Source organism: Drosophila erecta, unplaced genomic scaffold (genome assembly GCF_003286155.1).
Source record: "Drosophila erecta strain 14021-0224.00,06,07 unplaced genomic scaffold, DereRS2 tig00000126-arrow-pilon, whole genome shotgun sequence".
Lineage (NCBI taxonomy): Eukaryota > Metazoa > Arthropoda > Insecta > Diptera > Drosophilidae > Drosophila > Drosophila erecta.
The window spans coordinates 3,242,350-3,384,797 of NW_020825209.1; the positions used below are offsets into that span (position 1 = coordinate 3,242,350).

General features: G+C 42.8%; 10 protein-coding genes across 22 annotated transcripts; 7 read left to right on the forward strand and 3 right to left on the reverse strand.

The window, feature by feature from the left end:
* The first annotated feature begins 32,376 nt into the window (after positions 1–32,376).
* LOC6551064 lies at positions 32,377–34,444 on the forward strand. The gene has a single exon (XM_026982034.1). The coding sequence runs from the start codon at positions 32,383–32,385 to the stop codon at positions 34,435–34,437; it is 2,055 nt and encodes a 684-aa protein (XP_026837835.1). The 5' UTR covers positions 32,377–32,382; the 3' UTR covers positions 34,438–34,444.
* Positions 34,445–52,227: 17,783 nt separating this feature from the next.
* Positions 52,228–65,011, forward strand: LOC6551066. Its single transcript, XM_026981877.1, has 5 exons — positions 52,228–52,631; positions 52,756–53,404; positions 56,041–56,524; positions 56,743–57,047; positions 64,124–65,011. Exons 1-5 carry the CDS (start codon positions 52,263–52,265, stop codon positions 64,990–64,992), a joined length of 2,676 nt encoding a protein of 891 aa, XP_026837678.1. The 5' UTR covers positions 52,228–52,262; the 3' UTR covers positions 64,993–65,011.
* LOC113564491 lies at positions 65,011–66,526 on the forward strand. Its single transcript, XM_026981878.1, has 2 exons — positions 65,011–65,053; positions 65,202–66,526. The coding sequence occupies exon 2, from the start codon at positions 65,222–65,224 to the stop codon at positions 65,540–65,542; it is 321 nt and encodes a 106-aa protein (XP_026837679.1). The 5' UTR covers positions 65,011–65,053; positions 65,202–65,221; the 3' UTR covers positions 65,543–66,526.
* A 547-nt stretch (positions 66,527–67,073) lies between these two features.
* On the forward strand, positions 67,074–69,034 carry LOC6551067 (glycine receptor subunit alphaZ1). Its single transcript, XM_001976891.3, has 2 exons — positions 67,074–67,621; positions 67,682–69,034. Exons 1-2 carry the CDS (start codon positions 67,195–67,197, stop codon positions 68,827–68,829), a joined length of 1,575 nt encoding a protein of 524 aa, XP_001976927.1. The 5' UTR covers positions 67,074–67,194; the 3' UTR covers positions 68,830–69,034.
* Positions 69,035–69,203: 169 nt separating this feature from the next.
* Positions 69,204–74,821, forward strand: LOC6551068 (gastrula zinc finger protein XlCGF8.2DB). Of its 3 annotated transcripts, none has more exons than XM_026982379.1 (7): positions 69,204–69,345; positions 69,617–69,962; positions 71,020–71,358; positions 72,883–73,015; positions 73,075–73,259; positions 73,378–73,957; positions 74,026–74,821. In XM_026982379.1, exons 2-7 carry the CDS (start codon positions 69,924–69,926, stop codon positions 74,316–74,318), a joined length of 1,569 nt encoding a protein of 522 aa, XP_026838180.1. In that variant the 5' UTR covers positions 69,204–69,345; positions 69,617–69,923; the 3' UTR covers positions 74,319–74,821. The 3 variants fall into 3 exon arrangements, with proteins under 3 accessions (XP_026838180.1, XP_026838179.1, XP_015010986.1); XM_026982378.1 differs by having other exon boundaries at positions 69,205–69,380; positions 69,584–69,962; XM_015155500.2 differs by lacking the exons at positions 69,204–69,345; positions 69,617–69,962; positions 71,020–71,358 and adding an exon at positions 72,354–72,595.
* Positions 74,822–75,379: 558 nt separating this feature from the next.
* Positions 75,380–79,110, reverse strand: LOC6551197 (TBC domain-containing protein kinase-like protein). Its single transcript, XM_001976893.3, has 6 exons — positions 78,408–79,110; positions 76,779–78,155; positions 76,505–76,711; positions 76,139–76,410; positions 75,785–76,081; positions 75,380–75,722 (listed from the first exon to the last, which is right to left on the reverse strand). Exons 1-6 carry the CDS (start codon positions 78,607–78,609, stop codon positions 75,618–75,620), a joined length of 2,460 nt encoding a protein of 819 aa, XP_001976929.1. The 5' UTR covers positions 78,610–79,110; the 3' UTR covers positions 75,380–75,617.
* LOC6551198 (heparan-alpha-glucosaminide N-acetyltransferase) lies at positions 79,065–82,042 on the forward strand. Its single transcript, XM_001976894.3, has 6 exons — positions 79,065–79,588; positions 79,694–79,833; positions 80,165–80,286; positions 80,372–80,546; positions 80,651–81,312; positions 81,375–82,042. The coding sequence occupies exons 1-6, from the start codon at positions 79,445–79,447 to the stop codon at positions 81,860–81,862; spliced, it is 1,731 nt and encodes a 576-aa protein (XP_001976930.1). The 5' UTR covers positions 79,065–79,444; the 3' UTR covers positions 81,863–82,042.
* An 8-nt stretch (positions 82,043–82,050) lies between these two features.
* LOC6551199 lies at positions 82,051–88,264 on the reverse strand. 7 transcript variants are annotated; one of them, XM_026982377.1, is made up of 4 exons: positions 88,096–88,264; positions 84,538–85,096; positions 83,391–84,461; positions 82,051–83,319 (listed from the first exon to the last, which is right to left on the reverse strand). In XM_026982377.1, the coding sequence occupies exons 2-4, from the start codon at positions 84,763–84,765 to the stop codon at positions 82,810–82,812; spliced, it is 1,809 nt and encodes a 602-aa protein (XP_026838178.1). In that variant the 5' UTR covers positions 84,766–85,096; positions 88,096–88,264; the 3' UTR covers positions 82,051–82,809. The 7 variants fall into 7 exon arrangements, with proteins under 7 accessions (XP_026838178.1, XP_001976931.2, XP_026838177.1 ...); XM_001976895.3 differs by having other exon boundaries at positions 82,051–83,322; positions 88,096–88,263; XM_026982376.1 differs by lacking the exon at positions 88,096–88,264 and adding an exon at positions 87,985–88,001 and having other exon boundaries at positions 82,051–83,322.
* A 933-nt stretch (positions 88,265–89,197) lies between these two features.
* Positions 89,198–105,572, forward strand: LOC6551200 (tyrosine-protein phosphatase 10D). Of its 5 annotated transcripts, none has more exons than XM_026981640.1 (12): positions 89,198–89,456; positions 90,583–91,007; positions 97,610–97,856; positions 97,920–98,198; positions 98,969–99,647; positions 99,706–100,154; positions 100,499–100,927; positions 100,989–103,129; positions 103,185–103,443; positions 103,514–103,642; positions 104,124–104,589; positions 104,923–105,572. In XM_026981640.1, the coding sequence occupies exons 2-11, from the start codon at positions 90,687–90,689 to the stop codon at positions 104,567–104,569; spliced, it is 5,379 nt and encodes a 1,792-aa protein (XP_026837441.1). In that variant the 5' UTR covers positions 89,198–89,456; positions 90,583–90,686; the 3' UTR covers positions 104,570–104,589; positions 104,923–105,572. The 5 variants fall into 5 exon arrangements, with proteins under 5 accessions (XP_026837441.1, XP_001976932.2, XP_026837442.1 ...); XM_001976896.3 differs by having other exon boundaries at positions 89,198–89,398; XM_026981641.1 differs by having other exon boundaries at positions 89,198–89,398; positions 104,142–104,589.
* A 4,405-nt stretch (positions 105,573–109,977) lies between these two features.
* LOC6551201 lies at positions 109,978–111,010 on the reverse strand. Its single transcript, XM_001976897.2, has one exon. It carries the CDS (start codon positions 110,970–110,972, stop codon positions 110,124–110,126), a length of 849 nt encoding a protein of 282 aa, XP_001976933.2. The 5' UTR covers positions 110,973–111,010; the 3' UTR covers positions 109,978–110,123.
* Between the last annotated feature and the right edge of the window lie 31,438 nt (positions 111,011–142,448).

The following is a 142,448-nucleotide window of genomic DNA, read 5'->3' on the forward strand; positions in this document are numbered from 1 at the left end:
TCCTTCCAGCCCCCTCGGCCACTGGGGGGTTAAGCTGGGCGGGGCTGGCCGGAGGTGGGTTAAGGATGGCAGGATGGGCATTTGATTGCAAGTTTGTGTGCTGTACTTTTTGGCCAGGCCAAAAGACTTTGCGTCAACAGCAGAAACAGGCGGCAGCAGCCAAAAACACTCGACAAGCGACAGGCGGCAACAAAGCAAATTTTGTTAGTGGCTTTTGCTGGCCTCTGGCTGCTGGCTAATGCACTGAGAGAAAGACTCGGCCAGCAGGTATTCTTCATGCATTCAAATGGATATTGAGGGTGTTCAAAAATACTAATATCCATATAATGAAGTAATTAAAAAATGATCAAACTTCCCCCTTTAAGTCAAGCAAATTATGTGATTTTCCAGAGCGATATACCCCCGTTTAGCCAGTGCATTTTGCGCAGTGTAGCCGTTCGCCTTGTGGCTTTCCTTTGGGCCCAGCTGCGTGAATGCCACTGCATTGTTCGGCACTTATTTCTGGCTTTTGTAAATAGTATTTGCATTTCATTTTCTGGTCGTGTCCTGGCCGAGTCCTTCCGCCTCCTTCGTCCCTCTGTTTTCGCCGTGCTAGTTAGCGACTTTTCGCTGCACTTTAAATGTCATTTGTTTGCCGTTTCGGTGCGGCTGCCTTTAAGTAAATTAGTGACCCCCTTTCGGCGCCCCTGCATCGGCCATTGTGTTTATCCAGGCGCATTCCTTTTTGTGCAGCGAGACATACCGCTCCCCCTCCCCCACCCCCACCCACACCCCTAACCAAAAACAGTCACTCGCTTCACTTACCCCGACCCCGCCGTCCGTATTCTTCTTCTCGACATCGCTGACGATGGTCTTTGTTTCACTCGGTCGCACTGTAGTTGAAATTTGTCGTAACTAGATTTGCTTTTGATTTGGAGCCGCGTCCAACGTCTCCATTTCCCGCCTTTTTTGCATTGCCCACTTGCGGCACTGAAAGAAAAGAGTTTAAACATGGTTAACTCCACTTTAAGGACAAAATAATAGATCGTTTCCAACATACATTCATACGTGGAAAAAAGTGAACACGCTTTAACTGTACTCGCCAATTTGCTTTTTTAAACGGTAATGGCTCTCTGTCTCTCTCTGTTTTGTTCGATGAAAAGTGCGCGTCGTACTACATATGTGCACTTGAGCTAAGGGCTCATATTTGATTATTACATTTTATTATTATATATTTTCGCTAATTTAATATTAAAGTGTAATAAATGTTTAGCAACTTACTTACCGAACCACTTCAAAGACACGCGGTGTAAAGTTTTTACCACTAACTTTATTACTTTCTAAGCACCTTCCATCCGCTTCCTCCAATTGCTAAACACAGACTGGCGAAATGTGGTTCGCTCGCTGCTATTTATGCTCTCCAGCTTAACATTCGATCTCGTCTGTTAACTGACTGAGGGAGAAACAGCTTAACATTCGATCTCTTCTGTTAACTAAATAGACGGAGAGAGAGTTTAACATTAAATCCCTTATGTTAACTGACTAGAGGCAATGAGAGCTTTACATTCGATCTGTTCTGTTAACTGAATAGAGGGAGAGAGAGCTTAACATTCGATATTTTCAGTTAACTGACAGAGGGAGAAACAGCTTAACATTCGATTTCGTCTGTTAACTATCTTGGGGGAGTGAGAGTTTAGCATTACATTACAGCTTAACATTCGATCTTTTCTGTTACCTAAATAGAGGGAGAGAGAGTTTAACATTCAATCCCTTATGTTAACTGAATAGAGGGAGAGAGAGCTTAACATTTGTTCACATCTGTTAACTGACTGAGGGAGAAACAGCTTAACATTCGATCTCTTCTGTTAATTACATAGAGGGAGTGAGAGTTTAACATTCGATCTCTTCTGTTAACTGAATAGAGGGAGTGAGAGTTTAACATTCGATCTCTTCTGTTAACTAAATAGATGGAGAGAGAGTTTAACATTCGTTCACATCTGTTAACTGAATAGAGGGACTGAGAGCTTAACATTCGATCTCTTCTGTTAACTGAATAGAGGGAGTGAGAGCTTAACATTCGATCTCTTCTGTTAACTGAATAGACAGAGAGAGCTGTGCATTCGATCTTTTCTGTTAACCGAATGAAATGTAAAGTTACCAGCTGAGGTGGTGCTCCTTCCTCTTATCACCAGTAAAGCAAATAGTACATCACCATAGCTCCAGACAAAAAAGGTGGGCAATCGAGCAAGTGCATGTTTTTTCCTGTGCATACCCGCCCCCTTAACACCGCCCACTTGGCATCGTGAGAGCGCGCAACATTTTTGCGTAAACAAGTTTCTTTGTGCAGCGAAATGCGAACGGCAACAGGAGCAGCGGAAAAGCGGGGAAGTGACAAGGAATCCCAATTGCAGGCCTGCCGTGCCACTTGAGCCAATTAGGATTTATGACCCAGCGGGCTGTCCTTTTGCTCCAACCGCCAACAAACCAAGTCCACCCAAGCCCCACCTGCCCCCAAGGACTGTTTACATACCCACTTTTGTGGTCACGATTATCACTGTTTGTGACAGTTGTTGGACAGCCGACGAAGGACACAGGGAAGTAAATTGACGGGCTGTTTGGCTAAATTGAAGCCGGTTACTGATCAGTGACTTTGTTAGCAGAACAAGGCAGCAATTAGGTGGTCACATAACTGGACTTCATTAACATACACACTCGTACATATATGTATACAATCGAAGTAAAATTGTGGCACTGATCATGTAACAATGCTTGCAATACAGGCAGGGAAGTAAAGGAAATCCCCTTCAATTTGGCCATAACCTCGAGCGTTTTCATCCTTCGCCAGCATCTATCAACGCGTGAGGCGAAAGCCCCACGGATTGCAATGCGGATATATATCATATTAGCCCATCTGCGCCACTGCAAATCCCATTGGAATCGAAATATATACATATATTCAGCTTTATACATATGCAAGCAGCCGAATATGCGAGTACACCATATATCTTTATCTGCACACACGGAGCGGTGGAGCTGCGAAACATTTCAGCGTCAGTTTTTATCTACGATGATGCATAAAGCGCCACAAAACATTCCCTTACCAGCCGAAATACCGAAATTCCGAAAGCCCGAAATCCCAGCCCCAACTCACCCTTTTTCCAGTCGACTGCTTTATTATGCTAAAAACTGTGGAGCTAAAGTGTGTTATATGGCATAATCCACTAACGAAAATTGAGCACGAATTTATTATGTTTTCGCATCTTTTTTTCGGTTTTTTTTTTTCTTTTATTTTTTTTTTGCTTTCCTGCCTAAACAGAATGGCAGTGTGTGCGTGTGTGGGTGTGCCAGACACACACACACTCATGCATAATGAATTATGCAAGACATTCATGGCCCTACACACACTCGGAAATACTTTTAGCCCTATCAATAATTCAAACCAAACCAACGAAACAAATAAAACAAAAAAACGAGAGCGGAGAAAAAGCGATAGCCTAAAGAGGGCGAAAAAAAGACTGAACAAACAAGAGCAGAAAGCTGCCGACTTGATGAATTATAGAAGTAAATCTGAATTGAAATATAACTGAGCCGAATTGAGCTACATCTGTATGTGTGCATAAGTTCTCTATAAATACTAGTATGTGCATATTTGGACACCACCTGAGCTCGGCATTTGAGATGGCCGCGGGTTTTACTATCGTGAATGGAGTCGATTCATCATTCATCACAATCATAACGATAAGGAAGATATTTTCAGATAACTTTGAAGTCTCATGTTCAACATTTATTGTTGCATACCTTCAGGCGCACACATATCTATTGTATTTTATAAAGATTATTTTATCCCAAAGATTGACAAATTCGAAACCAATCTGGGCGGCATCGATAGTCACGTTCCCATCCCGAATATTTGACTAAATGTATACCACAACTGGTACTTGTATACATTTCTTTTTGTGCGGCATTATTACGAGCAAATGAAATGCACGCCATATGAAGTGTAATATATCATCGAAGGCAGACAGACAGACTGGATGATGGGGCAGGAAAAGTTGGGGCCAATACGGGGTGCGAGGCCAGGTAAATTGGCCTATATAAATAAATAGATTTATTGCCGCACTGGTTTGGCGATTGTGTGTGTGTGAGTGTGCTCTGGATAATTTATGCCGGGCAAAGAACATTTGAATTAATTTGTTGGCTTTATCAATAGTTCTTATGCACGCTACCCACCACTTCACTTCTCGTCTTCAACTTCTTTGCTAATAAGCTTTCAACTTAAAGCTGCAACAACTTATCGCCGACTTTTGTTGCACGTTCGCCGACATATACGTGTATGTATGTGTAGGTATTCCGGAATGGAGCCAAGTCTTAAGTAGTTTGCCGGCTTTTCTTGCCAATCTCGAGTTGCTTTTAGCTAACAAAAACTAACCGAAGAACTGAGATCACGAGCCACAGACTAGAAAAGGGGGTTTGTGCGGTGACTGACAAAGTACTTTTACTTAAAGTGCATTCCTACTTCTGCCACTACTCTTTTTTCTGCGTTTCAAGTTTTTTGAAGAGAACTCACAAAGTGGTGCGAAAGAAAGAGATTTTCGCGAAAGAATGGCCAAACAAAGGCCGAGAAAATCAAATGTTTTCAACCCGACTTTCCTGCCCTTCGCAGGTGGAATCACTTTTAACTTGGAGTGGCTTTAGAGGCTGTAAACACTAGTACGAAGTTCTTCGGACCAAAAAAGGATTACAGCCATATTGCACACTTAATTCTAGTTACTTGACTATATAATAATTCCTCGAAAGCAATAAAACGGTTTGCTCATCATTTGAAGTTAGCTACAAGTTAGATTTTGCTACGCCCGATCGCAACTTTCCCTAATTGGATTAGAACTAAACTTTCCCCCGATCAATGATTTCGATTCCATCGGATTACGAAAGTTAAGCCCGCCCCATCGTAATTCAATTACGGATCCGTTACGGCGCTCCATTCGCACGGGCGTGAGTTACGAATTAAGCTACTTGAACAATAATTGACTTCAACAAACTGCATTTGTTGCGCATTTATCTTGAGGCATCCGCGCCGCGCTCTAACTATTTGCACAATGGTGGGTGCACTTCGGATGTTTGGGGGCTGCTGGTGGAGCCGTAAAAGCCCACGAAACCACTCAGGCCACCCCGCAGCACTCCCCCCTTTCAGTCCAATGGAAGCCGCAGAAGATGTAAAATACAACAAGAGCAAAAAAATAATAAGACTTAACTTTAACGGCGGATGGGTTGCAGTGAAGTGTGGAGTGCATGGGGTTTTGTTTACACATCATGGGAAATCGGGCCCCCTTGCGACGCCCCTGCAATCCATCCTGTTGCTCTCGAGCGAGAAACTGCGGTTACTGCCACAGTAACACACTCGCTGCGAGTGCACTGAGAGAATCAGTTGGGCGCGAAATCGGAGAAAGTTTTAAAAGTATTAGGTATTGAATATATTGTAAGGCATTCTCAATGAATGCTACGATTGCATTTGCCAATTAATTTGCACTGCAACTGTAGGTGCTTAAACACTTTTTTTTTTAGTGTCCTTCGGCTTGGAGTCCATCAAATTGCAATATCCGCGACAGCGACAGCGACATCGACATTAAGCCCTCACATCGATATCGCCTGCCAGTCCTTTGTCTCTTCCCCTGCCACCCCTGCCACCCCTGGCACGCCCCCTTTGGGCGTAAGATTAATGCATTTTAGCCTGGCAGAAAGAGTCTTACCCCGGCGCGCCGACTGGCAAAGCGAGCATCTTAATACTCTGGTTACACTTCAAAATGAGCAGCGCCAGCTTCTGCCCTTTCTCCGCAGATTGACTTTTCCGAGTCCCCCGCTTTTCCATCCCCCGCCCACTACCCGCCCACCCCACGCCTACTTCCAGAGATTTACCTGACTCGCTTTGCATATCGATGGCACTAACTTGCTGCAAAGTATCGCACCGAGATTGATGGGCGGCTGCTCATTGATCAGGCTTAAATAGTTTTAAATTGCGGCCCTTGGCGCCGTTTCATTCCCCTCCCCCTGCGAACATATTTATCCCGATCAGTTCTTCGCTAATTGCCTTGGTGTACAGTAGCAATTGGCCAAGTTTTGCAGGGATTATGAGGTGGTTGTGGGAGATACTTAATTAACTGCCTGCAATAATTGCCAGTGAAGTAAACTTGCTTTTTAGAGACTAGTGGCCGCCTAGTGGCCGCGTTTTCTGTCCATATTTAAATTCTGCTTTTTGCTGCTTAAAGTGATTGAGATTCTGCTGCGGGTGATGGGTTTTAAATGAGTCGTGTTGCCTTGAATGGCATTAATACCAATTTTTGTACTCGAATTGCTGATGTGTCATTCGCTGCCTGGGCAATCCATTCGAAAACAATTTGGCCGACAGGCCACAAGCCCCACTCGAGAAAACTTTAAAAATCACTTTTGCAGATCAAAAAAAGTGACCAAACAATTTCCATTAGTGCAGGGGAGTAGGTTAAATAATTGATTAAAAAGCTTGTTGATGTGGCGCAAAAATGTCGGAGTGACAAAGTTGCAATTAAATTAACATTTACATCGAAGCCAACACAACAAAAAAAGAAAATAAAAAACCCCACACACACAGACAAAATAACGCAGCAGATTGTTGTCACACATTTTGTGCGCACGCAAAACTAATTGAATTATATTTAATTAATGTGGCACAACAATGCACAAAACGGGAATAAAAGAAAGGGGTGGAAAAGTGAGTGAAAGACTCCGGAATTGCTGCAAATTTCTTGCATTTGACAAAAACTAGCTCGCAAGCACGTGGATAATTTTAATTTTCTGTACCTACACACACTCGCAGCGGGAGAAAGCATTTCCCTCGCATGCCTCAAACTTTCCCTGAAATTGTTTTGCTAACGACAACAATCCAAGTAGCAGCAACATCAACTCTGGCAGACTGCAGCAGTTGCAGCTATAAATCTTAGCATACCGCAGGGCGCCCAGTGCCCGGGAACTTTCCCGCTTCCCGCTTCCCGCTTTCCCGCTTTTCCACCCTCCGTCGCAACACCCACGCCCCGCCCCGCCGAGTGCCACAATGTGGCTTAAGCAATTTGTGCAGCGACAACGGCACCAATAACAGCCCTACACAGCGAGAAATACCAGCACACGCTATTTGTGTCTATGTTTTCCTTTGATTTATTTGTTTATATCGTTTTCATTGGCTCCATCGCCGGCCAAATTGCTATGCCACACATCTGGCACATTGTTTTTTGCACACTTGACCCTTCTTTTCGCACTGTGTGTCGTCTGCGCGCACAGTACGTGCTAAAAGCATGTGCACAGGACTCGCATATAGAAAGCTTCGGCATTAGTTTTTAGTTTTCGCATCACATGACGCTCGGGGGTGTCATATTGAAAAAAAATTGCTTTCAAATTGGGCCAAGCCGAGCAGAAACGTAAAAGGAAAAACAAAAAATGAAAAATCGCAAAAAAGTGTAAGCCGAAAAAGGCAGAAAAAAAAAACAAAAAACAAAGCACGGGCAGAAAACAAAAAGGCAAGGAAACAAATAGCCGCCGGCAGCAGCAACAACTACAAATTTTTGTTTCGAAATTAATTGCAGTGGTTTGCAAAATATAACAAAAAACAAAAAAACAAAAAATAAACCGAGTAGGAGATAGAGCCAGAGAAAGAGCATAAAAAAGGACGAAGAAAAAGCAGGAGTCAGAGGCAAGGTTCAGTTTTTGGTAGCCAAAGTTAAACAATTAACTAGGCAGGGACTAGTTTCTGGCCAAAAACAAAACAAAACGGCAAATCGGGGCCCGAGCGGACCCAGTCCCGAGTGAGATACATATATGCAGACATGTTGACATGATGATGGGCGTGGCCCCGAGGGCGGGGCTGCCAGGGGTGGTGCCCTGTGAATGATAGATGGACGAGTGTTAAATGGCTCTGGGGCAGGAAGATTTGCGTGGAGGACTCGGACTCACTCGGTGCGGGGAAAGACGCCACCATGAATGGCATTGCACAGATGCATTGCCCTGAAAATGACAAGACACGACAGCCAAAGCACGAGCATCTGGGCATATATGCGCTTAATGGAGATCTTTTTGTATCGGAGCACACTGCGTATACGCAATGTTATCTCGAGCTTATAGTTGTGTAGCCATGTGATTGAATAAAGGTTAAATCCAGTCATCAATTAGCATGCAATTTGAAGGCACAATTGTTTGCCAAAAGGATGTTTACTGTACCTGTGCGTGCTCGTGCTCGTGCTGTACACTCAGCCATATTTAATGGCATGTTTATTGAACTCGCTGGATGTTTAATGAATTGCAAACACATATGGCGCTGGTGCTGGCGCCACCCTTCAAATAAATGTACACTTCCGTGTCGTACGAACTCACTCGAAAATGTATACCAGCCAGTGTATTTGCAGCGGCATACGTTGTGCAAATACGTAATAGTGGCGCCAAATGGAAACATCGAGGTGGGCCAGCCAATCGACAATCGATGCCATTGCCAGTATCACACAATTACGTCAATCGCGGAAATGACGACAAAGGCTCGCTGCGCCTCGGGTGTTCCGTATTCAATATTCAGTTTGATTACACATAAATGTGCTTGAATCAAATGAAATTTAAATTCATTTCATACCCAATTCTGTCAATATTACCCTGGTGTCTGCCATTCGCATTGTTCATGAGGTCGCGAATCAATTGAATCGAAAATGATTCAGATCTAACCGATTTCTCGGATGGAATGCACTCGAATTAAATGTGTTATTTGCACCATTTGCACCATTTCGATTCAATCTGCAGGGTGTTCTTTTCAGTTTTTATTGCATTTTTTTATATTAATTGTGTAATTGCGTAACTCAAGCTGTTTTTCAATCACATGCTTGGACACCGCTGCGTATACTTGATTTACCTGGCACACGTTGCCCAAGGAGCTCTATTCACGAAACTAACATTTTCTTAACTGGATTTTATTCAAGCCCATCAGTATCACTTAGACTTGGCAAACATTGGCCCCACATTAAAACGTTCCATCAAAAGATGGCTTGACTAGTTGGCCACAGAACAGGCCGTCGGCATTTGTCAATTGGCAAGCGACAGAGACGCCCTCCGGCCACGCCCACTTCGCACTATATAAATTAATCAATTACAGACGCACACACACACACACACACTCCGCCGCAGAGCAATAACATTTGCGATCCTTGCGAAAGGACGAGCAAGGAGGAGCCATCAAACGGTGCAGCTCAGCTGTCAATTGGAGTTGTCGTTGCCATGACAGACGATTGCACAAACACAGCGGACACAGATACGCACACATACGAATGCATGTGTGTGCACACCGAGGACTCGCACAGATACTCACACAGCCAAGCGCCTGTCAAGTGTATCCGGATGGTTCGCCTTTGGCTGTTTGTTGTGTGCTCGTCTATAAATCATGTTAATTACGTTATAGCAAATAATTTTCCTGCATTTCGATCCGCACATGGACATCCGAGGACATGTCTTGCATAGACAGATTGTCGCTGGCATGGCGATCCACAGGACCTCCACAGGACCACCCAGCCATCGGCCACTGAGCCGCCCACAGAACCACCCGCTTGGTGTGTCAGTTCCCCATTCGCCAGTTTGGCCATGCAAAATGCATCACTTATTTGCTCGCGCTGCCATGCGGCTTTCAATATTTGTGGTCCATCGAGTCGTCCAGCCATTCGCACAGCCAAACACCCAGACACCCAGGCACCCAGGCACCCAGGCACCCAGAGACCCATCGAAGCACTCAACCATCCAATCAATCGAGGAACTCAATGGAAGCCCAATGGTGACCGCTTCGCAGCGGCGATAAAGATCTTTTATGTTTTATTTCAATGGCTTCACGGGAGTCCAGATCCTTTGGCTAGGCTCATATATGCTGTGATTTACAAAGGCAGAATCAGGCCGCTTGAGTTCTTAGGCTTTTAATTAAAATGGCACTTTAAAAATAATTGGAACTACCTTTGCCCCCTTTTTTCCATTAAATTTTGAGATTTTATCATACATTTGCTTAGCTTACAAGTAAGCAACATTAATTTACCTCAGTTTGCAATTTAATTTCATTTTGTTTGACTTCCTTACGTTAAGCGGTAAGTAGGCAGCACTCAAGCTTATCTCGTTCAAGAAAATGATGAGCTGTGGAAATTCGGGACAAGTAGTCCCTCACATTTCTATTTTGGGACAATGGAGAGTATGTTGCAACTTTAACCAACTGAAGTGGCAGCACTTGATGAGAAAAAGGCAGTTTCCTAACATGATTCCGTTGCCCCTTTCTTTATTATGTTTTTTGTTTGTGGCAAACAGGCAAGTGGCTTGGCTTAGTTTTTCCGAAAACGGCCGTCACTCCAGATATCCGGCACACAAATGCGAGACAATGGGCGATAGGCATCTTGAGTAACCTCATCGTCGCCATGGGCTTCAGTATCGTGTCCATTGTCATCTGCTCATTGAGGGTCAGACTGTTTCGGTTTCGGTTTCGGTTTCTGGGAAAGTGTCAGTCCAATTATGTGGCCAGCTACACGGAAAGAAATTTGTGAAAATATTACTCGGTATAATACGAGCATATTTCTGCAGCTCTTAAGCAACGGCTTAAGCAACTAAAATATGAAAAAAACGTAATCAAAGAACATAGGTTGCCGTACATTTCTTTGTGTGTTGCATATCGTTTCGGTGTTGCATATGTGGCTAATCCTGAGCCGTATCCCCAAACATTTGTGTCCTGTCGGAAGAATAAGTACGGCAATTGTAAGGTCAACTTTCGTGGTAGATGGGCCTCGTCTAATGCAGTGGAAAAATGATTTGACTGGGAGGCTTCCGTTTTTGCGGTGCCCTTTCGACTGGTCCACTCATGTCCATTGTGTGTGGCTGTGGAAATTTATGATTTTCCGAGTGACTTTGAAAATCAGGCAGCCGGCAACATCAGCAGCAGCATCTTTGGCCTTTTCACTTGGGCTTCGGCTTTTGGGCTTCTTTTCTATCCCTTCTCCTCACGCTTGACATTTCACTTTGGACGCTCGCCTTGCCGTTTGCCGTTGCCGTTTTCCGTTTGCCTTTTCATATTTCGCATTTTATTTACCAATCCTTTTTCCCTGCGACTGACAAACATATTCGCTTTGGCTCTTCTTGTTTGCCGCCGTCAAAGGCGGACTAGCGTCAGGAATACCCCTTTTCCAGCCATTTTGCAGTCCTTGCCAAGGATGCGCGCACAAAGGACTTGAAAGCCGAACACGTTCTTCGGCACTGTCCCTTCGTACGTGGTGGCGTATACGTTATTTTTGCGAATTGGGGTCGAAATTCGGCAAGGGCCCTTTAAGGGCGGGCTGCGTTGCAAGGCTAAATGTACCACTCCTCATAAGCTCTTCAATTTTATTCAATCTAGCTGGCACTCAAAAGTGCTTAAGCCTGGCTAAGCATCGATAGTTACAGAAACTGGCACATAGTTTCGATGCTTTCAAAGGTTATTAAACATAAATGAAAGCACTTGGGCAAAATCAGTGATCAAAATGATGTCCCTTTAAGACACAGCACTTCACTTAGCACCCCCCGCATTTCGACTAACTATTCTGGGGAGTAAGCTCTCTTAATCGCAGGGCATTTATCATTCGACTATCTCCTGCTGAAATCGCTTGCTGTTGTGTTTTTAATTATTTTCTTATGCCTCACTTAAGCCACCGCAGCTGCTTTTCCGCAACCCGCAACCCGCAACCCGCAACCCTTTCAAGGCATATTGAGTGCTTTGTAATTTTTGCGGTTCTTAAGCCTTTTCCAGGCGCCCGCCCAAGTTTAAAAATAAAGAAAGCGTATCAATAAAGGGGATTTCTTTGGGGCCAGCCTATTGCGGGCGAAAAGCACTCCGCCCACAATTTTCCCTTTTTTCCGCCCTTCGGTGCCTTTGCTGCTGTTGTTGTCGCGATTTAATCTTTGGCTGCTGTGGATAATTGCGAGCTTAAGCATGCGCATAAAAGTCATTACGTCGACTGCCGCAGAACGGGCAATTTAGATTTATTCTAATTAGTGGCCCAGCCCCACGAAGGCAACAAAAACACGTATTTCAAATGCTAATCAGTGATGCTAACAAAAGGGGCGGGCGACGGGGGCGGCGGTGGGGCAATGAATGAGGGTAAACATTGAAAAATGTCCCATCTTAGGCGATGAAGTTGCTTGGAAAATTAAGTTTCGTCCACGAAAAGAACAAGTGACAGCTGCTGTTGCTAGACAAAGTCCTTATACAGGGTATTCGCTGTAACCGAATGGCTGGATCAGCACTTTGGCCAACCGTAAGCAGGGGTAATCCGCTGTTTGACTCACTTAGCATTAGCTTAACCGCGAGTATTTCGCCGACTTTTGGCAATGCTTTATTTTGGATCCCTTGGAATTAATAGGTAGCAGCAAGTTGATTATTGATTTTCTATGTACTCTCACAAATAAGTCTCCCACATTTCCAATAGGCAAGCAAATTGCCTGACTCCCACGTGTGAATTAGCGGAAAGCCCACAGCAAATTTATTTTAATTTAAAAGGGGATTCACGGAAAAGAGAGAGGACAGATGACAGGGGGACAGAGACGGAAATAAAAGCTTCTTGATGCGGCAACTGCTGTTCTCGATGAGGATTTGTTGCCCTTGAGGACTGGAAATTGACAATACAGAATTCTAAAATTGAAATAGAAATTGAAACCAGTGAGTAATGCCAAGACAGAAATAGGTTAATTGGTGTATTTATTGTAAGATCTACAATCGACAATCTGCATCAAGTTGGGACAACAATGAGGTTGCTTTTTGTTGCATAGTGAAACAGAAACCCGAAATAGAACCCAAACTTCCACCCGACATCTGCCGGTAAGCACCACAAAAATGAAGCATTATAATAACCTGGCGCGATGGCTAATTTCCTCCACCCTTTTCAGCCAATATCCATTACTATTTTATGGCATCCACCACTCAGGAACCCTATCAGCCAATAATTGGCTTTCGAGTAACTTCAGCCCGCCATCGCTGGCGAAAAGTTGGCGAAAGCTTTCGGCGAATGTAAACATTGGGTAGTGTTAGCAAACATTTGGAGCCACCCGACAACCACTTTGCACCATCGAACCACCCCAAGCCCAAGACTCCGGCCATATTAATTATCCACACAACGCAAACACTTTGTTGCAAAAATTTCCAACGCTGTCTCGGCCATTAAATATTTAACGCCTGCCAAAACACTAATGACAAACACTAAAGCTCGACACTAAATTTGAAATGCTTTAAAATTTTATTTAAGCATCCATTAAGGGGAGTACGATCGCAAAATAAATGCCATATAAAATCAGGCGGGGCCAAATAAATTCCACGCTTTAAGATTGCGGCCCATTTGTGAGTGTTTGCGTTAGTGTTTGTGTGAGTGCTCCGCACCCAAGTGTGAGTGCTGCTGGGGAGTCACTATTTTGACGGCGACGATGGGGTCACACTTTGTTTTTATTGCACGTGCTTGCTTTTAACGATTTTCCTTTGTTTCTACCCCACAATCGGACAGCTTGCGGGCCAAAGGTGATGGACTGCACCAACGTCTTGGACACGTACTCATTTAAACTGCGATATTGAATATGTACAAACTCAAATCACGCTTTAGTTCGTATTTGGAATTAAAGGTACAATTTATTTCGCCCAACACGGTATATGGCAGCTCCCAGGCTTATACACAAAACTCCGCGAATTCTTGAGACGGCGAAAAGGTGCTTTGCAAACAGTGTTGCATACTTACAGGCGTAAGCATTGAAGCCAGCGAAGTGGAGCACAGTGAGGTGTCTGGGGTATCGGCACGTCGAACAGCTACCCATAGATCCCTTAAAAATTCGTTGGCAAAAGGGGGGGCGGAAGCTGTGGAAGGGGGAACGGATGAAGCGGTAGACAGGAGCTTCGTTTCTGTGCTTTTTCCCATGCCAACACAAGCAGCCAACGACAGCCATACAATTTTAATCACATTAAGTTCGCGCTGTCGAGAGAAAACAGGGCGAGACTACTTCCTTCTGGCTTCAGTTTCCCGTGGACCCCCTCCAGACCTCTCGCACACCGCCACTGTGTTTGCTTGTTTGTTTGTAATGAATATTTGCAAGTTGTGCCTTGAGTTTTCAGTGCAAACAAACTTAAAAACTGTAGCGCACTCAAGCAAAATAAATACTTGAGCAACAACAACGACGGCGCAAGGAAGGCGGCAGCCACGCCCCTGTCCAACGCCCTCCTCCTTTTCTCCGCGTTTTTTCTCATTTTGTAAAAAATTTATTTGGTTAAGTGACTTTGCAAGCTGCTCATATGTATGTACAGGCGTCTGTGTGTGTGCGCCGCTGTCTGTGTGTGTTTGTCTGCTCGAGTGTGTTTGTGTGTGTGTGCATGTGTGTGTGTGCTCGCATGTGTGTGGTGGAGATATGCGTGCAAGAGAGGAAGTGAGGCTTCATGCATATTGAAACAAAGTGAGTGCTCGCATTGCGTATACGCAGCGTGGCTTCCAAAGCAAATTAAATAAAAATACCCGAAAAAAAGCCAAGGCAGCAAAAAGTTCGTGGGCGTGGCATCAGCCAATCATTAGCTTAGGGATTGAGCACTACAGTAAAACCCATGAAAAATGGGTCGAAAATGGCGAAATTCTGCGGGCATTCCAGAATGAAATGTGCGTCGGACAGAGCTGGATTTAATAAAATCAATTGCCTGAGTTTCAGATGAGGGCGGAATGCCATAATGGATATGATAATGGTAATGATAATGGTATTTATACAAATGCTCAGTGATTTCGCAAGCTTTCAGAATCTACGATATCAGCTGGTGACACTGCTCTGTGCAGCGGTCCATGGAAAAGTGAAGATTAGTCCACGATGCCTTTGCTCTTGATAGCGATTATGCTTGCACTGAATGCGATGCTAATGACACATTCGCAGACCTTGGCACCCAAATCCGAATCCGAGTCCGAATACCTCCATGCCCGCCAATCGCTGCCGCCATCCTGCTGCTCTCAAATGCAAATCCGAAATCAAAAGCTCACTTCGGCTTTTGCGAGGGGGGCGTGCAGGGGAGTTGACATGCCGCAACTTGGCGGCAAAAGTACACAATAAATTTGCATGCCACATGCACACTCGTATGTGTATGCACTCGCTCACACACGCACACACACACACACACTTTGGCAAGCACACTCTTTTATGAATAGAAATTGTTAGCACACAATAACAGGCAGACGGAGCGTGAAACGAGTGAACGAGAGTCAGAGGCGGCGAAGAGGGGACATATGCATAATGCCTAATAATCCGCATATTGTAGTGTCTGCATTGTACGAGCAGCGCAAAGCGAATGTCATTATATGGCCAAAAAGCCACGCCCCCCTTCACAACCGCCCTGGCCACGACCCCGCAAATATTGTGTAAAAATTGCGACTTAATCACGACGCTGCAACACGAGCAATCTGCGATATGCAATCTGCATCTGCAACTGAGGCAAATGCCGCAAGGCAGCTGCCAAAGCGCCTCAAAATCCAGTTGCTAGCTGCACAGTGGGACCAGCGATTCAAATGCCATTGTAATCGGCTTAAATAATAACGCACTTGCAATGCACATTGATCATTAGACAGTTGCAATTCTTAAGCAGCATCAGTAAATCTATCTACGCGATGATTTTCCAGTCAGTTTTCTTCAGTTTGTCAACTACAGTGCGTTACATGCATATCAATGCGGAGCTTGGGCGACGCCTGTTTGGCTGCCGCTGTCTGAAAAGTGTCGCCCCTGCTCTTAACCCTGCGGGCGACACACCCCGCGCCTTAACCCACCACACACAGACACACAGTACAGCGTTAACCCACGATTGCCCCTTTGGCAAGGCTCCACGTGGTCGTAGCGGTGCATTATTCTCGCTCATGTGTGGCCTGTTCCGCTGATTCCACCGCCTCCTCCGGCCACTCCCCTCTTGACCCGCAGTCTGTAGTCTGTAGTCTCTAGCCCGTAACCCTTAACCCTTAACCCTTAACCCTTAACCCATACCAGGCCCGTAGCTGGCTGGCTTTTATGCCCGCAGCTATGGGTTAAAAGTAGCCTCCCTTGTGTATTTAATAGTATTCCAGGCTCGCCTTCATCTTCCCCAGCTGCAATGGCAATGGGTGAAGAAGGGGCTTCGGAGCACAAAAAATGAAACGATGTCGTTTAGTATATTTGCCAGTTTTATGCTGCTTTTTTCTATCCGCTTGGCATGCATTCAGTGGCCAAAGGATGCTGAAGTCAAAGAATTTCCTCAGCATCTGATACTTTTGTATGCAAATTTCTCAGTTTTCGACTTCGTGTCGAGTTTTGAATTTCTATTTGAGTTATGTTAGCACAATGTGCACATACTCGTGCACATGCATAGCCTTTCAAATACCACTCACATTCGCATTCCATTCCCTTTTGGCATTCACTCCATTCGAGGTAATGGAATTGCAAACCTCCTCGGTTATTTATTTATTTAATCTCTTAAGACTTTAATGGCCCCAGCAAATGCAATTACATTGCGAAACAAATGGTAGTGGAACAACAAAAAATATGCGCTGTGACTATTAAATGCGAAATTTAAATGGCGAAAGCAAACAAAAGTTTAGGTTATTAATTAGGCGGCATTAGACGGCATTTGGAGAAAAGTTAGAGAACCATTTCCAAAGCATTAGCAATAGCACTGAATTTTAAGCGATTACATTTTCTCTCATCAATAATTCCCTAAAACCATCATTAGTTAAATTAACACAGTGAAATGTTTGCAAGTCCAAGCCAAGAAGACAATGCAATCGATGTCGGTTGCATGTGCAATAACCAGAGAATAACAAATAGTGGCTGTATTCTGCCAGTTATGGCCAAGCGAGCAATTAAAACAATGTAAAAACTGACATGAACACAATAGCCATCGCATGACATTAGAATTAATTGATCAGCAACAGGCCATCGAGTATTTGTTTTTCCTTTCTAACACAGAAGTGGTTATAAAAATATGTTTTGCCACAAAATTTGATTTGAATGTGATGTTTCCAGGGCAACCGATTAAAGAAGTGACTCAAAACGAGCCCACTTCAAACGAAACTGAACACCAGGTGCTTCCAATTTTATTTTTTGGACTTGGAGTGAAAGGCTGAAGGTGGCAAGGAAATAGGCAGGCAAAAGCAATTTGCAGTTAATTAGCAGACTAAGAGGCACAAAAGCCATCTAAAGCGGGCTAAAAGTGGCAGCTCGGCCGCAACAAAGATGAAATTCCCTCCATGGCCGCAATGGAAACAGGCAATTGTATCAGGCAATGAAAGCCTTTTGCTCGATTGGTTCACAAAAGACAAGTGCAGGGACTCAACGCAAATCAGTAATTTCAACCGATTTCCTTGCACATTCCCTAATTAAGCAGAGGTCACTTTGGACTTTGGACTAGCAAATTTGAGCTCTCGGCTCCTCACATGTAAAATGGAGCCCAGTTGTGGCGACACAATGTCAATTTGTCAGAGGGGAGCGATCGAAATGCGTTTTACAGGGGCCGTAATGAGCCCAATGGCCGAATGCATCCACCAAATTGACCCCTGCAGCACATGAAGCGGAAAAAACAGACTGGCATCCATCGTCCAGTAAATTATAATTGATGCTGCACTGGGCGAAGAAGGGGGGCATCTACTAGCAAAGTGATATACTCCCAAAGAGTGCAGCTAGAATCTAGCTCTAGGCTGTAAACTGTTTCTTGGTGCTTGAAGCTTTGGTAAGTGCGGTTTCTCGCAGTGTACGTATGCTAAGCAAGCAGCACAAGCTGATTCGAATTTGCGCTACCCCCCACGATTGTCCCTACCCCATGCCCATTCCCTTGCCACCCGTTTCTCTCAGTGTGCGAACCGTGTCAGCTGCTTTTGGCCAGCTGGCCAGCCGTTATTTAACATTAATTTATGCATTACTAGGGCGCTTAAATTAATCAGCGAGTGGCAGGCGGGCCGACAAAAGGGAATAGGCCATCACAGCGGAAAATACAATTTAAATCGCCACCGAAAAGCGCGGAATGAAGTGCAATTAAAACGGGCAAAAGAAGCGAATTTACGCCAAGCTTAAAAAGAATTAACGCGAATAAGACAACGAAAAAAGCAAGTGCTAAGATGTGGTCATAAAAGGGATAATGTTTTTATTTGGGGAAAGAAAAAAGTGTATTCAGATTTAATGGTTGCTAAAAGGGTGTTATTTACAAACCACGTTTTCATATATTCACTCATTTATCAACCATTTATCTTTCCAGAACATACCATTCAGCTTCGAACTGCAGCAAGTAACGATTTCAGTCGACTCACTTTGTGTAAGTAAGACTTATTTTTTACAAACCCCACCTGACCCACTTGCGCGGACTTTCAGAGATAGTTTTCAGCCCCTTTGCTCCACTCACTTATTTTGCAGAGAGTTCATAACGCCAATTTCGGTTCGCCTTTCACCCTCTCCAGCTGTCAGTTACTCAGTTACTCAGTCATTCAGTCATTCAGTCAGTCAGTCAGTCAGTCAGACAGTCCGTCAGTCAGTCGGTTAGCCAGAAAACTGAGCCGAGCTCAGGCGAATGATAAATGGCTGACATTGTGGATTGTAGGCAACATTAAGCGTCGTTGAAGCGCCGCAGATTGCAATCGTTGAGATTCCCTCTCCTGCAGAGAGCCACGCCCCCTAATCCCAAGGCCGCCCACTTGCGAACACCCAACTGAAAAGCCGGTTACTTTTGCAATTTACAATATACCCTGCTTTTCAGGTGTATTAGGGGATGGGTGAAAGCCCAAAATAAATACAGATATCAGACATCTGAGCTACAGCAGCAACATATACAAATTTGTGCTCAGTGCTCATGCAATAAAATCAAGGTGAAAAAAGTGAAATTTCGTTTTTATTTCATATATCCTGTGGTATATATGTATTATACGAGTATGTACTAAGCGTCTATCAGGTGAGTTGGCCAAGTCAAATACCTTTCGCTCGCGCGCCAACTTCGCTCGTCAAAGTTTTCCCTGCTTTTTCTGCAGAAACCCAACATCTGACCCCTGACCCCTAGCCCCTGACCCATGCCGTCGACGGTTTCCTCTGACAGCCAGCAGCTTGTAATTTGTAATGTCGAGAGTGCCAGGTAGTGGATGTTGTTTTTGTTGTTGTTGTTGCCGCTGAATGGCTCATGATTTTCAAATGAAATGCATTTCTGAACTTTTGCGGTGATTTAATGATGTGCCCGGGGAAGTGCCTCGTGGCACTTGAGAATATGATTCATTTGAGCCATCCGAGTGGTGTATCCATCTAAATGGAGCTGCAAGTCCTTAATTAAGCCGCACTCGAATTGATTTGAAAACCAAAACCGATATTGTCAGCGGCGCACATTAAATTTTGCGGTTCTAATTAGCTTCAATTAAGTGATTAAAAGCCATCAACCCCGATGCAAAGGGGCCAAATTTCCGTGGCCATAATTCAGGGGACGTAAATTTCTGCCCGGTTTTTCAACCTCCCCACCCCCCCTCATTTTATTGAGCCGCATAATAAAGGCCAATTAATTATGACAACAACAGTTACAAAATAAAGGCAGGGAAATTGTGACAGATAAATCTGTAAATTGTCATGTGCCATAAGCGCTACGCATTTGTGCGTTTGCGTGTTTATATCTTTTGGGGATAAATAAGTTTATGGATACGCCACCAGCAACAATATTGCGATGACTTTTTAATTAAAAACAATAAAATTGTTTGTCGTATTATATTGATTGGTTAGTAAAATGAATCATCGGCTGCCGAATGAGTTTCTCTCGCCTTTTTGTTCGCTTTTTCAGCATTTTACTGTGTTTATCAATTCCGGACAAATGGCTTCGGCCAAAGCCAACGTAAGTCCGATTATCGGTTCAGTTCAGTGCGTGTATATATTTCGCTATGATGGCCATGATCGCTTTTCGACAGGATTTCCAGCTTATCCCCACTTGATGAACTGCCAGTAATTTGGCAAATATTTTGGCCAGCTTAAGGGACTTCAGGAAATATATAAAACTATCAATTTCCGAATTGATTCTCTTTAATAATACAAGTAAAACGATTCAATAAAGCTAAGCTCCCAGAAAACCTTTAATACTTTAGTACGTTTTAAATTGTCACATACTTTCCATCAATTCAGCAGCAAAATCATTTTTAATTCGTCCAAAAATAATCAGGTTTTTATCTATACCAAAGAAAATAGTTGTCCAAATATAGAATGTCATACACCGTTGAATTCGTAATGAAATTTCCAACAAAGTGGCATTCAAGCCTAGAAATGTAAAATTTTGACAATTTTTCGCAAAAAATTATGATGTTACCCCTTACCGAAAATGCGAAAAATGGCGAAATTTTTTTTTTGTGAAAATCCGTACAAAAGTGATTGGGATAGTTAGCCTTGGTAATTAGCTGCACAAATCAGTCATTCTTTTTGCTCTGGGACGCTTTTCGGGCAAGTTATGACTATAACCGCCAAAAAAGAATAATGATTTTATAAAAAAAATCGGGTTTTAATTTTTAGCCCAAAAATATTCAGTTTTTTGTTCATAACTAAGAAAATAGTTGTCCAAATATAGAATGTCATACACCGTTGAATTCGTAATGAAATTTCCAACAAAGTGGCATTCAAGTCTAGAAATGTAAAATTTTGACAATTTTTCGCAAAAAATTATGATGTTACCCCTTACCGAAAATGCGAAAAATGGCGAAATTTTTTTTTTGTGAAAATCCGTACAAAAGTGATTGGGATAGTTAGCCTTGGTAATTAGCTGCACAAATCAGTCATTCTTTTTGCTCTGGGACGCTTTTCGGGCAAGTTATGACTATAACCGCCAAAAAAGAATAATGATTTTATAAAAATTTTTAATTTTTAGCTCAAAAATATTCAGTTTTTTGTTCATAACTAAGAAAATAGTTGTCCAAATATAGAATGTCATACACCGTTGAATTCGTAATGAAATTTCCAACAAAGTGGCATTCAAGCCTAGAAATGTAAAATTTTGACAATTTTTCGCAAAAAATTATGATGTTACCCCTTACCGAAAATGCGAAAAATGGCGAAATTTTTTTTTTGTGAAAATCCGTACAAAAGTGATTGGGATAGTTAGCCTTGGTAATTAGCTGCACAAATCAGTCATTCTTTTTGCTCTGTGATGCTTTTCGGGCAAGTTATGACTATAATCGCCAAAAAAGAATTCATGATTTTATAAAAAAAATCGGGTTTTAATTTTTAGCCCAAAAATATTCAGTTTTTTGTTCATAACTAAGAAAATAGTTGTCCAAATATAGAATGTCATACACCGTTGAATTCGTAATAAAATTTCCAACAAAGTGGCATTCAAGCCTAGAAATGTAAAATTTTGAAAATTTTTCGCAAAAAATTATGATGTTACCCCTTACCGAAAATGCGAAAAATGGCGAAATTTTTTTTTTGTGAAAATCCGTACAAAAGTGATTGGGATAGTTAGCCTTGGTAATTAGCTGCACAAATCAGTCATTCTTTTTGCTCTGGGACGCTTTTCGGGCAAGTTATGACTATAACCGCCAAAAAAGAATAATGATTTTATAAAAATTTTTAATTTTTAGCTCAAAAATATTCAGTTTTTTGTTCATAACTAAGAAAATAGTTGTCCAAATATAGAATGTCATACGCCGTTGAATTCGTAATGAAATTTCCAACAAAGTGGCATTCAAGCCTAGAAATGTAAAATTTTGACAATTTTTCGCAAAAAATTATGATGTTACCCCTTACCGAAAATGCGAAAAATGGCGAAATTTTTTTTTTGTGAAAATCCGTACAAAAGTGATTGGGATAGTTAGCCTTGGTAATTAGCTGCACAAATCAGTCATTCTTTTTGCTCTGGGACGCTTTTCGGGCAAGTTATGACTATAACCGCCAAAAAAGAATAATGATTTTATAAAAAAAATCGGGTTTTAATTTTTAGCCCAAAAATATTCAGTTTTTTGTTTATAACTAAGAAAATAGTTGTCCAAATATAGAATGTCATACACCGTTGAATTCGTAATAAAATTTCCAACAAAGTGGCATTCAAGCCTAGAAATGTAAAATTTTGACAATTTTTCGCAAAAAATTATGATGTTACCCCTTACCGAAAATGCGAAAAATGGCAAAATTTTTTTTTTGTGAAAATCCGTACAAAAGTGATTGGGATAGTTAGCCTTGGTAATTAGCTGCACAAATCAGTCATTCTTTTTGCTCTGTGATGCTTTTCGGGCAAGTTATGACTATAATCGCCAAAAAAGAATTCATGATTTTATAAAAAAAATCGGGTTTTAATTTTTAGCTCAAAAATATTCAGTTTTTTGTTCATAACTAAGAAAATAGTTGTCCAAATATAGAATGTCATACACCGTTGAATTCGTAATGAAATTTCCAACAAAGTGGCATTCAAGCCTAGAAATGTAAAATTTTGACAATTTTTCGCAAAAAATTATGATGTTACCCCTTACCGAAAATGCGAAAAATGGCGAAATTTTTTTTTTGTGAAAATCCGTACAAAAGTGATTGGGATAGTTAGCCTTGGTAATTAGCTGCACAAATCAGTCATTCTTTTTGCTCTGTGATGCTTTTCGGGCAAGTTATGACTATAACCGCCAAAAAAGAATAATGATTTTATAAAAATTTTTAATTTTTAGCTCAAAAATATTCAGTTTTTTGTTCATAACTAAGAAAATAGTTGTCCAAATATAGAATGTCATACACCGTTGAATTCGTAATGAAATTTCCAACAAAGTGGCATTCAAGCCTAGAAATGTAAAATTTTGACAATTTTTCGCAAAAAATTATGATGTTACCCCTTACCGAAAATGCGAAAAATGGCGAAATTTTTTTTTTGTGAAAATCCGTACAAAAGTGATTGGGATAGTTAGCCTTGGTAATTAGCTGCACAAATCAGTCATTCTTTTTGCTCTGTGATGCTTTTCGGGCAAGTTATGACTATAATCGCCAAAAAAGAATTCATGATTTTATAAAAAAAATCGGGTTTTAATTTTTAGCCCAAAAATATTCAGTTTTTTGTTCATAACTAAGAAAATAGTTGTCCAAATATAGAATGTCATACACCGTTGAATTCGTAATGAAATTTCCAACAAAGTGGCATTCAAGCCTAGAAATGTAAAATTTTGACAATTTTTCGCAAAAAATTATGATGTTACCCCTTACCGAAAATGCGAAAAATGGCGAAATTTTTTTTTTGTGAAAATCCGTACAAAAGTGATTGGGATAGTTAGCCTTGGTAATTAGCTGCACAAATCAGTCATTCTTTTTGCTCTGTGATGCTTTTCGGGCAAGTTATGACTATAATCGCCAAAAAAGAATTCATGATTTTATAAAAAAAATCGGGTTTTAATTTTTAGCCCAAAAATATTCAGTTTTTTGTTCATAACTAAGAAAATAGTTGTCCAAATATAGAATGTCATACACCGTTGAATTCGTAATGAAATTTCCAACAAAGTGGCATTCAAGCCTAGAAATGTAAAATTTTGACAATTTTTCGCAAAAAATTATGATGTTACCCCTTACCGAAAATGCGAAAAATGGCGAAATTTTTTTTTTGTGAAAATCCGTACAAAAGTGATTGGGATAGTTAGCCTTGGTAATTAGCTGCACAAATCAGTCATTCTTTTTGCTCTGTGATGCTTTTCGGGCAAGTTATGACTATAATCGCCAAAAAAGAATTCATGATTTTATAAAAAAAATCGGGTTTTAATTTTTAGCCCAAAAATATTCAGTTTTTTGTTCATAACTAAGAAAATAGTTGTCCAAACATAGAATGTCATACACCGTTGAATTCGTAATAAAATTTCCAACAAAGTGGCATTCAAGCCTAGAAATGTAAAATTTTGACAATTTTTCGCAAAAAATTATGATGTTACCCCTTACCGAAAATGCGAAAAATGGCGAAATTTTTTTTTTGTGAAAATCCGTACAAAAGTGATTGGGATAGTTAGCTGTGGTAATTAGCTGCACAAATCAGTCATTCTTTTTGCTCTGGGACGCTTTCGGGCAAGTTATGACTATAACCGCCAAAAAAGAATTCATGATTTTATAAAAAAAATCGGGTTTTAATTTTTAGCCCAAAAATATTCATTTTTTTGTTCATAACTAAGAAAATAGTTGTCCAAATATAGAATGTCATACACCGTTGAATTCGTAATAAAATTTCCAACAAAGTGGCATTCAAGCCTAGAAATGTAAAATTTTGACAATTTTTCGCAAAAAATTATGATGTTACCCCTTACCGAAAATGCGAAAAATGGCGAAAATTTTTTTTTGTGAAAATCCGTACAAAAGTGATTGGGATAGTTAGCCTTGGTAATTAGCTGCACAAATCAGTCATTCTTTTTGCTCTGTGATGCTTTTCGGGCAAGTTATGACTATAATCGCCAAAAAAGAATTCATGATTTTATAAAAAAAATCGGGTTTTAATTTTTAGCCCAAAAATATTCAGTTTTTTGTTCATAACTAAGAAAATAGTTGTCCAAATATAGAATGTCATACACCGTTGAATTCGTAATGAAATTTCCAACAAAGTGGCATTCAAGCCTAGAAATGTAAAATTTTGACAATTTTTCGCAAAAAATTATGAAATAAAAAAAATTACCGAAAATGCGAAAAATGGCGAAATTTTTTTTTTGTGAAAATCCGTACAAAAGTGATTGGGATAGTTAGCCTTGGTAATTAGCTGCACAAATCAGTCATTCTTTTTGCTCTGTGATGCTTTTCGGGCAAGTTATGACTATAATCGCCAAAAAAGAATAATGATTTTATAAAAAAAATCGGGTTTTAATTTTTAGCCCAAAAATATTCAGTTTTTTGTTTATAACTAAGAAAATAGTTGTCCAAATATAGAATGTCATACACCGTTGAATTCGTAATGAAATTTCCAACAAAGTGGCATTCAAGCCTAGAAATGTAAAATTTTGACAATTTTTCGCAAAAAATTATGATGTTACCCCTTACCAAAAATGCGAAAAATGGCGAAATTTTTTTTTTGTGAAAATCCGTACAAAAGTGATTGGGATAGTTAGCCTTGGTAATTAGCTGCACAAATCAGTCATTCTTTTTGCTCTGTGATGCTTTTCGGGCAAGTTATGACTATAATCGCCAAAAAAGAATTCATGATTTTATAAAAAAAATCGGGTTTTAATTTTTAGCCCAAAAATATTCAGTTTTTTGTTCATAACTAAGAAAATAGTTGTCCAAATATAGAATGTCATACACCGTTGAATTCGTAATAAAATTTCCAACAAAGTGGCATTCAAGCCTAGAAATGTAAAATTTTGAAAATTTTTCGCAAAAAATTATGATGTTACCCCTTACCGAAAATGCGAAAAATGGCGAAATTTTTTTTTTGTGAAAATCCGTACAAAAGTGATTGGGATAGTTAGCCTTGGTAATTAGCTGCACAAATCAGTCATTCTTTTTGCTCTGGGACGCTTTTCGGGCAAGTTATGACTATAACCGCCAAAAAAGAATAATGATTTTATAAAAATTTTTAATTTTTAGCTCAAAAATATTCATTTTTTTGTTCATAACTAAGAAAATAGTTGTCCAAATATAGAATGTCATACACCGTTGAATTCGTAATAAAATTTCCAACAAAGTGGCATTCAAGCCTAGAAATGTAAAATTTTGACAATTTTTCGCAAAAAATTATGATGTTACCCCTTACCGAAAATGCGAAAAATGGCGAAAATTTTTTTTTGGGAAAATCCGTACAAAAGTGATTGGGATAGTTAGCCTTGGTAATTAGCTGCACAAATCAGTCATTCTTTTTGCTCTGTGATGCTTTTCGGGCAAGTTATGACTATAATCGCCAAAAAAGAATTCATGATTTTATAAAAAAAATCGGGTTTTAATTTTTAGCCCAAAAATATTCAGTTTTTTGTTCATAACTAAGAAAATAGTTGTCCAAATATAGAATGTCATACACCGTTGAATTCGTAATGAAATTTCCAACAAAGTGGCATTCAAGCCTAGAAATGTAAAATTTTGACAATTTTTCGCAAAAAATTATGATGTTACCCCTTACCGAAAATGCGAAAAATGGCGAAATTTTTTTTTTGTGAAAATCCGTACAAAAGTGATTGGGATAGTTAGCCTTGGTAATTAGCTGCACAAATCAGTCATTCTTTTTGCTCTGTGATGCTTTTCGGGCAAGTTATGACTATAATCGCCAAAAAAGAATAATGATTTTATAAAAAAAATCGGATTTTAATTTTTAGCCCAAAAATATTCAGTTTTTTGTTTATAACTAAGAAAATAGTTGTCCAAATATAGAATGTCATACACCGTTGAATTCGTAATGAAATTTCCAACAAAGTGGCATTCAAGCCTAGAAATGTAAAATTTTGACAATTTTTCGCAAAAAATTATGATGTTACCCCTTACCAAAAATGCGAAAAATGGCGAAATTTTTTTTTTGTGAAAATCCGTACAAAAGTGATTGGGATAGTTAGCCTTGGTAATTAGCTGCACAAATCAGTCATTCTTTTTGCTCTGTGATGCTTTTCGGGCAAGTTATGACTATAATCGCCAAAAAAGAATTCATGATTTTATAAAAAAAATCGGGTTTTAATTTTTAGCCCAAAAATATTCAGTTTTTTGTTCATAACTAAGAAAATAGTTGTCCAAATATAGAATGTCATACACCGTTGAATTCGTAATAAAATTTCCAACAAAGTGGCATTCAAGCCTAGAAATGTAAAATTTTGAAAATTTTTCGCAAAAAATTATGATGTTACCCCTTACCGAAAATGCGAAAAATGGCGAAATTTTTTTTTTGTGAAAATCCGTACAAAAGTGATTGGGATAGTTAGCCTTGGTAATTAGCTGCACAAATCAGTCATTCTTTTTGCTCTGGGACGCTTTTCGGGCAAGTTATGACTATAACCGCCAAAAAAGAATAATGATTTTATAAAAATTTTTAATTTTTAGCTCAAAAATATTCAGTTTTTTGTTCATAACTAAGAAAATAGTTGTCCAAATATAGAATGTCATACACCGTTGAATTCGTAATGAAATTTCCAACAAAGTGGCATTCAAGCCTAGAAATGTAAAATTTTGACAATTTTTCGCAAAAAATTATGATGTTACCCCTTACCGAAAATGCGAAAAATGGCGAAATTTTTTTTTTGTGAAAATCCGTACAAAAGTGATTGGGATAGTTAGCCTTGGTAATTAGCTGCACAAATCAGTCATTCTTTTTGCTCTGGGACGCTTTTCGGGCAAGTTATGACTATAACCGCCAAAAAAGAATAATGATTTTATAAAAAAAATCGGGTTTTAATTTTTAGCCCAAAAATATTCAGTTTTTTGTTTATAACTAAGAAAATAGTTGTCCAAATATAGAATGTCATACACCGTTGAATTCGTAATAAAATTTCCAACAAAGTGGCATTCAAGCCTAGAAATGTAAAATTTTGACAATTTTTCGCAAAAAATTATGATGTTACCCCTTACCGAAAATGCGAAAAATGGCAAAATTTTTTTTTTGTGAAAATCCGTACAAAAGTGATTGGGATAGTTAGCCTTGGTAATTAGCTGCACAAATCAGTCATTCTTTTTGCTCTGTGATGCTTTTCGGGCAAGTTATGACTATAATCGCCAAAAAAGAATTCATGATTTTATAAAAAAAATCGGGTTTTAATTTTTAGCCCAAAAATATTCAGTTTTTTGTTCATAACTAAGAAAATAGTTGTCCAAACATAGAATGTCATACACCGTTGAATTCGTAATAAAATTTCCAACAAAGTGGCATTCAAGCCTAGAAATGTAAAATTTTGACAATTTTTCGCAAAAAATTATGATGTTACCCCTTACCGAAAATGCGAAAAATGGCGAAATTTTTTTTTTGTGAAAATCCGTACAAAAGTGATTGGGATAGTTAGCTGTGGTAATTAGCTGCACAAATCAGTCATTCTTTTTGCTCTGGGACGCTTTCGGGCAAGTTATGACTATAACCGCCAAAAAAGAATTCATGATTTTATAAAAAAAATCGGGTTTTAATTTTTAGCCCAAAAATATTCAGTTTTTTGTTTATAACTAAGAAAATAGTTGTCCAAATATAGAATGTCATACACCGTTGAATTCGTAATAAAATTTCCAACAAAGTGGCATTCAAGCCTAGAAATGTAAAATTTTGACAATTTTTCGCAAAAAATTATGATGTTACCCCTTACCGAAAATGCGAAAAATGGCGAAATTTTTTTTTTGTGAAAATCCGTACAAAAGTGATTGGGATAGTTAGCCTTGGTAATTAGCTGCACAAATCAGTCATTCTTTTTGCTCTGGGACGCTTTTCGGGCAAGTTATGACTATAACCGCCAAAAAAGAATTCATGATTTTATAAAAAAAATCGGGTTTTAATTTTTAGCCCAAAAATATTCAGTTTTTTGTTCATAACTAAGAAAATAGTTGTCCAAATATAGAATGTCATACACCGTTGAATTCGTAATAAAATTTCCAACAAAGTGGCATTCAAGCCTAGAAATGTAAAATTTTGACAATTTTTCGCAAAAAATTATGAAAATTACCGAAAATGCGAAAAATGGCGACATTTTTTTTTTGTGAAAATGAGTAGCAGATAGTTAGCATTTCGTTCTCGAATTATTTTCCGGCAAGTTATGACACGTAGGCCATATAATATTTCATATTTAAATAAATAATCGGGAGCCAAATGTTCACTATCAAATAATGCGCTTTTCGTCTACAACCAAACAGAAGGTTCTTAAAATAAAGGTATATCGACGATTCAATTTCTTTTCCATTCTCCTATTCTTACTTATTTTTCCTATTCCTTGAACAGTACTTCGTGAACAGTACTAACTACATTAATGGTTTCATTTCGTTGCCTTGCACATGACTGGACATAACGATATTAAAACTAAAACTATAAAGTGGTAAACGTAGTTTGTGGACTCGGTATCAGCAAGCGAAACCCTTTCCATCTGTTGCTAATACACCGCATTTCCCACTTGAGAGGGAGCTATTCAAATATTACTCATACGCCATGTTGTACGGAGAGAACAAAAAGCAATGGCCAGTTATTAGCTGGCAGTTCAGTTCAGTCCGCTTCACTTCGGTGCGATTTTGGTTTTGGTATTGGTATTGGTATTGGCTTCGGCTTCGGTTTTGGTTTCGGTTCGGCACCAAACTGGCCAACAAACAAATGACCGTTTTATAGCCGGCAATCAAACACAAGACCACAAATACTTAAACTTATGGATGTCTGTATATGGCAGAAGCCAGATATCGCCGCCATATGTATACACATACATATATTGGATGCCTGCCATCATCATCATCGTGGCTTGGCAGAAGTTCCAATTTTTCACAGCAGAACTCGACCACAAAACATATAAAAAACACATTCTTATTACAAATCGTGGCGAGTGGTGTGCCAAAAGCAAAAACAAAAAAAAAGAAAGAAAATAGGGAAAGAAAAAAGTATGTTTTCATTCCCATAAGTGAAAAGAGGCCGAAGGGCGGCCGAAAACCCACTGACGCACTTATTTTGCGCTTTGAATCCAATCACGTACCAATTTTCCAAATTTAACCTTTTGAAGCTTGAGTTGGAGGCTCTGGCTGCCAATAAAAACCATTTGCCAGAGTGATATTTATATGGCCGCGTCGATAAAAAGGAGAAAGAGGAAAAGAAGAAACGTATTTAAGAAGAGTGCAAGCGAAATGGAAGCGGATAAAGGATAACAAGAGTGGGGGCTAAAGACCGCAGCCCAAACGCAGCCCTTTGAACCGTTTCAATTGACCAAAGGCCAGGTCAGTTCCCCTACCCGCCGATTCAAAAAAAAAATTGAATATAATTCATAAGAATATTGAAAAACCAAGAAATCTTGATGAATGCTAGTTTTAGATAACAGATTATGAATCCTCAATATTTACTTAGTGAATATGTGGGCCCCAATATAGTTTTACTTAGCCTTGCCTTATTTTCCATATTCAGTTGATTTTCATATTCATTTCGTAGTTCTATCCAAGTCACTTTTTTGCCATCTCTGTATCCGACTGCACATAGGGAATTTACTTCAAGTACTAAGTATATCTGGCTTATTAGGGATACATTTCCCCGAGCACGCAATACAAAATGAAGCTCTTTCTCTCGGTGTACTACTTATGCTCTTTTCGATTCTCGGTATCTGTTTGCTTGGCTCCCATTTTGCCTGTAAGCGACACCATAAAATATTGAACGTGTTGAGCACACACACAAGTGCAGGGCCACTCACACTGCTGCACTTGTACTTGCACACACATACGTGGGGAGAAGTGGAAAAGTGGACGAGTCGCTGGGAGGGAAAACTCACTGACCTCGCCAATATTACCCACCCATCGATGACTTCGATTCTTGGGCTTCGAATGTTCCGCTGGAGGGCCGCGCTGTTGTTTTATTTTTACGCGGTGGCACTTTTGGCTTTTGTTGCCAACATCCTGTCTGACCCTGCCACGCCCCTTAGCCCTTTCTAGCCCCTTGCCGTCCGCCTCTTAAGCGAACTCAACTTTGACCCCCTGCGACCCCGTGGCGAGCAACGCTTCATTTTCTTTATTTCAGCTGGCAGCACGCGCATTACATTACATTACAACATGGCCGGAATGGGTCCGGCCGCTCCGGAGTCCATGTCCATGTCCATGTCCGTATCCGTATCCGCATTCGCATCCTTGTTCTGGGAAATGAGAGAGCGGGACGGTCGGTCGCTTTTCCGACTCGTATTTCGGCCATTCGTTGTTTGCCCATTTCTATTCGAGTGCGAGCGTGAGTGTCAAGTGAGTGTTTGAGTGCTCGGCTTATTCATGGCTAGTTGATTCGAGTGGAATGGATGCTGTATACTGGCTGTCCACTAAGTAATTGTCTGATGCGGGCTTTCGGGCCACAGAATATCCGAACCTTGATACCCGCCATTGTGCCCGGAATATATTCATTTAATATACTAAATCTGCGTGGCATTTATTCAAGGTGTAAATAGGTTGCACGTGATAAGTCATTTAATTTAAATTTAATGTTCAGATTAACATATTCTGCGATGCAATGTGTTAGACACAATGTACTTCCATTTATTTAAAATAACATTATTTTATTTTCCTGGAAACGAACTACTGGTTTTTCGCTTAAAGCCTTTTTGTCCGCGCAGTTTTCCGCCCTGTGGCTTTCTTTTCTTTCGGCTTTCGAGGATTTTCCGCAGCTTCTTCATACGGTTTGCTCGTTTTTTCGGTACAAATTGATGCCATCTGTTCGACGTTTAATGCCTCTGGGTTTTGGCCAGCTCCCGGGCCATTTGTCGTGCAACACTTTCAGCGCTTTTTAATGCAGTGGCTGCATAATTTTAACGCTCGTAAGTCGCCTGCATTATCCGGGCCATAAATCGGACACGACTTGGCCACGCCCACGTCCACGCCCACGCCCACTGCTCGCCGCCCCTGGGTTCTCCATGGATGCGGATGCGGTGGAGCAGTTAATTTTGGCCGCTGGGCAGCTCAATTCTCACACGATTGGCCCCGGCACACATCCGTATTAAACCGTATCCCTTCAGCCTTCAGCCCCACATATACATATATTTATTCCTACCTGCAAGCCCACTCACCTGACCCAAAAGCCACTTAAGAGCCATTCAAATTACGTTTCATTACGCTTATTGAGGGGGGCTCCAGTACCAAGCCTTTTTACGGACGGCAGATGATGCCGAAATTCGAGGAGACTCGTACTGAAAATACCGCGGAGGCACGCCAAAAAAACTCCAATTAAATCGAGCAAATATTTATTAATTTTTATACCAATTTCACAAAGTGTTCTTTAGCATGTTGCGTGTTATCAATAAGCTGTATAATATTTTAATCCATTTATTGGGTAAGCACAAGTCGAGCAGCAAAATCGAGTGCCTTCAAAGTTTGTGGCTTTGTTTTATGGCCTCGAACTTTTGAATTCAATTTGCGTTTGGGCAGCCAAAAGTTATTGATTTAATTCGTATCTGGGGAATGCTTAATCAAAAATACTCGGATATATGACGTGCAGTAACACCCTGTTTTTCCGACACTTTTACCATCGGACAATGTAAGGGAAAAGTTGATTGGCCATGCGTGTGCATGTGTGTGCTGCTCGTTAGCTCAACTCCGTGGAGATAGTTTTCCGACTTTCCCTGTTTCCCCATCGATTGGGAGCCCGGTATCTGCCTGCTGTATTCATTTTCTTACGGCCAAGTGGTCCGTGTAAAAGCTGTCAGTCGTCAAGCGATTGTGCTCGAACACTTTTGAAATTCTACTCAGATTTCGTTCGGAAGCCAACACATCAGCACATATACTCGTATATAATTTCCAATTTTATCTATATATTTTTGCATGTATTTGGCGTTAGAAATGAGTGATCCGAGGGTTAAGAAAAGAAGTTACAAGGCGAAAAATGAGAAGGCAATGGATGAGACAGAAAAAGAGGAAAACCGTCGTCGTCGCCATGTTTTGGGTCAGCTATCGCGGGCACCCGGAAAATGTCCTGTAGGCAACTGCGATCAAGTGGTGTTCCCATCGGGTCTACTGGTTCACCTGCTTCACAAGCACACCCACAATCCGAATACCAACGTGATCGTCCTCTATGACGAACATCCAATCCGAAGAACCTTCAATCCAGATAGTTTCGAATACGATAAACCACAGGCATTGACTTTAATCCTGTATGCTGGTACCCAGGGTAAGCCGCACACCCGACCATCTCGCCGGTACTTGAGTTTTTCCAATTGCGGTCTTCTTAACAATCGCCGTCGTTACGAGCATCATTTAGCCTTGGTCCTTATGATTTGCAAGACCTCGTGGTTCTCCATGCTGCCTGACAGAAAACACGGCCAGAAGCTGGAGGATAAGATTGGTTCACCGGAGAACACCATATATGTCCTCTGGCTGGTATGCCCGGCCACCTCAAGTCGAATGTTCTATACGCTAACTGTCTTTGATCGGTACTATATACAGTCGCGCAGTGTCATCCGGAAAGCAAGGAACTACGTGCATCCGCAGCATCCGAAGGAATTTCTCAATAAAGAGAACGATTACCTGTTGCTTCGCCATGAGGAGGCAATGGAGCTAATGAGTGCCGAGGGCGACGCAGAGAATCCGACACCGTACATTAACATGGAACTACTTGTGCAGGAGGAACCTAGGCTGATAGAGTTAGCCACAGCGACCTCCACACAGTTTCTGTATACTTACAAAGGACTGAGATCCAAAATGCCACGCAATAAATTGGAATTATATAGAAGTTCGAATGGGAAACTGTCTCTCAACCGAAAGCCCCTTTCGAATCCAATGATTCCAGGTACAATCATAAAATCTCCACTGGCATATTTTCCAGAATCGGGAAGTTTTATGCCCTTTGAAAGGGTCACGGATCGGCAATGGAAAAACTCCTTAAGGATATCCAGGCAAAGAACTAGGACAAAGGTTACAACTACCGAAGAATCAAGCGACAGTTCAGACAATCAACAATACTCCCTTCATAGTGACGTAAAAGTAGCGCCCAATAGAGATCGATACCAAGAAAAGCGCGCTAAAGTCAAGAGAGCCCAAGAAAAAGTCAAGGACGAAGGTCAACTAAAGCCTCTCGAGCTTGGTCCCGATCTCAGGGCTCCAAAAGTCAGTCGCACAGAAGGCCAACGTTCCAAGAAAAAGAGTCATAGCCGATACAAGGGTCAACTTGAAGACGAATTGGTAAAGCACGTAATTGCAGCCGAGCGGAAAAAGAGCAAGGCAAGGCAGCTATTGAAAAGCGTGGAAAGATATCTAGAAGCTTACCAAGAAAGTGATGAAGAAGATTCTTCAAGTAAACTCAAACATATTCTCAAAGAATTCGCTGAGGACAGATATTTGGGCGGCAAGGACTTAAGCCCTCAATCAGTCAACAGAAGAACAACATATATCGATTGCCAAAAAAAGCGCCACATGAAATCCAAATCCGAGTCCCCAGAAAGGCCGTCAGGATCACGCGAAAAGGCCGGATCTAGTCGAGAAGCATCGCGAAAATGCATGGAGGAATTCAAAGAGAGTTCCATTAGGGATCTAGAGGAATCGATAATGAATTTGCGAATACCAATCACCAATGAAGTATTGCAAACTGTTAAGGAAGCCGTGGTAAATTCAGTGAAGGACGCGGTAAGAAAGGTGGCCGAAGAAACGATAATCACTAAACTAGATGTAGAGTCTGAATTGCGACTGGGAAGAGAACAGGAACAAGCAAAAGAACCAAAACCAGAGACGAAAACTAAGAGCAAACCGGAAATGCAACCGCAAGTCCAAACTAAAGCGGAAACGGAAGCTGAAATTGAAACTGGACCGCCTCCGAAAAGGCCTACCAAAATCCCAGGAGTTACCGTCAACATTGAAACAGAGCTCGCATCCGATTGCGATTTGTATTCGGAAAGCAATTAAAATTGATTTTGAATCGCATTTGTTATTGAAAAAATTTTAAGTTCCTTTCAACCATTTTTTATTTTTATCGCAAAAATTTTACGCAACAAATTGTAAATCTTTCAGTACAATAAATGATCCGAATTCACCTAGCATACCAAATAAGATTTTTATAAGAGCAGAACGTTGCTCTCGTTGTTTTTATTGCCATTATTTAAATTCCAGTTTCGTTTCATAGTCGCCACATAAAAATGGTCAAATCCTGTGGAAAGTCTGTGTGTGCGATAAAGTGGGAGTTTGCGGACGGTTTTTTAGTGAGGCAACCAAACCATTGCGGTTATCATCGCACGTTGCACTCAGCAGGAGATTTCATTCCATTCCGGTTATTTAAAATATAAAGATTTGAATTTAAAAAGCTTGCAAATGCGGTGCACGGATAACAGGTGAAGGTGTGTGCAAAAGCGATTTAATAATGCACCAATAGTTCAGTCTGACATTCGTTTAAGCTGTTGCAGGAAGTACAAAACCCGAGTGCTTACTAAAACTAGCAAGAATTTGAATGTTATTCAAAACAAACTTTGTTATCAAACTGTTACTAGAAACAATTAAGGTTTTTAATTCAGATTTGCAACGAAGGATGCTGAAAAAAACGATAAAAATGCCGGTCGTCAAAAGAGAAGATAAAAGTACAGTCCCGCCAAACTGCAGGCGTTTTCTGTCAAACTGACAGTCGGCTGAAAGGAGAGAAAGAGGGCGAGATAGCCGCCAAGAACGAGAGGGATAGAGCGAGGTGAGAAAATCACTGAATGAATCTCATCCGAGAGTTTTCGCACTTGAAAGCGGCCGGCAAACAAAACAAGGACAGCAGGAAGTGGAAGTGGGCGGAAAGGGTGAAAGGGTAAAAAGGTGAAAGGGCAGCGCGGCCTGTCCAGAGTTGCCTGCAACTGAAATGTCCGGCGAACAATGCAAAAAAAAAAAAAAAAATTAACACACAAAAAATAGGACCAGACTCGGAAAGGTGAAAAATAAGAATCGCCGGCAACACAAATAAAATGCGAAAATGCTGGGCGACAAGAACAACAAACATACAACAACGACATCAACGGTGGAAATCTTCTGCTCTGCGGCAGTGGAAAACTTTTGAATAATTTATCTTGCGTTGAAAGGACGTTTTCATTAAAATTCGCCAACGTATTTAAAGTGCGAGATAACTCCCAGAGTGGCGATTATTCAAGTGAGTTCATTTGCCTGCTAGGAATGCTAAATGCGGAGGTAACTCCACGTCGAGGAGCACATACATATGTATATATATACTTACATATATAGGCGTTTATAGCTGCCGAAAAAAATGTGTTTTACTGACAACCGAAATCACTTGTACCCGCATTTTCTACATTATTTTGGCCAACCGACACATGCTACTTGGTAATTGTTTTATTTAAAACGAGATAATAAATCAACAATAACATTTTATGAAATGTGAGAGAGAGTTTCTCTTAGCGATAACAATACCACCCATGATGATAAAATGGCTGAAAATTATAAAATAACATTAAATGATTTTAAACATTTCTATACTTTGTATTTTTGTAATATGTACTCCTAAACTCGACCAAAAAAAGGTCGTTGCCGAAACTGCAAAGGGCATGTAGTACGAAAACAAATGAAGAGCGAGGTTTTCATTGGAAAATTGTTTTACATTTGAATTTAATTAACACTTTTTGTGTATGGTTCTGTACATTTTTTACCCTATGTATGTAAATATGAGTTTTTTAATTGGCCTACACCGTGTTATTTTAATGCGCTTTCCCTGTTCGACACATCTTTGCCATTGGCTATAGGGTTTTGTGTTTTCCATAATAATGAAACACAAAAGATCAAAAATTAAATCATAATTGTACTTTGTGAATTTCATACTTAAAAAAGCTTTAATTCAACATTATATTTTATTATAACCGACTTATTGTGAAAATTAGCCCTCTAAATCAAGTCGAACTTCTTCCCAGACCATTTTACTCTTTAGCTCTTTTGTATCTGGCAAATTAGTCAAAAGCGAGGCAGCAAAAAAAAACAAATTTCCTGTCAGAAACAGATGCAGCTGAAAATCAGCTAATACCAGGCAAAACAAAGGGAAACTTATTTCGGTGAGGGGAATCTTTTACAAAACTCTCCACTCCGCTATTTTCCAAACTATTACACTTAATAATGGAAATATCGGATTTTTAAATAATTCATAAATGTGTAAGTTCGTTTGGTTTATAAACGCTAGCTCTCCTGTTGCGCTTTGTTTTTTTCGGAGGCTATTTGTTAACTGAAATACGGCGCTTTCGCTGCTGCATATCTCGCGTAAATATCGCAGAATTTACATGTGCTGTGCTTATTCAGGAAAAGTGGGTGGCGATGGGCGCATTTACGTTGGCTACAAACTGCACTGGGACTGGCAATTTTCTTGCGTGTCCCCACCGCAGCGCCCTGCCATTTACATTTTATTCCGCTCCTGGGCAGCGTCGTTTCATCGCGCAATTTCCGCACAAGTGTTGGCAATATAAAAATAGCGACAAAATATAAAAGTAATTTATGTTCGCCTTTTTCCATATCATTTCTATATGCATGAGTTCGGGCCACTCACTTCAGCTGGGTAGTTTATGAAAATGTATGGTACACCAACCAGCCAACCAGCCAACCAACCAACCAACTCCCGCTGCCGGCTCATCCTTTTTGTTATAGATGAAATATGCATGTTGATGCGCTCGTTTGTATGCGCCAAACTGCATTTAATTTATTAAAATAAATATTTTGCAGTGTTGGATAACGGTGTCTGAGTTATGTCAACGACGATAAAGCACCATGCGGATATACTCGTATTTTGCTTGAGCGTTATGCGAAAATACTTAGCCTTGCTGTAGTTGCCTATAAAACCAATTCTTTCGTAGTGTTGAACAACGGTGTATGAGGCGCCTTAAAGTGACTGAATCACACCTTTTGACAAGTCTGTGAACAGTGTCCGAATTGTGTTAGTAATGGTAAAACACCAGATGCTTTGTCCATAATTGATGACAAGCCTTGGTCGTCGCTTTCAATGTGATTAACCAATTGCCGCGTTGAAATTTACATGAAGCGAAACCGAAATTAAATATGTTTAGCCCGAAATCACATTTCATTATAGAGCGACGATTGCATAATAATGTGGTCAGCCGCAAATAGCAGCCATTTTGAGAGTCACCCAGCAACCAAACCGCCCACCTGGATAGCTACCCACCGCTTTTTGTTGCTGTCAAAACGCATTCCAAAATACTCATGAATATATCAGCATGAGCATTTGCCAGATTCATTTGACAGGATGTGGCAGGTGGATCTTTGTTAGTACACCCCGAAAGCAAATATAAATGCATATTGTAGCTGAGCATGTATTTGCGTAATCGATTTCTAGTTTTTCATAGCTGAAAGCAAAAATGCCAGCGTACAAAACGAAAACTATAAAAGCAGTATAAAACAGATATTTGTATTTAATGGGTAAAATATTTATTAACTTATTTTTAGCTAAGCTACCAGAAACTTTTTTCACCCAAACTATTGCCCAAAACATGAGTTTCATTGCTAACTTTGCAAAAATAATTAGGATGTCCCTTTTGGCTTTGTTCAAATATTTCCGTGCCAAATTGTCAACTAAAATGATACACAATTTGTGCTATTAAATGGCCAAGCGGCATATTTTTTTATTGTTCATCAAGTATGCAGAAAGGAAGAAAGAGAGAGACGAAGAGATAGAGAGAGACAATAATGGGCCAAGGGAATGGGAATGGAGGAGCAATTCAGAAAGTTAACAAATAAAATTATGCAAACGTCAACGAGAAAAAATTCAAATAAAAAAATAAAGGGACAGGGCACAAACAAATTTGCACGACAAGCTAAGGGAAAAAAAATCTGACTCCGTAATATGCCAAAACTGTGTTCATAGTGTAAAAACGTCTATTTACATAGTCATGCATCATGGCAGAGAGAGAGAGAGACAGCGAGAGAGAGAGAGAGAGAGGGACGGAGATATGGGGCAAGGAAGAGAGCCACACATAAGGCACGTAAGAGAAGGCGGCGAGAGACAGGTACAAATGCTTTGTAGGGAACTACAAAAAAAAATTAAAATATCTATATGGAAAAGTTCATAAATTTTCAAACACCACGCAAGCTGAAAAACCCAGGAAACGGCGGAAGGAGAAAGAGAGAGGGAGAGGGAGGAATGGGTGAAAGAGACGCAGCTCACAGGGGGACACAGATTGCGGCAAACTATTTGCAGCAGAGCAAAAGTGAAATGCAAATAAATCCCCAAATGCCAGCCCAGCCCAGTCGCAAGCACATGCAACACTAAACAACAGGCACGTTCGTCTTTAGCACAGCTCGAAAGTTTCCTTCTTTTTTTTCTGTATCCTACCTCACCACCCAGCGATTTTCCACCCATTTTCCCGCCTCGTTTGCCGGCTGAGAGATAGCCAAAAAACTACTCGCACACATATGTATGCAAAATATGCCCACCTACACAAAAACTACCAAAAAAAAGAAAATAACAGACAGGCAGACAAAAAAGAAAACTTTGAATAATATCTGGACACATTTTTGCCACAAATTTTGCTACAAATCGTTGGCCAGCAGAGTGCGTGTACACCATGACTTTTGCCCATTTGCAAGTAAGCACTCGCAACTCCAGATTAATACGATTTTAATGTAGCCCACTTTTTGCGTTCCGCTGGGGAGTGAACTAGATTTTGCCCTCGCAAAGTATATAACATTTAAATTTGCAGCCATTAAAGGCAGCTTTAGGTTGCCCTAGAAAAGTCCAGAGATAGTACCGTATTACTTTATTTGGTGACTAAATATGAAATTTATAAGTGTATTTCAAATTGAGCTGTACTCTGCAATCTGTCAAAAACATACCATAAAATTGCTTCGCTCCAGACTGACCTAATTTCAATGATAGTCAGCCCTGCCAGTCCCCTGAGACTCACCAGGATCAAAGGTTCCTCGCCTGTGGGTCACTGTTTTTGAGTATTCCCCAGCTGGAAATCATTGACAATTCGCTGATGTCTACCCAAAAGCCCCCAGGAAGTGTGGCAAAAGGCACTAAAAATGAAAACGAAAATGAAAATAAAAAAGGAGCCCATAAATGGCAGAGCCAAAGCGAAACACTTCGGTGAGGTTGGGTTTTCGGCACACGTGGAAGCATTTTGTCGGACCGGAAGTCGCATAATTCCAAAGCGGAAACAACTAATTTGATTGTATTTAGCACCAGTTGGGGTTCCGGACATGAAGCGGGTATAAATTGTGGGGGACTTCATCCAGTGGTTGGGTGGCGAGGGGAGCGGCTTAATGAGCAACTTTTAGTTGCAATTAGCCAGCAAGAGGAGCAGCTGGAGTAGAAACATCGAGTCGAGGCCCAAACCACAGACCCGGCTTCGGCGGTTTTACACATTTCACTTTCGTTACTCGCAAAAATGTGCTAACTTTTTAATGCCCTCAACTGTTGTCCAAAGCACTCCGGACAACTGGCCGCATATATGTACAATATACAAGTGCATATACAATAGCGGAATGCAGAGCGTGCTAACTTTCCTGGGCCATAATGCTAGGCAGGTCAGTGGCTGACAGCTGCAAAACTATTCCAAAATCGACGGCACTGCGACTCTTCGCAGGTAAAATGCTGCGCTTGATTAAAACTTTCAAAAAAAAAACGAGAGCGCGTTGCTAGCATTACGTTAAGTAATTTTAAACTTTGGCATCGCGTTAAACTTGCGCTAACTCTCGGCAGAATTAATGAAATTTGAAAACAAGGAGAGCAGAGTTCGAATATTTGTCTTAAACGTAATGGACTTTTGGTATTCAAAAATATAATTTATTTCAGCCAACTAGACGATGTATCATGCATGACAAAAAGCTGCTTGCTGCGCAATTTAGTGAAAGTTTACAACTCAATTTGTTGGACATTCCGCAGAACATATCCAACATATTCATAGTTAATGATCCTCCGTGGGGCGCAGTTAATATCGCAAACAACGGGAAAAGTGGGGGAAAACTTTTGCGGATGGGGACGGCTGGTGGAAAATGGTGAAAATGATAAGGCGGCGGGAGTGGGGGGGGGGGGGGGGGGGGGCTGGTCCGCTTTACCAGCAAACCTTTTCGACAAGCGTCGCAGTCATAACTTTTACAGCGCTACTTGTTGTTGCTGTTATGATTGCTCATTACGCTGGCATGTGCCACGCCCACGCCCATGCCCATGCCCACGCCCACGCCTAAAAGCCCAACCGGTTCCCTTTTTCGACATTTTGCAGCTTTACAGCTCGCCACAATGAAACTTTTTAGTTGATTTTATTATTTTTTCCCCACTTTCCCTTACATTCGGTTTGGTATTTTTTTTTTTTTTTTGTGCTTGTTTGATGCCTTCCAATGGCAGATTTCCTGAAAACCGAAACTTTTCTCTAGGCCCAAATTAAATCGGTATAAGCATGGTCAAACACAGAAGACCCTTAGGTGGTTCAAACATATTTTACTGGGCTTTATTTCTGTTGGGTTGGCTAGCAACAGAAAGCGCTGAGCTAATTAAAATCATTTCATAAATTTGCCATTTCTTCGGGTGCACAGCAAATATAAACAGGAAAATTCCCAGAAAGTGGCATTGAAAGTGAAATTACTAGATTAGAAATGGCCCCTATGTAGGCGTTTTACAGCACTGCACGAAAAATGATTGCTTGTCATAAATTATGAATTAATTAAATTGCACACTTAATGCTTGCATCTCTTTCCACTGACCAACACTGGTATTTCATCTATCAAATATTTTCACCCAACTTTGACGCATCTCAAGGCCAACAGTGGGCTTGCTTAGGTGTGGAAGGGAATGTGTATGCGTGGCTGGGCGATTGGGTGTGGTTTTCGGGTGGTGGCTGGTCGGGTGGATGGATGGTTGGATGGGTGGATGGGTGGGTCAAAGAACCGGATGGGCTGTGAGTGCCTGCGGCTGGGACGCGACACGTGCAACGGGCGCGTCAAATAGGAATTCATTAACAAAACGTTACACAAAATTTTAATTAAATATTAAAACATAAAAGTTTGTCGAGCAATATTTTCGGTGCGCTGGCGACAGAATTTCGTCCAGGCCTTGGGGCACTTGAGCACCCGAAAATCGCCTCGAAAAGCACACAGTTTTGGGCGGCAGCATGACAGCGGGCTTTTGTTGTTCTCGCCTGCCTTTGGTAATAGAAAATTAAGTTCTATTTATGTGCAAAAGTTCCTCATTAAAATCGAGCAGGCAAACTTTGATTAAACTTGCCTGCCGCTTTTATTTCCTGCAATTTTTCCCCCTCATTCATGCTGTACAATGCTTTACAAACGTGTATACACTTCTCTCTGGGGCAACAGTTTGTTTTTATGCGACAAAACTTGTCGATAATTTAATTAGTAGAATTTCCTAGCCGGACACACAATGGCTGGACAATAAATGCCAGAGTGGTGAACAGCAGACAGCAAATTGCCCATAAGGCTTGAAAGCGGCCTGAGGGGCGGTGGGCGTAAGTAGATGGGCGTGGCACTCCACAATGCTACTCCACAGAAATGCTGTTCGGTTTTGCTTGCGGGCATTTAATGTATCTTTAATTTCCCCTGTGGTTCGTGTCGTACACAAGCAGAGGAATACATATAGACATACACAACGGCCATGTGTGGCGCACATGTGTGCGTGCGTGTGTATGTGTGCATTTCCGTTTCCGCTGAATAGTCGCGGTTCCGGTTATCTCGCCGACTTTCTTCACCCCCTTTTTTTGCCAGCCGTATATACCCAAAATTTTATGCCAAGCCAAAGAACACTAATTCGAAGAGGTTACAAGTTTAGTTAAAACCTAAGAAGAGAAATAAAATACGCATTGATATTAAGTTATTAAGCGGCTTAACAGGTAAATTTGTATTTGTTCCACATTCGTCCGTCATTCGTAACAATCTAAATATTAAATATTGAACTACTCTGTTTGCCAATCACACATGAGTGAGTCCCCAAAATCAACATTGTCGTCATTATCGCATTGTTATTATTATTAACGTCCATCCAAAATCCAGATACAAATTGGAAATTCAGGCAGGGACCAAGGTCCTTGGAATAAGTTGCCCTTACTTACGACCAATGAATGCCCCAGACAATAATAACGACTTGTAGTTAATGCCGCCAAGCTAAGAAGTCCTGGGATTTCCCAAGCCCAAAAAAAATAGGCCAAAAAGAGAGATCGAGATAATACAACCCTTTTTAATTCGAGTTTAAGGCTTTTGGGTCAGGCTAATGACGCCTTTGGGGAAATTCACCATCGGTGGTCGATGGTCCAGGACTAGAAGCCGAAAAAACAAACTCGACCAGTGGTTCCAATTAACTGTGAACATAAGAACGCTCCTTCATTATACAGAGCTGCCATTGGGGCCAACACAGAATCAATGCGAAAACAAGAGAACTCATGAGTCCTTCAAACGATTGCCTTTTTTGGAGCCAGAATGTATTACGCATGCAATGCTTGCTGTCTTTATGTTACGCTGGAAAAAAAAGAGTCGAAATAGGAAATTTGAATGCCTTATCGTTTATGAAATAAAATAAAAATATATATTGTTAAGTCTAAGAGAGGGCAGAATACATTAATAATGTATTCAAGTGTACTTATTGTTTTGTTTTTCTGTAGGTGAGGAACACGTTTTTTTCAGTGCTCAGCTCTGATTATGAGGTGTGGCTGACTTTGATTTGATTGAGCACAAAATGTACAATTTCTCAGGCTGTCCAAACATTCAACTGCACTCGATGTCCGCTGCGTAACATCGAGGTTGTTCAGATTTTGAAGTGGTTTTCCAGCCGCCGAAAGGGGGTTTTCCGATGGACGGGGGATTTTTCCCGGGGGGCGAGGGGTTGGTTTGGTTCTCGGACAGTCCGTAATACCCTGACTAGGCGTGTTCACATGCCACGCCCATTTGACGCACACGGCAAGTGCAACAAGCTGGCAACCAGGACAGCGCCAAAAACTAAGCCAGCCGGAAATCTGTATTGCGCATTGATAGCACCCAAAGTACCCACTACTAGTAGGTATATAGGCAAAGTATGATGATACGTTAAATATCCTCATTAAGTAAGAAAAATGTGGGAATATTTTCGAAAAACTTAATGTGAAAATGAAAGACTATCGATGTGCAATGCAGCATATCCGGGACGATGGCCAAATGCCAGGGTATGCCCAGTGCAATAGCACGGCCACGCCTGGACCCAAACTGGGGCACATCAATGGGGATTTATAAAAAATGCAAATTCATTAGAGCAGCCGCCGGCCAGGACGAGTTGGCCGACTGAGTGCTGAGATCTCGAGAGCTCGAAATCTCGAAAGCTGTTGGATTCGGTTCAGTTGTATCCCAGCTGCTCTACTAATTCCGCTGGCTTGACACCGGCGAACAGAAATGGGGCTAGGCAGCCTCGGAACCTCTAAACCTCAGAACCTCAGAACCTCAGCACCCTAGACACAGAGGCGTCATGTCAGCGGCGGGTGAAAGTGCAGCGTCAGAGGCTTTCCGCCCCCCTATCTAACACCTTTTCCCACTTTCTCGCCGGCGGTGGCAGCATTTGGAAATTAAAAAGAACACCAACGGACCAGAAGAAGTCGAAGGAAATGTGCAACCTTAGGCTGCACATATTGGTCGAAGCAGATGGGATGGCAAATATTTCGCTCGTAGGGATGCGAGGTATCGTCGGCGACGTGCAGTATATAGGTTCTAGAAATTCTGAAAAGTCTAAGGTGCTTGAAAGTGTGCAAAAATATATTTTAAATGCAGGAATCCGATGTACTCATTGGGAATAAACTTTCAATTGCCTCTCTCAGTTGCGCACTATTCTATAGATGCAAATTTAGGTATTTTGGCTAAAAATTAAATGAGTTTGAACAGGGCATTCATAGGTCTACAGACAACAGAGCCCAACCCTTCCGTCAGTCTATCGTTATGCGATTTTTCCAGCCTCATTTCTGTGGCGTGCTTGCTGCTTTGTTGCTTTTCCCTGCTGGCTGCACACACCGCATGAGTCTTGATGTCCTGATGTCCTGAAGTCCTGATGTCCTGAAGTCCTGAAGTCCTGAAGTCCTGAAGTCCTTGGGGACTGTCTTACCTGTGCGGTTTCCAAAGCACATAAATCTCAACTGTGGCTGGCGTTTGAAGCGTCTTTTCAAGAGTCGACTGCGAATAGGATTGCAAATGAAATTCAAATTCGCTGCATACTTTGCGGCGCTTATTAAACGCAAGATAAACGCCCGGGAGAAAATCGAAAAGAAAACGGATTTGTGGGCGTTTGAGGAGGCGTGGCAGACCACTAATAGCAGCGCCTTGTTGCCACCGCAAAGCATGCTTTTCGGTTTAATGAAGCAGCCGCGTATTCAGCAGCAGATTCTCCGAAACTTGTGAAAACTCTTTCGCGGCAGTCATAAGTTCAATCAACATCAAATTTAATTAAAACGCTAAAAGCATCCGCCCACGCCCCCTAATGCAAAGTAAGAAAAAAGTAGCTAGCCAGAGAGAACGAAAGCACCAAGAATGCGTGCACTGTAAGAAAAGCAGTTGATTTTAAAGACAACTCGAAACAATAAGGTCAAAGACAGCCAACAATTACTTTAGTTACTCACGCACAGATCGTGGACAAAAAGATTCCATTGAAATTTGTTAAAGTTTCGAATATTTCGCCCAGTGCACTGGCAATGGCCAGGGGGTCGACATGACGAGAGAGAAAAGAGAGAGCATTAAAACGGAAATAATTGTGGTCTGGCCGGAGACCGTCGGACCGGATATGGCCAGATCCAGGGGCGGTAGCCCCGACAGGGGGCGTGGCAGTGGGCTGGGGACGCGGGGTAGTCGGTAGGTGAGCTGTTGCAGGGGCAGCGACATTTGCAACACTTTTGGTTTGTAATTAAGTAGCCAAATGGCAGACAGACAGCCGAAGGGGGAGAAAGCACACAGGGAGAAAGTGGGTCGGAAAAGTGGATGCCCCTTCCGGGGGGTGAAACTTTAGAGTCTGGTCGACCGAAAGAGGATGTTAGCCATCCGCAGCTAATCATAGTTACACAAATGCTTATGGCGGAATTAACTTGGCCGCCAACGATGAGAAACAATTGAAATCGATGGTAAGAGCCAAAGAGATTTCAGAAATTGAACGCAACGCCTTAAGTGGGCGAAAGGGGAATTTCAAAACGTATACATACTATAAAGCACAATTATAACTTACTAAGTAAAAGATAAGCCAGCAGTTAATAATTATGGGAAAATAACTGCAAATATTAGCAGACAAAGCCAAAAAGGCTTTAAAACAAAGTTTATTCCCGTGCGCCACCAAGGAATTTCAAATTTTAAACAAAGTGCTCGGCAATTTCATTAAGTATAAATTAAAACAACTAGACAGACAGACCAAACGAATGGCTAACACCGAAAGGAAAACTTTTGCAGACTTAAAAGCCCTCGCAGGTTAATTCGCAACTTGTGTTGGCCGTACTTTCTTTTGCCAGCCCCAAAAATGCAGAAAACTAAAACGGAGGCCCAAATACAATTATAAACACATTTGTCTAACCATTTTTGCACTTTTATTCCTCTTTTTCTGGGCCCTTTGGCAACTTTAGTGGCATGCTCACTTTCAATTTGGCCTTCGTGTGAGTGCAGCACACGTGAGTGTTGTTGCAACAATGGAAGAGGACAAAAAACTGAAGAGGTGCGAGAGGGAGGGGGCGTGGTGCGGAGACAAGGACAGAAACACAGGCACGAAGCAAATTGTGTAGAAGAAATAAAAGAAAAGTGGGAAGTGCAGACAGACTCTGTTAGTGGCAAACTTTTGCCGCTTTGCAACACTTGAGCACCAGCACTCAGCGAAAGAGACGGCTACATGGCGCGAGCTAAAGAGAAAGAGAGTGAGAGAGAAAGAGAGAGAGAGCTAAATGAGGTTAGAGTGAGAGAGCGAACGTAGCTCATCCACCCACACATGTGAGTGCGAAACTAATTTAAAAAGTAATTTTTACTTCCGGCATTTACACAGCTGCACTAAGGTAAAAAATAATGATAAAAAGCGTACAATGTGCATCGCAAAACTCATTTTTGGCTTAGATATTTAAGAAAGTGCACAACAGATTTGCGCTAACTTTAGCAATTTACTATTAAACAGGCCAGATTTTCGGCCAAATCAAGTATTTCCCTTTAATAGTAGTTCTCTACACAGAGATGAATTGACAATACTAGGGCGAACCAAAACACATTCTGTCACCGAACAAAGTTACACCATTTTCGTTTCAAACAATTTGTAAAATTGTATCTTTGTTTGCGATTGTGCAACAATTGCAGTTCAGGTAATTGCCTGCTCCTTTCAGATGCCCCATAAGCAGACTTCCTCGTTTTCCAGCTAAAAATAAACACAGTGGTCTGCCGGTTTACTTTCTCAACAAAGCCAAATCAGAGTAAATAATAATAAACTAGCCCCATGGCAACTCTCCACCCCCTCCGCTAAATCACACACCACCCCCCAACCCTTTGACCCTCTAGCAACCGCAACATCGACAGCTGCAACAACATAACGTGCAACAACAATTGCTTATTTAGTGCTGGCAATCTGTGTTCGATGTGTTTCGATTGTTGTGGCCAAGGGCCGCAGGTGAAAAGTGGGTGGAAATGGAAATGGAAGGGAGGGTGGCAACCAACTCGGCATTGGGAACTTCAGGCTCAGTGGTCTTTTTTTCCAAAGCAATTAATTTACAAAAACTATTTGCGATTTGCACGTAAACCAATTTAACATCAAAGTCCAACTAAATGCCAAAAACGATTGATGAATGGAGTGTCCTGCGGTTATGCCTGTATGACACTCAACCAAAAACTCCTCTTTGTAGTAATACACATTTGAGTTCGGTATTGATAAAGAATTCTTTGTTTGTGCGAAAGTAAACACCATAAATCCAGTGAGAGGGCAATAATCGCAATTCGTAAGCGAGTATACTCGTACATCGTACATCATAAACATCAATGAGAGACATCAAGATTTGTCATAATACCGGGTAAGCAATGATTCATCCGAGTAACAGCGATACTCCAGACGTGGCTAATAACAGATCTAATGCCAAAGCAAACGCTACGAAATGGCTAAAATACTTGTATATATAGAGCACATAAAGGCGACAATGTGGCCATTAAAGCTAAAGCAAATGCGAAAGCAAAAGACAAGCAAACACTCGCGCTTTCACTGACAATTTATTTCATAAGCACGGCATCTTAATCTCGAGGAATAAACTCGTTGACACCCATTGTCGCATCCCCCATACCCTGGACGAAGGAAAAGGCTTTTCCCCGGGAAAAGTGGCACTCGCTTTTCCGCCCACGGTCGTGTTCCATGTTTGAAATTAATTTTACTCGCACAAAAATTCTCGCGCGCATACAATTTCATTAAGCAAATATTTTTGTGTCGCCCGCCAGCGTTACCTCTGCAGCCACGCCCCTTTTACCAGACCAGACCGGGCCACGCCCACCCCCACCCACACCGCCCACACAGCCCCTTCGGCGCCAAAACGGCAGAAAGCTCAACATGCCGCAACAAAACCAAATCAGAAGGCGTTACCAAAGGCCACAGAAGGATGTGTTGAACGTGGTACGTTCGAGAATGTCGTGTGTGGCACTTGTTTACTTATTACAATGCCTAAGTAAATGATATGGAAGTGTAAAATTAAAAGGAAAATACTTTGCATAAGATTAAAAGCAAAACAAATTGGAACAACAAATTTGGCAATGAACCAATGAGTTATTACGTCCATGCAAGTGGTAAATCAATCAATTATTTGCTCAAGCTGCAAACATTTAATTATGTGACCCTTTCAGCACCCTTTCCTATATCCTCATTTTGAGGCAACCAAAAGAGATTTTTTTCAATTTTTTGCCAGCACATTATCTTTTTTTTTTTAGTGAGTTAACGACCCGCAACATTAATGCCATTTTAATGCCGCGAGCGGTCCACAAGCAACTGAATCCTTGCGCTCATAAAACGGGGCATATAACAAATGATAGTCGAGGCCACGCCCACTGCTACTGCCTCAAAAAAAATAAAAAAAATAAAAATAAATAAAAGAAATGAGCCAAAGTAAAAAAGACAGCACAATTAATGCATTAAAAGAAGGACAAGGATGTGGAAGCAGCAGCGAAACATTTGCAGGGCCAATAAAAATGGCATTTAATGACGCCTGCAAATTTTCGAGCCTCAAATAATCAGCATAAAAATGAGCAAATGTGCTGGATATAAAATTAATTGAAATATCTCGGCACGCAAAAGCGACAGCGACCGAGATAAAGGAGCTTTAAATAAAAAAAAAAAACAGCGCTGGAGTCAAATGCCGGGTATTTTCCAGCGGCAATTGACATGCGAATTTTGATTGCCACTGCGAATTAAATGCGAAATGTTTTCAACCGATAATGAACCAAACAAAGCCGTGAATGCAGCTTAAAGCACTAAGAGGGGATTTCCTTTATAGACTAAAGAAACTCATAATTGAAATCGAATTTTTAATACTTTTCCCTGTTCCTCGAAGCGTTCAAAAAAATACCCCAACTTATCTTCAAGTTCATCCAACAAAGCGTTGAATTCTGAAGTCCATGGGTAGAGAAGCACTCAGGACGACAAACCAATTAAGGCGAAGGATACAGAAGAAGAAATGCTAGGGTGATGAAGTAAGCAAAGGGAAATGGGAGTGGGCAGACTGGAATGACGACTGAGCGAATCAGTTTGCCCATTCGGACCAGGATGTTGTTGCCCTGGCCCAGCTTATTGGCTCAGTTGGAGCAGGCACAAACGGTATTTCCCCCAGATCCTCGAGATCCCCGAGATTCCCCCAGGCTCCTTACATACCACTCCCCCCTTTCCACTGCCCCTGTCCATTCCCCATCCATCCATCCATCTCAATTTACTGCGTGAGACTTTTGTCAACGCACGGCGAGAAAATGAATGCCAGCAATTGCAGGGCCCAAACGGCAAAAGAATGGCAGCAGCGAAATGGCGAAAACTGGAGCAGGGGGCGGCGAACCTAAGAAGTGGGGCGGGGCCAGCCAGGCAGCGAGCTAACAGGAGGCATTAGACGGGCACAGTGACAGCCATCGAAATGGTATCACAACAATTCCTTAGGTATTCGCTGTATTCGCCGCATACATCTAGTTAAAGTTTCAGTGTACGGCACTTAAGCCTCTTACCGTGCGTAAGTTGAGTTAACTCATTAACAGAAGACACCATATGCCACGCTTAATTCTGTTAAGGACGTATACTTGATTTTAATACGTATACGCAGTGTTGGCACTGCCATGTATATTCTTCAGTGCACAAAAGGTAGCGGCCCAGCCAAACGGAACACGGCGAAAAAAAGTGTTGCCCAAAAAGCAATTTATACGGGTCTCTACCGCTTTCTCCCGCTTTCTGCCGCTTTCTCTCACTTCCATTGCCGCTTTCCCTTGTTTGATAGCTGAGGCCACAATGTTGCACTGGTGTGCGTGCGTGCGTGTGTGCGTGTGTGTGGGCAAACATAAACAACAGTTACGCTCGAACAACGGGCAAAGTTGCATTTCCGCTGTAACCGTTTTCCGCACAGGAAATGCGTTCGACGCGTGTTTGAAATATTGGGCCCGAAAGTCGCAGCCCTGGATTTTCCGCCGCCGGCATTTCTCCAGCATTTTCCACCTCGCCACCCCGTGCCGTCCCCTTTTTGCGGTCAACTCCACTGCCAGTGGGCAGTGATTTCGCTGGCGGTCCTTCGCAACCAGTTTTCATCTCATTTGAGCGAGCATTTAATGTTCAGCGTTCGCGGGCTGGCAAACTGCGCCCGGAAATGAGTCTTAATCCCCTCGATTTTCCACCCAAAAGCCATCTACGATCGCAAAAATTTCGGTGCGAAGCGGGTTGGATTTTCCGCAAAACGGTTTTGCTGCTGCATGGCAAATCATGTGTAATGGAATTAAAGTCGCAACAAATTTTCGGCCACTGTTTGCAACAGATTAAAATCGGAAACAACAATACGGAGAAAACAATGGCGATTAAATAGTTGCCTTTAAATTCGATAAATACGTTCGTTTATCTTCCTCACCTACTGACTTTCCAACCTAACTTCCGATTGCCTCCCTATTTTCAATAGCAAATATATAAATTTGTATTAAATGATTTTCTTGCTCGACTATTTCGAACTTGTTTCAAGTACTCGCAATCGAATCACCTTGATTGTCACAGAACTTTCGAATTTTTCACATACTTGTTTATAGTTTGTATTCTCACCTTGTCACTTGTGACTTTGATTCAAGATTTTCGTGTTGCCCATGCTGAAGTTTGCCCCTCGGCCGAGATTCTCACCTGCCACGCCCCTGCCACGGCCACCGCCTCCGTTGCCCCGTTGCCCCGTTGCATACGAAATGCGCAACACATTGGCTGCACTTGAACTGAATTCCCTGCGCTTCTTGTTGTTTTTCCACCCTTTGTTTCTCTGCCGCTTGTATTAGCCACTTGACGGCCTTTTGACCGCCTTCTTTCCGCCTGGAAAATAGTGGAGAAGGCGCTGGAAAAGCCTAGGGAACGCGTTGACAGAGCGTGTTTGTCGTGTTGCACAGAAAACAACTCAAGGGCCGTGTCAAATATGCTGTCCTTGTGTCCTTGGGCGCGTCCTTAATTGCCGCACCTTCGTTTGCAGCACGCCTCCTGGCGATTTGTTGCGCATATCCTTGAAATGCTGCAAGCCGTATACTCGTATTTGGTTTTATGTTGAATTTCTGCATTGTAGGAAAAAATTACACATTCATTACACCTAAATTTGCTACTCAAATCTGAAACTCCAGTTCTACAACTTAATAGTTGGCAGCCTTGGCGATGGGAAGCGAAAACTAAACAAATTCCACACTTCCGTGCCTCTCAATCAAAGCGAACTTCAATCGACGGTGGCAGAGTTGATGATTGGGCCCTAAGCCGCTTAGGCTTTGCCCATGGAAACACCCATCGTGCCACCCAGTAGAAGCACCCACCATCTGAGCCACCCACTCGTCCGCAGTGCAGACACATAAGGCAACGCCCTGCCAAGCGTCAGTTTTTGGGAATTTTGGCAAAAGCGATTAGTTTCGAGTAATTGCAACTTAATGAAAAGCATTCAATTGTGCAAATTAATGGGAATGTCTTCAGCATTCTGATTTGCAGACATTCATGTGTGTTTTAGTGCCTGTTAATTAATGCTTTGATGAACCGCACTCAACTGATTCAACTTCCACCTGCAAAAGGCCCACAGTCCCGGGTATTCCCAATGCCCAAAAGCGATTTTCATCTGCGGCACTTGCGGATTTTGGCCGGAATTGTAAGCGATTGCCTGGACCATCGAGGCGGAATACCAAATCGGTTTATCGTATCTATTTGCCTATTTTAGCAGAAAATTATGTCAAGCAATTCGAAATGCTGAGCTAAATGGCTTAAGGTTTAGCCTGTGTGTGTGTGTGCGTGTGCGTGTGTTTGTTGCTCTAAACAAAAATTGTATCAAGCCAATTAGATGTCAAACGGCTTTGGTAATAGTGTTTGTTCGAAGCCACAAATGGGAATGAAACTTAATTATTGATTGCATTTGCGGTAGAGCAAGATGTTCACAAAAATGCAACTAAACTTCAATTAATCCATGAAACGCCTTTAAACGCTGCCCTTTTTGAGAAGCATTTAAGTAACAAGATCAATCCATTATCCAACCCATTAATCTTGGCGTCTCCTCCTCCAATCTGCAGTTTGATTGATTGATTGAACTGCGAGGCAAGGACCGGGCAAAACAGCGACCAAATGCAAGATGAACCCGGATCAAGCGATGTCAATGCAAAACGGGGCGCCGCCTCCGCCCCCCTCGCAGCTGACCGCCCACACAATCGCCGCGTCCTCCGTCACCGCTGCCCCGCCCACCGGCTCCATGGCCGCCCCCACAGCCCTTCACTACGGCGGCGGCATGGGAGGCATGCCGCCCACTTCGTCCGCCGGCGGCACGGCCGGCAACTATGTCTCCATCGGCATCCTGCCCAGCATGTCGCCCGCCCAGCTGCCCCCGCTCCTCCTGCCCGCTCCGCCCCCAGCGACGACGACCTTCAAGACCACGCCCCTGCTGCCCATGCCCACGCTCGAGGACATTGAGGTGGCCAACCAGCCGGGCGGCCAGAGCGGTCAAGTGAGTAGTCCCAAAACTAAGTTCATGTCATTCCTACAAATTAATGTAGTATCTCTGGCATTTCTTTGCTACAAGATATCTCTGTTTAAATACGTATCTGTAAATCGCTGGTGAACTTTTGCAGGTGGTCGTGTCCTTGGCCCAAACATCGATGGCGCCGCCGGGCATTTTGAAGTACCCCACGGCGGGCTATGTGGGCGACATGATGGCACCGCCGCCCAGCCTGCCGCTCTCCATGTCGCTGCCCCATCCGCAGCCGCCGCTGCTGCCGCTGACCTCCATTGCCGGCAGCGCCGCCGGCAGCAACAACAGCAACACCAGCGGCAGCAACAGCAACTGCGGCACGCTGAAAAGCAATGCGAAACTGTTGCCGCTCCAACTGATGGCCACGCCCCCCAGCCGCAAGGAGCCGCTGACGCCCGCCCACCCGCAGGCGGCATCGATTCAGGCCCAGGCGCAGGTGCAGCACCAGCTGCAGCAGCAGCACCAGCAGCAGCAGCAGCAACAGCAGCAACAGCAGCAGCAGCAACGGCAGCGCAAGCGGCAGGGATGGTGCTCCTGCTTCAGCTCGGGAGCAGGGGGTGTGGCCACGGGGGGCGGCGGTGGAAGCGGTGGCGGTGGGGTTGGCGGTGCGGGGGAGACCGGAAAGACGCCACCCGGATACGGAAGCAAGGACAAGAAGAAGAGCCGCAAGGCCACCTCGCAAACGGTGTGGTCCGCCCTGCTGACAAACCTGGGCATCTGCATGCTGCTGCTCGCCTACACACTGCTGGGTAAGCTGGGCTAATTAATTCAATGAATTAGCGTGCGAATTTAATTCAAATAGTTGTCCGCGACGGGAGTTTAATTCAATTAATTAGCCATCGAGTAGAGCTCGCTTTCATTTCAACGACTTGTGCTTAGGAGCTAGAAATAGAGAGGAGATACATTACAGCGATTGAAAATACTCTTACCTTACATGGCGTTTTTAAAGCTAATAATTTCAGGTCTTTTTGAATAATACCAGTACGAGCTATAATTTAGCTATGGTTTAGTGGCCTGCAGGAGCGTAAATTTCGGCCAAATAGCCAAATTGACGGCACTGTGCGTGACAGGCACTCACATATCATTTGTATCCGCCGTCTGTTTGTGCCAGTTGCCATTTCATTGTTGCGGCCACCCTAATTAACGCGGCAGCTTCTTTTGGCCACGCGCGCTCAGCTCATTTGCTCTTTTTTGCGGCGCGTGTGTCATATACAGATACATTTTCGGATACAAACACGGATGCGGATGGGCTTACACTAGTGGATAGCGTTACTGTTTGCACGGATGCTTAATGTATCTTGTCACAGGGTTCGACGTTTAAATTAACCAACAACAGAAAATGGGCGGAGTGCCGCCGAAGCCGCCGCACGACAACGTGATAAATTTAATTAATCATTCGCTGGCATGCCTCCTCCCCTCCTCCACCTCCACACCCCTCGGCGCACCAGAAACAAACGTCAAAATGGCGGCCGCAGCGCCAAAACTTATGTTTCACTCACACTGCCAGGGAAATTTGTGTATTTCCGGTACAGTGGACACTAGCATATTTCATCTGTACTCTACCACAACGTATTCCCAAAGTGAAAGGTTTTCTTGAGCTACCTACTATTTATCGAAAACACAAAACCCAGTGAGTTCAAGACTTGCAAATTGTGCGGTAAACAACCACTGTGCGAAGCGAGTTTCATTTCGGAGCAGAGATTGGCGTAAAAGTATAGCGCAGTCATGTTTATGAGCGGGTATTAGGAAACCAAAAGGCGACACTTGACGCGGACGCCCTCACTTTCCACGCAACCGGAAATCCATCTGCGTCTCATGCCCCTTATCTCAGCCCCTTTCTCCGATTCTCAGCCCCTTTCTCCGATTCTCTCTGACGGTGACGGCTGCTTTGACAAGCGATGGTGGGAGACACAACAGCAACATCAGCAACATCGGCAACATCAGCAACAACAGCAACAACAGCAACTTCAGGAACACCGACAGCGGCAACATGGAAAAGCACAACACACATGTGGAAATACTTTAAACAAATCGAAAAATTCGCACTTGTGTGTGCGTGCGACAGCTGGGCGAAAAAGTTGTCCCTTGTTAGGAGGAAATCATCAAAATGACACAAACAATTATTTAACTTTCGCTAGGCCGTGCGTGAGACCGGTGACGTCACTTTACACACACGCACACATGACAGATGACTTCCCCTTGCTCCTCCTTTTTTTTGCAAGCTAAAGTTACAGGCTAAACAAACAGGCCTGTTTAAATTGAAGCCTCTGCAGTTGGGAAAAGCTCTATGGGAAGCTAGAATACGCAAAGACAACATGAAACTCATTTGGAGCCCAAGAGCTGAGTGCTGATGACAGGAACTATAACAATTTCATTGACAAACACATAATTACCGATAGAGTGGCACATTCCGCTCAATAAATCGCATGCCAGATTTTCCAGGGCGCGGAAAATAGCAAAACAGCATGTGTCAGTGCTACAGCTTTGTGTCCGGCCCATCATCTTGGCACTTTCCGATCTGATCCGATCCGATACGATACGATTTTCCACCATCCATCGTGTATTATTTTTAACTTTGACATGTGTTGGCTTTTGGCGAGGACATCAACTGCTCATTTCACACACACATTCAACGTCGTGCTCAGCCGTCGAAAATAAATGGAAACTTTGTTGCAGGCAGGCGAAAAACTTTTCAAAAACTTGACAAACTGTGTCACATGTAAGCGTGTGTATTAGTTGGCGGGCATTAACATTAAATGAGTGACAGGAATCAGCACTGACGCTCCCCAAAGGAACAAGGCCTGTGGGAATTGTATCGATTTACCAGCCCAAAAACAGGGGTTTGCTGGAAGCTTTTGAATAATCATCATTCGAGTGAGGTAAAATGTTAGTATGTGCACTTGCTTCACTGTTTTAGATAGATTAAACGGCGTTCGCACTTCCCACAGCATTTCACTTTCAGAATGCCCCATAAATTAGCCGTAGCATGCCCGAGAATCCTGCCATTCAACCGTGTGGCTGAAACAGGAAGCACTTAAGTTGGCTCAGAACGATTGCAACACCTTCAAGATGCTTTATGGCCCAGGCCCTATCTCTGCTCCACCTGCATCCTTTTTCCCCCATATAGGAAGCAAATGAGTTAGCGCTGAGTTCATATTCTGCTGGAAATTTTGCACACATGACGTGCACCGAAAGAGAAATCCATCTGTCTATAACTTTTTGTTGAAAATTTGCTGATAAAGTATAGGGCAGTAGTATATTTCAGATCCGGATTACCCTTGTTTGGCTTACTACGAAGTGGTCCAAATATTCTGGCACTTTGATTGCCAATTTCTGGCAGTGTTGCATTGCTGATGTTTGGCTTTTGTTCGCCATCCCGTTGCAGGCTCCTTCATCTTCCTGACCATCGAGAACGAGGACTCGGCTTTGCTGCATCAGCAGCACACTCTGGCCAGCACCAAGCGCAATTTGGCTGGCCTCGGGATCGGTGCAGCGGGAATCGGGAGCAGTATCTATCAGCAGCAGCAGCAAAGGACACCACATCAGCAGCAGCAGCAGCAGCAGCATCAGGCAGTACAAGGACGTCATACCGACAATGACACGATGGCCGCTGCAGCCGCAGCTGTCGCCGCCCAGGGAATGGTGGCCGGAAGCGCCACTGCCGGCGGCCTCAATCCATTTAGCCAGCCCGCATCCAGTGGCGACTTTGTTTACGGCCTGGACGGCATGGAAGCGACCGATCTGGAGGCGGGCGGAATGCCCCAGTTCGCCCTCTCGCCGGACACCTACGATGTGCGGCAGCGGACCATCGAGAATATCTGGGACATCACTGTCTCGCTGAACATCCTCTACAAGGAGAACTGGACAAAGTGAGTGCTCTTAAATACCAGAAGCGTAGGCAAATAGGTCAAGCCAAATAGCTCCATGCCTTAAATAATAAGTTATGTATCTTTGTGAGCTTGATCTACTTAATTGGGTTCGCCGTGCGTATACTTGATGCACGCAAACGGGGCGTATACTTGATTTCATATGTGTTTCACCGACGTGACCCACTCACTCTCCGTATCTTGCTCTATCTCCCTCACAGATTAGCCGCACTTGAAATAGCCAAGTTTCAAGACCAATTAATCAAGAGACTGAACGAGGATGTTATGCTGCAATTATCGCACGACGATGTGGCCAACGCCCCCTCCTCCTCGTCATCATCGTCGTCGGGCGCCTCTGGTGTTCCGGGTAGCAACAATCCGGCCACGGAAGCCGTGCTCCTACACACACACTATCACCATCATCGTGCCGGAGGCGTTGGGGGCGTGGCAGTGGGCGGAGGGCCGCCGCATGAGTGGAATTTTGCCAAAGCGTTTTTGTATTCGCTGACCGTTTTGACCACAATTGGTAAGTGCCAGTGGCCTTCTGCCTTCGCAGACACAAAAGGGGGACTTTGGGCACCCCCCCACAAGGGAGATAAAACCAATGACCCACACACCATCCATGGCTGTGGGCCATAAATTTGATGTTCCAGCAACGGAAATTTGTTTTACTTGAATGGCGAGTGCGCTCGTGTTTGCTGGATACCAAAGGCAATAGCGGCAGGGAGGGGCTAGCACACTGCCAAAAAATGCGGAGACCATGTTTGTCGTTTTCCAAAATGCCAGTACAAACCAGTTCTTGCATTTCAAAAGTATGACATTAAAACTTGCTAGGTTCATTGTGATGTGGGGCTTGGAAGGAAACTCATAGACAACACTTTTGAGCACATTTCATATAATTACTTTGTATAATCAGAGAGTGCCAGTTTTGGTCGTGTATAAAAATGGGAAAAGGGGTTAAGGCAATGGGGGCTATGGGCATGACCCGTACACCTTTTGACACCATCGCATGAGTGCATTTGGGGCCGCAGCAACTGCTGTTGTTGATGGCAGCCGAGGAGAATGCGGAGTGGTCAAAAGGGGGGCTATGTAAACGGGTGGCTCTAAAAGGGCTGAAAACGGTGTGCAAGTGGTGGCTAAAAGTAACCTCCGGGTTCGAGTAGCGACAAGGGGGACTTGATGATGCGCTCCCATGGTCACATCCATGGTGCAGCTTCCACAACGGAGCCAGAGTAATTTGTGCCATAGGAACTGCAGTGGTAATTGATTGATGTCCATGCTGGACGGGGCTTAAAGTGTTATCGTTACAGACAACGATTATTTATCGTGCGGATTGCAGGTGTCTATCGAAAGAACGTACGTAGCGTATCTAATGGATATCAGGTTTTTTTTGTTCTTAATGAAATGTATACTTACTTTTCCTTCACTCACTTTTTTAGAGTCGTGCATGTATTAGGTTTTGCGAAATAGATTTCCAGCTCTGTCCCTTCAATTACCGAAACTAATTCGATAAGTCTTCGATTGCTGACTCTGTCGAGGATTTCTCAATTGGCATTTGTCAGCAGCAAGTGGCCCGAAACTCTGGCCAATTTTAAATATTGGTTTGTGGAGGGCCTAAACTTTTAAGCCCCAAAACATTCATCCATCAGCAGGGGGGCGGGCTTTCCCGCACCTTTCCCTGCGATTCTCCCTTGTCTCGATTCTCTGTGTAGCCCCTTGCCGGATTTCCCAGTAAAATTCCGTGTACGTTTTTCCCTCTCACTTGGATGGTAATTTCGTAGGCCCAAAAAAAAACAAAAACGAGGAGGAGACAAAAAACCGAGCCGAAAGTCAAATATTGATAGAGCAAAACAACAAACGTAGCTATTTGCTTAGCCCGAATGGCCACACACACACTCGCATTCTTCGGTTTTATATCCGCATACATATACATACATACATATACGAACATATATGCAAGGATACATCGACACGACTTTCCACTTGTGAAAATGCTATAAAATAAAATTTGCAAAAATTTTCTGCTGATCTTGGCAGTTGATGCCAATGCCAAAAGGCCAGAAAGCAAATATAGGGCCAGAAAACGGGCCCCTCCCATTATTACTAACCACCCCCCTCCTGTCCCTGCCCCAACGCCCCTGCAAGTGTGCATAAAAAGGGGCGGTGGTGTGGGTGCGGGCGGGGGCGGGGGCGGGGCAGTTTGCAATTGCGTTAGTCAGCAGACTGCCGGGACATTTATATTAACATGACATCCTGCCATCCCGCCACCTCACCACCCACTCCTTGTCCTTGTCCCAGCTTATTATTATTATTATTGTTTTTGTGGGTTGTGTTTATTTTTATTTTTGTTTTCTGTTTTACTTTTTGGCCAGCAAAAGCGAGGCAGCAGGTCTTCATTGTTCTTGGCCGGGCAGCCCGAACAATATGATTATGATTATTGGTCCGTGCTTCTGGCCAGAGGACTAAGCCACTTGAGCACTTGAATGCAGTGCCATGTTTCCAGCTGCCTTACTCTGCAGTCATTTTGGCTTTAAAGTTTGCTAGGTTCTTTTAAGACATGACATTATAATTATATACATGTTTCGGATGTTCGATTTAAGCCAAGAAGTACATTATATTATTTGAGTGCATGGCCTGAAAGCATTTTCATATTTCAAGAGTATCAGCCAGTTGAGCATTATTTAGCTGGCAACATCCTTGTGGCTGGCGTGAGTTCTATGATTGTCTTGGGCATAAATGCGAATTTATAGTCGGCCTGCTCCTTCCGCTTCCTCGAATATGGCTTCTGCTGTCGCTGGCACAATGAATAGGACCCCGGATCGGGATCGGCCAATCCCCTGGACGGCAATAAGACAAGTAATTTAGTTGCAAAATAATTTTAAATTTCATTTTCCATTTGCACACAGGCCCCACACACAAACACACCCATGCAGCATGAAACTGAGGCCCCATTTCCACATCCACATCCACTATCATCAATTGCGCATCTTTGGGGCCCAGCGATTCCGTTTTATGCTCCACCATTTTGTGTTATGTGTGCGCATAACCGAAGGACCATCGATGTACAAATGGGCCTCAATGAGCAAGGGGGGGATTGGATGAACCCAAGTCCAAGTCCAAGTCCAAGTGGAAGTAGAATCGAAGTCGAAGTCGGAGGCAGATTAGGTCTAGTTGTTTATGGCTGGAGTGTGTGCTTCTGCTGGAAGCGGGTAATTGTATTTGCTTGGCCACACACGCATATTCGATAAATAATTCACTTGCCTATCGGCTTAGTGCCCCATCCCTAAGCACAGTCCATAAACACCAATAGCGATTTATTTGCATATTCGATAGATATCTATCGCAAGGCAACTCTGTGGCGGCTGTGTTTGATACGCAAAGCCATCAAGTTGATTTTCCTCAGTAATACTAATAATAATTATTATGCACTTACCCTTATTCACCCGGTATTCACTACGCCAGTCTTGTGGTCTCTCCGTTTCCCGCCCCATATTGATATCTTTCAATATCTTTCAATAAAATATGTAGATGCCCCTCAATACCCTCGGCCTTGCTAACGTTATCCGTGATATTCCGTGATATCCCAGCAAATTGACAGCGCGACAGCTGAGTTTTACAGCCCCCTCGAGTCGGGTCAATGGCAATATTATTAGCCATGGGTGGTGGGGCTCGGTTCAAACGGTGGGGTTGGCTGAAAGCCAGGCACAGTGGTGCAAATAAATCAGCAAAGTGTTGCCGAAAATCTTGCCCCAGATTGATTTATGCCCCCCATCCCCTCACCAACCCATGCACATCAGTGGCCCACTGTGCCGGGATGGGGATCGGCCAAAGGGATATAGATACAGATATAGATATATCGATTGGAGGAAGGGGGACCTTTGGGGTATGCTGAGCTGTCGTCTACTTTGTGACACTTTGACATTTTGGTCCTGCGGAGAGGGGGATTTCATTTAAATTTGCTGTCAACGCAATTACATGGTTACCAAGGTATTGGAAATCCGCTTCCTGTTTCAGTCACTGTTACTGATTTCGAGTGAACCACACCACCCTGCACAGAGAAAAACATTTGATGCACAAGATCTTGTATATTTCTGCAATATGGCTATGCCTGTGAATGCATGATAAATGCGTACGGAGTAGTAGATGCAGAATAATACATTATTTCTTTCTGTGCATCCCCCAAAAAGTTCTCCTTTACCAGTAGACCGAGCGCCCGAGGCACTCGAGCCCTGCCACATGTTATAGCCCCCTATTGATTCGATTCGTTTTCTCCCCCAGCTTCCTTCGAATCTCAAATGACTCACTTCCTTCGGGGGCAACATTTGTGCAATAAAAAAAGAATATAATACGCGGCAACCAATAAACCGCGCCCATGTATAAATAAAAACAAGATAGAATTCTATAGTCGAGTTCCCCGACTATCAGATACCTGTTACTCAGATAGTGCTAACGAGAAATTTCAACCTTTTCTGGAATATCGGTAAAAATTGGGGAAGAAAATAATAAAATAAATAAAAACTTCAAAAATTTTTTAAAAGTGACAGAAACATTTTGATGTAGTAATGAATTTGATATTTTTGAATTTCTACAACAACATCACATCAGAAAAATTACAAAAAAATAAAAAAAATAAGATTTCTAAATTTAAATGCAGATTTTTAGAGAGTTGCACCAGAAACATTTTGATATATACCACTTCAAGATCCGATTAAGATAAGTTGAGTTATGGAGTTTAGAACTTCAGCCTTGGGACATTTCTTACATTTTTTCAATTCCTACATCATAACATCAAAAAAATTACAAAAAAATTAAAAAAAAATTGATTTTTAAATTTGAATGCAGATTTTTAGAGAATTACGCCAGAAACATTTTGATATATGCCACTTTAAGATCCGATTAAGATAAGTTGAGTTATGGCGTTTAGAACTTCAGTCTTGGGACATTTCTTAAGTTTTTGAATTTCTACAACACCATCACATCAGAAAAATTACAAAAAAAAAAAAAAAAAAAAAGATTTCTAAATTTAAATGCAGATTTTTAGAGAATTACGCCAGAAACATTTTGATGTATGCCACTTTAAGATCCGATTAAGATAAGTTGAGTTATGGAGTTTAGAACTTCAGCCCTGGGATATTTCTTACATTTTTTCAATTCCTGCATCATAACATCAAAAAAATTACAAAAAAATTTTAAAAAAATGTATTTTTAAATTTGAATGCAGATTTTTAGAGAATTACGCCAGAAACATTTAGAGGTATGCCACTTCAAAATCCGATTAAGATAAGTTGAGTTATGGAGTTTAGAACTTCAGCCTTGGGACATTTCTTACATTTTTTCAATTCCTACATCATAACATCAAAAAAATTACAAAAAAATTAAAAAAAAATTGATTTTTAAATTTGAATGCAGATTTTTAGAGAATTACGCCAGAAACATTTTGATATATGCCACTTTAAGATCCGATTAAGATAAGTTGAGTTATGGAGTTTAGAACTTCAGCCCTGGGATATTTCTTACATTTTTTCAATTCCTGCATCATAACATCAAAAAAATTACAAAAAAATTTAAAAAAAATGTATTTTTAAATTTGAATGCAGATTTTTAGAGAATTACGCCAGAAACATTTAGAGGTATGCCACTTCAAAATCCGATTAAGATAAGTTGAGTTATGGAGTTTAGAACTTCAGCCTTGGGACATTTCTTACATTTTTTCAATTCCTACATCATAACATCAAAAAAATTAAAAAAAATTGATTTTTAAATTTGAATGCAGATTTTTAGAGAATTGCGCCAGAAACATTTTGATATATGCCACTTTAAGATCCGATTAAGATAAGTTGAGTTATGGAGTTTAGAACTTCAGCCTTGGGACATTTCTTACATTTTTTCAATTCCTACATCATAACATCAAAAAAATTAAAAAAAATTAAAAAAAAATTGATTTTTAAATTTGAATGCAGATTTTTAGAGAATTACGCCAGAAACATTTAGAGGTATGCCACTTCAAAATCCGATTAAGATAAGTTGAGTTATGGAGTTTAGAACTTCAGCCTTGGGACATTTCTTACATTTTTTCAATTCCTACATCATAACATCAAAAAAATTACAAAAAAATTAAAAAAAAATTGATTTTTAAATTTGAATGCAGATTTTTAGAGAATTGCGCCAGAAACATTTTGATATATGCCACTTTAAGATCCGATTAAGATAAGTTGAGTTATGGCGTTTAGAACTTCAGTCTTGGGACATTTCTTAAGTTTTTGAATTTCTACAACACCATCACATCAGAAAAATTACAAAAAAAAAAAAAAAAAACAAGATTTCTAAATTTAAATGCAGATTTTTAGAGAATTACGCCAGAAACATTTTGATATATGCCACTTTAAGATCCGATTAAGATAAGTTGAGTTATGGAGTTTAGAACTTCAGCCCTGGGATATTTCTTACATTTTTTCAATTCCTGCATCAAACATAAAAAAAATTACAAAAAAATTTAAAAAAAATGTATTTTTAAATTTGAATGCAGATTTTTAGAGAATTACGCCAGAAACATTTAGAGGTATGCCACTTCAAAATCCGATTAAGATAAGTTGAGTTATGGAGTTTAGAACTTCAGCCTTGGGACATTTCTTACATTTTTTCAATTCCTACATCATAACATCAAAAAAATTACAAAAAAATTAAAAAAAATTTGATTTTTAAATTTGAATGCAGATTTTTAGAGAATTGCGCCAGAAACATTTTGAGGTATGCCACTTCAAAATCCGATTAAGATAAGTTGAGTTATGGAGTTTAGAACTTCAGGCTTGGGCCTGAATATATACTTGGTATGGTCGGTAACGTTTCTTTCTTCCTGTTTCAAACTTTTCAACGAATCTAGTATACCCGTTTACCCCACGAGTAACGGGTATAAACACATATATCGCAAAACCGCCTACTGCGAAATGAGAGAAAAAGAAAAGAAAGCAATAAAATTAAGAAATTTTCAAATTTATGCATGACACACCTGACTACGATTTGGTGTGTGTGTATGTGTTCCTGCTCAATTGTTTCCCCGCCCCTATTTTCCTTTTTTCTACCTTCCATAGGGAATTTCCGGCCTTAAGCTTGTTAAGCATTTTTATTGCCTCTGCCAGCTTAATTATTTCTGGTGCCCTTTACATCGTGGGGAAAAATGGCAAAAAAGAAGGCAAAGAGTGGGGCTTATATGTGAAGTTACGGCTCATTTGGGTAATGTCAATAAGTCGGATCTCTCGAGGGAGTCGCACAAATTGACTTCTGGCACATTAATGTGAAAACCAACAATAACCAAAAGTACCAAAAAAAAGAAAATTGTTAACGGAAATTTTGTTGCAAAGGGAAATCTCTTAATAACCATACAACAAGTGGGGTCTTATTGTACATACTGTATATTCCGAAAGTTAATTAAAGCAAATATATAACTTAATACATTTAAAATGTAAGGCTTCTTTAACGTGGTCCTGCAAGCCGGATTAAAAATTTCCTTTAACCGAAGACTCTAGAAATGGAAGAGTATTAAATGAAGCGTATGCAAATTCACCGACACCGTTGTAATCAATGAACTTTCTTTGTACAAACCAGGCTATGGAAACGTTGCGCCGCGAACGACGCTCGGGAGGATCGTGACCCTGGCGTACGCCTTCTTCGGCATCCCACTGACATTGGTCTACCTGAGCAGTACGGGCAGCATTTTGGCCAGGGTGGCCCGCGAGGTCTTCTCGAAGGCCCTGTGCTGTTGTCTCTGCTCGAATTGTGGCTATTGCTGCTACGACGAGAAGCGGATGGCCGAAAAGGAGCGCCGGATGCGGCGCAAGAGGCAGCAGGAGGAGCTACGCAAGCAGCAGGCCGTCATGCAGGAGCCGTATTACGTGAGGGATGTCTTTCATGCCACGCCCGAAAAGGATGCGGGTGCTGGGGCACCACCGCCGAATGCCGGCGTACCGGGAGGATCCGTCGGTGGCCTGGGCGACATCGATTCGCTCAGTGCCAGCGAGTCCAGGGGCTCCATGCACGGCCTGAGTATCTTGGCCCCCATTCTGCTCTGCTTCTCCATGATGATCATCTACATTGTTTTCGGTGCCGCCGTCTTATATCGCCTGGAAAACTGGCCCATTCTGGATGGCATATACTTCTGCTTCATGAGCCTGTCCACCATTGGTTTTGGCGATATGCTGCCGGGATTGCGGCGGGAATCGAATGCCACCACCTGGTTCTGTTCGGTATACATAATGTCGGGCATGACCCTAACGGCCATGTGCTTCAATGTCATACACGAGGAGATTGTCCATCGCATTCGCATTGTGGTGGAGTTCAAGAAGACGAGTGCTGCTAACTCGGGCGGTGGTTTGATCGGAGGCGGCAGTGTGTCGGGTGGTGCAGGTGGTGCTGGTGGTTCCATGATGGATGTGGCGCACGAGGAGGGTAGCCAGTACTATGTGCCAGCGTCCTGACACTACGAGAAGCGAGGACATCTCTACCAGCGCAACCCCACCGAAGAGACCCTGGTGACAGGTGAGCGTTTATTCTGAAATGCACCCAATTAACAATTCCGCTTCAATTCGTGGTCCTGCAAGCCGAACTTGTTTCTTAATCCGGCTCAATGGACCATTTCAACTGTATTGTATGTATGGTTAATTCAAATGGATTTCCCCCTTCACAGACACACCCACATCGCTGGTGATGAAGGATTACGTAAACCACGAGCTGGTGCCCATCCTAACAATGGACCCCAATGGCGCCCGCCTGGCCCCCACCCCTGCCCCCGCCTACACGCCCGCCAACACTTCGACGGGAATACCCGGATCCGGCGAGGTGACCACTCCCGGCAACAGCTGCATCGCCCACGGCAGCGACCCGGGCCTGGGCTACTCCTCGCTGAGCAGTCCGCTCCTCGATGTCCTGAACACGCCAACGGGTGCGAATGCCTCCGGGGTCTACACACTCGCTGAGGAAACGGAACTCGAGCTGCAGGAGACGCAGGTGGACAGGGAGCGGATCTAAGAACGCCAACGACGAAAGTATTTACTCGACGGATCAGTATTAGTTAGCGGTTAGCCTTAGACATAGTCCTAAAACCCTAGATCGAATCGGTATAGTGTGTAAAGTGTAATGACTATTTTTTTTTGTTTTTTTTCCTGCCCCACCCCCAAAAATTGTGGGTGTATATGCCATAAGAAGAGTAATAAGTGCGTGTATGTGTGTGTGTATGTAATGGGGAGTTTTTCCCCAATAAAAACAAATATGTCCCGTTGGACCAGCAAAAAGATCGTAGCATAAGACAAACTATCACTGTACATACTATATATGGTAGCGGAGGCGAAGATACATTTCCATAGCTCCTAAGCTGATTGACCGATTGTAAACAGAGGCCCCAAATAAGAAAACTAGTCAATGGAGTACGAGATGCGACCCGTATTTAAGTAAAAAATACAAATAGAACGGCGGAAGGGAAGAATAACAACCGATGGGTTGAAGAGAGGTGATCGTTTATATTAAATTACACTCTAGGGATTTGGAAAGCTTTCAATATGGGCTTGATTACTATGCTGTGATAAATTGAACATTTATTATTGCATACTCCTAAGTCCTTATCCAGTTATTTGAAATCCCTAGAGTTATTCGTAAGTGATATTGCCAATTTGCATTAACCTAACGTATTCACTCAAGTTGTTTTCCAATTTACAATTTGTACAACTCTTCTTGGTGGATCACCTCCAAAAGTTTACGTTTTAATAATTCATGCAACTGAGCCTTCACTTCACTTTTCAATCAATTCGAAACTACACTTTCTTACGGTACGACTTAATAGAGAAATTCCCTTTTTTATGTGTGCAAGCAGAGAGCTCCAGAACGCAACTACATAATCCACAATACCCATACCTAATCAAGACACATTTTATACGTAAATCAAGCTTAGAACAATTACAAAATATGTACTTAATACGAAATAAATATGCTACACTTAAATATATATATATAAATATATATAACTACATCTAGGTAATTGTTTTTTTTTGTAATTGTAATAAGCATAAAATGGATGAGTGGAGAATTAAACTATGCATACATATTATCAATGAATTCGAATTCATAACTTTAAATAAATGTTTAAACTACAAGAGAAAACTACGAAAACAAAAACCAAACAAAACTTGCGTAACTTTGTAAATGTTGAAATATACCCGATTGTATATTTATGACAAGTGCAGCAGTGAAATAAAATCAATAAAAACTTAAGTAAAGACGTTAAGGAGTTTCGTGTTTGACTGGTGAGGTTTTTCAAATTTGGCGCACCCCCTAACTACTGCGCATCAGCAGCTGTACGGCGTAGCAGAGTGCTAACATGGCGTTTGGTGCTGCCACTTTTGCTTGTGCTGTTAGGCGCAAAAAATGCTATTATTATTAATTCACTTTGAACATATATAAGTTATTGCCTATTAAGTGTGGATTGCTTATATATTTTTATATGATCATTTGCTTATGTTCATTTTATAAATTTGTTTGCTTAAGCATAAACCTGTATTTTGAGTGTAGTGTAACATGTCTGCTAAGTTAGCAGGGCTTACACTGACAGCACTGTTCCGCCATATTGAAAAACCCGTTAGGATTTTATTGGCGTGGCTTTATTTTTAAGTTTATAATAGTTTAATATAATGGACTGGTCGCTCATAATATCAATACTGCTCAACTGCCTCTACGCCGGCGCCTCTGCGCTCGACGAGGATTGCCCCACACTGGACGACGGGGATAACTTGTCGCAAACACAGCTGCTGGACCGCTTAACCCATGGCTGCCGGTACGATCGCCTGGAACGACCCATAACTTATTCAGAAACTGGCCAGAGGCTGCCGGTGGACGTCTATATGCGAGCCTACATCTACTTCATGCAGAACCTGGAGGCACACGATCTGCAGTTTAAGATCTATGCGCTCCTTCAAATGCGCTACCTCGATCCGCGTCTCAACTTTCGCAACGTGAGTCCCAAGCGAAGGCAACCGATTTTGGGCGAGGAGCACCTGAGGAACTCCCTTTGGATGCCACACATATTCCTGGCCAATGAGCGCGACTCCAGTATTTTGGGTGAGTATGGGTGAGTGTATGAAATACTGTATGAATTACTTGTTTCCAACTAATTTGCAGGTCTCACGGAGAAGGACATCCTCACCTCGATTTCGCCCGATGGCACCGTGATTGTTTCGAATCGCATCAAGGCGACACTCTATTGCTGGCTCAACCTCAAGAAGTTCCCATTCGACGAGCAGCACTGCTCGACGGTTCTGGAGAGTTGGATGTACAATACATCGGAACTGGTGCTCCACTGGGAGCAGAAGCGTCCGATAACCTACGATGGTGCACTGCATCTCACCGAGTTTGTGCTGCAGCGTTCCTGGTCGAATGAGACGGTGATCAATGCCGATTTGAGTGACCTGCGGCACGGAGCCTTTGCCGGCAACTACAGCTCCCTCAGCTTCACCGTTCACCTGACGCGAGTGGTCGGCTTCTACCTGATGGACTACTTTCTGCCCTCTATGTTGATTGTGGCCATATCCTGGGTATCGTTCTGGCTGCAGGCGGATCAGGCGCCGCCACGAATTACACTGGGCACCAGCACCTTGCTGACATTCATAACATTGGCCTCGGCACAGGGAAAGACCCTGCCAAAGGTTAGCTACATCAAGGTGTCGGAGGTGTGGTTCCTGGGCTGCACCATCTTCATATTTGGCAGCATGGTGGAGTTCGCCTTTGTCAACACGATTTGGCGTCGAAAGAAGAGTGTGCCCGTCAAGAAACTGAACAGCAAACACATCCTGAAGTCAACTCTATCGCCGAATCTTCTCAGACGCCGCAGTCACGCCAGATCCAGATCGTTTTCGGGCACGGCTCTGCAAAAGGCAGCGGACACCGGCTCCCTGGGCGGTGGTGGTTTCAATAATTACCTAACCGTCAATCTGCCCATCACCACGATTAAGGAGGGCCAAGTTATGGATCAGCAGAGGACCAGCCGAGGTGTCCAGAAGATGGATGTTAACTTTGTAGAGAGTGCCTTTGGATCCGTGGGTGCAGCTCACTCCTCTGGAGCCATAAGTACTGCCAGCAGCAGCCAAACTTTGACCAATAATAACCGAACTGACAGCGCGGGACACCAGGAGGAGATCGATCTAAGTGGCTGGACCACGCTAACGCCCCAGGAAATCGCCATGTGGATTGATAGCCGAGCCAGATTCGTTTTTCCGCTGTCATTTCTCGTCTTTAACCTGTTTTTCTGGACATTTGTCTACTGTATTTAAAAAGGTCCACTTAATTTTATTATAAGATTACAAAGTAGATTTAATATTGTGAACGGTATTCAATTTAAAGTGTTTATTATTTGTACCCATCGTGTAGCACATAGTATGGCTAATTATTGTATTTATGTTTGTTTGCCACTTAGTTCTGAAAAATGATTTTATATTTATTCTGTTGTAAAATAAAGCTCATGATTTCATGACTGCCGAAATGTTATATTTTTATGCGTGAGATAAAACTTTCGCAGTGACAGAAATATAAAAAATGTTTTCAAAAACGATTCCATTACCGGTCTCGTTTTCGATTACCGGAATCGATATACATATCGATAGGCCAGCTGAGGAGCACCCGCCAAGCCAACCTGTGCGTTAGAGCAGCACGACTATACTGCTGCGAATTCCTATCGTATTCGTTTTTTCCCCCACACATACACACGGCACACGCATACAGCGCAACAATAACATCGGGCCCCAAAAAAAGGGAAAAAAAGACGACGGACAAAAACTTCGTCGTGAATTGTAAAATACAAAAAAAAACGCATTCGAACGCGCTGGTTTGTTTTTTTTTTCACGTGTAACTACGCCAAAAAAAGGGCAAAGGAATTAAGCGGAAAAAAGAAGCAGAACTTCGCAGCAGCAACAACAACAGCGCCGCATATTTGCTTGTGTGCAAGTGCAAGGCAAACATAAACAACGCGCGTGTGTGTGTGTACCACGAAAATATCGTATTAATCAAATTTATATATCATTTACTTAGTTTTTGTTTTTGCCATCATAATATGCCATACAGCGATCACCGAAATCCAAAGGCAATCCAAACTCTAAGAAGTTAGTTTCAAATACAATCACACACCGTTTGGATCGTGTTCACAAACTCATAGTAAAAAGGAAAAGAAAAAGAAAAAAAAATAGAAAAAAATTGGACAAAATAATATCAACGAAAAAGAAAAACGGCACTGAATGTTAACCGGTAAAGATAGCGGTAAATTGCGAGGGAGAAGGACAACGACAACAACGACCACAGAGGGGGCAAAAAACAGCAACAAAGTGCATCATCCTTCTCCTGCTCCCCATCCTCTTCCTTATTTACTGTTATAATGGACACCATCTGTAGATTGTGCTTCCAAACGGCAACGGTATGTTAACAAAAAAAAAAGATATACACACATGTGATTTAGGTATATACATTTTGTTATTTCTATTGATTTTTCGTTGTTTTTCTTTTTTGGGGGAGTTTAAACAATTGAATTCGCGCTACTGTTATTGTGCGGGCGGGTTTTTGCCGCAGGGGCGGCGGGGGGTTTGAAAAGCGCGCGCATTGCCCCCCTTTCCCGCACACACACACACAGGAATAAGAAATACACACACACATGCGACCCCAAACTATTGCTGAACAATTTTTATTTTTAGCCAACTCAGCCCGAAAAGTTGTTCAAGCCGACAACTTGAAAAAATATTATTTTTACATTTTGCTTACGCTCGCCACTCGCTTTTCACTTTGACTCCTTTTCAACCTATTCCCCCAAAAGCCCCTGCCCCCTCTTCCCCCCTCCCGCTGCCCATGAACCGCACAAAAAGAAATACATAATAAAACAAAATGACAGAAATTGCGCCAAGGCAGCCAAATCCGCAGTGGCTGCGCGTTGATTTTGCGAGGGGGGATTACTATTGAGCATCTAAGCTGTGATCTTGTGTACAAGTTAAAATTGAGTGGTTAATAGAATTAAAAAATCAGATCAGACTTTGCTTGGTTTTCAGTTTTTTATTTACACAATTACTAGTATAACGTTACGGAGTGACCAAAAACGAACCCCTTTTCTTTGTGGGCGACGCCTCTGACACCGTTGCTGGCAGAGCGGCGGCAAAGCAAAACAAAAAGCGAAAGAATAACAAAACGTTGTACCGAAGAAAAAAAATAACATGAAATGAAAACAGCAACAACAAGAAGAAGCTGCTGGTGCTTTTGTTATTGTAGTTTCTTTTCTTTCTTTTTGATTCTCCATGTGTGCGTGTGTGTGTGTGTTTATCTTCTTGGCTGTTATTTCTAGTTGGCGGAAAAGAGAAAGGGCTAGTTGGGAAGGGAGGGGAAGTATGGAATAAGATTGAGCTGCCACAATAAATAAAGAACATTATTACGTTTTTTCCAATTGGAAGCTTTCTCTAATCCCCGTGTCCTGTTCTCCCGCCCCACAGTTGTTCCAGGTGCCCGGCTATAGCATACCCACGTGCGTCCGCTGCTCGGAGCAGTTGACAAATAATTCCAACTTCCATCAGTCGGCGGCGGCAGCTGCAGCCGTCGCTGCCTCTGCCTCGGCCGCAGTCGCCGCCTCCGCAGCAGCGGCGGCTACCTCCTCGTCGACGGCCTCCTCCAGCGACAGCGACGCCATCGCGCAGCAGCAGCAGCAGCAGCACCAGAACCCGCAGCAGCAGCAGCAGCAGCATCAGAATTCGCAACAGCAACAACAGCAGCAGCAGCAAATGCAATCATCCAGTTCTTCCGAGAACCTACAGTCGCAGGACGACTCCGAAGACGTAAGTCCTTTTCCGGGATTGGGATGCCAAAGTAGGGACAGTGTTGCAAAGGGCATAGTGCGTGAGTTAAATTAGATGTGCAGTGTTGCGAGAGACATGGCAAGGCAGTAACAGTGAATACAGTTCTGCAAAGGGCTTAATGAGGAGACAAAGTTGAGAAAGTAACCCAAGGTTGTAGCTACACATTTGCAAATCGAATATGAACGTCTTGAAACCTATGGTTATAATAGCCCACGCAGAGTGTTTTATATTGTAGGAATCAAATCAATGCAATTACCCATTAAAATATGAATGATTCAAATAATGACAAATTTAAACCTAATTACTGCGTTTTTGAAGACCCCGTTCAGTCGTGTTTAGAAAAGGACTTTACTCCCACGGGAGTTCGACTCCTGCTCCTCTTGCTGCACTTGTTTATTATTGTTGTGCTATTTTCTCTTCATTTTCTTACATTTCACTACTCCCCCACTCACAAAAGGCGTACATATACATATACATAAATACATACGGACACAGTGCACATTCATAGCTGCTGCTTTTCTTCTTCGCTTCTTATTTCGCCGTTTCTTTGCATGTTCTTGTTGCCTTTCTTTTTCCATCATGCAACAGAGAACTGCAAAAAAAAAAAGTATAAATAAATGTAAGATTGCGTTACGATGGCTGGGCAATACTCTATTTCAAAAATGCTTAGATACTACTTAGATATTACTGCCGTTGCTACTGTTTGTATTAACTTCAATAGATTTAGTTAGGTACAGTTTAATACCAACGCACAGTTGACGAAGGTAGTGTTGGAAAGTTCTTTTAAAACATTAAAAACAGATATGCACTGCAAACCGCTTAAAAGGTGATGACTGTGAGAGCATTTTCTATTCCACTTGCTACATTTCGCACTGCTCATTTTCTTGTTTTCCTTTATATTTATATATATATGTATATATACACATATATTTTGTGCTTCTTTTTCCATTAATATCTGCTCTGTCGACGTCGACGTCGGCGTAGAAGTCGACGCAGCTCGGCGTTTTTGTGCGCTGTGTAAAGCGGAAAAAATTCATTTTCAGTTGGCGCTTTTGGTGTGTGGGTGTGCGTGGCACGCAGAAAAATAAATATAATAATAATAATAAAAATACAAATTGTGAAAATTATTATATGTGACTCAAGTGATTCCGCAATAAACAAACTGAATTCGCACGGGAATTTACAATCCGTTCTTTTGGCCGCCAGCTTGTTGAGCGTGAGTGGGAGTGGGAGGGCGATAGTGGCACAGCGATGTCCACTTGGCTACTTAATCGCCAGATCTATATGTATATGTGTACAGTTTAGAAGAATAGTTCTAAAAAAGACTTTTTTTTCTTTTTTTTTATGAGTTTTTAAAGTATTATGGCATATCTACCATATATGTAAGCCTGCACATATAAAACCTTTTGATATACCTGCTGTGTACCAAATTTGTTACTCTCTGATGAATGGGGAACCAAAGCAAGATGCACTTTCAACTGATGCTCTATTTGCTACTTCAAGGTGGATCTGATATTCAACGAGGAGGGCTCCTGCCCGCTATGCAACAAAACTTTCTCGCGCAAATCCTCGCTCATGACGCACATACGAAATCACTCCGCGGAGCGTAAGTTTGTGTGCACCTACTGCCACAAAGGTGAGTTCACATGCTCCTCGCACATATCATCTGGTACTTGACTTCTCTTCTACTTGCAGGCTTCACGCAGGCGGCCAACTTGCGGAACCACGAACGCATCCACACGAACGATCGGCCATACCACTGCGTGGACTGTGGCAAGACCTTCACTCAGATCACCAATCTGAACAATCACCGCCGGCTGCACACCGGAGAACGGCCCTTCGTCTGCAATGAACCGGAGTGCGGTCGCAGTTTCGCCCAGGTCAGTTCCAGACAACCTATTGCGTCATGATCCCGGCGTCTAGTGCGTCTAGAAGAGTCTGTGTTCGCAGATTGCAAAAGATCTATGGTTTATAATTTGAAATGTTCTCGCATTATAGGTGACGAACCTGAACAACCACATGAAGTCGCACCACAAGGTGCAGCAGTACTGCTGCAACGTGTGCAACAAGAAGTTCACGCAGGTGACCTCGCTGAACCAGCACCTGCAGGCGCACGCCGGGGTCACCGGATACTACTGTCCGCGCTGTCCGGAGAAGAACTTCAAGCTGCAGTCGCAGCTGCACACGCACATGAAGACCCACGGCCTGGCCTTTCCGTACGAGTGCGACAAGTGCGACGAGAAGTTCCTGCAGCAGGCCCATCTCGACCAGCACCTCAAGATGCACGACGAGTTCAAGTTCAAGTGCGACATCTGCCCGAGCAGCTTCAACCAGGAGTCGCTGCTGAAGAAGCATGTGCAGCGCCATGTCGAGGGTCGCTACCTCTCCTGTCCGGTGGCCAATTGTGCCGAGTCTTTTGCGGTGCGCCAGCACCTCTCCAAGCACCTGCTCACCAACCACGCCCACCACGAGCTGCCGCCTCCGAAGCGATCCAAGAAGGCGGGCACGCTGCAGACGTCGCAACAGCCGCTGGCGATGATCGGCCAGCCGTTGTCCCTGCAGCACACGACAGGGCAACGTAAGTGCTCACTTTCCACTAGTCCACCACTATTCACAAAGCTAATTGGCCTTTCGTTGCATATCCAGGTGGACGTCCGCCGAAGAACAAGAACAAGACGACAACGCTGGCCGCCACGGCCATCAAGATTGAGATCAACGAATCGCTACACAGCCAGCATATCAGCAATGTCAGTGGCCTGTCCATCCAGCAGCAGATCAACCAGCACATGCAGCAGCAGGCGGCACAGCAGCAGGCGCAGCAGCAGGCACAACAACAGCAGCAGCAGCAGGCGGCGCAACAGCAACAGGCGCAGCAGCAGCAACTGCTGCACTTGCCAATGGGCCAGGCGGTCAAGGCGCGTTTCATACCCACTAAGTAGGCTAGTTAAGGATGGAAAGAAGGTCTCTCTTAGCTTAAGCCCCACACGATCAGCTGCTAAAGTCCCTTATTAGCATAGCCATAGCCAAAGTAGCATCACATTCAGCACATACACACGCAAAATATGATAGATATGGCGCGGATGTTTTGGAGTCTGCAGATCTAAATAGTTTTGGGTTTCTTAAGTTGGTGAGACATGCACTCGTTATACCCGTTACCCGTGGGGCAAAAGTGTGTACAAGATTGGTGAAAAGGTATGGAACAGGCAGAAGGAAGCGTTTTCAAGCCTATATTGTGGATCAGGATCACGAGCCATGTCCGTCTGTCTGTCCGTCCGTAGGAACGCCACTAGCTGCGTAATGGGCATACCGACTATAGCGGTCTCCCATTGTTCATTGTTTCCTGCTTATCAAACATTTTTGACTCCACTATTGATATCATCAACTCTTTGGGTATCAGAAAGTGGATAACCAATATAACCCACTTATTTTGAAATCGGCGAACGGACTTCCAGAACATCCGGATTTTAGAGTCGGCGGCAAGCTGCTGGTTCAGTTTGGTGTCTGTCTCCCACTTTCGGTTTTGAATTTACCAGCCAAAGCAATAGAAGAACCAAATGTCCCTGGATAAATTTACAAGATTTACAAATAGCACCAATGCATGACATCGAAAAAGAAAAAGCAGCACCAGATGGACAGACAAAAACACTGACTTATAATTATGCACATAACACCCACATCTATATATACATTATATTATATAAACATGAGATCGGGTTGAGAAATCTGTAACTTAAATCGAATTAAAATTTTATTGTAATGCAAATGCACAGCGAAAAGGAAAATATAATGTTGAAAAATCAGAAAGCAAATACAAATTACCTACAATTGATAGTAATTATGCATAGAGAAAAGTAACAAAAACAAGAAGTGAAAAACAATTCGATTAAATTCGGTATGTATTTATGTTAGGCGTTAGCTTAAGTGTTTTTATTTTTTTTTTAATAAACCATTACAAAAAATCAACATAAAGTAAAGAAACAAGTTAAGGCTAAAGCGAACGTTTTCTTCTAAATGGGCGAAGTTATGTATTTGGGTTCCTGTATTTAGAACTTTAGAAATCCAAAGCGATTAGAAGCCCAATCGGCTTGTAATTGTCTCAAGCGATCAGTTTTATACAATACATATATAGTTTATTTGAAAATACATTCCATTTAAAAAAGATAATAAATTTACATTGAGCTTAGGCTAGACGAGCAGAAGCGATGAGGCCAACGAGAAACAATCAGCAAATCGGGAGCTCAATTCGAGATGAGTATATTTGGCTCGATGGAGTGCAGGACGTTGAATCCCTTGTGGAGGATGCAGGTGCGCTGAACGCCACAGGCCACCAGAAAGTGCGAGAACTGCAATGTAAGGGACGACTTTAGTTAACAAGAAGCTTTATTCGCGCCAGAGGATGCCCCACCTCCACGGAGTGCTGATGGATGTTGCTGACGCAGACCACGATCTTGCCGCGGAGCTGCGCCTCCAATTGGGGAACCTGCAAGGCCTCCAGTCGCTGTTCACCCAACTGGACGGTGGCGAAGGGAATATTGATGCTATGCGGCACATGGACACGTCCAAACTCCACCACGCTGCGCAGATCGACGAGTATCAGCTCTGCAGGCGAGTTGTCCAGCAGGAATTGCACATCTTTGGCGCTGATCCGGGGGCACTGCTCCTGTTGCAAGTGCTTCAGCTCGACATCCGCCACGCCAATGTCCTGGGGAGTAGAACGACCTGTAATTCAAGTCATGGCATGCCTTTTCTCAACACTCACCAACGCCCGTGGCGGCTGAAGGCGCAGCGCGTGCTGGCGATGAGTAATACTCTTCGGAGTGGCCTCGTACATCTTCTGGGACTCCAGCACGCAGCCATCCATCACGATATCGGGCAAGTCGGAGAAGAGCAGGATGCACTCGTTGAAACCGGAGGTGAGCAGCGTGCTCCTCAGCTGGCGCAATATGGCAATGCCAATGAACAGCGGATACGAACTGTCGCCCAACATGAGTTTATCCCACAAATGCAGGATCTTGTGCAGCGGGAATACATCTGCAAGAGAGAGAGAGAGAGAGAGAGAGAGATAGAGAAAGAGAGAGAGTGGATATTAAATAGGAAAATAACAATGGCGCAGGCAGCAACTTACGCGAGAACATGGTGAGAAACCAGGGGATGGCAAACAACTCGGGTATAAAGCTAATGCTGGCCAAATGCTGGGCGAGAAGCGGTTCATGGAAGGCAGTCAGCTGGGAGAACTTGCTCAGGTACTCCTTGATCACCGCCGAATTATCCTTGAGAAAGAACCACTGCAGATACTTTGGAATGAACTTGAACAAGCTGAGGAAGGCCAACTCTGTGGGAAGGCAAAGCGTTACAACATTTACGATTGTGAATGGCAACCTGATAAACCCCAGCCTCACCTTCATTGTTAAAGTTGAGATAGAGAAACGGTGCCGTCAGTGAGTCCAGTCCCTGCCAGTAGACGTATTGCGGATGGGCGGTTACCCAGGCCTTTAACAGCCGCCTCAGCTTGCGGTGGCCATCCGGCGAGGAGAGCAGCTCATCGTACTGATGGCAGCGCGGTATGTCAACCTCGATCTGCCGATCCGTGCTCGTAGACGTAAACTTGTCGATCTTCGCGTAACTGCCATTGGGCACGACCTCCAGGAGGGCAGCCCAAATGGGACCCCTGAGTAGCGGCGGCACATCCACGGCTGCCTCGCGCTGCAGCTGCTCCGCCGTATGCGGATAGCCCTGGATAAGGCGCGTAAACAGCCGCACGCGCTGAAACTGGTACTCGATATCCTTTTCGCGGATCACCAGCGGCAGTTCCTGCAGTTCGCGGGCAAAGTGGGCGGGAAAACGCGGCGAGTGGAGCAATGGAAAGTAGACTGCGGCTGGCAGGCCACTCAGACGCTGGAGCAGCGCCTTCAGGCGCAGCGGCACCACTCGATCGTCCATCAGCTGCGCCTGACTTCGTCCGGGACAAACGCTGGCACCGCTCAGGCGCACGATTTGCGGCAGACCCAAAATGGGCGCCTCACTCCGGATGAGGCCCTCCTTCTTCAGCTCCGCCTGCACATCTCCGCCGGCCAGTTGCCACAGGTGGTAGATTTGCGACAATGGACATCGCAAGAGCAGTGGTAAATGCTCGGTTTCTGGGCTCAAAGGCTGCATCTTCTGCTTCTTCAAGTCCAAGATGACTTCCTCGAAAATGGGATGATCCAAGAGCTCCCATGGCAGTGGCCTCCTTTTCGGCAGGACACTCAAACAGCTCTCCAGCAGCTGTCGCAGGCGCTGGTCCATTTGCACATACCGCTCGTGGCACTGGTGCTCCCGCGCAATCTTCTCCAGCACCCCGTTGCTCCTGCCAAAAGCCAGGATTTTTCTAACCACATTCGAGAGCTTTAGCTTGGGCCACAGCTCGATCTGCAGTATCAGCTCCACCATCACCAGGGCCAGCGACCAGACGTCGCTCTTCACATTGCCATTCAGGCCGAGCAGTCGTTCGGGTGCCATGTAGCGAATGTTGCCAATTGGAAAGGGTACATAGGCTCCGCCCTTGGTCATGTGATGCAGTCCGTAGTTGAAGAGCTTCACCCGCTGGCCGTCGCTGGAGAGTAGAATGTGCTTGGGCTCCACGTTGTGCGCGACCAGATGGTGTCGACACAGGACATTGATGCCGCACGCCACCTGGTAGAAGATCCTCAGGATCTGGGCAATGGCCAGTGGCGGATGGCGCATCGCGTAGTCCTCCAGAGACAAGCCCAGGTACTCCGAAACCACAATGGTGCGCTCTGGAAGGAAAAGGTTTCGGCTTTTATTTATCAGTTAGAAGTGAGTCGTCGCAGTTGAATTAGTGGGTGTAATCGTAGATGATTCTGTGATCTTAGCATGTAGGAGGTTAGTGGCAGTTTTGTAGAGTTTTAGTAGTTTTTTTTTTAGAAAGTAGGTTGCTTGCAAGGCGAGCACGAGTTGTGATAGTGGGTGTTTTCGGATTCTGGCCGGATTAGACCGGATGTGTGGCTTTCTGGGAACTGGCAACTCACCGTGCTTGCCGCGGATCACATCCAGGTATTGGCACAGGTGCTCGTCCTGAAGTTCCTTGAGTTTCTGGGCCCGCCCCAGGATCGCAATCGAGTTGGGCGTGAGTGGCAGTCCGTTGCTGCCGCAGACGTCCCCGGGATGCAGTTTCGCGAAAAAGGTGACCGCGCACAGGCGGCACTCCCTTTCGCGCTCCCGCGTGGCCATGATCCCGATGCGATTTGCAAATCACAGCAATTTCGCCGGATTTCACGCCAGCATCAGCAACAATTTAATTTCGGTTTTTTTTTATGGCGAGCGAAATGCAAAAACAGCTGTTCAGGTTGCCAGACTTCTGCGAGTGCAACGCCCCCAATTTGTTGGTTGATGCAGGCTCAAGTTTTTAAGCGTTACAGACCCTCAGCTAAAGTGGTATCTATACGCCATCTATAACTCTAATGTTTATAGATGTTTTCCACAAAAAGATCAACAGTTGATATCGCTTATCCGCCAGGCGTTGCCAGAATTTTTAACAGCTGTTGTGAGCTGCAGATGAATTCCTTTTTGGAATTTTTTCAAGGTGTTAACGTGAAAGTGGTTATTAAGTACAAAAGCCAATGCTTGAATGTATATATTTTGTATACCATTTATGGGTTTATAGCTAAAAACAGTTAATAATGGTTTAAAAACGCCACATCTGGCAGCTCTGGGCGAACCGTGGAAGGTTCCTTCGGTCGTTTTGCAACACCAATCCTTTGTTATCGCCTATCGTTTGTTTGGTTGCCGCCTTGTTGTTGCTTCCGTGTGTTGTTGCTTTTGTTGATTTTGTTTTTATTGCGCACTCGAAATTGTTTTGTTATTTGCTGGCGATACGATGCGAAAAACGCTCTTCACATGCTGCAAAATTCAGTTTAGTCCAAGTTAGTCGCTCGTCGCGTGTAAATGGAAATGCAAGTGTGTGTGTGTGTGTAACTGTTGAATGCAATTTGGCAATTGCATTGCAACTTTGTGAGTGAGAAGCGCAATACGAACGAGAACCAAGCCAATTAACAGCCACCGAGAAATGTCGCTTTTTGTGGAATATACGGAGCCGAAGTGGCGCCATCTGGATATGCGCGCGCTATCCGTTGACGAATTTTACTTGTACCTGCGCTCGGAGTTCAGCAGCCAGACCTACCTGTACTCGCTGTCCGATGAATGCTACACGGTAATAAGCTTACAGTGTACATAATCACATCGCGCAATCGGTTTCCCTTTCAATTGGCCCACTGATTCGATTTTAATTGTATTCTTTGCCGTTTTTAATTCGCAGTGTCCGTACACCAAAGTGAAAGCTCTGCCCGCTGCCGACGTCGCGGCCGGCGTTGCTGAACCGTTACGTTTGAGTTCGGCGTTTTCGCTGAATTTCAAAATATTCGAACACGATCAGGGTCACTATGCCTACGACAATGTGTGAGTATCACTGTACAGTGGGCACTCGCGTAGCATGGCGCAGCACAGCATTAGATGTTAGGGGTCACAAGGTACAGTGGTCACTCACTGAGGTCGAACGCCAGCTCTATCACAGGCCAATCAGGTTATCAGCACAGTAAAGATTCTTGTATGTAGATTCCTGAAGGGAATAGTTTATTGTTATTAAGTTGGCTGCAGGCGATAGCCACTGTGCGTCTTGTGATTTGCATACATATGTATGTGTTAGTTAGGCGCAACTGCCTATCAATGCACTTGCACCTGTTCTTTTCAAGTTTAGTGACCAGTGTGACTTGAATCGTTTTCCCCGCAGCTCGTCGCTCTGTTGGCTGCGTCGCAGCGATCTGCAGGAATTCGGCGTCTACAACCTGACCCTCCAAGCGAATGGCACCTGTGCCTTTGCCGTGGACAAGCCGGGCGTACCAATTAATTACGGTGAGTGCTGCGTTAATCCGCAAGTGCCACTCCAGATACATATCACATACATATTACTTATCGCTAATACTATTAATCCCCGCAGCTTTCATTGCCGTTTTCGTGCTGGTTGCCGCCCTGTTAATCACCCTTAAGCTAGTGAGCTGTGCCTGGCGTTGCTATCGCTATGATGAGGCCACCGCCGCCGCCGACAGCATCGGAGAAGCCGCCACCAAGGCCACGCAGAGGAAGCGCCTCCGGAGCCTGGACACCTTCCGCGGGTAACTGGGGCTAGGGAATGGGAAATTACTCATCTCCAAGTCAATATATATCAATTCCCTGTACTCTACTCCTTAACTGACGCGCTTTCCCCCCAACCCCACAGCCTTTCGATTGTTCTGATGATCTTCGTGAACAGTGGTGGCGGCGGTTACGCCTGGATCGAGCATGCGGCCTGGAACGGACTGCACTTGGCCGACGTGGTCTTCCCCTCGTTCCTCTGGATCATGGGCGTGTGCATACCGCTCTCCGTCAAATCGCAACTTTCACGTGGTAGCAGCAAGGCGAGGATTTGTCTGCGCATATTGTGGCGATCGATAAAGCTGTTTGTCATTGGCCTGTGCCTCAACTCGATGAGTGGGCCGAATCTGGAGCAACTGCGCTTCATGGGAGTGCTGCAGCGATTTGGAGTGGCTTACCTGGTAGTTGGGGTTCTGCATACGTTGTGCTGTCGCAGGGAGCCGATAAGTCCGCAAAGATCCTGGCAGCGTGCCGTCCATGATGTGTGCCTGTTCAGCGGGGAGTTGGCAGTGCTGCTGGCCCTGGTGGCCACCTATTTGGGCCTGACCTTCGGCCTACGCGTGCCTGGTTGTCCCCGCGGCTATCTGGGACCGGGCGGCAAACACGATTACAATGCCCATCCGCACTGCATTGGTGGTGCGGCGGGCTACGCGGACCTTCAGGTGCTGGGCAATGCGCACATCTACCAGCATCCCACGGCCAAGTATGTTTACGACTCCACAGCATTCGATCCAGAGGGTGTATTCGGTGAGTTGCTTGCTGCAGGGTTTGAAAGCGACCAGATTAATCAAATATTAAACCAACTGCAGGCTGCATCCTAAGCGTTGTGCAGGCACTACTCGGCGCCTTTGCGGGCGTAACCCTGCTGGTGCATCCCAACTGGCAGTCGAGGATGCGTCGCTGGATGCTCCTCGCCATTCTGCTGGGCCTCATTGGCGGTGCTCTGTGCGGATTCTCGCGTGAGGGTGGCGCCATTCCCGTGAACAAGAACCTCTGGTCGCTGTCCTTCGTCTGTGTCACCGTCAGCTTGGCCCTGGTGATCCTCTCGCTGCTGTACTACATCATCGACGTGCGGGAGACGTGGAGCTGGTCGGGCTATCCCTTCACCGAATGCGGCATGAACGCCATCGTGATGTATGTGGGGCACTCCGTGCTGCACAAAATGCTGCCCTGGCACTGGCGGATCGGCGAGATGAACACGCACTTCATGCTGCTGCTGGAGGCCACGTGGAACACCTTGGTCTGGGTGGGCATCGCACTGTACCTGGATGCGCAGGAGTTCTACTACAGCGTGTAGGGCGACAAGAGTAACCATATGCACAATTCAATTGCCAAATAAATTAGATACTATGCTACCGAAGCACAAAGACCATGAGAAATGTTTAGTATTTGTGCCACAACTCCGAATTTTGTTCGCTGCACGAACGCAAATCAATATCAATAAAAGTAAGATTACAAATCTGACGAAGAAATGACACTGCGGCATATTTTCAAATATTTTATTTGTAGAGTTTTAAAAAACATGTTCTCGTAACACACAAATAGTGGTTTTTGTTTGTGCAGGCATTCCTAAGGCTACAATTTGTATGGTTTTGTGTGTGTGTGTTTTGGGTGGATTCATTCGCTCCTTCCGCCGGCTATGATCTTCCAGCGGCGGTGGGAAGGAGCGAACTTGGCGTTCGACTACAGACTACTAGGGCACTGAACTACTACACGTCCAACTAGTACATTGGTTGGTTGGTTTAAAAATGCGATCCGCTTTTACCGCTCAACATGGTAACTCACGAACTGCTGACGATGACTAAGTTGGGCAACTAGACAGAAACAAGTCGTTAGGCTGGCTTAAATCGTATTTACATAAACTAACGTCTAGGTTTGGGTGTTCCTTGAAATGTTAAGTATTACGGTAGACTGATATGGGAGCTGCGAGCTGCGGTTCGGTTGAGTATTCTACAAAGAAATGCTTGTAGGGGTAGGATGGATACAAGTATTATGTACACTGTGCACTGCTTCGGGGGGCACATCTCAGAATAAATATGGGGCAGCCCTGCTCTGAACGTTGAGATAAAAAAATGAAAGATAAAAAAAAATATATATATATATCTATATATATATAGTTAAGGAAGGTAGCTTGGCTTTCTGACGCCGTTAAATAGCTTAGTTTATAACAAACGTAACAGGGGTTATTCCCTGCGAGACGCTAGGCATCTCCTATCTATCTCTCTCTCTTTCGTATTCAATCGCTTATGCGATTTTGGCTTCTGGAGGAGGTGGAACGGGTGGCTCCGCCGTCAGAGTCGCGGTCGCTGTCGCCGAGGCTGCCGCTGGTCCCACAAATTTGGCTGGCTTCAGCAGAATAAACTTCGGATTTTTAACCGCCACCTTTTTGCCCACCGTTGACGGAGTTATGGTCACCGTGCTGGGGGCAATGGCGTTCATGGCAGCTGTTTGATTGCTGGCTGCCAAAGAGGAGGCTGGCACTATGGTGGTCACCCCGTTCTCATGCTGAATGCTGCTGGCGCTATTGAATATAGCACGCATTTTATTGCAATTGCCCTGAGATCCGCCAAGTACGTTGATTTTGAGTGGGGCTGCTGCTACCGATGGAGCTCCTGCTCCGGGACCGACTTCTCTTTGCTGCACAATACGTGCCGTGAACTCGTTGGCCGCCAGCACCAGATTCTGAGGCTGTCCAGCCAGAGGCAGGCCGCTGGCTAGGATTAGCTGCATGCCACCCGTGGCTCCGCGCACGTCCTGCTAAATAGATCAAATATAGAAATTAGGCAAAAGTTCTGCAGACTTGGCAGTCAATGGGAAACACCTACCGTTGGTGGGCTAACCGACTTGCGCTCCAGCACATGCTCATCGAACCCCGAATCCGAGGAGTTGTCGTTGAACTTGGTGGCCACCGACGACGAGGTGGAGCAGTTGGACAAGGAGGACAGCGACGAGGGCGACGCAGCGCCCACGGAAACTACTTGGGCCTGCGACTGCGGCTGTGATTGTGCTTGTGTTTGGCCGGTGGGCTTGAGGATCAGCGACAGATTGGAATGTGGCTTCGGCGACAGTGGTTGGCCGTTCGTTTCAGTCTTGCTCATTGGAATTGGACTTATGCTATGGATATCACCTTGCGGAAATGACTCCGATTGTCGCTTGCAGAACAAATGATGCTTCTTGAGTGGCCCACTCTTTGGCCCCTGGCTTTGAACTTGAGTGGTGAGTGGCGATGGGTTGGAAATGGGAGAGGCATTCACCGCCTCGGCCTGCTGCTGCTCGAGAAGATGCTGCTGCTGCAGCTGCATCTGCTGGTGCCGAAGGCGCTGATGCTTCTTACACGGTTTGTACAGCTCCGGATCGATGATGTAGCAACTGCTGCCGAGGGATCGGCTCTGGAAGACCACACCGCAACAGACCTCAAGGCGAACGAGATCACTTTCCTCGAAAAAGGGCACGTTGTCGACGGCCCGACGATTCTTTTTTGGCGGCAGCTGACGGCGTCGGTTGCTGCCGGTTAGCTTCGGACGTTTGTTGGCCTCCGTTTCATTTGGTGTGGCCACCAGAGCAGCAGCCGCCGTGCGCTTGCGCGTTTGATATGGTGCATTTCCCGGCATCTGCTCATCATCGTAGCTCTCGTTCGAATCGCTGGGCTGATGATCGGAGGTAGGTGAAGTGCTGCTGGGTCGAATGACAGCACTGGACGATGATGATGATGCTGCTGATGCGTCAGTCGCCGCTGTGACCTTGCCTTTGCGGTTCTTCTTGAAGATCTTGGCGAACTTCTCGGGCAGGAATGAGTTGCCACTGCCATTGGCGGCTCTGCCCTCTGCTTCTGCGTTGTCGCGCTTCTTTTGTTTGGCCATGGACTTGGTGCCGGGTCCAGCACGGGCATCCACCACCTGTTATGTGCGCAAAGGGTAAAACAGAGGATTAGTTTTGCTGATTGCTACATGTTTTATATGTGGAAGGACTTACATGACCCCAGTGGCGCTTACTCCCTATGGGCAGTCGTTTGTAGCGCTTGACCAGAAGAACGCAGGCGTTGCAGATTTCGCCATTTCGCGGCTCGTGGAGATTGAAGCACTGCATCGACTCCTTTTCGTACTTCCGGGAGGCGGTGAATCGCGAGCTGCTCGATTTGGCCCGGCAAATGCAACATCCATCCGCAGAGCGGTAAACGCGTGGCTTATGGAAATTGAACATGGCTTGGTTTTTGACTATGTTTCTGGGATATTTGGGTTTTCAACTTCCGGTGGAGATTTCACAAGTGTTACGATGGCGTTTTTTTTTTTTTTTTTTTTTTTTTTTTGACGCTTTTAATGTTTTGTGCTTTGTTGGCTTGATTTAAATTGATGTTTGTTCACTATTTTCGAAAATTTCAGTTTCTGTGTTTGGTGTGTGCTGCGGCGGTGTTCACTGTGCTAGTGGTTGTGCTAGTGTTATTTGTGCGCGGTCATTCCCTTTGCATCCGTTCTGAGCGCGTGCATTGCCAACATCCATTGCCCAGGCTTCACTGTAGCTGGCTGCATTTGTGCTGAAAAGTAAGAACGCAAAATGAGCGAATGTTTGGTCATTTTTAAACATCAAGTGTTGACTAACTACGGCAGTACTCGAAACTTTGTTTTACATTTGCAGTATTACAACTATGGCAAGTGATGTTTAGGATTGACAGAATTAGAGAATTCAAATCTGAACAGCTGTTTGAGCAGTGTTGATAAGTGGCTAAACTGACTACATGCATATGTATGTATCAAGTTTACGATAAAAAATGCCACGGAAAAACCACTAACCAAAAACGAAAAAACAAACGTTGAAACATTTTGAATTTTCGCCACATTGAACGCTGCGAAGCAACAACAAATGGTAATGCTCACATATCTTATCAGCTGAGCGTAGCAAGTGTGGTTTGGGTTTATTTCCAGGGCAGTGCTAATTAAATTTAGCAAACTTGTTTTACATACACAGACTGTAAGACAGCAACGGCAGCAAAAACAATAACAACCGAGCGCATCGAAAAAGGGGGATCAATGGGGGATGTGCGAGCGAGATAGCTAGCTAAGCCACGCGCGCGCCTCACAGACACAAACGCAACATTTTTTGTGTTGCCTGGCAATACTTCCATATTCGTGCATACATACACATGTATGCTTGCCTTTGTGTGCGTGAGGCTGCGAGTGCAACTTTTTGGCTGCTTTTCTGAGGGGGGAAGTGTGGTTGGGGGAACTCGATAAACAAAGTGCTAAAAGGTACTCTTGATATCGCGCTCTTTTGCTGCATTTTCAGTAGTATTCGTATTACTACTACTCCCCCTTTCACGCGCCGCGCGCAAGAATAAGAAAACGAGAGCCGCTCTTTTTGCTTCTTCTTCCATGTGCGTTTAAATTTGTATTTCTTTATTTCGTTTTCTTGCGTTTTTTGGGGACACTGATTTTTTTTTCAACTTGTAAAGCCACTTTCGTTGCATTTGGGAGTGTACGTGTGTGTGCATTTTATGCACCGGCTCTTTGTACATACATACATATACACGCACGTCTCGCAATTCACTTCGAAATTTGTTTCAAAATGAAGTACGAATGCGGCTAAATTCTGCGTCTTTTCTATTATTAGCACGTTATGCCACGAATTCAATTTAATTTACCTTTAATAAACACACACTTTTGTTGCTATTTTATGGCGATTCAGTTCAAAGCACTCTTTTCTAGTTATTATTTCAAATTTAAAGGAAAGCGGCGGAGAAAAACGAAAACGCGTCTGCACGCGAGGAACACAAAGACAAATTGACGAAACTGACGAAAATCGACGCATGTACGAAATGGAGTATAAAGCGAATGCAGTGATAACGCTAGCAGCTGAGCATCGCCATCTCGCTCGCACGCTTGAGGTGCGTGTGTACGTGAGAATGCGCGCAGCAAAGGCAACAGCGAAAATTCCGGTTGTGAAAGAGAGAGAAAGAAAAAGCGTTTTTTTTTTTTACAACCAGGGGCGTTACAAAAGGGGTGCGTTGCGCTGTATTATTCAGAGAACCTGGAATGATTGCCTACAATCAAAAAGAAATAATAATTAGCAAAGCAGAAGATTGCATAATAATATTCCCCTGAAATGAAATCGCAATACGCCACTGTTCACAACAGAAGAAGTTCGCAGCCGGCAGGGTTGCCACCTGATTGCCAACAGCAACAACAAAAGCAGGCGAATTAAGCAATACATATGAATGTTGTATGTATGCAAATATACAGCGCAACAATTATGACACGCTCTTTTGTTGATATTCTTTGTTTGCACTGCGAGTGATAAAGATAAAGGTGGAAACGTGCTGCGCAGCTGTTGTGGCTTCTGATATCTATTTATATCATTTTTATTGCAGCACAGCACCCACACGCTTGTGTCGCTCTTCTCACCCCATTTGATCTTATTTTTTTTTCATCGCACTATTGTAATACGTGACCAGACACGCATAGCATGGGAAGTGGCAACTCTGCCGCACGGTGCTTTACAACACTGTAAGTGTTCTGCTTAATTTTGTTGCGTTACGCTTGCATTCTTCTCCACCTCTGCTTCTTCTTTTATATTTTCATTCGGCGAAAGTGGCCGAAAAAAAATGAGGCCCCAACGTGTTTTACATTTACAGATGCACACAAGTGTGTGCGTAAGGCGGTCTACGTGCCGAATTAAAGCAACATAAAAAGGCCCGGAATAAACTAGGTCGCTGCTTGTTGTTGTTGCAATCAAAACAAATTGCAAGCCGCAAATGTGTGCAAATGGAATTGTGAGTGTGCCTGTATGCGTGCAAGCGACGCCTGCTGTTGCTTCTCCTTGTTCGCCTGCTGCTTCCTCTTCTTCATTTTGCAAAATAAACTGTACTCGAGCGAAATTGAGCGTGAAAACAGAACAATTCGCAGCTAGATATAGTATTTAAAAATGCGTATTTGACAGCGGCTGACCTTGTTTTTTTGCTCCTACAACGGAAAGTGAAAGACTCTGATTGGAATTCTCATAAGAATGTGAAACAGGTTGCGTACACATAACGGTATATGCATACACACATACACACTCACCTACAGAAGAGGCGTAATAGCAAGGCGAAAACAAGAAAAAGCCGGAAAAAGAAAGTAAAAAGGCAGAAAATGTTTAGTTTATATTTCAAGAGCGAGAAAGAGACGGATGCGGAGAGCGACTGTTAAGTAATAGATTTGCAGAGAAAGCGCGCGCAAAAGATACAAGAAATAAAACACCTATGCCTGTATTGTGTGCTACTTATTGATGGTCCTAATTTTCGTGATTTCAGCACAATTGCTGGAGTTTCGTCGCGCTGCTTTTGACATTGGAAGAGTTCAAGCGGCTTTTGTTTTACGGATTCGAATTTAACTCATTTTCGATAAGCGAAGGTCAACAGCAAAACAAAATGAAGCCGACTGCACGCACACCAACTCAATATTTACACAGATACATTCACCGCGTTAACTTCTCGTCTTATGTTTGCTCGTTAAATATGTTCCATGTATACATATATCAAATATCACTTGCAATCTTTACCTTTGTAGCTCCGCTCGTTGTTACAACTCTTATTTATCAGCCTTTGTTTTCACTTTAAACTCCACTTTATCGCTTCCTTTTTGCTTTTGATTGCCACTAACATCGACTTAACATTAGCGTTGACTGGCCGCTAGTGACTGCCTGTTAGCGCACTTATCGATTGGCATTTATCGATGAGTGCTGTTAACGCTACAGCTGCCTAACAGAAGTAGTATTTTATTTTTTACGTTGTTTAAGAATACTGAATTCAGCTATCTGGTCATACTCCTTGTTATAATATATAATTTTTTATTTACGAATATTATTAATTTATTTTAAGTTTGTTGTTATCTGAATAATTATATTTGTTGGTCCTATACACGTCTTAGCTAAACTCACCCAACAAAAATTTCAAAGTTATCCTGAAATTTTTACGAAAACACACTAATTATACAGAAAATATATGTATATTAAATCCATTTGAAAGTAAACCTACTTTTAGTTATCCTAAAAAAAACTTTTAATTTTACGAGTCGTAGGCCATGGGTGCGAGTGCTCTTATCAGTTATGTATGTTTTCACCAGCATATTGTACTTCTTAAACAATAACAATCATAATACAACATTTATAAAAGATCAATAAAAGGGGTTTAATTTACTTGTTACATGATATTCCAAGTTCTCTGCTCTTTACATGAATATAATTCAAAAATATTTTCAAAATCGTTCGAGTTAATATTTTCTACCAATTATAAAGGTTTCCGTTTATTATAAAAACATGGATACATTTGTGAAAAGTACCCAACACATTCAATTAGTTAAATTCAGATTTATTTTATATTCGAAGACTTATAATAAGAACAACAAAATTTAATAAAAAAAATTGTAATTCGTTTAATTGTAAAACTGGTAATTTTATATGAAAATGTTAGTGTGAGCGTACTAGCATACTTGTTGAATACCACATTCTTGAATAAAATTCCGCTTGTAAAAAATAATTAAACAACAAAAATGGTAATATTATAATAATATGAGGTTTAATAAATTGAGAAATTTTAAATAAATTATGCGTGGGCCTTATATTGTGTACAAGGTTTAGTATTTACTCGGTATTTTTTGATATTTTTAAGGTTTTTCGTCAGCACTGCGCGACGGTCACGCAATTGTATTGTATTTATATTCATTCGTTGTACGACGCTCGTCCAAAAAGGCAGAAAATGTGGAAAATAATTGAGGAACAGTGGTGAAAAGTGCGTGCAGATATTCGCTTCTGTTTGTGTCCGATTTCTTTTCGCAGCATGTTTTTCCATTTTCTTTCCTAAGATGTCAGTAACAAGTAACAAGTCGGTGAATAAAAATCACCAGTTTATATTCCGCATAACGGTTACTAAATCCTACATTTTTTCTCTGTGATTTATTTTTTTTTATCAAGTGCGCCGACGCGCCAGAAGTTTATATTCTGTTTTTATGTTTTCCTATTAAAATGAAACGTGACTAGTTTGTTTTAAATTGGTGTGCAACGAAAACAAGATGAAGCCGATGGAGAGGGAGGAGAGGAAGCAGAAGAAAAAGAGCAACAGTCAAGTGAATTACTTTTTTTTTTCGTCCATGCCGTCGCTGCCGACGTCGACGCCGTTGCGCCGCCGCATTTAGTCATTGCCTCAGTGTGTGCGTGTGTGTGTGTGTTGTGGAGAGAGAGAGAGAGAGGGAGATAGTGTGAGCAAGAGAGAAAGGGCGGAGTAAAAGTAAATGCGTGCAATTAGCATTTAATGCAATCACCATTAACCGCCCGATATTGTAATTTATTTTACCTCCCTAGGTAAATTTTACCTCCCGCCTTACCTACACCCACACACACACCTGTTTAGCTAGTGGTGCAAAAATAATGTGCAAAAGCTGCGGCAACAACAATTGTCTGTTAATTGCTGGATATTTCGTAATGCAGCAACAATATCAACGATAGCAAACTGTAATGCCGCAGTGGAGGCTCGCTAAATGAAAAAACTATTAAGATTTACTTTGGCGTAAAAAACCAAATTAGTTCTTTGTTTGTTTCATTTCATATTTTAACTTAACTTCTGAATCTCGTTAGTTTCGCATGTATTGCTCGCGGGTCCAACTGTAGGGAAGGCCCACTGTACTTGTAGTAAAGCGCCGTTACAGCCACAAATGCGCGTGAGTGTGTATGTGTGTGTGTGTGCATCAAATCATGCACACGCACTTGTACTTGTGCGTGGCTCACATTTCCATAGCCCCCCGCTCCCTCTCCTTGTTGTTTCTCTTCACCTGCAGCTTTCGCTTCTGCTTCTTCGCCCACAGTCGGTGCGCGCATACACATGCACGCATGTGCCGTTACAAATTTGTTTGGGCATAAAGCATTTTTCTTGCATTCGCCGGCGATTGTTAATGGAAATCGTATTAGAAAACAACAATTACAATAGGCCCACATCTGCTGCTCTCGCTCTCGCTTGCTAACCATTGCTCTCGTGCTTCCCGTTTCCCGTTACAGAGAGTGCAATACAAGTGCAATATTAATTAAGTAATAGAGGAAACGTAATATGCGTGTGCAATACAAACAAATGACCATGTAACCGCCAGCCTAGAGAAATATATATGCAATACATACATGTGCAAAACAATAATAACCGCAAAACACCGCCCATACCCGCTCGAAAAGTAAAACCAGCAATCTGCGAAACCTTCGACCATCATTGGGTTTTACTGTACTTGAAAATGGACTGTGCCACGCGAAAACAACAACAATTACGGGCACATCATCAGCAGCAACAAATACAAATACAACGACAAACACATGGACGAAAGCGGCGGCGATTACAAAAACAGCACCATCACCACCACTACTACCACAATCAACAGCAACAACAACGTTTCTTGTGGCTAGTTGTTGGCATTTTGACAATTTTTTTGGCTCAGGTGAGTGAGAAAAAAAAAACAACAACAACAAAACAGTGATAAAGATAAAGCGACAGGTAAACCCACAGAGTTTATTATTTGGGGTAAGTTCGGTTGGAAAATTCTCAGAACTCCCAATGAAGTCGGGTTGTAAAATACTTATATTTTCGCTTATAAAAATGTAGATTTTATAATTTCGCCGACAACAAAAACATTTTGCAAACTTTTTTTGGAATTTTGTTTCGTTTTTTTTTTTTTTCGAATATTACAACCCAACTATTTTCCACTTTTAGTGGCAGAAAATGTCTTTACTGGGTTTTTGCTTCGTTGAGTGCGTTTTAGGAACTCGTTTGGCCGGTTCTAGTTGGGATTTTGGCTGGGTGTTATGTTATTTTAATATGAACTCGCTCAACCGCTCACTAAAATTGAACTGAACATCACGATAAATCCAGATTTTATATAAAACTGATCAGTGCGATATAAATATTTAATGTGTTCAATGCGTCAAACCTGGATTACTTGTTATTTGATTAAATTTGGTAGCCTAACTATTAAGCATAACTCTGCTATCATAGCTCGCAACCTTTAAAGACTGTGTATTTTGCTAAATTTACAATATAACTTGAATTTTTGGTTGAAGAGCACTGCATTTTGAGTGCGAGCCGATCTTAAATGACTCCCACAGGTGATGAATCCGCTGATTAAATGGCCGTCCAAGTGTGTGTGATTTTGATGGGTGATTTGTGGGCCTATTTCAGTGATTATTCCTAGTTTTATTGCCTGATTTTTACCTCAGACCCCTGTGTTTTGTTCACAAAACTCGTTTCGTTTCGTTTTGCATTGTTTCAACTCAAGCGAAAGACAATAACAACAAAATCCCAACCACATCGCAACAAGTAAAAAGTTAAAAAAAAGAAAAAAAAAAATACAGATACAAAAAAGCGAACGCACGTTAAACTCAAGGTTGGTTCTGATGATGACGCTGTCATCGCCACTTCCTCACTCAGAAAATATCAATACGCTTTGCGAGCGATTCGAGATCGCCCAGCATTGTCGTCGAATATTTCTAATTATCATAATCCAAAGAAGTAAATCCACCAATTAATCAAACTCTGTCAAACTTGTATCTTCTTTTTTAGGGTAGTGTTGTTCGATGCAGTTTAGTATCTTTGTATCGCTGATGTCCTTGATTTTCTGTTGCTTTTACCAGTAACTGGGCAAAACTTCTTGAATTCTTGAATGCACTGCTGTGTTAGTTTTTTCCACATGCTTCATATTTATAACTCACGTGTATTTGGGGCTGTGACTTTGGCTTTCATTTTATCTGGGCATTGCCGCGATTGCGGATCGCGGGTCATTACGTGCCGGCTTATCGCCCGAACTTGGAACTTGGCCGAAAGTATTCGTATTACCAAGCGTCCACAACATACAAATGCCAAAATGTTTATAAAACAAAAAAAAAAATGCCAGCGAAGAAGAGTGGCGATGACATCAGCCAGGGTTTTTTCACTTTATACACTTCGGGTGAAAAGAGAGTGGGGCGGAATGTTGACAGCGTAACCACAAAGTGTAAATTTTACTGATTTCGGATGGTTTGAATGCCTAAAATGCCAATTTGATTAGTATGCTCTCTGTCATGGATGCAGTTGAGTTCACTCGAATCTTTCGCATTTCTTGGCGCTTAGAAACGCAATTAAGAAGTAGTTAATTAATATCTTTCCCTTGTCAGTCTATTGTCTGAAAATGCAATTAGAATCGTGGAGATCGAGAACAAAGTGGCGGCAATTAAGCCCCCTTTTTTTCGGATAATATTGGAACTGTGTCAAGTGCTTTTTCCTTTATGGGTCTGTGGGGGGTGGGTTGGGGGATGTGTTGAGGGAAATTAAGCAAAGCACCCCGAGAATAACCAAATTAGAGTCGGAAAGCTACACAATTGCATAGGCAATGGGCAATGGGCATTTCTTTGTTTACAATTAGTAGGATCGATGTAAAATTAACTTTGGCTCAATAAATGGAAATTGTTGTGGGCCATTCCAGTGCTTGGGCTCCATTTGGTTTAGTTTTCTTCGTTGAACTCTTAAGATGCCACTGTTTCGTCCACTTTCTTGTGGGTGCTACTTTTATTGCGTACTTTTCTGGCAGTGCCTCGTTGTTGGCACCTTCGACTCCGTTTTCCGTTCACTTTATTGTCTTGTACCTATTGCCATTGTTTATGTGGCAGCTGCAGAAGCAGTAGAATCAGTTTGGAGTGGGCCAAAGGGGGGTACTTACTATACAACTAATTGGCATGCGGGTGGAGTTGGGCGAAATGGAGCACACACCCATAGGAATGCTAGAATTTCACATTGCTTTGTGCTCCGACTCACCTCCACATCACCTGTCGAAGAATGTGCAAGAAGAGACCAGTGAACTTTGGGGGAATCTGCTGCTTTCTCTCGGCAAACCCAGGAGATTGAAAATAAATAAGACAGGAAGCGAATTTCGCATGCAAAGTGACAACTCAAACAGAGAATCGGAGAATAAACATATACATACATACATACATATGCATATATGCATATCCATTTATGGCTTGTTAATCTCTATTTGCACTTGACTATAGACCGACCCCATCAATTGAAGTAGAGGCTTCTCAAAATAGCTACATCACATGCTTGGGGTCCCACATCATTATTTATCCACTGGAGGCAGCTGAACTCTAAGCCCGTTTGGTTATTGAATGCAGTCGCTTTTCAAAACCACACTACTTTACATTTTATACTTTATACTTTATACCTTATACTTTATATGATCAAAACTTCGGCTATACGACTTTTACCAGTTTAGTGCTATCTTCGCCTTATCCGGTTTCACTTCGCGTTGGGTTGACTGACTGACTTATATAAACCAATAATAATTTGTTGCTGCATCGTTGGCGCTGGCTAAGTGCCCATTTATCAATATAATTATTGTTTTGTTAAACACTTTTCTGATCCGCCGAGAGGGGCTTACATGCCACATTTGCGACGCCATGACTTCTGGCTAATTTTTGTGCTGATTGCTGATCTCCAATTATTTTCGTTCGTTAATAGTTGTACCGAATTCTCTTTCTGTTCTGACAAAGCAACTACTAATTAATTGATATTAATTGCGGGGCCAACTCAAAAAACTGGGCCAACTCGACCCGAACAGAAAGGCCAACAACAAATAACAACAAGTAACAACCAATAACCAGCTAGCCGACAAAAAAAAAAAGATTTGCTTGGCCAAAATAAGTTAAAGTTACAGGTGGAGGGGGGCACTTAAAACGACAATTTGTTTATTGAACGCAAAAATATGGGTACAGCTAAAGAGTAAAAAATAAACATTAAAAAAAAAGACAACGCACGACAAAAATTGAAACAAAATTCGAGAGAAGCTTTTGGCTCACCTAACTGGTTTTGGTTTTCGATTTTGGTTTTGAATTGGATTTGTATTTTATTTTTACTTTTTTTTTTCTTGCGCTCGAGCTCTCCATCTCTCTTGCACGCACATAAAAATAATTAGCAAACAACCTACAGCGTTTTATACTTGGAAAAAAAAATAAATAAAAAATAAGACGAAAAATCGCACATTCACAAGAAAAACAAGCCTCAAATTCGATCTCACGCATTCCACGTTTGCGATTTCAATTTGCGTTGCGTTTATTTGTTTTTTATGCCGCCCGGTTTCATTTCAATGTATGCGATATTTTCGCACTGGCTTCATATTTTCAAATCGTTTAGTGAAAAACTATTATAAGCGTGCTTACTTATTTAAGTAATTATGAGGACTCAACAAAGAGCTACGATGGAATATTCCTGTGGCCAAGACTAGAACACGATATTTTATTACGATATCGTTATTTCATTACTAAATTACTAAATGGTATTTGATTTAATCCCAAACTTTCTCAAAAATCTCAGTGGCTTAGCCAAATAAAAAAAAATACAAAAGTGAAAGGCATGTTCGAATAACAACATGAAACAAAATCCAACTTAAATTGTCAATCAAATTGGCTTAACCCAAATGTAAGTAACTGTCGATTAAACAAATGATCGTGTGTGCAAATAAATCGAAATAATCGATTGCACTAATTCGTAGACCAATTGATTTGCAAAGGAAGTTTTGATCGGTGCTGTGTAATTTTATGCAAACCATGTTATTATCTTCGATTTCAAATCAATAACTTGGTTACAGTTGTTTGCACTGTTAAATGGTCGTATTTTGATAAGAAAGTCATTTAAATTGAATATCTTTTCATAGAGCATTCCTCCAGTGATTAAAGCTTTGATGATTATTATTTTATTGTCATAGGTTTATTTTCATTCCAATAATAAAGCCGTAGTTTTTGCTCTTAACATACCTTACATACATTAGCTAAATCGTTTCAGTTCATATGATGACGATACTCTCTGGTTTCCGTCCCATCACTGTCATAATCATGCCCATCATCCTAATTATGACCATTAGTATGATCATTTAGGCTTAAAGGTCATATTCATTTGCCGAATTGAAGGACAAAAAGCGAAATAGCAGAGGCGAAATGGTTGGGTGGGGGGCGTGATCAGAGGTGTCGATGATAAAAGGGGGGGCATTATTGTGAAAAATGGGCGGCTGAACGCTTTTGACTCGATTTGCCTAAAAACCACTTTAACTTCCGTTTTCACATGCAATGGCAAATTTGCCATTGTTATTGCTCGTTTTCAGTTTGCATGTGACATGCAATGGCAGCGAGCACTGCTGAAATCGAATTAAGAAATCATATTCAAATTGCATATGCACTTTAAGCGTAGGAAAATTTGTTTTTCCTACCATTCAAGTGCTGCCTTCTCAATTGCCATTTTCCGGATATGTTTTCCAGCATGATCGGAAACTCCATCTCCCTGTACTTTTTTTTGTACCAGTATCTCCTACTTTTTCGGATAGCCCCTGAAATTCGATATCTGATATCCGTAGTTCTGCTGACGTCAGCATTTGCCTAATGTTCGAATAACGTTGCAAACGTGATCAGCGTCATTATCATTCATATATGTGGATATACTATACTATATATCAGTCGTCAGATGATCGGACCATCGGAAATTAACAAGTTGCGGCCAGAAACAAAAAGCAACAAAAAGCAAATAGATCGCCATCCGTTAATTTGATTTTTGCATTATATTTTTTATTGCGAAACTGCACTTTATGTGGCTAATTATCGGCTCAGCTACCATAGATATTAACTGCGCAATTAAAGCATCTTAATTGTGATCATTTATAAGGACGCTCACGGAATAAGCTAATAGATTTGTGCAAGCGTGCATACTCGTATACTACTCAAGTAGATATAAACATGTATTCCCTGAAAGTGGATTGCGAGTCAATGCGTTTACGCAAGGGGAAACCCAACAGTGGACATGCCCCGCAGTACCAAGAAATCGATCAAGATCGCATATTTTGAAACACTTTATTTGCTTTCGATGGGCCAGACAGGAATTGCGATCGAGGTGTAGGCTTTCCCTATAAATGCCAATCCAAAGGTATCGTAAACAGATTTTGTATACAGAGTTTGCTTCGCATGCCTAGGTGTAACCCGAACACGAAGGGTAGAGAAATGCGAGGAGTCTATGTGTGTTTTTCCTGATTTTGCGCTGCAACAACATACCGGGGGTGGTGGAAAAACCCATCATCACATTGATGATGATGGCCTCTCTGGGATTCCAGAGGCCGCTCATTGAAGATAACTGATGTCGGGGCCGGTCATTTGTGAGCCATGTGCCGTGGGTTCGCCTTATATAACATAATAAAATATAATATAATAAATATAATGCAATATAACAGCACGAGATGCACTCAGTGGCATCCAAACGGAACCCTTGGGAATCACTTTCGCTGGCATTGTGCAAAGCGATGGTCTACACTTGGTGTGATACAGTGATACAGTCATGATCAGTGAGACTGAAAAATTCACGTTGTTATCGCTGAATACGATTACCAATAAGCCGAGTGCGTTATCTCGGTGATTAATGGGAGATTGCACCGATGTCGGTCAGTTTTAAGGTAGGCGCGGACCTCAGAAAACTAAATGGCCCCTGCCCACACCGCAGAATGTAACGCCGATTGAAATACCCTTGTGGATTCACGGACAGACTCGTTTGCATGCATCAATGCCCTCCAGCTGTATGCGCATACAATGGGTATCAGCTGGTATCAGTCATGTTTCCATACTATTGCATTGAAACATTGAACACTCGCAATCAAGTGAGTTGGGAATATGAATAAAACTCGGACTAGAACTGTGCTCGTTAATCACAGCAATTCACTGCAAATATTTCACTGGCAGATGTGTTTTGGGCAGTATACGAGTAAAGATTTACGGTGATTTTGTGTCAAGAAAAAGCCTTGGCTGGCGTAATTTTTGCGGTTAGCGTTTGATTTATTTGTTCAGTACTAATTAAACTGTTTTTAAGATTATTTATAGACGCTATTAACCGCAACTGGAGGGCTTTTTCTTCGTTGCTTGGCCGTCTTTTATGGCTTTTATTTGCATATTTTTCGCCACATACATACTACATACATATGTATATGCGAATTCGGAGTTTTTATTTTAAATTGTGATTAACACGTATTTTTTCTTTTTTTAGCACACAAATGCTGCCGATCTAGTGATAAATGTTCCAAATGCGAGCAGCAACGCCAACGCCTTCTACAGAATCGACTACAGTCCGCCCTTTGGCTTCCCGGAGCCGAACACCACGATCCCGGCCAGCGAGATTGGCAAGGACATCAAGTTCTCGAGAGCTCTGCCGGGCACGGAGTACAACTTTTGGCTGTACTACACGAACTCCACGCATCGAGAGCTGCTCACCTGGACGGTGAACATAACGACAGGTGGGTTTCCCTTTTCCCTTTTGAATTGAATGCAACTAATGGATAATGTCTCGCTGTGGATAGCTCCCGACCCGCCAGCCAATCTGAGCGTGCAGCTGCGGTCCAGCAAGAGTGCCTTCATAACGTGGCGGCCGCCGGGATCGGGTCGCTACTCGGGATTCCGGATCCGGGTGCTGGGCCTCACGGATCTGCCGTTCGAGCGCAACTACTCGCTGGAAGGCAACGAAACGCTGCAGCTCTCGGCCAAGGAACTGACTCCCGGTGGGAGCTACCAGGTGCAGGCGTACTCCGTCTACCAGGGCAAGGAGTCGGTGGCGTACACGAGTCGCAACTTCACCACAAGTAAGTCGGGACAGAGGACTGGAACGCGCAGTCCGCACCGCAGGTGCAACTTCTAGTGCACCAGCAACACGCATATCCGGTTAATCGAATATACGCTAATTGCAACCCGTAATCCGGTGGTGATGGCCCATGACTAACATGTTTAATTCCACTTGTCTCACTTTATATCTATAATGCTCTCAAGTCGCCGGGAATCTGAAAGTCTGAGCAGCCCGAAGGTAACCCTCTTTACACACCCAACTAAATCCCTAATTTCACAAGCGTTTTACTAGTGTTTTTTCGTTAATAAACGGTTGACATGCCAGTTGATTAGTATTTCTTTCGAAGCGCTTTTAAGCAGTGGCGCCCAATTCGATTTGAAAATTGTAATGATTGGATAGATACTCACACATAACTTAATACAGTAGATTAACCTCGCCATTGGTTCAGGATTTGGGGACCACTGTGTCGGGCGTGTTGCGTCTTTATTTCTCCCAATGCTTATCGCCGAACCTCGAAATGTTGGTATTTGTTTGCTACTTGTACATAATTTTATTTACTCTATCAAACCTGTACATATTCTTTAAATAGTAGATAGTTTTTAGTTAATAATTCAAAGTACAATTAATTATCTTACGTTTCAGTCCCTTGGTTGGCTAAAATGTATTGTAGACTAACCCAAACACCTAATAATCGACTCACCCTAGCTGTTAGTTTAGATACCCATTTACCCAAGACTCATTGCATCTCCAAATCCCTCTCTGCCCGCTGCATCTTCATTTACCACCCAGAGCCCAACACGCCCGGGAAGTTCATTGTGTGGTTCCGGAATGAGACGACCCTCTTGGTGCTGTGGCAGCCGCCGTTTCCGGCTGGAATCTACACCCACTACAGGGTCTCCATAACGCCGGACGACGCCATCCAGAGTGTGCTGTACGTGGAACGGGAGGGCGAACCGCCGGGACCGGCTCAGGCGGCCTTCAAAGGTCTCGTTCCGGGTAGGGAGTACAATATCTCGGTGCAGACGGTTTCCGAGGATGAAACGTCGTCGATCCCAACCACAGCCAGATATCTCACCGTACCGGAGCGCGTGCTGAATGTCACCTTCGACGAGGCCTATACCACATCGAGTTCCTTTCGCGTGAGATGGGATCCCCCGCGAACATATAGCGAATTCGATGCCTACCAGGTGATGCTCTCCACGTCGAGGAGGATATTTAATGTGCAACGCGGAGCGGAGGGCGACTCGGTGTATTTTGACTACCCGGATGTTTTGGAGCCAGGTCGCACCTACGAGGTGGTGGTCAAGACCATTGCGGACAATGTGAATTCGTGGCCAGCCAGCGGAGAGGTTACTCTGCGTCCACGGCCAGTACGCAGTCTGGGCGCATTCCTCGACGATCGCACCAATGCTCTGCACATATCCTGGGAGCCGGCGGAGACGGGACGACAGGACTCGTACCGCATCAGGTAATTGTTGTAAGATAAGTTATATGACCAAATATAAAATGACAAACGTTACCTTCAGCTACCATGAGCAGACGAACGCCAGCGAGGTGCCGGCACCGTTTCCGGTTGCCGCTGAATCCCAGATCTCCACGAATCTTACGGAGTACACGCTGGACTCGCTGCTGGCAGGACGTCGCTATCTGATCGCCGTGCAGGCCTTGTCCAAGGGCGTGGCCTCCAATGCCAGCGACATAACGCGCTACACACGTCCCGCGGCGCCACTCATCCAGGAACTGAGGAGCATCGATCAGGGCCTCATGCTCAGCTGGCGGAGTGATGTGAACTCTCGCCAGGATCGCTACGAGGTGCACTACCAGCGCAATGGAACGCGCGAGGAGCGCACTATGGCCACCAATGAGACCAGTCTGACGATTCACTACCTCCATCCCGGATCCGGTTATGAGGTGAAGGTGCACGCCGTCAGCCACGGAGTCAGTAGCGAACCGCACTCCTACTTCCAAGCAGTTTGTGAGTATTTTACCTTTTAAAGACGTGGATCACGGGGAGTTCAATTCTAGCAAGTCTGTTTGTTGATATCGGGCTCTAATACTTTGTAGCAGTGCCCGAATTCTATGAAACTTGACAACGATATGATATATATCCCATTAAATATGAATTTAATTCTTTTATCGAGCTTCTGTTTGCCGCTAATTAGCGAACGGCCAAACAGGTTTTGGTGTAACACATTTGATATCCCCAGTGCCCAAGTTTAAGTGCCATTGGTCATCTTACATAGGTGTTTAGCTTACAATGTGTTCTTGAATATATATACCATGCGAAACTCATTACGTATTTGTTCCATTCCTCGACAGTTCCCAAACCGCCTCAGAATCTCACCCTGCAGACGGTGCATACGAATCTAGTGGTGCTTCACTGGCAGCCGCCGGAGGGCAGCGACTTCAGTGAGTTTGTGGTGCGCTACCGCACGGATGCCTCGCCCTGGCAGCGGATCTCCGGGTTGCACGAGAACGAGGCCAGGATCAAGGACATGCACTATGGCGAACGGTATCTGGTGCAGGTGAACACCGTGAGCTTTGGCGTCGAGAGCCCCCATCCGCTGGAGCTGAATGTGACGATGCCACCGCAACCGGTGTCGAATGTGGTGCCATTGGTGGATTCGCGTAATCTCACCCTGGAATGGCCGAGACCCGATGGCCATGTGGATTTCTACACACTCAAGTGGTGGCCCACCGATGAAGAGGACCGTGTGGAGTTTAAGAATGTTACCCAGCTGGAGGATTGTGAGTTGATATACGATACCCTCAATCGTGCGTTTAATCTAATCCCAAGTACCTTTTCCAGTGAGCTCTCCCAGCGTTCGGATTCCCATTGAGGAGCTGTCGCCAGGTCGCCAGTATCGCTTTGAGGTTCAAGCCAGTTCCAATGGCATTCGTTCCGGGACTACACATCTGTCCACCCGCACCATGCCACTGATCCAGTCCGATGTTTTCATCGCCAATGCGGGGCACGAGCAGGGTCAGGATGAAACCATTACCCTTAGCTATACACCCACTCCGGCGGACAGCACTCGCTTCGATATCTACCGCTTTTCGATGGGCGATCCGACGATCAAGGACAAGGAAAAACTGGCCAACGATACGGAACGCAAGCTCAGCTTCTCGGGACTGACGCCTGGCAAGCTGTATAACGTGACCGTGTGGACAGTGAGTGGCGGAGTGGCCAGTTTGCCGGTCCAACGGCTATATCGCCTGCATCCGCTGCCCATCAGTGATTTGAAGGCCATCCAGGTGGCGGCCCGTGAGATAACGCTCCATTGGACAGCACCTGCTGGGGAATATACCGATTTTGAGCTGCAGTACCTAACTGCAGACGAGGAGGCACCGCAGCTGCTTCAGAATGTGACCAAAAACACAGAGATCACGCTGCAGGGCTTGCGTCCGTATCACAATTACACATTCACCGTGGTGGTGCGAGCGGGTTCCACCCAGGGCGCTGATTCCGATGTTTCCGGCAGCACCCTGATGCGCAGCAGTGCTCCCATCTCGGCCAGCTACCAAACACTGACCGCTCCGCCCGGAAAAGTCGACTACTTCCAGCCCAGTGATGTGCAGCCCGGCGAGGTTACCTTCGAGTGGAGTCTGGAACCAGCCGAACAGCATGGACCCATCGATTACTTCCGCATTACATGCCAAAACGCCGACGATGCAGCGGATGTATCAAGCTACGAATTCCCGGTGAATGCTACACAGGGCAAGATTGAGGGCTTGGTACCCGGCAACCAGTACATATTCCGAATACAAGCCAAGTCGGCTTTGGGCTACGGAGCCGAAAGGGAGCATATCCAGACAATGCCCATACTAGCACCACCGGTACCGGAGCCGAGTGTAACACCCCTGGAAGTAAGCAGGACGAGTAGCACCATCGAGATTAGTTTCCGGCAAGGTTACTTCTCCAACGCCCATGGCATGGTAAGATCCTACACGATAATCATAGCCGAAGATGTGGGCAAAAATGCATCTGGCCTGGAGATGCCCAGCTGGCAGGATGTGCAGGCATACACCGTGTGGTTGCCTTACCAAGCCATCGAGCCCTACAATCCATTCCTCACCAGCAATGGCAGCAGAAAGAGCAGCCTGGAGGCAGAGCACTTTATGATAGGCACGGCCAACTGCGAGAAACATCAGGCGGGCTACTGCAATGGTCCGCTGCGGGCTGGAACCACCTATAGGATTAAGATTCGCGCCTTTACGGATGAGGACAAGTTCACCGACACCGTGTACAGTTCGCCGATAACCACCGAGCGCAGTGATACCGTCATAGTGGCGGCTACCGTGGCGGCTGTGATGCTGGTGGCAATGGTGCTAGTGGTGGTCTACTGCCAGCACCGCTGCCAACTGATTCGTCGCGCCTCCAAGTTGGCCCGCATGCAGGACGAGCTGGCCGCCCTGCCCGAGGGCTATGTCACGCCCAACCGACCGGTTCATGTGAAAGACTTCTCCGAGCACTACAGGATCATGTCGGCCGATTCGGACTTCCGTTTCAGCGAGGAGTTTGAGGAGCTAAAGCATGTGGGCCGCGATCAGGCTTGCAGCTTCGCCAATCTGCCGTGCAATCGGCCCAAGAACAGGTTTACCAATATCCTGCCCTACGACCATTCCCGCTTCAAGCTCCAGCCTGTGGACGATGACGATGGTTCGGATTACATTAATGCGAACTACATGCCCGGACACAATTCGCCGCGCGAGTTTATCGTCACCCAGGGACCGTTGCACTCGACGCGCGAGGAATTCTGGCGCATGTGCTGGGAGAGCAACTCCAGGGCCATTGTCATGCTGACGCGTTGCTTCGAGAAGGGGCGCGAGAAGTGCGATCAGTATTGGCCGGTGGATCGGGTGGCCATGTTCTACGGGGACATCAAGGTGCAGTTGATTATCGACACGCACTTCCACGACTGGAGCATATCAGAGTTTATGGTCTCGCGGGTGAGTTGTTTAGCATTTTGATTGTTTGGCTGTTGCTAATCCTTTTGCCTTGCAGAACTGCGAGTCGCGAATAATGCGGCACTTCCACTTTACCACATGGCCGGACTTTGGGGTTCCAGAGCCGCCGCAGTCGCTGGTGCGCTTCGTGCGCGCCTTCCGCGATGTCATTGGCACGGATATGCGTCCTATCATCGTCCATTGCAGTGCTGGAGTGGGCAGGTCGGGCACGTTTATAGCCCTGGATCGCATCCTGCAGCACATTCACAAGTCGGACTACGTGGACATTTTCGGCATCGTATTTGCCATGCGAAAGGGTGCGATCCTATTGATATATTTTGTCCATTCCTCTTGACGGTTATCCATAATGATTTCGCATGATTGCAGAGCGCGTGTTCATGGTGCAGACGGAGCAGCAGTACGTGTGCATCCATCAGTGTCTGCTGGCGGTGCTGGAGGGCAAGGAGCACCTGCTGGCCGATTCGCATGAGCTGCATGCCAACGATGGCTACGAAGGTGAGTGGAGTGGAATGGATTGTACTTCTGTAGCCAAACTACCAACTGTTCTATTCTTCTTCATTTTATCTGATTTTTCTCTATTTTCACACTCTTTGCGGATTAAGTTTTATAAATATTACTCGCTGATTAACTTAATCTGCTTATTTGAACACCCAATCTGGATTCGGGCTATATAATTTGTACTTTGGTGCCTATTATTTTTGAGTTATTATATTGAGTTTCTGGTGGCTACGGTTCACTTAGAGGTTCTCCATTAATCAATTTGAGATTGTAACTAACCAAAAATGTTCAATAATTTATTTTCTTCTTTCTTTTCACAATCATTCACAAACACCCATCACACAACTAAAACACGATTGTAAATCACACAAAAATCGCCTAACCTACACATTTTCATATGCTTCTACTCCTGCAAACGAATTGAAATCGAAAAAATCAAATCCGATCAAAAACACCACCAAAAAAAACCCACAAAAAGTGACTAAAATTTACTTAGAACGCCAGCCACAAACGAAAATGGGAACCTTGCCCATACGTGCTTCTCTGGCCATGGCCGAGAAACTGGACGCAGATTTAATGATCGACAAGGATGAGGAGCAGCACCAGCAGCTGGCCAAGGAAGATACGCGAAAATGCAGCGATGTCGATGACGATGAAGACGACGATGACGACGACGATGACCAGCAGCCGTTGAACAATGAAACGACGGCCACCTTGTCATCGGCCAGCTGCAGCAGCAGCACCCAGGAAGTGCATGTGGATCTCCAGAAGGCGATAGAGCAGCCCAAGCAAGAGCAGGAGCGAATCTGCGCCGGCGGCACAAAGTCTGAAACTGACACTGACTCAGAGGACGATGATGAGGATGGGGATGGGAAGGTGGCCAAGGATGGGGCTGTCGCCGATGAGGATGGCTGGTGGTATTGATAGAAAAGTCGACTTTTTAGGTTTGTACCCACAAAACAACACAACAACACAGACCCAACAAATTGTATGTTCCATATCCAAAATGACTGCATTAACTCGCTTTTGCCCCGACTAAAAAGAAAAAACAAAAAACCACAAAATTCTAACCGCACTGGAAAGTGAACTAACTAACATTGACACATCAACACGGTTACGGGTTAAAAACAACCAAGACATCAGATATTGCATCGAAAAACCAAAGAGAGACAATTTGAAAACCCGCACTATAGCCTGTTTTAGTTCATGTGTTATGTTCTCGCATCCGAACATCGATGGCGTCAGCACGATTTCTAAAGTACCTCTGCCTTTTCCAGATGACGAGGGCATAGCTGAGACGGGAATCTGAGGATGCTTGCTGCGGGAACATCTGCATACGATATAAAGTACCTATAGTTATTTTTTTTTACATATACTTACGTAAAATCTGCCTGTGATGTGCTGGATGTGATTTGTCTACGAAGTGGCACTCGGAGTTGCTGTCAAATGAGTTGAGTTTGCTGCCTTATTCTGCGGAGGATCGATGGTGGATCGTCAGTGGATCGCCAGTGGATCGCCGGAGGATCGCCGGAGAATCGCCGGGGGATAAAGGTTGCGCTTTTTGGCTTGTGCCATGTGTGCGAGTACCGGCGTACCGCCTGTTTGCCATAGAGCTAAGCTAGCTAGCCCGCTTATTTAATGTAATGCCGCCAAACTAGACCAAACCAACAAGAGCGTAAACTTAAGCTTCAGGTGTAATAATCTACTACTACCTATTTTGTATCTACCTAGCCCTGTACCTACTATAATTACCAACTACCTATTACCATTTGCTCCGTCGTGTTGTGTATAGATTTGTACATTTGTTTTCACTTAGTGTGCGCGTCGCGTCGATCGATATTATGACCATACTATGTTACCACTACTACTACGACTATTACTCTAAACGATTGTGTATTATTTTATTAAATAGTTTATATAGGCTAGTTACGTTTTATCGATAGACTTTAGACCACGTTTAGTCAGCGAAATGTTGGCTTTAGCTGCCTGCGCATGCAGCTTCCATTCGCCCTTTCGGCCATCGAAGTCTCGAAATAACCAAGCGATTCCATCGGCTCTGTCCGAAGCAGCATAGCAATTGTACGCTGTGCAGTTAAAGTTATTAGCATTTATTTTATTTTATTGTATTGTATTTTTTTTAGATGTGCATCTACACAAGATCAATAAATTTATATTGAACAAAACAAAACATGAACAAAGACATAACCTCGTTTCATTAGCTTGGTTGGGTCTGCGGTTGCAGCTTTTCTTTCAGCGGTGCGAAAACCTGACGAATGGCGAGATTTCTGAATTTCAGATACCAGGCTATCAGAATCGATCAGCAGGTGTAAGACAATCAGCTGATCGCTGTAATTAACGCCTGCTTAGGGGTGGGCCATTCAAATAATACTCGGAGCTTTCGTGTCTATCGCGTTAAATTCGTGACACGACCACAAGAACAGCACGATTGCCCATCTCTAGGCGATCAGCTGTTTCAAACGAACGGTTGCGATCCATCAAGCTTGCTTCCTATTGGTCGAATGTCAGTCATATTGAAAAAGGAACAGCTGCTTAGATTTACTCGGAGCTATCGACGGGCACCTGCTACTGTTTCTGTTTGCCTGGTGGCTAGTATCGGCAAAGTGGCAATTTGGCCGAAAAAATTGGTTGTGGCGTTCAAATAATGAAGCAAATTGGTGATTTTTCAATTTCAAGTACCCGGCGCACAGGAATTGCAGTAGGTGACCAGCGATCCTCAACGGTTGTTTTCCATTAAGCTGCAGCCATTAATGCCGAAGCCCAAAAGTATGCAACACTTTTTAATGATTATTAACGACATCCTAAAAGTATGCAACGGAGATATTGTAAGCTTCAAGAATGTGTGAATATAATGCTGCATACTTTCAGGCTGAGTCAAAGCTCTAATAAAAACTCTTTTTTGTTCAATAAAATACTTTATTACATGCATTGTTTACAGGTATGTATTAAATCTTAATGGTAAGTACAGATATTTATGGTAAATACAGATGAATTTTTACACAGCAGACGACCAATTCATTCATTCGGGGTGGCAGCACCTGAAAATAAAAGAATGAATGTATTAGTTGAAAGTTCAAAATTTAAATACGACCTATAGAAGGTTAAAACTAAATAAAATTATTCGGTGATTTTTCAGTATTTCGAAATATAATGAAGTGTACAATATTAATCAAGGTAACAGTGAACGTGTGAAAATAACTGATGGACATGCTGATCTTAAGATCCACGTTTTAAGCGCACAGCGCGGCTGTCTCCTTAACCAGATGGATAGTAAATAAATAAAATACTTTTTTAATTGTGATCCGATTTCGATGGGATTTTGAAATTTCCCAGCACCATTACTAGAGCAGTGGAAACGAAGACAGACAGTCGGGCATTTGAGCCATTTTAATGGGCTGAGCAGGCCAAATACAGCGAAAATCATTGGAGCAATTATAAGGCATCTAAATGTTGGTCCGATGACGAAGAGGAGTAGCAGTTGCAACATACATGCTGCCTTGCTGCTTCCAGGAAGAGGAAGACGAGGATCGGAATAGCTAGATCATCATGATCACTATACATACATATGTTGCTGATCGGTGATCGTGTATGTCAGTGCGAGTCGGCATTCGTTTTAAACAAATAAAGTCCGCGACTAATTGCATTTGCACTTGTTGTGCGATATTTCTTTGCTGGAAATTACACACGGCCACAGTGGATGGAATACGAAAGAGTTTGGATCTGCGTTCTCTTCGGTTAAAGATGGGTACTGAGCACAGTTTAAGACACGTCATTTGTCATTTATCCTTCGTGGCCTTTTAGCGTTTGGCTTAATTGACTTCTTCTCCATCATCGTAGCTGCAGCGAAATACAAAAACAATGCAATGGACAAGCAAAGAAAGCACAAGGAAAAATGATTGCCATTTTTTAACATAATGTTATGTTATTAATTTTTTTTTAGAAAACTTTATAGAATATAAGCAATATTTTCAGGTGTACAAAAATGTCTGTTCCAAATTGTTACAGGCCATTGCCTGTCAATGAATGAATATTAATCATGTTGATATAGTTTTCGGTTTCCATACATTACATTACATTTTTCTCTGTGCAGCCGCTTTGGCTGAAGCTAAAAGCTAAGAGTCTTAGTCGGAGTTTTGGTCTCATCATCTCTTCTCCTTGTCTTATGGTCAATACCAATTGACCGTAGTGCGGAACATTTAGCTTCATTACGTCGGGCCATGTTTGCAGCCTTGGCCATCACCATCGCACTGCAGAACCGTTTTAATTAGATGTAACCATAATAAATCATAGGAGAGCCAAAATCAAATTCAGCCAGGAATGCAGCCGCATCGAAAGGGAATTTCCAGGTTGCCAACTTGGGTACTTAGGTACTAGGAAACACAGTGAAGCCTCCACAGCTTAAATGGAATGACCGCAGTCTGATTGCAAAATACCTCATACCAAAAATATACAATTGCAAGTGCAGGGAATATGCGTCTTAATCCCTGATAACTTTTGCAGTTTGCCCCCTAATCCACACTTGAGGTTCATCAAGTTGAATACAACTATGTAGAAGCTAATCCAACTTTGGGACCGTAGCCCGTCTTCATTACTCTTTTAGTTCCCATGCCAAAGAATGATGTTCAATTGACATGCAAGTTGGCAGTTTTGGACGGGCCATAAAGTTCTGGCTGGCAAATGAGGTTTGGCTGCCCACCCTCAAAGCCTGGCGGCCTATGAGAAGTGGTTCCGCGTTGTTTCGGTTCTTAGCTCCCCTCCAGCTGTCGCTGAAGCGTTCAATCCAATGGATTATTGTCTACCCTTGGCTGTCGGCTCTTCGGTTCGTTGCTGGCGCTGGCCGGGCCGATCTATTAGAGCTCTTCTAGAGCTGGATTTAACCCACATTGTGGCCATTAAAAAGCCATTCCCCATTTTGCGAGGATGGCCATTTGACAACGCCCGGTGCGAAATGCAAAATGCAAATTGCACTGGAAATTGCCACGCTTCATTCCGCCCCCTCATTTTCCATTCCATTCCATTCCCTTCCTTTTCGGCTCTCGAACGCCCCGATCCTCGCCAGCTCAGACATCACCCACTGCATTTGCCACATCTTAGATAAGTGCATTGTGCATTGCATGCAATTTGGTTGCATGTATTGCCGACACAGCCGCAACAGCAGACCCTGCAACATTGCCTCGCTCTTGGTCTTGAACTTGTGAATTTGCTAGACAACAAGCCAAAACCAGGAGAAGCAGCCACCACTGGCAGCACCAACAGCGGCAACAGCGGCAACAACTGCCAGCAGCAATCAGCGGCAAGTGAATGAGCTTAAATTGTCCCAGCCACGGTGGGCCTAATAGTCAATTTGTGGGATTAAAATCTGGCATTACTATATTAGTTATTCAATCTAGTACTTATAGCAGTACGCAACCAGGTTGGACTGCCTTTCACCACCTTTCAAGACCATGTTTTTAGTATTTCTGATCTTATTAGTATTATGTATTGCCCACTGTTCAATAGCTGCAGGGGAGTTGATTTTCGGTCGGTATTGGTGGTGGCCATGATGATGGCTTCGCTTGCTGATTCTGCAAACCATCAGCCCATCGCCCCTCTGAGCCCCTGTGCCCCTGTGCCCCCCGAGCCACTGGATGCCATGTTGCTGCCTCAACGCCCTCAGTACGCTATTATATAGTGGGTATTTATGTACTCGTATATATGCATGTGTGCTGCGGCTGCGGCTGCTGCTGCTGCTGTTGCTGCGAGTGATGTTGTTGTGTTTGTTACCATTGCCGTTGTTGCTGCTGTCTGGTCGTCTGTGGAGCATCAAGGCACTGGGGCAGCGAGGCATCAAGTTCGCAATGGGCGACATGAGATGGCCAACACACACACGTGTATGCACACCATCTATGCAACAGCGAAAAGATAGAGCGAGGAGCAACCGCAGTTACTTTTGGCTAAGACTGCATAGACAAGCCTCAATTAAGTTGCAATTGCAGTTGGTTGCCGCTGCTGTTGCTGCTGCTGCTGCTGCTTTTGTTGCTGCCGGGGAAGCGTTGGCGGCATCGGAATTCCACTCTGGAGCTGCCCACGCGCGCGCTGCTCGGCTGCCTGTTTTGCTGATAAAGTCCGAAATGATGTAGTACCCATGTGCTGGTGGCTCATTTCGTTTTTCTTTTCTTTTCTTTCGTTTCTTTCATTTCCCATTTTCCACTCCGCCAACCTGCTGCCTCCCACTAGCACTATTTTTCATTTCAGCACAGGAGCGCACTTTTACCCGCGAATTCAGTTACTCACTCAACAATTCAACATTTTAGTATTTATTTTTGTTTTGGTCAATAATTTTCTTTGGGAAATCCGTCTCCCGTTGACGTGCAGCATGTAATTGATTCCCTTTTTATTGTTGTGAATATTTGATGATTATTGTGTCGTATTCCTCCTGTTGCAACTTGCACCCATCGTTTATTTTTCCATCAATTTTTGATTAGGGCTCCTCAGTTAGCTCAGAGTTGCCAGTTTCCTGGGGGATCAAATTGGATTGACGCGGCGTGGTTGGGATTTGGACACCGCATTGTTGAGCCTTCATCTTGATCTGATCCAGTCGCCCATTGATCTCGGTGAAGATTTCTTCGCTTAAAACCTTCAACTCGGCGACCTCATAGCGAAAGTCGTTGATATGTCGAGCGATTAGGGCATGTCGCAGATATCGTCGGCTATAGCGAAAACCACTGGACATGTTGGTCTTGGTCACGAGCAGGGCCATCTTTTTGGTGAGTTTGACGGCGGCCAGAGAGCGATGTCTGCGCTGGCAATTGCTCAGATCGTTGGCACACTCCTCGGTCCAGGCCAAGTGGACGAGGTTCTGGTTTCGAATATTGGCAATCCGTTGCTCCAGACAGGTCCACGTTTGGCTCAAGCTGGTCAACATATTCCGGAGAGCATCGTAGCGGCACAGGAGTTCGGTTATTTGGCACTGGATGTGATGCTGGGCACGTTGGATGCAGCGAATCGCCGACTGCTTCGCATTCAGGCCACTACAGGAGATCTGGTCCTCTGTCGCTTCCGAGTGTTGGGTACTATTCTCCAGTTGCTGATGCCTGCGTATCTGACACTGCTGTATATCGATTCTCTGCAGTATCTGGTCCAGGCCCTGGATGATACTCAGGGTTTTCGTTTCCTCATCGGTGGTAAGGTCCTCCTCTTCCACTCCGCATGGCTGCGCCTCCATCTCATCATCCTGTGAGTCGTATTCCTCATACGCGCGCGTTGCTGCCTGTCGCTCTAAGGATGTGGCTATCCTCTGACTGGCCGCCGAAACTATCGGGGGAGTCATAATTCGACATTTGGTGGTCGTTCGCGCTATGATATCTATGTCCGCCAGATTGGACTTGTGGCAGTCGCCCAGGTCGCGAAGCAGACTCAAATCCTCGTCGAGCGAATACTCCTTTGGGTGGCCGTCTTTGGTGTCCTTCATCGTCACCTTGTCCATTTCTTGGTTAGCAGAATAATGTTCTTTCACAAAGTATTGATTTAAGGTGGAGCAGATCGTGTACAAAATGTGTGTGCGAGTTTTCAAGTATGCAACGATTGTGAGCCCACTTAACTTGGGTTTGTCAAACTGTGTATGTGGACTGAATGGGAATAGCCAACTTGTATTCTCTCCCAAAAGTTTCGCACTTTGCATCGAAACTCGCAACCGCTCCTGTCTTTTCGCCTTGGCGCTGATAAGAAAATTTATGGCTGCTCAGTTGCTCTGGCGGCATAATTGCGCACCCACATCCAAATCCGCAGAAACAGCCACTCCACATGGAGTCCGGCAGCAGAAAACGAAAAACAACGATGGATGAGTAACAAAAAACAAAGGAAAAGCAGAGAGCAGCTGGGGGGCAGAGGCTGGTGGGCTGGCTTTTGGCGTGTGGCTTCATCGGCAATTCTTCTAGTCAGCCCTCGCCCCCTTTCTTCACCCGCTTCACCGCCATCCGCTATCCACCATCCGCCATCCACCTTCCACCTTCCAGCACCATCAACTGCCGGCAGTTGACTTTGTTTACCCGCAAGTTGTAATTTTCTGCGAAAACCGTCAGCCGCAGAATTGCTTTTCTCCATCTCCATCTCACAAGCTCAGTCTTCTGTCTCTGATAAATCCCGCTTCTGTCTGTCTTCCACTCAGTCACCCAACCCTCTTCGCCCCTTTCTTCTCGGCTCCTAAGCTAACCAATTCTTCCAACTTCCAACTTCCCCTTTCTTCAATTGCAATTGGTGCCCCCGACCGCGGTCTTGCGGTGATCTTTCTTCTGGGCCTTGCCTTGCTAATTGCTTGCCAGAGATTCGGGCCTCTACTTAGGACAAAACCATTCGAAGCAGTGAACAAAATTGGGTAGCCAAGCTTCTGGTGATTTTGCAGATCACATTAGCCTAATGTAAATCTTTTAATTCGAAAGTACTGCGAGCAGTTGCTGTAGTTTTGCATTATTAAATTAACGTGTTAAGAGCTATTTCTTGATGCCAGCGAAATATCAGAATATTATGCTCAGTGCTTCCACGCAACCTCAGCGATTGACAGGCTTTTAGCCAACTTTGCTATTCCATTTGGAGCCATCTCGCCATCGAGGCATCTGTTGAATGCTGAATTGTCACATGTGGAATTTCGCAGGTCTCTAAGAAACGTTTAGGCATGTGAGCTGCGATAGGATACGAAAGCCCAAGAATGGGGTCAGACTAAGCAAATATTTGGTGAAGCCTGGCGAGCATTGGAAACATGAAATATGCACAGAACTCTTGAACATAGCTGCAAGAACTGCGAATGCGACGACGCCAAATTCCCACAACTTAAATAATAATGTGGTTTATTTCATTTCCATTTCACGAGTGCAAAAAACGAGTGAATAAGAGGCTGGCAGAGCCGAGCACTGTACCGCTAAGATGCCTAATTACATCCAAGACGAGTGATGACCGATGATGGCCATAAAAGTTCACATGATCTGCTGATCTCCCGGAGGCCTTGGTCATGCAGGAAGTTCAAGTGCGCGAGAATGGGTATACGAACAAGGGGCATACGATCCAGACATCCAGATATCCAGACATCCAGATATTCAGACATGCAGACATTCAGACATTCATATATTCCGACATGAGTTGCCCCAAGTTGACTTGACTCAACCTGGCGCGGTCAAATCTTCGCGGCTTTGGAGCTGGAGCTTCGGTAGCGAAATCAGCAGCACCAGCAGAAGACTCCGGCGAAGATAAGCGATCATAACATAATAATAATAATAAAATGAAAAAACAGCGCAGAAACAGAAACAGAAACAACTGGGAGAAAACGAGTAGCGAATAATGCAATATACATTAGATATAGAACAAGTCTGTAGAAAATTACGATTTATGTAACAAGTTGAGGAATTCAAGTGCATTTATTTCCGCATCTGGAACTAAGTGGAGAAGCCGGCGTATAAAAAATAACGCCGAACTCTGCCTGAATCGACTTGGCGATATCCTGTAGACAGAGTTTTCCCCAGATTTTCCTTATGTGCCACCCAAGTGCCTCTGTTTCGCACAATTATTAGTTGATTTCGGGCAAGTGATTTCCAGTGAGGATTGACTTTGAATTGACAGCGATTTCCCAAACTTTAGTTCCCATCCTGGTCGAATATACCTCCCTAGTCTCTAGATGCAATGAAAAGCAGCACACCGATCAAAAGCAAAGCGAAGAAAGCGATTTTCCGATGTGCAGTGTGTTGGGGGAGTGGGGAACCAGTGGGGTCTAGGATCAGATTGGATAGGATGGCATCGGATGGCATCGGATTGAATCGGATCGGATCGGTGCAGTGCATCCATCAGAGCAGCGCCATGAGTCAGTCAGTCAGTCATTTAGTTAGTTAGTCAGTCAGTTATTAAATGTGACCATAAGAAATAGAAACAACACCAGACACAGCCGGACGATAAGAGGGCAGTTGCGGGGAGTTATTACATAACAGCGGGCACAATTGCGAATTGCGAATGGGATTGTTGTGTGCGGCAGAGAAAATACGAATAAAAAAATTAAAATGGAAAGATGAGATGGCAAAAGAGGTGGACTCGTAAAAATCATAGCGCTGCTAAAGCGTAAAGGTAAAGAATTATAATTTTCCAATCAACTGATAAATTTTTAATGATGCGACGGGCCAGAGGACTTGAGGTTGGGATGGAATGGGAGGGAATAGGATGGGATGGGATCTCTAATATGTTGTCCAAAGTGCATGCTGGAATCCCACTGCGTTGTGCTGCTGATGATCATCGCCAGCTGGTAATGATCATGGTATAGACGTTTGGACATGTGTTAGAGACATTCCCATAGGTGTGATTGCCGGCGCGCAAGAACAAGAAAGACACCAAATTACTGTTACCTAGCTAGACGGCCACATGGGCGGGTGGCAAGTCGGCGGGGGTGGGGCTCTGAGCTGGAAAATCGACGGAAAAAGAGGCGCCGCAAATTCACTTGGTGACGAGTGACTAGTGAAGTGACTCCTCTGTCGCCATTGGCACTGGTCCAAAAAGTGGTTTCGTGATCGATGCGGGCTTTTGGTGCAACTAACTACCTGCTTGATTGCCACCACCTCCCCCTTCTCGCCAGGATGATGCACCCGGCTCTTCAGCTGAACATTTCCCATGCAAATATCCCCCGCGATTTATAATGAAGTTGTCTATCTGCCGGCGGTTTAAGCCGCGTCTTTAAAGCTTTGCCGTTTGAAAAGTGCTCAATCAATGAACGACATACCAAACAGCAAGTAAATCAAATCGTACAACTTTTGTATGAAAGGGCATCAAATAGGTGGCATTTCTCGACAAAATACTGTCAATGTTTAGAAGAACAGAAACATAACCTTTCTTTCTAAAGTTTTCTTAACCTGTCTTAAAGACTATATATTTGGACAACTATTTTCTTAGTTATGGAAAAAAAACTGAATATTTTTGGGCTAAAAATTAGAACCCGATTTTTTTTTCAAAAATATGATTATTTCATGAGCGGTTTTAGTCATAACTTGCCCGAAAAGCATCCCAGAGCAAAAAGAATGACTGATTTGTGCAGCTAATTACCAAGGCTAACTATCCCAATCACTTTTGTACGGATTTTCACAAAAAAAAAATTTCGCCATTTTTCGAATTTTCGGTAAGGGGTAACATCATAAATTTTTGCGAAAAATGGTCGAAATTTAACATTTTTAGGCTTGAATGCCACTTTATTGGAAATTTTATAACGAATTCAACGGTGTATGACATTCTATATTTGGACAAATATTTTCTTAGTTATGGACAAAAAACTGAATATATTTGGGCTAAAAATTAGAACCCGATATTTTTTTCAAAAATATGATTATTTCATGAGCGGTTTTAGTCATAACTTGCCCGAAAAGCATCCCAGAGCAAAAAGAATGACTGATTTGTGCAGCTAATTACCAAGGCTAACTATCCCAATCACTTTTGTACGGATTAAAAAAAAAAAAAATTTCGCCATTTTTCGCATTTTCGGTAAGGGGTAACATCATAAATTTTTGCGAAAAATTGTCGAAATTTAACATTTCTAGGCTTGAATGCCACTTTGTTGGAAATTTCATTACAAATTCAACGGTGTATGACATTCTATATTTGGACAACTATTTTCTTAGTTATGGACAAAAAACTGAATATTTTTGGGCTAAAAATTAGAACCCGATTTTTTTTTCAAAAATATGATTATTTCATGAGCGGTTTTAGTCATAACTTGCCCGAAAAGCATCCCAGAGCAAAAAGAATGACTGATTTGTGCAGCTAATTACCAAGGCTAACTATCCCAATCACTTTTGTACGGATTTTCAGAAAAAAAAAATTTCGCCATTTTTCGCATTTTCGGTAAGGGGTAACATCATAAATTTTTGCGAAAAATGGTCGAAATTTAACATTTTTAGGCTTGAATGCCACTTTATTGGAAATTTTATAACGAATTTAACGGTGTATGGCATTCTATATTTGGACAACTATTTTCTTAGTTATGGACAAAAAACTGAATATTTTTGGGCTAAAAATTAGAACCCGATTTTTTTTTTCAAAAATATGATTATTTCATGAGCGGTTTTAGTTATAACTTGCCCGAAAAGCATCCCAGAGCAAAAAGAATGACTGATTTGTGCAGCTAATTACCAAGGCTAACTATCCCAATCACTATTGTACGGATTTTCACAAAAAAAAAATTTCGCCATTTTTCGCATTTTCGGTAAGGGGTAACATCATAAATTTTTGCGAAAAATTGTCAAAATTTTACATTTCTAGGCTTGAATGCCACTTTGTTGGAAATTTCATTACGAATTCAACGGTGTATGACATTCTATATTTGGACCACTATTTTCTTAGTTATGAACAAAAAACTGAATATTTTTGGGCTACAAATTAAAACCCGATTTTTTTTATAAAATCATGAATTCTTTTTTGGCGATTATAGTCATAACTTGCACGAAAAGCATCCCAGAGCAAAAAGAATGACTGATTTGTGCAGCTAATTACCAAGGCTAACTATCCCAATCACTTTTGTACGGATTTTCACAAAAAAAAAATTTCGCCATTTTTCGCATTTTTGGTAAGGGGTAACATCATAAATTTTTGATAAAAATAGTCAAAATTTTACATTTCTAGGCTTGAATGCCACTTTGTTGGAAATTTCATTACGAATTCAACGGTGTATGACATTTTATATTTGGACAACTATTTTCTTAGTTATGAACAAAAAACTGAATATTTTTGGGCTAAAAATTAAAACCCGATTTTTTTTATAAAATCATGAATTTTTTTTTGGCGATTATAGTCATAACTTGCCCGAAAAGCGTCCCAGAGCAAAAAGAATGACTGATTTGTGCAGCTAATTACCAAGGCTAACTATCCCAATCACTTTTGTACGGATTTTCACAAAAAAAAAATTTCGTAATTTTTCGCATTTTCTGTAAGGGGTAACATCATAATTTTTTGCGAAAAATAGTCAAAATTTTACATTTCTAGGCTTGAATGCCACTTTATTGGAAATTTTACAACGAATTCAACGATGTATGACATTCTATATTTGGACAACTATTTTCTTTGTTATAGACAAAAAACGACATATTTTTTCGAAAAATTATCAAAATTAAACATTTCTTGTATTGAATGCCAGTGGACAGGACAAATGCTGACAAATTTAACGTGTCCATTATGGGTTTGGACCAAAAATGTTGTAAACAAAATACTGATTATTTTTGGGCGAAAAATAAGGAAACGAACTTTTGGTTGGAAGCGAATGGTGAAACTTATTGGTACCAGCATTTCTAATAATATTCTCAGCTGCTCAAGCCTCAGTTGGTCATGAGAGAATTCGCATTTTGGCAAGCGATCGATTGTGACCGTTATTTAATAAGGAAATTTTATCAGGCAACCGCGGTGGTGGGAGGGGTTTTGGCCAGACTCAGCTAATTACCAAGGCTAACTATCCCAATCACTTTTGTACGGATTTTCACAAAAAACAAATTTCGCCATTTTTCGCATTTTCGGTAAGGGGTAACATCATAAATTTTTGCGAAAAATTGTCGAAATTTAACATTTCTAGGCTTGAATGCCACTTTGTTGGAAATTTCATTACAAATTCAACGGTGTATGACATTCTATATTTGGACAACTATTTTCTTAGTTATGGACAAAAAACTGAATATTTTTGGGCTAAAAATTAAAACACGATTTTTTTTTATAAGATCGTGCATTTTTTTTTGGCGATTATAGTCATAACTTGCCCGAAAAGCATCCCAGAGCAAAAAGAAGGACTGATTTGTGCAGCTAATTACCAAGGCTAACTATCCCTATCACTTTTGTACGGATTTTCACAAAAAAAAAATTTCGTAATTTTTCGCATTTTCTGTAAGGGGTAACATCATATTTTTTTGCGAAAAATTGACAAAATTTTACATTTCTAGGCTTGAATGCCACTTTATTGGAAATTTTACAACGAATTCAACGATGTATGACATTCTATATTTGGACAACTATTTTTTTTGTTATAGACAAAAAACGACATATTTTTTCGAAAAATTATCAAAATTAAACATTTCTTGTATTGAATGCCAGTGGACAGGACAAATGCTGACAAATTTAACGTGTCCATTATGGGTTTGGACCAAAAATGTTGTAAACAAAATACTGATTATTTTTGGGCGAAAAATAAGGAAACGAACTTTTGGTTGGAAGCGAATGGTGAAACTTATTGGTACCAGCATTTCTAATAATATTCTCAGCTGCTCAAGCCTCAGTTGGTCATGAGAGAATTCGCATTTTGGCAAGCGATCGATTGTGACCGTTATTTAATAAGGAAATTTTATCAGGCAACCGCGGTGGTGGGAGGGGTTTTGGCCAGACTCAGCTAATTACCAAGGCTAACTATCCCAATCACTTTTGTACGGATTTTCACAAAAAACAAATTTCGCCATTTTTCGCATTTTCGGTAAGGGGTAACATCATAAATTTTTGCGAAAAATTGTCGAAATTTAACATTTCTAGGCTTGAATGCCACTTTGTTGGAAATTTCATTACAAATTCAACGGTGTATGACATTCTATATTTGGACAACTATTTTCTTAGTTATGGACAAAAAACTGAATATTTTTGGGCTAAAAATTAAAACACGATTTTTTTTTATAAGATCGTGCATTTTTTTTTGGCGATTATAGTCATAACTTGCCCGAAAAGCATCCCAGAGCAAAAAGAAGGACTGATTTGTGCAGCTAATTACCAAGGCTAACTATCCCTATCACTTTTGTACGGATTTTCACAAAAAAAAAATTTCGTAATTTTTCGCATTTTCTGTAAGGGGTAACATCATATTTTTTTGCGAAAAATTGACAAAATTTTACATTTCTAGGCTTGAATGCCACTTTATTGGAAATTTTACAACGAATTCAACGATGTATGACATTCTATATTTGGACAACTATTTTTTTTGTTATAGACAAAAAACGACATATTTTTTCGAAAAATTATCAAAATTAAACATTTCTTGTATTGAATGCCAGTGGACAGGACAAATGCTGACAAATTTAACGTGTCCATTATGGGTTTGGACCAAAAATGTTGTAAACAAAATACTGATTATTTTTGGGCGAAAAATAAGGAAACGAACTTTTGGTTGGAAGCGAATGGTGAAACTTATTGGTACCAGCATTTCTAATAATATTCTCAGCTGCTCAAGCCTCAGTTGGTCATGAGAGAATTCGCATTTTGGCAAGCGATCGATTGTGACCGTTATTTAATAAGGAAATTTTATCAGGCAACCGCGGTGGTGGGAGGGGTTTTGGCCAGACTCAGGTGGCAAAGTGTCCATGTCGACGTCCAAGTCGAAAGGCGCCAAAAGCTCGCAACGTTTTTCATTTCGTGCAGCCGCAGTTGTTGCACGCATACAAATTACGAATGCAAATGCGAAATCGCAGACCCAAGTTTTCCCGCTTCCCCCCTCCGGGTTTCCCCTCTCTTAGCCCCTTGTGGTAGCCTCAAGGAAAAGGCGGATCGAATGGACAGCAAATTGTTCGCACGCTTCGCTCCAAGGTAAAAAAAATGTAGGAAAAAATAAAACGAAATAAGACAAAAAAATCGAGGAGAGGGTCCTCTAGTAAATGCGTTAGCGATTTTCGCGCATTTTCTTTTATTTTTCAATTACGACGTGTTCGTAGCGAGACAAAGCCAACACACACGGATACCCACAAAGTAAGCTGAAGTGTGCACACTAAAAATTAGATACTACTCAAAAAGAAGTACGTGCATAGTTTGTATAAATAAGGAAATTAAGAGCTGTAGAGCTGTGAAACATAATAACATAGTTTTGTCAACTATTTTAGGCGCTCGCCATATATTCTGTATTATCTGTGTAATTTACTTGAAATGCGAATTTTTTCCCAGTGCATGTATCGAAGAACGATCGGGGTTCGAAGCAAAGCCAATAAAAAGTTGATCGCCGCTGCTTAGCCACATATCTTTCCTTTAGTTTTTTTCTCCTTCTCCCGATCTCACTTACTTCTTCACTGATCATCGCAGTTTGTCAATTAATTGATTGCATTCTCCGCAATTGCTTGGCTAACAATAATAACTGTCGTATTTGCGCTTAAATATGTGCATCTCTTTGGACCTCCCCCCATCACTGTGATCTGCGATCCGTACTGAAAGTGCTGTAGAAAGATCGTTGTAAAGGCTATTTCGTTTCGCCCTGTACCCTCACAGTTCCTTGAAATGGGCAACTGCCGAGATGTAGGGAATATAGCTTCGAGTCCTGAATGCATTTACTTGGAAAAGAGTATGTAAAAAAGAAGAAATGTAAGATAGAATACGCACAAGCGAATCAAGTTTTTAAGAGCATTCCCGAGTCGAGTTTGGATTTAGGCATAACCATACACCTGATACTCAAAAAGAAAAAGAAAAGCCATGGCAGAGCCAATGCAAAAGACTGAGACCCGAGGGTCCGGCATCAATTGATTTATCATATACTTATATTTGCTGCCAAAGAGCGACTTGCAACCTAGCCATCGTTTACCGTTCAGCGTTGGCCCACTTGGGATTGTTCTCAGGCTCAATTAGCCAGCTTTTGAGCCCGAGTCCGAGTCCGCGGCGAATTTACATTCATTGCCGTCAACGTTGGTCCATTCATTTCCCATTTTCCATTGCCATTTTCCCCCAGCTGCGGCATTTTTTTCGCCAAATAAATCATCTAAGCACTCAACTCATTGCAGTTCATATTGTTTAATTGAAATTAAAGAGAATGGAATTAAACTCAATCGATTAGCTGAGAGTTTCCTCCCGATTTTGAGTCACTTATCTATCAATAGAAAATCATCGTCTATTAATAGAAAAATATCGATAAAAATAAATAAAGTTAGAATATTGAACTAATTTGAAATACGAAACATTTTGTTATCCCAGATGCAAAAAAAATCTTGCAAGCTTAATTATAGATGTGTTTCTGTTTAACCAGTTTAATTAAAGTTAATAGTATGGAAATTCCTTTTTCCGTGCTCATTTCCCTTGTTTTCCGCAGTTTCCCTTGATTTCCATTTGAATTAATGCAGCTAGAGAACTAAAAGTTTTTCCCTGTTGAAAGAATCAGTGGTAACAACAAAATGTAAATTGATAATGCAGATTCATCTGCTTCATGGACTACCACTTCCACTAGTTCTCGAATAAAAGTTTTATGGCCTTGCCTTAGTGCCTTACATTGCCGGCGCGCACTGTCCGCTGCTTTGGTCTCCTATGGCCGCTTGCATTAAGGAACCCGAATTTAAATGCGTATATTTATTTATTTATTTTTGTTTATTTTCTTTTCTTCGATGCGACTCATTTCATTATTCTTTACATTTCGCCTGGCATCGTTTCTTTTCATTTTTTAATTGTCCCCCTTTGGTTTTGTTGCCCAATTAGGATTTTCTATAGAAAGCCAATGGGTTTATTTCGTTTTATTGGGTTTTAATGAATGCAATTCCGAATCCACGCACCGGCCATTGTTGGCTCTCTGATTTTAATGTGTTTCTAATTGGAAGGCCTGCGGCGGCGGGGAAATGTCAACTTGAGTTGCAATCGATTGAATAGATAGGTGGGGAAAGGTGAGCAAGGTCGCCCTTAAAATGGACAACACCAAGCCGCTCGAATGTCCAAAAATAAAGCAAACATTTCTGGTTTTCTTACTTTTATGGGACCGTCCCTCGACTTCGTCTACGTCGAAATTGGGGAACACAACTTCTGAACATCGCTCACTGATAGACATCTCATTTTGGCAACTATTGGTTTTGCATAATAATGGGCTGGGGAATGAGGCCTAATATTCGGTGTTTTTGAGCATTCTTTGTATGGATCGATATAGGGCCCTAATGAGTCGTTAGTAATACAAAGCTTCTTAGTGAAATCAACAATGTTTATATACGCTCCGCTTCTTGTATTCTTTGTCATATTTTTTGATAAACCATTTTAGGATTTCCGCTTCTCATGGATCATGGATCGCGATCCCATCGGTTCTTATTCCCCCTCTGCGGAAGTTAACCCATGAAAAGACCAACAACTTGGGCATGTTTCTACCCAAAAATTCATTTCCCGCCACTGCTCCACCTTTCCTCGGAAATTCCCATGTCCGTTAACTTGCTGAATAAGTTTATGGAACAAAAATAGATGGTTTTATAGGGGGAGCAGCATCTATTCATTCCCATAGATCCAAATCCATCAACCCTTCTGCGCACCCTTGATCGTCAACTGTTGTCTAGCTGAGGATCTGTCACAGGTAAATGGGGAAAAAGCAGAGGGTTGAATATCCTAGGATGGTAAATATTTGACTAGTGCTACCTGCCTTCGCATGCGGATGCAAAAAGAAATGCGCTCCGGTTCTCACATATCGATCAACACAATTTGATTCGCATTTCGGTGGCACCCTCGCCAGATTTTCGACATCCATTTCCCATTTGCAAGTCGTGGGAAATCCTCACAGGTGCTGTTTCCAAATGGCCCCTATGAAATTCAATACTTTTGCTCACTCATATTTCCCTCAAACATTGTTGCAAATATTTGCTTAATCCGATTTGTTTTGTGAGAATTCTTTTCATGTATGGGCGTGTGCGTTAGATCATATTTTCTAAAGGAGATTTCCTACTGTTTTTTTCCTTCTTCATTCGGTCTTGTGTGGTCAATGGGATTAACGAAAGAATCGAAGATCAGGCAATTAACAAAAATGATTTGATGAAACAGAAGCTGGACAAAACGACAACCGCAATAATGACAGTCGGACAAATCAACAAATCACGATCACACGAAAATCACGATTTCTTGTCCCGCAACATCAATGCGATCGGAAAAGAAATGGGAAGAGTATAGGAAGCCGAAACAGTAGCTAAAAGGCAGGCCATCTAACAACAGGAACAATGTACAGAAGCAACAACCAGAATTTGGCAAACCCTTGGCAACTGAGAATTGCTAGTCCCAATCTCTTTATCCTTACATCTTTCAAAATAAACGCTCTTAAGTGGATTTAAATACTCTGTGGACTTTAAATACTCTTGGTCAACATAAGACTGGCGATTTTTCCAACACAAAATTAGGAAAATCGTTTGTTTTTAACTGATAGCATATTTATAGAGGGGGTTTAATAATTTTTGCCATTTTAAAGCAAAACTGTAGTGCCCATGCACCTAATAATACCCTATCGAATTTTACCACTGGCTTTTGTCATGGCGCATGCTTAACAAGAAAACGTTGTTCAACAAGTACCAGCCAAAAGGAAATGTGGCCAAAATGTGTAAGCAATTTGTCAACATCACATGACAACCGGGCCGAGTTAAGCCCAACAACCGACTTCGAACAGCAGCAAAGCAGCAACAGCAGCAAAGCAGCAACATCTGCAACATTATTGACATTAGGGCACCTGTTTGTTTGCCAACTAAACTATGATTACCGTTTGCCATACCCTCACTCGAATGCGCAGACTTATTGCAAAAGGCGAACATGGCAAAACAATTCTGTGTGGAGTGGAGTATTGCACAATCGAGTATTGCGCACTGTGTGAGTGGAGAGATTTTCAGATCTAACAATAATAAATGATACAAATATATTGTTTGGTGACCCTACAACTTGTGCGCTTCCAGCTGTTACCTAAACTATACATTGCCATTGGCCATATCTCAATGCCGCCCCAACACCATTTTCCAGCGTACTTAGCTCGTTAAATAGTGTATTCCCAGCTCTGCTGGATCCCCAAAGAACTGCGATTGCTTTCTTGTCTGTCATTGAGCCGACAGCACGCGTACCTCCAGCAACAACAACCATACCGACAATGGCAGCAATATCAACAAGTTGGTCATAACTCGTGACTGACTACACAGACGGCCAAGAAGAGTCTGCGGGAATTGGATGTGATTGTGGATGTGGATGGGGATGTGGCTGTGGATGTGGATGTGGCTGTGGATGGGTAGACCGAAGACCCAAGTCAACGTTAATCACAGACGAAAAAGTACAGTGGAAAATCGGGCAATCCTTAGAACGAAAAACAAAATGTAATTTCGAGATTCAGGATCAAAAATAATTAGAATTAGAAGATTAGGCGTTATAGTGTTACTACTAATCAAAGTAATTTGTTTATAGCGCTATTGTAATCAACGGCTTTTTTGCTCAGTGTAAGCTTGAGTCAAGTGGCCAAGTGAAAGAGCCAAAAGTCCATGAGCAAGTCAAAAAGACCGAGTCCAGGCTGCACTTTGTGACCACAACTCAATGGCAAAATGTTTTCGTTGTTGCTTTTTGGTCAATGAACAAGAAAAATGGGTTTTCACGGTTACATGCGTCCGCGGCTCAAATGCACGGAGATATACTTACTCATAAGTATATGCAAATGGCCCAAAGAAAAGCGGAAAACCAGCCGCATGTGCAGGTGTGTGATATATCAGCGTTTTGGTTTTTTTTTCGGTTGGGGTAACTGGTAGGAATAGTGCATAGCATATGCGAAGAGCTCAAGGAAAACATCCTGTCAACGATGGAGTTTCTCACGATAACAGGGAAGCGAGAAAGGAGCAGTCCCGAAAAAGGATCTCGTCTCGATTTCCCATTCACGCCTCTTTTCAGGTAGAATTCAGATATTCAGCAGGTAGCGGAAGGCGGAGAAATGATTTCGAAAGAGATCAGACATCCAGATAGGACACTTTATCCATATTCTTGCCAAAAATTGCATTTCAATCAGGGTCCTTGTTCTGTTTTCATTTTTTCCATTGTCCTTGACCCACTTTCACTTTCACTTCTCTCGGCACAATCTTATCTTAATGAGCTCAGTGAGTAGAACAAAATTGTCTGCACCCTCTCACAGTAAACTAAAATGAAATTATGGTAATTTTTGTTTTGCAGGGCCATTACATGGCTGAGCAATTTTCCATAAGCCCCCCAAACTAAACAGCTGCTGATTCCAAGAAGTTCAAGTGTTGAAAGCATTTTCATGGCCCTATTCCTTAATTAAGCAGTTGGTTTTCCTTGAGCTCGAAACAAAAGCGTGCACTGCCAGAAATTTAGACGAAGAACTCAAGCTAAAGACAAACTAAAGTAATTGAGATTAAAATGGCTTATAAAGTATACCTGCAATTGGATTAATTATGACTCATAGTTGATATTTAAGTAAAGCAACTGATAGATACTACATTTTTTTCCGTGTAAATGGGTGGTGGTGGGTCAAGGTAGACCCACTTTCTTAACCAACTCTAGCCACTCAATGGCTAATGACAAGTTGGTCTGTTGGCCTGGCATAATTAATGTGCATTAAAGTCGCAGTCTAAAAAGCCACAACAACCATTTGATTTATGCAAAAGGGGCATCTATGTAGGTACTTTCCTCAGTGGGCCACGTGCTGACCTGCGATCGTCTTGGTCGCGTGCCCATCCAAAACCCCACCCACAAGTCCAGACCCTCCATCCTTATCGCGCTGACCCTCCCGGTTTGTGCTCCAAGTGGCGTTTCTTTCCGAGATCGAGCTTGGGGAGCACGCTTGATGGCCAATCATGGCGGTCAGCCGGCCGTTAAGCTGGACTCAACTGTACATTGTAGAAACTCCCCCTCTTGGTACAGTGACAACTCTGCATGATCGTCTAATCAGGCGGTGTCATAAGGGGAAATAATCGAAAAATCACTGGATTTGCTGCGAAAGCAAATCATGAAGTTATTAAAACTGGTTGCACATACATATATATTATAGAGAGAAGCTGTGGCTGTGGCTGGTCGCGTGAGGATAGCTTTATAAGTCTGCAGTTTAATTCATCACCTTGAACATCAAATGAAATTCGGAACACAAGCATTGGTTGTGTAATATAAGGTCCTTCCCTCAGAGCAAGTATAATTGCAACCCAGTTACATGTAACATTTTTAATTCAATTAAGGGGGACACGCAACACGCACGAGGCGTACATGCTACACATCTCTATTAAGGAGACAGTGCAGTGAATGTTGCATGTGGAGCAGCTGCAACAACTGTGAACTCGAACTTGTCTAGCCGCGATTGCGGCTGCCTTCACGTTGTCTCTCGAGTATTTGTCAATTAGATTTTTAATTGCTGAAATATGAATGTAGGCGCAGCAGCAACAAATGCCTTGACTTTGACGTTGACAGCGGTAACAGCAGCAGCAGCAGCAGCAGCAGCAACAGCAGCAACCGCAGCAACATGCAGCATCTGCAGAATTCGCAGCCTGTTTTGCCTGTTTTCTTGTTGCTGCTGCTGCAGACGACGACGATTATTAAATGCAACTTAGATCAGATCAAAAGCAGCAATTGCAGCTAGAGCAGCAGCACCATCAGCAGCAGCAGCAGCAGCAGCAACGAACGCGATTAAATCGAAATTCTATGCGCCATTGACCGCTCCTCCTTCTGCCTCTCGAAAATGGAATAAGAAAGATGGAAAATATAATCCCCTCGCGTCTGGAAAAGATGGATCGCGTGCCAGGCGACTGCGACTAGTTGAAATATTGTTATTATGCTATGGCTAAAAGTGAATGATTGCCGGGAAATCTCGGTTCTGCAGACCAGACTGCATGTGCTGCAGCTGCAGACGACCGAGTACTATAAGTTGTTGCGTTTGCAGCATTTTCCCAAACAGTTGCTGCACTTGCAACATGATGCATGCTGATAGACGACGATAGATTATCAGCAACAGGCTGCAAACAGCAACAGCAGCAGCAACCTCTGAAAATCTCGATTGGTGAAGGTTGTTCTTTGGCCGGCATTTAATGGTTTATCGAACATGTGATCATGGCAGTGCTGGGGTAAGAGCCACAAATAGATTCTCGAACCCGACACTGCTGGAACCAATACAGAAATTAGCCATTGACTAAAAAATACTACTAAATACTCTAGGAAGACAACTAAGTCCAACTAAGTAACGAGGGATATTTGTTTTAGAGTCATCGCCATGCACCAACTACAATTTATTGGCACACAAAAGGTGTCGGCAACTGGAAAAAACCAGGACATCAGACTCTAGCCATAACTTGAGCCACTGAAACAGCAATTAAAGCTTTGACCGGGAGCAAAAACCGCGGCAACATCTCTGTGCATCAACAATATCAACGGCAGCAACTGCGGCAACTGCGGCAACTGTGGCAACTGCGGCAACTGCGGCAACGCTGCCGCACCAGTAGTAATAAATTAATTAAGCAGACGCCTAATCTGCGCCGTTGTTCTCGCCTCCTTTTCACCCAGGGGCCTAATTAAAACTAGCGCCAGATTACGCATACGCCACGTGTGCGGAGTCAGGGAATAATCGGGATAGCAGCAGCTTAAGTTGGATTAAGCTTAAGACGGTGCAAAAACAGACGTCTCATCATGTTGCAAGTACCCTGGTACTCGTACTCGTACCGCTGATGTTTGCATAGAGTGCACTTACCGTTAGCCGAGGAGGAATCAATGTGCGAGTCTGTATATAAATATTTTCATTTGCCGCACGGCTGCTAACTGAGCGACTCCAAGACCCTGACTTCTCCTCCCGATTTCCCGATTTCCCGATTTGCCGACTTTTCGCCTTTCCGACTTCAGCTGGCAACGTGCCTCGTTCGCAGTTCCATGGCTTTCGTGGCAAAAGTGACAGCAGTTGTCGTGCCATGTGCAAAACACAAGTGCAAGGCCTAGTAATAAACGTATCTTAAGTGAATTGTTAGGTTTTTGTTTCTGGTATCTATTCAGCTGCTCTCATATTTCATCAGTTTAAATCGAAATATATCATTATCCATAGCCCAATCGCGTGATATTCACGCTCCTTTCTCCATTCTGACTGGCTGAATGGTTCAATAAATTGTTGTTAAATAGAACAAAAAACAAGCAAGAGTCAAAAGCATTCGAGTCGAATCATATTAATTCATATTAAAATGGGGAATGGGGGGCATCTTGAAATCTATATTGAAATCAAATGGGATACAAAGATGATACCCATGAATATGGCGGGCATATACGTGAGATCCCAGGCAGAATTTTTGAAAAAGGTTGACACCAAAGTGGCTTTGAGTAATGGAACTTGAATTTACTATTATTTGAATTCACATAGTTTGTCATGAACGCATTTTTGGCGTTCCTTAAGCGTAGGGAAAATGTTTTACTCCATTTGTGCTCCGCGACTCCAGATTTCAATTCATAACTCATCGATTTGTCATTTTGTATTTAAATATTTCAACTTGAATCTGTCGGTTGTCGACTGTCGGCGGCATTAGCATTTCAATTGATCGGCGGTGACCCACACGAGTGTTGAACCTTAGCGTGCGCCAAGCTCCCCAGTGATCCCATGCCTTCTCCGATTTTTTAACACCTTCCACTGGCTGCATAAATTCAAGAACGATGCTAACAAGAATATCAGAGGAAAGCCGGAGCGACAGATAAAGATATCAGTTTTCAATGGACAGCTCGGAGAGGCACAGGCACCTGTTCTAAGGCCAGTTCTTGGACATCTCCAGCCTATTTGACACTTTCGAAAATTTGTTAGTGGCGATTTGCATATGTTCACAGTAAATTTCAAATCTACCATAATATCGAGGTCCCCACGGCTGCCCATCTCAAACCTAATCGCTAATAAATACAGACTCGTATTTCAAAATGATTTGAATATTTTTGAAAGACCCTCCCCTCTTTTTCCTTCTTTTTTTTTTTTTCCGTTCCACCCGTGGCGTTTGTTTTGTTCAAAATCAAAACATTTCCCGCTGCCCGGGGAGCAGAAGAAAAGCTGTAATATTTCACACCTTTCCCCAGGAACTTGGACTTGAAGATGTGGTTTCGGAGATGAAGATTGCCTTGCTTCGGTTTCGGTCTTTAAAAGAAGAGAAATACTAGTAACTTAATCAAAGTCTTCACGGCATATGTAAATTTTTGTTGATCGAATAACTATATTCCTTCGCCGGAAAAGCTAACAATTGATCTAACCTTCGTATTGAGAGTTTAAAGAGCTGTTTGCTCTCGTCATTTTCAGGGATTTCTCACGATCTTTGCTCGAGTTATGCATTGTGCGCTTATTTTGCCTTATTGAAATTTATGACTGATCATTGTGGCTTTTAATATTCATAAAGGGAACAAGTAATAACGATCATTCGATTGTCATTTGGGAAATCGATATAAAAAGTTTCTGTTCCCTTCCGGATTTCGGGTATTTACGTATGAACTTAATTGTTTTACCGATTGGAGAGTTAAAAAGCCTTATTTCTATATACATGACTATAACTATTTAAGAAGTTGTACCCTTTATATTTTTTGAGCCGGTCGTGAACCGCCTCGTTAACATTCTGGAGAAGAGCTCTTCTAAGACGATTCACACTTTATCACGGATGCTAATGATGATGTTTATTGGATCTTTCTTTCGATTGTTATCGCTTTGGCTAAACTATTCGTCTTGACTCGCTGCTGCCATTCTAGTGATCAATATTTCCAATCGGTTTGAATTTATTTATCTTCGTTTCGCCCAGGTAGCCAGGTGTTTGCCAAAATTGATAAAGCTTCACGCTCCGCATTTCGGCAGCATAAAAACACACATCTCTCAGACGAAACAAATAAATAAACGTGATAAATAAAAAGAGATTGTCAACACGAAACCATAGCGTCGATGATGATGATGTCTGGCTCCCTTGTGCCCAGGAGATGCTAAATAAATTAGGCATTTGATGGCATTTCGGAATTATGCAAAGTTAATGGGGTAGAACATAAAGACACCCAGCGATTCATGCAGACTACGGATCATAATGAGTTTGGTCGTAGAAATTGCCTCGTTTTCGGCTAAAATACTTGATTTGCTTGATTTCCAACACCCTCAACTAATTAGAAAATGTTACTATTTTGTTAACGGTTTTAATTTGTAACTTTTCTACACGCCAAATATTTCGAAAGAATTCACGTCTTTTGTGTATTGATTTAGATTGCCAGACAATAGTCCTGAAATTTTTATTGTCTCAATGCTGGTTTAAGAACACAAGACATACGTGAATAGGAAAAAAGACGAAAAAATCAGCGAAATAATAACAATAAAATTGAACAATGGCCCGCCATAAATTTTTATTATATTTTACCGTAGTTTTGTCTTTAGTTTAAAGTGGCGTCTATCCATCTCTTTCTGCCTGTTGGTTTTTTCGTTTGTTGTTTATTTTTTTCGCTTTAGTCGATCTGTTTTACAAATAGGAAGCAGAAACTGCAACAACAAAATATGTCATTGCATACAAAATTTGATTTCATTGTTATCAGGTTCTGTTTTTATTAATAAATTGTTAGTTTTGTTGAATGTATCAGTCGTGAATCTACCAGTCGATTGATTGGGTTATTGAACCCTCTTTGCAAAGAGAGAGGCCCATTCGATGGGCTTTGTTAGAATCGTGGTTTGCATATATATATATGTACTGATAAAAGGATGGCCATCTAATCGCATCCGAATTAATCCGATTCAAACTAATCCCATCCAATCCGATCCGTTCCATCCCATTCCAGAGTGTACAAGATATTCACTTTGCCTTCCGATTTTCTACGCTGCCGTTGTTGGCCGGCAAATTAACGCTTGATTAAGAACCATTTTAGCCAGATATGTTGGCTCATCAGTGAGAGAAAAGATATCATTATGTTGCAACTCAAGTGTAGGAAAAGATTACCATTATGAGTCCTTACTCAATCTAAATATAATAGTAAAGTATACGTTTTATTTTTATTTCACAATTGACTACTCAATTCAATCAGTCTAAAACAGAAACTGATTAAATTGAATGTCTTTCGTGCCTCTGAAAATTCCCATCTTTATCTCAGTGCTTCTGAGATTGTCGCCAGATTTTTCCCAGATTTCTTCTTAACTTTTGTGGCGCTTTGGCGAAATGCGTTGCTAATTGTTGCCACTAAACTGTTGTTGGCATGCGTTTGACAGTCGGTCAGGAACGGCCTTTCGTAGACCAACCAACAAACCAACCAACCAACCAACCAACCCACCAACCAACCAACCAGCCAACTAACAAACAGTTAGCCACACCCCTTACGCCTCAGCCTGTGCAGGTTTTTCATACGGTTTGCCTCCTTTGGGTCATTTATTTTGATTGAGTTATTAAAATACTTGTTTACACAAGCTCAACAACAAGGCGTTGTAAAAAAAATTGAATAAACCGAATATATATGAACTAATATTGGAAAAAGAGGAAGAACCGGGCGCCTTTTATCATTTATTTGCATCTCTCAGGCGATAATTATAAATGTTTTTGATTTGATTTTACAACTCTGCGACTTTGTGTCTCATTTTAACTCGCACTTCCGTTTCCGCATAATAAAAGAGGATGCTGTGCTGGAGGGAGGGGTATTTAAAGGTCTTGGCGATGGCTTTAAATTAGCTAGGAATTAGCCTCAAATTATCTGCAAATTAAAGAGTCGGGTAATAAGCATTTAACTGCACGGGAAAAACGCGGCGTTGTCATGTAACTTCGATCTAAATACATCGAGTTATTACGCGTATTATTTATCAATGCCTATGTGGATTATGTCCTCTGCATGAACAACCAAATGCTTCTATTGAGTTGATGGAGGAAAATATATTTTAAGAATATACAACAAGTTTATTCAACGATATCAATCAAATTCAAGTGCATCCCAACCTACACAGCCAAGGGGCTATGCAATTTTTTCATGTGCACCAATGAAACATTTAGCTCTGCATTACATAAAATTGACATTGATCGACGACATCGGATCGCATTGAATGCGATAAATAAAGTGGATAGCTTCGAGATTACGGCGCCCCAGCTGCCGACATCCGCCGCATCTCATTTGGCGACACATTTGCATGATTATGAGCTCGGTTCCGGCCTCCATGGAGCCCACCGACTGCCATCGCCTTGGAATCCATCGCTTCCCTCCACGATTCCCTGCAAGAGTGCCGAGTGCGAAATCGATTGAAAGCGATTGCGGTGTGGCGATTAAAATTGTTTGCATTTGAGTGCAATTACTTATTTATGCACCCGGTTGGCGAATCAATCGCTAATACATTTACTGTTTATCGAACCATGCTAAATCCTATGGGATCCCACTTGACCACTTGACACTCAACCCGGCTGAAGTTCCAAGTTAAAACTCCTCATCCGCCTTTCGTTGGATAGAACAAGCATGGAATGGAACTAATCGAAGTTGTTAGCCCACAATTAACGGAAAATCATCTCCATCGGCGAGGGAAAACTGCAGGAAAATGTGTCAAATGGCACCTTCAACTTATGCTGCGACTAATTGGCTTATCAGCGGAACTTGTTGCCGGCAAATTTGCGTTTATTATTAAATTATTAAAAATAAGTGCTGGGAGAGGCCAATATAGGTTACATTGTATATGCTGGAGTTATGCAAACTCAAAAGTAACCATTGAGTTCTTGGTAGCTTACATTATTTAAAGCTAAATAAATTTAAAGGTATCCGAAAAGTTGTTCAAGTCTGAGGCACAAAAAAGATTCTGCAGTTTCTTTTCGATTGATTAGCAAGGTTTCGTTTTTTTCGGACTACTGATTGTCAGTTGGCAGTCGTTCAGTTCTTTTCGTTTTTATATTTCAGCGATTTCTGTCCTTCGTCGTTTTTATTTAACATTTATTTCGGGTTTTTGCGTTGATCTTTAATTTAATGTCGATTTTATGGAGCGCCACAGCGCTAAATTCTTGTGCCTTTTGCTGCGAGATGACTTATTTTGCAAACAATAAAACAATAAATCAATCAATTATAAGTTAAGCACTGCGACAAGAGCAACCGAAATGAAAATAAAGCTTAACAGCACAAAAGAAATGAAAAGGCAAAAACCCAACATTTTAATACCCAAGTTGTGCCCATTTTGGGAGACGAACGGTAGACTTGTTGATTGAGTTGGCTGGCGATATGTACACTGTATAACGTATAAATACTGCACCATTTGCTTATATAGTGGTTCTTCGATGGATAATGACTTGGTGTTTTTCCCTAGATTCAATCGAAGTGCATTTCTTGTCAATTTTCCCACCCAACTGCAGATTAATTTAAGAAAACTACCAGAATTGTAAGCCATGATTTATTTATTTATCCTTTTACGACGCCCCTGTCTGTTGCATATCATACGCATTATAATTTGTCAGTCCGGACATCAGGATCGCCGAACAACGCAATATGGCAAAAACCCGCCGCGGAATAAACAATAAACAAAAGAAGCTGGCCGAAACGGTGGTGGGGCGGGGCATTGGACATTGGGTATTGAGTATTGGGTATTGGACATTGCATTCAACTGCAATTTGCTGAACGTTGTTCGCCTGTCTCGTTCCCCGGCTGTTTTTGGATTTTAGCCAAAAGCCAAAGGCAAAAAAAGCGACTCTGCCTTGGCGCCAAAGTGGGTCACTCGGCGGCAAAAACAATGAAAATAAAACCAACAATAGCTGCCAATTTGGGCGCACAAAATTCCTGGGGTGACAGGCGTCGACTGGGACTCGGATTCGAGCTCGGATTGGGATTCGGATTCAGTATCGAACTCCAAACTGGCCGCCTTACGCATGCCAATTAGGCAGAAGGAGAGTTAGACCTAGATACCCCGTACAAAAACTCCAAAGTCCTCTTCAAACAGAAAGAAAAAAATGCAATTCGGGGTAATTTTTCCAATTAATTTTTCCCAAAAATAATACTGGAATATTTTTTCCCTGTGCACTTCTGGATATTCTAATCACTTTGTGGTATTTGGGGAAAAGAAACAAATAGATTATTAAATTAATTCGAAATGTTTTGATGGTCTTTAAAGACAATGGAAATGGTTTCTATTGCCATTATGTTTTTAACGACTCCCCGAACTAAATACGATCGATTTCAGCTTTGTCTCATGGCTCTTTTGTTGATCAACGGGTATTGGGGCCAAAAACCGAGATCCGAAATCCCCGATCGAGTCAAGAAGATTGTGTTTCGCGATGTGTTCCCGATTTTCATGCCAATTTAATGCGAATTTAATGAGTGAACAGTGATGAGCAATCAATTATACACACTCAATTTGTTTGGTTCTATAGCTGCTATCGTTTGGCAAAACCAATTGAATCATCTGCCCATATAAAAAGAAGATTAAACGAGTTTGAGTTAAATATAGGGGGATATGGAAGGTCAAGGAGAAAAAGGAGGTAAACAATTAGAACGGGAGCAGCAAGCAATAGTTTCATACTGGAAACAAAAGTTTCATAATACATATGAGAAAATCAAAAAAAGTGTTTAGTAAAAACCCACAAGAGGTGCAGAGATTTTTATACGAAATTCTTCCTCGACCAGAGGTCATTTTCACAGAACCCAAGGGCATTGAAAATTACGAAAAGGTGTATTCCATGGCTTTTAAATTTATCTAACGGCTCTTGATATATTTTTGTCAGCTTGCCAAAATGATTTTCGTCCGCTTAAATACACAAATTTATCCCGGGGCACCCAAAACTCCACACTGATCGGCGACAAAGTTAAAATATTTGCCAAAACTTTGGCTAATGAACTGTTAATTGCCCAGGGACCCCCAATACTGGCCGCTTAATTGCAGTTAATGGGTTAAGCTCTTACCTATTTCTGACACTTGATTATGCAAAGGTCTCGGATCTCGGCTCTCGAACTTACCCCTAATTAATTTCCACACCGCGAAAACCAACAATCTGAGTCGCCTGCTTTCGCCCCGAGGAAACGCGTGCGATTTGCTCGCGCCAAATTTGACAACGTTTACGAAAGGCCCCGCGAAAATGGTTTTTTATCGGGTGTACGAACAATGAGATACTCTTCAGTACGCAAAATTCAAATAGGCTTTGTAGCTGTTTGAATAACTTCCATTGCTGTTTGCTCAAAATCATTCATGGAGCATTATTATATATAATTAAAATTGGAATTAAAATAGGCACAATTTTAGGAAAACCATGATACCTCGCGGAAAGAGTGTAGCAAAGTCCAGAGATAGTGAAGGCAGACATTTGGAAAATGTATTGAAATATGTTTTCATCAATAATTACATTTGCCGTTGGCCGTGGAGACGAACGACAGCTGCCACCTGGTGCCGGAGATCCGAAGATCCGCATATCCGAAGATCCGCAGATCCGCAGATCCGCAAATCCGCAGATTCGATGCTTCGAAGCTCCGCAGGGGAGTTTGGAAGGTGGAAAGTTGGTTGGACAGCTGAGGTGGCGGCGAGGTGAGAGGGCAGACTGCACCGCTCTAATGGCATTTTAATAATAGATTACGACGCTGGCGACGACAACAGTAGATTAAGATGGTGCTGCCAGCGAGATGCCCTGAGACAAATGATGTTTGCCACTAAACAAATTTCGCAGACTCTTCGGTATTTTTTCCCCCCTTTTTTAAGTGTTTGTGTGACAGTTGACAGTTAGGAGAAGAGGCTGCAGAAGAGTGTCTTCGCCACGTAGAAAGAGTCGGGCAGAGAGGTGAAGAGCTGGCGACTGAAATTGACTGGGAGTTGCGAGTTCATCGCAAAGTCTCGGCATTATTTGCATAATTCAACTTTAATACAAATTGGCAACTCCAACAATTTGCGCATGGACGGCCACACATTCACTTGGACACTTTTACACGGTGATCTGGACATTAGAGATGGGCGTATGGCGGATCGGTACTATTTGAATATATGTTAAACATTGAATTTGCGGGGACAAGTTAATATTAGCATGAGGTGGCATAGGCCATTTGAAATACCCCATGCATATTTGGTATTTCATGTTGGTCTCGGGAAAATTCCTACCATCACTACGCTGAGAACCAAAAGCTCTGCAATTCTTTTTTCTTTTCATTTGACTTGACGTTTGCGCGTTCTGTGTTTATTTTTTTGCCAGCTAATCATGCGCATGATCTTTGGGATGGATGCATGTGGGCACATTAGGGTTACCACCGGCACAGCACAGCACTGAACAGCACTCCCCTCGATTCCCGATACCCGATTCTCGGATTCCCGATTCTCGATTCTCGATTCTCAATTCCCGATTTCTGAGGCCGGGCTCTACGTCTCACACTTGAGCACAATAAATTCCCATGACAACTAATTTAGCCGGCTTCTTGGTCGCTCATTCGATCTTTTGCGATCGAAGTTTGCCTGCATTTATTTGCAGCGCTTTTTTTGTTTACCCACTGATCGGCCCGACTCACTGCTGTCTCATCTTTGCCGACTCTAGAATTTTTATTGACTTTGACTTTGTCTTTCAGTTCGAGTTTTCAGTTCGACTCGTCTTTTCAGTGCGGCTGTGCACCGTCTGCATTTGGTCAAATTATGTGGCCGGGCCTTAATGATCGTCTCTATGGAGATGCGATGCCACAAGCTGGCCAAAGTCACCAAATTCCCCACATTACGTATACGACACGTGAGACGCGACGAATTGAAGCGATCTAAGGCCAGCCAAGTGCTCCTCCGTGCAATTAACCGCAAAGTGTCAAAGCCAAGGCAACGGCGATAGCTGCCACTGCCACTGCCATTGCCACGCCCACTGCAGCCCACAAGTGTGGCAAATAACAATTATTAACTTTTCTGGCTACCCTAGCTGCGGGTAGGATGGAATGCGCAACAAGTTGCCTTGCTGCAGTAACTACAAAGGAATACATTGAGTTTTGGAGATGTACGTAGTAAAGTCATTCAACAAAGTAACTGCAACAAAAAGTTAAATTAGAAAGTTATCGCATTAAGAGGGTATTTAAGGTACCGGCAACTCCACAGTGTGCCTTGTTGTTTTGTTGTTTGGTTAGGAGCAACTCGAGCCACACGAGTGGAGGAACATTGATGCCAACAACATGGAACAGCAATCTAAACAAATGGCCTACACCAAACGTATGGCATAGCCAATGAGACCCTCACTGTGTGTTGCTTTCCATGGCATGTAGGATACGAGATGCGATACATGGGGTTTTTAGTTTTTTATTCAGTATACATTTTCCTCTTATTTTTGTATTTTTTTTATTTTTTTGGCTCAACAACCGCGGGCGTAATGCGGATGACATTGACGCGCGCCAGGCGAAGCCATCCATCCGAAGATTGGAGCTTGGAACGCGGAGCTGGGACCTGAATTTGAGTCCCGTCTGTCAGGCGCAGATTGCTGCAGTTTGCCCATGGCCTCTGTAATTTAACACCCACGCCAGCCTGTCAGGCAGCTCGATTCCCGATCCCCCTGGAATCTGCCAGCCCAACGCCACTGGCCTGAATTTGAATTTAGCATGTGGCAACGTTTATTATCAGGTGTCGTCGCTTTTCAATCATTTTGTTGTGCGCTGCACACTTCACTGCGGGAAAATTGGTTTTAATTGCTTCGGCTCTCCCGTTAGGCACTGCGAAAAAACACATTTTTTTAGACCATGTTTTCGGCACACCAAGTGATGTTACTCTCATATTTGTAACTCGTTTTAGCCATTCTTCTCTGAGAATTTAATTAGCAGATATTGCCCTGTATTGCTTCCTTTAAAATGTGTATTTTTTTACTGTGTAGCTCCCTCACATCTGCCGCACGAAAGGCGGAAGCAGAGCAAAGAGCAAACAATTTGGCCAATAATTTGTCAATCAAGAATTAACGATCGAACGGAGGCCATAGAGAACGTGGGATCGGGCAACCGGTGGATCCCAAGGGGGGCAGGATATGGGGGCACTTCTCTCACTGGGGTGGGGCCTTTACTCCTTTATTGCGATAAAGCCAAAGATTTTATGAGCGAGTTGCCAGCAAGTTGTCAGGCATAGTAAAGTTACATAACTGCAGTTTAGAGCACGCGACATTTTGTCGCAAGTTTACGGTCGACGACAGGCAACAAATGCAACTCTAAGGCCCCGCAGATCTTCAGAGCGATGAAGTTGAGGCAACTCCCCGCAGCAGGAGCATCGTCATCATCATCATCATGAACATCCCAGTACTAATAGCAATTCCATCCCATTCCCAATCCCAAGGAAACGAACCGAATCGAAACGAAACGAAACTGGAGATGCCCAGCACTGCGATAAGACCCTGAATTATGATTAGACGACAGTCATATTATAGACACACAAATGCTATATATGAGATGGTGCTTTGGTGCAGGGTGGGGTGCCTTTTGTTGCATCAAATTATGGGACAATGAAACAATCCACAATGAATGAGTAATGGACAAATGCGAGCGCGGGATTGGCGACAAATTTGGTCTTTGGATGGATACTTAAGTAGCTACAATTAATTGGACAGAAATTGGTTGGTGTTTAACCAACATAATTTCTTTTTCTCGAGTTTATGTCGAAAATGGTGGTTTAAAACATTTAGGCAAGTTCATAATTAAGCTGTATTGAAGCGGTTCTTGCGCGTACGCGAATAGTGTTGGTAAATAAATTCGCTTGCTTTTCATTGACTGCACACGAAATTTTGTTGTGCATGTGCCTTTTGTTTTTATCAGCCACATTTTTCGACGCTTGGCTGCGTTTTCATTTTCTTGATCAGTCAAAAAAACGCAAAAGATGATCAAGACGACGGCGACGTCGACGACGAAGAAGAAGCAGCAGCAGCTGATGATGATTTTGATGAGGAAGAAGATGAGGAGCACACCGTTCTATGGAGTAATTATTCCTATATAATATTTTATATACATATATATGAGTTGGTTGGGAGGCAATGAGCATGGCAAGTGCTCTGCCCTTGCAGAAGCAGCTAGTTAGATGAATATTATATAACTTAAGCCGGCTGAATACCCTGTAAAGTATGCTGTTTGTAGGACATTGGGTCAATGGAATTTCAAAAGATTGAATACCTCGGGCACGGAAACAAAAACTGTAAGGCTGTGACAAAAAGTTAGCAGAGAGAGAGAGAGAGAGAGAGAGATGTTGCACCTAGGATATTTAATAGTCTTATACTTTTGGGTATACACTTATACCTGGCTCGGTACTCATTTTCGTTGGTGCTGTGCTTATGATTTATGATGCTTGAAAGATAAATTCTGGCAAAGCTCTTGTTAACTGCCGCTGTCAATAGTCGCTCGACTGCTGGCAGTCATCCGTCTATATAAGATATGCTATCCCCCATTCCATTCCTGATAATGATAATGATGCTATGCGCAGTGTCAATGCTCTGTAGCGGTGAATTTGCGTTAATACTGCTTCTGATTCGTAATACCCCTGCACTGCCATTGCCTCTGCTCTTCAGCATTTATTTTTTGTTTTCTTGTGAAAACTCAAGAATCCCACTTGCCAAAGTCGCCGTCGTCCCACTCTTGAGCGCCGCATTACGTATACGCCGCGTTCGCCTTGGGCTTGCAACAGTGTGTGTGTGTGTGTGTGTGTGTGTGTGTGCTCGACTGCCCAAAAGGCATTTATATGCTATAATTTTAAAAATCAAAGAAAATTGATAATCTACAAGTGCCGCAGAACGCAGGCCACTATGCACACGTACAGTTGTGGCCAAGATGTTAAGATCTTAACATGGGTTGGGTTATATTTATTAAATGAGATTGAACAAGGAGCCATTTGTTACCTTTCTGTTATATTACTGCAGGTTTTTTTTTATTTTGGATTTTCAATTCCACATTTCAGCCGTTCAACCCACGGTCGCTGGCTAAATTGTAAGCGTAGTTGTGGTGGCCGTTGTAGTTGCAGTCATGCCTTGAATTTCGCTTTGATGGTCGCCGCATTCGCATAAATCAATAAAAGTGCAGCCGCTCAAGAAGAGGAAGAACGAGAAGCAGCGGCAGAGGCAACAACAATTACAACAGCAGCAACAACAACTGCCAAAGGAGTACCACGAAAAGCTAGGAAAATGCAGCGAAATTTCGCTGTCTTGACAGATAAGGAATAATTTGGTGGATACTAGATAAAAGCTATCAACTTTAATAAATTTCAGATGGCGGAAGGCAACATAATTTTGTTCCTTCTACGCACTTTGCCGCATATTTTAGCTTTCATAAAACTTACAAAGAATGTATATAAACATTTAGATTTGGTAACGATTTGAACGATCCGCTCAGACGCTCAGAAGCGTAGAGCACCTAATGATATATAATGGTTATTCGGTTTCGGTTTCAAAAACAACAAATTGCAATTTTTACGACTGGGAATCTCGTGACGAATGAAACTTTCTTCCTCCAAACTGCCGATAAGAATCAGTGAACAAGTTTAAAATGTCATCGAACGGCAAGAGAAAAATCCCAAATAACCGAAATAGACTGAAAATCAAAAAATGCACACAGGTCGTTGGAGGTGGGTTCCATAAATTTTCATTAGAAATGCGCGCGGCAGCAGCTAAATGATAAGAGACTTTATGACCCTCGATGATATAAAATCTGGCTTTAATTGAAAATAAAAACCTAAAAGAGCTGGAATTATTGAAATGAAATTTAAATAATTTTTGATGAAACACTGTTTTTTTTTCTTAGGGAGCATCAAAGTTGCGTGGAAAAAGAAGCAAGCAAAGGGAATCATCATAAAGAAGACTATATCTACATCTGTTAAATTAATGCATCTTCTTCGCTCCATGTACACCAAAACAAATTTGCTGAACTAGGTTAAAACTTTTATATATTGGGCTAAAACAAAATTGTATTAATCGGTAAATGTTTGTAAATACGAAAAACTCTTTACGTATGTTCCTTTTGGTACCTATCTCTTTAAATGACTGCTTCAAGCTGAAGATCAACAACATTTTTGCTTCAGTGCATGGCCTTTTATTGGCCTCTCTTTCGCTCCGTGTGTGTGTGTGGTAAAAAAAACGTTGATTTTTGTCGGTTTTAATATTCGTGCTACCGTTAGAATCAACAGCGCAGAGTGGTGTGGAAAATTCGTGGAAAGGGGGAGGGAAAATGGTAAGGGGGCGGCGTCAAAGTCGACGCTTCGCCAGCGCCGGCGTCTCTTTGGTAAAACATTAATTAAATTAATTAACCAACTCGTGCCAAGAATTTCATACCGAAGAAGTAGATGAGCAGATGAGCAGCAAACCAAAAAAGAACATATCTATGTACGTTGAGCCATAGTCGTATAGCACAGTATAGTCGTATATATATTCCAGACATCGCCTCGGAACGCATAATTAATGCGCTCAGTGCGCAGAACCAGATTAAAGTGCGCCTTGGCCACACACATATATACAGATACATATGTATCGCTACATATAGCACCATCCTTAGCTGCTTGCTGTTAAGTCAGTCATCTGTGGTGAAAGATCGGATCCGTCTTCCGGCAATTTAAAGTGATTCTTTCAATTTAATAATGCCGAGTTGAGTGGGTTTTTACTTTTAATACTACTTTTCCCGGAATTAATGGGTTTTATGATTTATTAATGAGGCGAATTTAAAGGGCTCGTTATTTATTGCTTCATTTTAAATTGGCAGAATAACCGTTTGCTATCTGAAACAATTAGTTCTATTGTCTAATTTAATCCCTTTTCACATTTGATTAATCCAATATTTAATCCAACAAACTTGAACCAATTTTGTAGGCCTTTTGTTGGCCGCTTCTCGCATCTCTACCTTAAGGGCCAACGTCAATTAATCTTGGCCAACACGAAGATGCCTCTGAATACGTTTTCCATATCCGTTAGTAGTTTGGAATGTGAAACCCGGACAAAAAGAGGCAAAATATCGCGACACGTGCCAAGTGAGCCACACAGCCAGCGAGACATCAATCAATTGCGCTGATTGAATGCATTCGAAACCGAAACACAACAAAAATAAAGAAAGGGGGATCTGCGAAAGTAAATAAATAAAAAATAAACGCACAAAAAAGGCAGCCTCTAACAAAGTGTGAAGTTGGATATAAAGTGGCGCTTAATTGCGGGCGATTAATGAAGCAAGAATCCCCAAGGCCCAAGCCTCAACCCCCCATTCCCCAAATCCAATGCCCAGTTTCGAGGTGCCCAGGGCAATCGGCTTCTTTTTTTTTTCTAGTGTAGTCGCTCTGCTGTCGTCGCCTGTGTCAGGTGTCATGTGTCAAGTGTCAGGTGTCAGGGCAAGGGGCAAAAGTTTAACGGTTCTCCCAGCCACCAATCAACGCAAGAAACCCCCCTAAAAAAAAAGAAAAAAAAAAACCCAAATGAAAAACGAAACAATCCAAAAAGCTTACAACAAAATTAACACGAAAATCGCCGGCAGCCAAATGGCCAACGAACTCGACTCCAATCCATTGGCAATTGGAAGGTCGGCGTCGTCATGAAAATGTTTACATATACATACGAGTATATCCTACACTTTCAATATATGGGTACAAAAATAAAGGTAAAATAAAGCTTTATCAAGTGCAATAAACCATAAACTGATGGAATCCCAAATTGAATAAAACTATCGAAGATAACTGCAAAGGCTGAATATGAAATACTCGTTGCGTGCGTAAGACGACTATTGTAATACCCTAGGTACCCATCATAGTAACTTATTTAACCAATTTTATGAAACTCTTTTCATAACGAAATACAGAATTCAAATATAATACGCATTTTCTAAGATTCCTGTTCTTATTTGCCTCTCGGCAAAGTCTTAAGGCTGAGATCATTTTTGTCATGGATATTTTTATGTGATGACCATGTCACGATCGTCGGTGGGATTAGAACAAACTTAAGCTTAAATTGTGCAGATGTGGAGGATATCTTTGGTATTGGTATTGAGGCTTTCCAGGAATATAGCACTGATCCACACCCACGATACTGTGTAGTAGTCAGTCAAAAAATCTGGCACAGTGTTCGCATATTGAACACCTCTTTTTGCTTCCGATTCTACATATTGGATTCTCCAGTTCTCCGATTCTCCGTGACACAATTTCGAATCAAAGGAGCGAGGGGCGACGGAAGTATGAGACTTCGTGGCCCGCCGATTAATATGGAGAACGAACAGCACTTGCCGCAAATGGTGTGCCAACTTCCGACCATAAGTACGT

Bases quoted from the DNA above. Each gene is read 5' to 3' on its own strand.
- LOC6551064 (XM_026982034.1), top strand. From the start codon at position 32,383: ATGAGTGATCCGAGGGTTAAGAAAAGAAGTTACAAGGCGAAAAATGAG.
- LOC6551066 (XM_026981877.1), top strand. From the start codon at position 52,263: ATGAACCCGGATCAAGCGATGTCAATGCAAAACGGGGCGCCGCCTCCG. The intron at 53,405-56,040 runs GTAAGCTGGGCT...ATCCCGTTGCAG, and splicing joins GCTCGCCTACACACTGCTGG to GCTCCTTCATCTTCCTGACC. The intron at 57,048-64,123 runs GTAAGTGCCAGT...TGTACAAACCAG, and splicing joins GACCGTTTTGACCACAATTG to GCTATGGAAACGTTGCGCCG.
- LOC113564491 (XM_026981878.1), top strand. From the start codon at position 65,222: ATGAAGGATTACGTAAACCACGAGCTGGTGCCCATCCTAACAATGGAC.
- LOC6551067 (XM_001976891.3), top strand. From the start codon at position 67,195: ATGGACTGGTCGCTCATAATATCAATACTGCTCAACTGCCTCTACGCC. The intron at 67,622-67,681 runs GTGAGTATGGGT...ACTAATTTGCAG, and splicing joins GCGCGACTCCAGTATTTTGG to GTCTCACGGAGAAGGACATC.
- LOC6551068 (XM_026982379.1), top strand. From the start codon at position 69,924: ATGGACACCATCTGTAGATTGTGCTTCCAAACGGCAACG. The intron at 69,963-71,019 runs GTATGTTAACAA...CCCGCCCCACAG, and splicing joins TGTGCTTCCAAACGGCAACG to TTGTTCCAGGTGCCCGGCTA. The intron at 73,016-73,074 runs GTGAGTTCACAT...TTCTACTTGCAG, and splicing joins GTGCACCTACTGCCACAAAG to GCTTCACGCAGGCGGCCAAC.
- LOC6551197 (XM_001976893.3), bottom strand. From the start codon at position 78,609: ATGGCCACGCGGGAGCGCGAAAGGGAGTGCCGCCTGTGCGCGGTCACC. The intron at 76,712-76,778 runs GTGAGGCTGGGG...GCCTTCCCACAG, and splicing joins TCTCAACTTTAACAATGAAG to AGTTGGCCTTCCTCAGCTTG. The intron at 75,723-75,784 runs GTGGGGCATCCT...CTTACATTGCAG, and splicing joins TCCATCAGCACTCCGTGGAG to TTCTCGCACTTTCTGGTGGC.
- LOC6551198 (XM_001976894.3), top strand. From the start codon at position 79,445: ATGTCGCTTTTTGTGGAATATACGGAGCCGAAGTGGCGCCATCTGGAT. The intron at 79,589-79,693 runs GTAATAAGCTTA...TTTAATTCGCAG, and splicing joins TGTCCGATGAATGCTACACG to TGTCCGTACACCAAAGTGAA. The intron at 79,834-80,164 runs GTGAGTATCACT...TTTTCCCCGCAG, and splicing joins CACTATGCCTACGACAATGT to CTCGTCGCTCTGTTGGCTGC.
- LOC6551199 (XM_001976895.3), bottom strand. From the start codon at position 84,765: ATGTTCAATTTCCATAAGCCACGCGTTTACCGCTCTGCGGATGGATGT. The intron at 84,462-84,537 runs GTAAGTCCTTCC...CGCACATAACAG, and splicing joins GTAAGCGCCACTGGGGTCAT to GTGGTGGATGCCCGTGCTGG. The intron at 83,323-83,390 runs GTAGGTGTTTCC...TGATCTATTTAG, and splicing joins AGTCGGTTAGCCCACCAACG to CAGGACGTGCGCGGAGCCAC.
- LOC6551200 (XM_026981640.1), top strand. From the start codon at position 90,687: ATGCAATACATACATGTGCAAAACAATAATAACCGCAAAACACCGCCC. The intron at 98,199-98,968 runs GTAAGTCGGGAC...TTTACCACCCAG, and splicing joins GAGTCGCAACTTCACCACAA to AGCCCAACACGCCCGGGAAG. The intron at 100,155-100,498 runs GTGAGTATTTTA...ATTCCTCGACAG, and splicing joins CTCCTACTTCCAAGCAGTTT to TTCCCAAACCGCCTCAGAAT.
- LOC6551201 (XM_001976897.2), bottom strand. From the start codon at position 110,972: ATGACTCCCCCGATAGTTTCGGCGGCCAGTCAGAGGATAGCCACATCC.